The sequence below is a fragment of the Scomber scombrus genome, chromosome 2, assembly GCF_963691925.1.
Source record: "Scomber scombrus chromosome 2, fScoSco1.1, whole genome shotgun sequence".
In the NCBI taxonomy this organism is placed as follows: Eukaryota; Metazoa; Chordata; class Actinopteri; order Scombriformes; family Scombridae; genus Scomber; species Scomber scombrus.
Genome location: NC_084971.1, coordinates 25,230,801 through 25,362,462, shown reverse-complemented (window position 1 = coordinate 25,362,462; position 131,662 = coordinate 25,230,801). Strand labels below are relative to the sequence as shown.

At 38.5% G+C, this 131,662-nt stretch overlaps 9 protein-coding genes and 1 long non-coding RNA gene across 14 annotated transcripts; 4 read left to right on the top strand and 6 right to left on the bottom strand.

The window, feature by feature from the left end:
• Positions 1-16,132: 16,132 nt before the first annotated feature.
• Positions 16,133-33,513, bottom strand: cpe (carboxypeptidase E). Its single transcript, XM_062430087.1, has 9 exons — positions 33,162-33,513; positions 22,496-22,692; positions 22,107-22,274; positions 21,319-21,436; positions 20,789-20,971; positions 19,642-19,781; positions 19,003-19,102; positions 18,611-18,729; positions 16,133-17,360 (listed from the first exon to the last, which is right to left on the bottom strand). The coding sequence occupies exons 1-9, from the start codon at positions 33,400-33,402 to the stop codon at positions 17,262-17,264; spliced, it is 1,365 nt and encodes a 454-aa protein (XP_062286071.1). The 5' UTR covers positions 33,403-33,513; the 3' UTR covers positions 16,133-17,261.
• Positions 33,514-35,410: 1,897 nt separating this feature from the next.
• Positions 35,411-41,104, bottom strand: msmo1 (methylsterol monooxygenase 1). The gene is made up of 6 exons (XM_062433363.1): positions 41,042-41,104; positions 39,254-39,547; positions 38,338-38,486; positions 36,853-36,979; positions 36,546-36,700; positions 35,411-35,849 (listed from the first exon to the last, which is right to left on the bottom strand). Exons 2-6 carry the CDS (start codon positions 39,506-39,508, stop codon positions 35,660-35,662), a joined length of 876 nt encoding a protein of 291 aa, XP_062289347.1. The 5' UTR covers positions 39,509-39,547; positions 41,042-41,104; the 3' UTR covers positions 35,411-35,659.
• LOC133994153 (uncharacterized) lies at positions 39,538-45,682 on the top strand. Its single transcript, XR_009927091.1, has 3 exons — positions 39,538-39,575; positions 45,395-45,485; positions 45,551-45,682. It is a non-coding gene; the product is annotated as an uncharacterized LOC133994153 (long non-coding RNA).
• On the bottom strand, positions 42,680-53,153 carry klhl2 (kelch-like family member 2). Its single transcript, XM_062433350.1, has 13 exons — positions 53,047-53,153; positions 52,810-52,931; positions 50,628-50,790; positions 50,303-50,412; positions 50,100-50,216; positions 48,312-48,461; positions 48,055-48,172; positions 46,938-47,135; positions 46,682-46,783; positions 45,964-46,092; positions 45,597-45,737; positions 45,366-45,509; positions 42,680-44,255 (listed from the first exon to the last, which is right to left on the bottom strand). Exons 1-13 carry the CDS (start codon positions 53,054-53,056, stop codon positions 44,227-44,229), a joined length of 1,533 nt encoding a protein of 510 aa, XP_062289334.1. The 5' UTR covers positions 53,057-53,153; the 3' UTR covers positions 42,680-44,226.
• A 5,218-nt stretch (positions 53,154-58,371) lies between these two features.
• Positions 58,372-60,830, bottom strand: med28 (mediator complex subunit 28). Its single transcript, XM_062436409.1, has 4 exons — positions 60,666-60,830; positions 59,584-59,650; positions 59,379-59,491; positions 58,372-59,036 (listed from the first exon to the last, which is right to left on the bottom strand). The coding sequence occupies exons 1-4, from the start codon at positions 60,822-60,824 to the stop codon at positions 58,833-58,835; spliced, it is 543 nt and encodes a 180-aa protein (XP_062292393.1). The 5' UTR covers positions 60,825-60,830; the 3' UTR covers positions 58,372-58,832.
• Positions 60,831-62,446: 1,616 nt separating this feature from the next.
• Positions 62,447-67,275, bottom strand: lap3 (leucine aminopeptidase 3). The gene is made up of 13 exons (XM_062430018.1): positions 67,067-67,275; positions 66,802-66,917; positions 66,095-66,149; positions 65,911-66,016; positions 65,662-65,821; positions 65,387-65,551; positions 64,528-64,686; positions 64,314-64,438; positions 64,038-64,126; positions 63,826-63,928; positions 63,291-63,370; positions 63,090-63,202; positions 62,447-62,965 (listed from the first exon to the last, which is right to left on the bottom strand). Exons 1-13 carry the CDS (start codon positions 67,163-67,165, stop codon positions 62,779-62,781), a joined length of 1,557 nt encoding a protein of 518 aa, XP_062286002.1. The 5' UTR covers positions 67,166-67,275; the 3' UTR covers positions 62,447-62,778.
• A 3,799-nt stretch (positions 67,276-71,074) lies between these two features.
• Positions 71,075-73,240, bottom strand: clrn2 (clarin 2). The gene is made up of 3 exons (XM_062441372.1): positions 72,988-73,240; positions 71,533-71,712; positions 71,075-71,343 (listed from the first exon to the last, which is right to left on the bottom strand). The coding sequence occupies exons 1-3, from the start codon at positions 73,238-73,240 to the stop codon at positions 71,075-71,077; spliced, it is 702 nt and encodes a 233-aa protein (XP_062297356.1).
• Positions 73,241-75,807: 2,567 nt separating this feature from the next.
• tapt1b (transmembrane anterior posterior transformation 1b) lies at positions 75,808-87,737 on the top strand. The gene is made up of 14 exons (XM_062439571.1): positions 75,808-75,979; positions 77,871-78,001; positions 78,106-78,224; positions 79,407-79,569; positions 79,685-79,820; positions 80,260-80,357; positions 80,443-80,512; positions 80,695-80,775; positions 81,001-81,110; positions 82,322-82,381; positions 84,109-84,177; positions 84,286-84,362; positions 84,504-84,676; positions 84,782-87,737. The coding sequence occupies exons 1-14, from the start codon at positions 75,808-75,810 to the stop codon at positions 85,033-85,035; spliced, it is 1,713 nt and encodes a 570-aa protein (XP_062295555.1). The 3' UTR covers positions 85,036-87,737.
• A 2,944-nt stretch (positions 87,738-90,681) lies between these two features.
• On the top strand, positions 90,682-124,696 carry prom1b (prominin 1 b). Of its 5 annotated transcripts, none has more exons than XM_062433314.1 (27): positions 90,682-91,314; positions 101,416-101,477; positions 102,677-102,703; positions 102,801-103,006; positions 105,339-105,459; positions 105,554-105,617; positions 105,743-105,832; positions 106,686-106,903; positions 107,023-107,097; positions 107,214-107,277; positions 107,545-107,704; positions 108,101-108,253; positions 108,991-109,114; positions 109,302-109,405; positions 109,679-109,763; positions 109,864-110,010; positions 110,378-110,449; positions 115,584-115,676; positions 117,115-117,168; positions 117,267-117,347; positions 118,511-118,579; positions 119,046-119,135; positions 120,425-120,540; positions 121,083-121,148; positions 121,349-121,445; positions 122,772-122,806; positions 122,940-124,696. In XM_062433314.1, the coding sequence occupies exons 1-25, from the start codon at positions 91,044-91,046 to the stop codon at positions 121,416-121,418; spliced, it is 2,682 nt and encodes an 893-aa protein (XP_062289298.1). In that variant the 5' UTR covers positions 90,682-91,043; the 3' UTR covers positions 121,419-121,445; positions 122,772-122,806; positions 122,940-124,696. The 5 variants fall into 5 exon arrangements, with proteins under 5 accessions (XP_062289298.1, XP_062289289.1, XP_062289307.1 ...); XM_062433305.1 differs by having other exon boundaries at positions 122,922-124,696; XM_062433323.1 differs by lacking the exon at positions 121,083-121,148 and having other exon boundaries at positions 122,922-124,696.
• Positions 124,697-128,059: 3,363 nt separating this feature from the next.
• fgfbp2b (fibroblast growth factor binding protein 2b) lies at positions 128,060-128,803 on the top strand. Its single transcript, XM_062440869.1, has one exon. It carries the CDS (start codon positions 128,060-128,062, stop codon positions 128,801-128,803), a length of 744 nt encoding a protein of 247 aa, XP_062296853.1.
• The last annotated feature ends 2,859 nt before the right edge of the window (positions 128,804-131,662 follow it).

Genomic DNA, 131,662 nt, shown 5'->3' with positions numbered 1-131,662 from the left:
TTTACTTTGTAGTGTCAACTAGGCTAATGCAGTACAAAGTCAAGAGAGCTCTTGCAAAGTGGCGTCTGCTGTACAAGGAACTGCTCTCTGGAGACTGAAAACTGTTATTAGTCTTTGAAGCCATTTCTAAACAAACTAACATCATTTTGGGGGAAAAGACACATGTCAGCCAATGCAACAGTGTGGCTTATAGATGTGTTTTTAATAGTATTGGACAACAACAGAAGTCCCTGCACACACAATCAGTTCATTGTTAGTTTTGCTCTACACATGGCAGTTGTTAAAATAAGATCACCATGCAGCCTTATCATTTAAGACATACAAAATACTCTATATAATATATATAAATTATATAATATATAATAAATTATATCTGTTAAGTTTTTCCACAAAAAAGTTTAAAAAAATACAGAATCTAAATATGCAAATACTTTTTGTTTCAAAGGTTTAACTTTTAACCAAGTTTCTTTCACATTGTCAGTATAAGTGCACTGGAGGTTTCAAGTTTACACTTATTACACTGATTACACTTCTGAAAGTTGAATACTGAACCACGACTGGCTTCAGTACTAGTTGTGTTGTCACTAATCATGCTACTGTGATTTAACGTGAAAGGATAGTCTTCTTATGTCTAACTCACATTCAACACAGTGAAGCAAGACACATTTTTCAGTGGAGGGGGAATTTCATATTATAGGATGAAACACCCTTGAAAAAGGGAAAAGAGACCAATTCTCATCAAAAATAAGCAGATACAAATTGTTTCATCGTATAAATGTATGGGAACTCTTAATATTAATATGAAATGCAACAGATAAGAAAATGTTAGTGTTGTGGTTAAAAGGCCACAGTCCAGGTTGCAATTCTTAAAATGAAAAAGTGAGCAAGATGCTTTTAAACATTTTGTATCAGTTTTGTGGTCAGTGCCTTGTTTTATGTTTGGGATTGGCAAAAGGATTCAGGAAGAATTAGATGAGGGTTGATCACCAGGGGGGATGAACAGTAGCCAAAGGTTGGTCGAGGTCGTGTATATTGGGATGATAATGGACGGGAAGCGATGAAGGGGGTCAATTGGTATAGGGATGAATGGGGGCAAACTGGAGTCGCAATGTGGCTGGAGCATTTCGTCAAGACTCAGGGTAGGGGCCATTTTTCGATGAGCTTTCTGCTTCATCATCCCCCAGTGGTTCCTATAATAAAAGAGGGTGAGGGAGAATTGCTGATATGGAAGTATCGACCTAAACACACATGTCTTTGATGGTGGGAGGAAACCGGAGTACCTGGCTGAAACCCACACGCACACAGGGATAACATGCAAACTCACCACAGAAAGGATGTGAGATGTCCGGAGTGCCACCATGCTGCCTTCTGAGAGGAGAGAGTTGTCCAGTTAGTTGTCTACAAAGTGTCGACAATGTGACTGGATACAGATGCTAAGATGCTCCAAAGAAAGGTGTAGGAGGTTTTTTGCGCCCAAAACTGTGAAACCTTTGAAATGACAAGTGATACTTGCTTTCTATGTTTCTGACATAATTTGTAAGGTTGTGTTACATTTGTATTTTTTTCAAACAATTTTTAATCTTTTAAATTTAATCTCAAATATATTGTCTGTTTTATTGGTCCCATTTTCATGCATTTTGTTTATAAATTGATAAACTGTATTAAACACACTGTTCTTAATTTGTGGCTAAACTGCCTCCTGAGCTAAACATCATCTTGGAATATGTGTTTAATTGTGTGTTTATGTTACTAAAGTCACAGGCAAACAAAATAAAGTTTCTGAAACTAAATCAACCAAAACTTGGGGAATTGTGTGGAGAAATCTGAATACAACATAATGTGTATGAGTGTTTATGTGTGTTTGTGGTCTGAACTTCCCTACTGAGCAATTGCTAATTAACACTTGGGAAGGCATTAAGTGCCGTTTAGGCCTCACCGACCACTTACTGTTCCTCTGTGTGGTTTCAAACCAGCCAATCTATTCAGCAAAATGCTTCCTTTTTAAATAGGATCCAGCTATTGAGATTAATGCTGTGTGCAGGTATTCGTGTCCCTATTTCAAGCATTTATTGATCAGTGTGTCTCTGAAACTCTGTGAAAGTACCTCGCCAGCATTCTGACCCAGCACACTGACCGCACACACACACACTCACACACACGCACACACACTCACACACACACACACACACACACACACACACACACACACACACACACACTTACACACACACACAAACACACACACCACAAGGAACCCTCAGTCAGAGCAGCAGCCCCCTGAGACTCCCCCAAGTGCTGTGGGTGGCAGGTATTAGAGCACTATTATTAGCTTTGTTTTCCTCAAACACTTTTTCCCATCAATTCTATATGCGGTATCTTTAAAGTCCACAAGGTTTGCACAGTACTTGTTTAACTTTTCTTTTTTTTTTAAGGTATGCATTGCCCAAAATCTATCTTTTAAGTAATCCAAAGGTGCTTGTAAAAAGTCTCTGGATTTCCTACTGATGGACATTAGTGGCTGTGGATAGCTAGAGTTCATCCAGTTGTAATTTATTCCAATAATGGCCAATATTCATTGCAGAGACAGTATAAAAACACCTATAAAAAAGAAACAGCTTAAAAACATCTATAAAAACATCCTGTGTTTTTCAAGCAATAACCCAAATGTTTCCTAGTTTGCATCAGGATTGGGAAGATCTGCAGCATTTCTCTGTCTTATGTGAGAGTAAAATTGATATCTTTAGGTTTTGGGCTGTCAGTGAAACAAAATCAGTTTATTTTGGTTGTTTAAATAAACGTTAATTGCGTATTCCAAACAATCATCACTCTGTCAGTATATCTCTAAATACAACACTCCTGCCAAAGCATTGGGACATTCACATTTCAAACACTTTTTTCCCGCAAATATGGCTAAATACCAAGACTGTCAACTTGAGACTTGATTCAAATCAGATTTAAAGCTGTACTAAAATCTATATTTTTTACAATGACGCTGAATCAAATGCCTATGTCGTATGTGAAAGAGATCACCTGTAGTGATGAACCCACGGAGAACTTTCAACTTGAGTTCTTCTTATCTAGATGAGTTTTAAGTGTCCTTTGGGTCTTTGTGTTGGTTTTACTGCCCAGAATTGTTCTGCTTTGGTTCAGTTTCATCGGCCTTCCAGCTGCTGCAGGCAACTGTTTTCAGCAAAAAGGTTATGCTACCTGTCAAGAACATCTGAATGACGAAATTAGTGACAAGCTGGTGAACAAATGGAAACATTTAACAGCTAAAGACCCAGATATCTTTTCTCCGGTGATGTTTGAGACCAAAAGGCTCAAAGGAGAGGATGCCATGGTCAGAGAGATTCTACTATATGGATGCTAATGTCCCTCTGTAATGAGTTAAATGAGATTAAGTTAAAAAAAAATATGAGGACTTGAATGTTACAGAACAACTTAACACAAGCTGAAGATCTCGAACCTCAAACCGTGTCTTTCTGTAACTGATCGCTTCACGTCACTTTCACAAACTAATCTGACGTACTACTTATCCTATTGAAAAGTTATACTCACCATTGCAGCAGTTAACAAAAATCAGTGCCAATTGCCTTTTATATACAGTACCAGTCAAAAGTTTGGACACACTTTCTCATTGAGGTGAATGGGAAGCTGTGTCCAAACTTTTGACTGTTACTGTATATTGAACTAATGTACTGTTTCCAAATACAAAACAGTGTCAAAAGCATATTTATTCAATATTTGGCTATATATAATTAACACTATTGGACTGGACTAGGTAGCAGTAGGTACTTGTTATTAAAGGACTCAGAATGGGATCGGGGCCAAAAAAAACTCGATCAGGACATCCCTAATAAGAATACCTGAGGTAAGATAAAAGAAGTAAATATTATATTTCCTTTCAAGCCTGCTGACTGTGATAGTGTCTTAAGTGTATTATGAAATTCCCCCAGAGGAAGCACAACAGTGGACAGAGACATCCATCACCTTTTGGCTAAAATGCCACAGGAAGACAGTCTGCTGACACCACAGCGGAGCACAACAGAGAATGATAATGCTCGGTTCTTGTTTAGTAGCTCCAAAAAATGTCTATGCTGTTTTATTCCTTAAATTTGATTGGCGAATAAACAAAACTATGAGAAGGCATTCACTTTTAAGCAACTTAGGGGGAAGTTTAAGAGGAATATTAAGATTTTAACAAATCACGGATTCAGACTTGCAATAAACACATGGAGATCCAGTGTGGAAGTGGAAGTTTATCTTTTTATATCTTTTAACAAGCACACACACGCACACACACACACACACACACACACACACAGATATCAGGGCACAAACACACTCACAGACACTCATAAGAGCTATGTGAAGTAGTTTCTTCTTATGTAAACAGAAAGAGCGGAGGGAAGACGAGGTACAGAGAGGAAATCCTCTGTTTAAATGCCAAGCTGTGCATGCCATTCTCTCTCTCTCCTGTTCTTATTTCCTCTTTTCTGCACCTCTCAGGGCTCATATTGTCCACCTTCATCTCTCCTCCAGCTGCCCGTTGTGTGTCAGTGCATGGTCGTGTGACTGCGTGGGTGTGCGTGTGCCAGCTCGTGGCTCACATTTATGATCTGGTCGTGCGTTAGGGAAAGATGACACAGACCGCTTTTGTCACCGTGCCACTGGAATTTACCGGCAGGGCAGAGAGGAATGAAAGCAGGATGCATGTTGTAGTGAGAAGATGCTGCAGCTGCCGGGAAGAGGAGATGGAAAAACACAGAAATTAATGCTGGGAAAAAAGACAGTTTCAGTAATATAGTATAGTCCTTTTGTAAAACGCCTGATTGTAAAATGATGTAGGGCTGTGCTTGAGAGGGGCAGATGTCTCAGATGATGGGGCAGTAACGAGCAGATTGTGTCTGATACTTGTAGAGATTGTTGAGAGTGAATAACATTTAAAAAGTTGTTGATTTTTTTTAAAGGCACTGTTATCCTCTCCTTTTTTAAGTAATGAACATTTAGCAAAGCTATCTCCAACGCTAATGTTCTCCTCACCACAATCACTGCTCTCTATCACATTCAATTAAAAAACTAACAAGGCAACAGGAAGGCAAGCGAAAAGTCTCATGTTAAGTAACGACACAAGGCAGACCATCTGACTATCACTCATCATATCACAAAATTAATAAAATAATGTAAGCACACTTCAAATAAAGCATGCTATATCTTATCTAGAGTTGTGGTGGGAGAAATACAACACTGAACTATAGATCAAAACCTACAACATAGGTATCTACGGTAGGACTCCCATTAACTCCGTGGATCAACCTTAAATGTGGCTACTTATGTTCCACATATTCCCTGAAATGTCCCCTTGTCTTCTAAGTAATAGAAGATTATTTCCCAAAGTGTATAAAGGAATAGCTAAACGTTTTGGGAAATATGCTTATTCACCTCCTTTCTCAGAGTGAGGTAAGATCATTTAAAACCATTTGCAAGTTTGTGCGTTAAGAATAAAGTTAAAGTCTGGAGGAGGTTAGTCTAGTTCAGCATTTAGACTAGAATCAAGGGGAAACAGCTCTTCAGGTTCTCTCCAAAGTTAAAAAAAACACACCTACTAATGCAGACACAAACAGAAATGTAAGAATAACAGTTTGTGGTTTTATCCATCCGGCCTTCTCTTCTGTGAAGTGTCTCCAGCTAGGAACACGGGATGCACGATTCAGTGGTCTCTGCATAGGCAAGATGGTACCAAGCCATTAAACCCCCCCTAAAATCACAAATAGCTGTTTTTACATGTGTGTTTACATAAGGATAAGATATGTATTAATAAAGAAGCCTAAGGGTTGTTGGTGTTTAACTTTGGACAGAGCCAGCCTAGCTGTTTCCCACCGCTTCCAGTCTGAACGGCACGCTAAGATATCCACACCCATGCTCCAGCTTTGTACTTAGTGCACCAATGTGAATGATTCAGATCTTCTTCTCACACTCAGAGAAATAAAGGGAATTTTCCAAGTTTATTTTCCAAAATGTTGAACTAATCCTTATTATTACATCATATTATTTATCTGCTTGTTTCAGTCTTTTATTAAAATAAGCTACAGACATTAATTCTCTGTGAAATACTCAAATCAAAGATGGCTTTTGGCTGTACCATTACACCGAATGGAAAATCTTGTGCATCATTAATTATGCACTTTTTTTAGCTGTTTTGGAGAATACTAATTATAGAGATAAACAGAATTAAATTTGTTTAAGAAATAAAAGACATTTTTTAAAAATGAAATAAAATGATGCATCTGAACAGCACTTTAACACAAAACATGAGTTAGTAATGATGTGGTTGAAAAATTTCACATGATGAGCCCAATCCAATGATACTTTATGGCAGTCATGCCTATCACAATAGCTACTTTTGTTGGATGATATTTTGTACCAGGAATAATGACGATAGACTATATTAATGTCATTTTAAGACCATTTTATGCCACAATTGCAGTTAACATGATACGATTGGTTCAAATCTCATACTTTACTATTTGGGAGACGCCAGTTTCTAAAAATGTCTGGAACTATTTTTATATGTTGGTGCGAGTGTGATTTTATGAATTAAATGGTTCATATACACATAAGTCAAGCTGTGTTTGTCTTTACGACCACCACAGCAGCAAGAATCAGGAGAAACTCAGCAGCCAGACATTTCTCCACTCTCAGTTTAGTAGCAGCTGAGGTCACTACAATGAGAATAGATGGTCCACCTGAAGTGAACCTGGCCAGGCTAGGCTAACCCATTGTCACCAACTTCATGACTAACCCCTTCACTTTAATCAGCAGATGGGAGGACACATGAACTTGGCTTGAGTCTTGAGGAGTTGCAGCTTTTATTCACTTAAATACAAATAACCTAAACTGAACACAGATTTCACTGATACGTTCACAGCTGCTGACTTTAGAACTTCCGGTCACTCTGTCTCTCTCTCTTTCTCAACCAAACACTCCCTACCTCCTTTCTGTAAACAATAACACGTGTAAACACAATGAACAACATCAAGGTCAGAAAAAATGATCGAGGCCATGTCCATGTATTGTATGATAAGTCAATCATTGTGACAGGCCTAGGCACAGTGGCTCTGTAAAGTCATTCACACACCTGAAAACATGAGTGTTCACACTGTGCCCACTTGACAGAAGACCCAACAATTAGATGTTACAGTTAAGGAAGTGTGTGAGCATCTCAACATGATGAGAAAAAAGTGCCCTCACACAGACTAGATGCCAAAATGACATTTTACTTTGTGCAATGAAACATTTCAACTTCATACTTGATTAGGATGGAATGATGAAACATTGCCTTGACTCTAGAGTGAATTATCTTATTTCACTGTGTTTTGAGAATACATTTAGCTAGAGACTAGACTAGATTAGTGAATAGGACTGCGTATTACAATCCCTGTATCAGCACTTCATTTAACTGGGGCTGGCCAGATGTTGAACGGAAAGTTTACCACAAGCGGATGTTATTTTGTTGGGACACATCCTCACTTGTATACCTCAGCGTCCTTGGGTGTTTTGGACTTTAACTCACAATACACCCTCGGCTGAGGCAGGCCCACTGCAGGCTGATCAGACCCAGGTGGGTGGCCCATAGCCAATTGCTGGACTGTCTTGGTGGTTAACTTTTGGCTCAGGTGGTGTCCTTCCTTTTCAGCCACAGCCACTCGCTGCTTCGCTCGGCAGCCTCCACGAACAATTTTATTGTCTTCCTGCTGGTCTGGTTCTCTGACTCCCAGTTCCCTCAAAGCTTTGCTGTACAGTTGGCCAGGAGTCCCCTCTATCCCACCTCAACTGGACACCCCTTGGCATTCCAGTCTCAGTTCTGCTCCTGCTGCCTTGTTGGCATATTGCAGATATTCGAATGAGAGAACTAGATCTGGTCTCAGGCTGCTGACAATTTCCAGAGGAAAAGTGAGTTTCTGGACAAGGTCAACAAGCATTTTCTAGTTCTGGACTGTATTCAGTGAACTGACTCTGGACACGAGGAGTTTACTTTTTCTTTTCTCTCCCCTTTGGAGGAGGGTGTTTATTGTTCTTTTATTCTCAAGTTCAGCTGCCAGACACCTCAGTACTTGGTCGTGTTGCCAGGTGTATCTGCCTTGTGTTAAGTTAGTGTTACAACTGACCAATATTTCTTGAGGTTGGAAGGAAGCGAATAGAGGGGACAGGCAGCATTCTCTCCCAGACAGAGGTTTAGGTTTGTGGGTTTGTGGGAGAAGGAAGAGCATCATATGTGGCACACATGAGGAAATTCGTTCTTTGCCTCCAGGTTCCACAGGTCTTTCCAGATGATTCTCCTCTTTTCAATGCCCTCTCATCTCATCCAACTAGAGATACAATCTGGATTCAATTAGATGAATTAGATTAAACAATTTGCGACCTGGACATTTTTTCATTGCTGCAAAATGAGGCTTGACAGTTGGATAAACTGTCGACCAGTGTTGCTGAGTTAGATGTTGGTGAACACTGACAGACAGAGAAGTGTACTGAGTGAGCAGTAACTCCATAACAGACTAAATCCTCCTGTTCACACCACCTCACTGAGAGCTGAAAGCTGAAGATGCTGTGTGTGTGTGTGTGTGTGTGTGTGTGTGTGTGTGTGTGTGTGTGTGTGTGTGTGTGTGTGTGTGTGTGTGTGTGTGTGTGTGTGTGTGTGTGTGTGTGTGTGTGTGTGTGTGTGTGTGTGTGTGTGTGTGTGTGTAAATGTAAACAGTAGCCCCTTGCTGATCCAGCACTTCTTCGGGAACTTGGGATTGTGTGTGTGTGTGTGTGTGTGTGTGTGTGTGTGTGTGTGTGTGTGTGTGTGTGTGTGTGTGTGTGTGTGTGTGTGTGTGTGTGTGTGTGTGTGTGTGTGTGTGTATGTGTCCTGGCCTCTGCTCCCTGCAGATATGCTTCCTTTTCAGAGAAACTGTAGAAATAAGCAGCAGAGACCTTAAACTGTGTGTGTGTGCTTGTGTGTGTGTGTGTGTGTGTGTGTGTGTGTGTGTGTGTGTGTGTGTGTGAGAGAGAGAGAGAGAGAGAGAGAGAGAGAGAGAGAGAGAGAGAGAGAGAGAGAGAGAGAGAGAGAGAGAGAGAGAGAGAGAGAGAGAGAGAGAGAGAGAGAGAGAGAGACAGAGAGACAGACCATTGAATTTCTCAAGACTTTTTAGCACTGACAAGCAACTTTGGTACACTGTAAAAACTGAAGTCTTTCTCCAGCTTCCATAAACACATTTGGTAAAATGATTGAATCAGCTTCATACCTCTTTTATATGATGCGCCTCTTGGAAAGGGAAAGACTCACAAACTCACTAAGCAGATACTTTGCAGATTCTTCAAGCTACATACAGTATAGTAATTTTATTTTCTGACCTACTCTGTTCTTCGAAGCCGTTCTTGAGTCTGTCTTAGTTTTATCTTTGAAGTAAAAGCCATCTTCAAATGGAAATTCAGAGTCATAAGTAATGTAACGCCTGTTCATCGGCCTGATATTTATCTTCAAAAACTTTTGTTTAAAATGATGCAAAACAAGTTTGTATCATTTAGGGCTGCGACTAACGATTATTTTCATCATTAATGAATCTGTTCAATTTTTTCCTCATAAAGTCATAAGTTGTTTGGTTATAAAACAATAACAAATGTCCATTAAGTCTACAGTGATGTCCTCATATGTTTTGTTTTATCCAACAGTTCAGTTTACTACCTTAGAGGATAAAAAAAAAAAACATTTTGACAACAACTCATTAAATCGCACTGATTAACAGAGAAAGTCTTTAAAATCATATAAACACTGAGTACAAGTAAACTGTCACTATTTAGGATCTACCAAGTAAATATAAGTATAAATATAAGTAGTTCACAGCTATTAAAAATGTTATTTCTACTCATATCTTTGGCTTTGATGATGTAGTGCTTTTTACAGTGATGTATTGTCTTACTGTTTGTCTGCAGTTTGCTCCACCGACCCTTCATCTTACTTTACTCTCGACTGAAAACAAAGCACACACTTACTGTAAGGCACATATGCTGCACAGATAAGAGGAGATGTACTGTTTCATGTTCTTAACGGTTCTTAATGTTCTCTCGGCAATGAGTCCATTTTGTGCACCCTTTCTTACATATCAGATGAAACAGATTACATGTCCTTCTTTTTTTTTTGCCCAAATGAGCACAATTTTCCAGTTAGATGAAGTTGTTGAAAAGATGGGCCTGCAGCCACTTTGAACTTCTGAGAGTCGGTGGGCTCTGAAGGGAAAAACACTCTCTAATTAGGAACATTCACAGAGTCCACAAACTCCGCAACTAACAACAGCAACTTCCTATGATGTAAGAGCTTAAATCCACACAAAAATAATGATCCGTGACCAGACTGTGGATCCCTACAGGGGGACTGCAGAGACTGATTTGGTTCTTTGAGTAGACAGTAAAGCAATTCCCCTCAGGGACATCTTCTCTCAGTGATTGTCAGGTCATCAGCACACTACTGTCATCTGCAGGATCAAAGAGGTAATGACAAAGGAAGACTTGCTGCTGTCACAAAGGACACCTGAACCTCTGAACAGTCATTGTGTAAAAATGTTTAAACGGAGCCATGAACAAGAAAACTTACACAAAAAATACTCCTCTTTGATTTTTAGTTTAATTTGATTAGAGCTGCAACAATTCATCAAATAATTGCCAACTATTTTGACAACTATTACTTGTTTTCACTCATTTTCTGGTTTCTTTAGTCATCTGTGTCAGTAAACTGAATATCTTTGGATCGTGGACTGTTCTAGACACATTGAGCTCTGGTAATAGCTCTACTGACATTTTTCATAATTTTTTTTTTCTAACGTTTTAAGGACCAACCAACTAATCTATGAATCAAAAATAAATCTACAGATTAATAAACAAATAAAATAATCATTAGTTGCAGCCCCACATTTTATTTTCTATTATTCTAATAATCATTACTTCTTAAACATGTCAGAAAATAGTGAAAAATACCCGTTACAATTAGCAAGACCAGAAAGTGACTTTTAAAATGTATTTTTTGTCTGTTCCACTGTCCACAATACAAAGATGTCCAGTTACAATATAAAAAAGAAGTTAAAATCAGTAAGTGTTGAAAAATATATTAAATCAAATACTCAACAAGTTGTCGATTAATTTTCTGTCGATCGACTGATCAATTAATCAATTGTTTCAGCGCTACTGTCAACACATTTTCATCATGTTCATTAACTTTAAAACCTTAAGAAACCCTTCTCTCTTCTTCTTTGACACAAACTTGTGCATTTCTAAAATATCACCACCTACAACATCTAAAATCGTCTAATATCTGATGTTGACTTTCTGATGAATATCCTCCCTCTCTTTTTCTCTCTCTCTCTCTCTTTCTCTCTCTCTCTCTCTCTCTCTCTCTCATCAGGTCTCCTCTCCACTCTGTCCTGAGGCCAGAGCAGCTTGATCAATGGTATTGATGAGGAGATGCTAATAGCAGATGCTAATAGGGTCAGTATGACTAATAGGCCGCTAGGGCCATTGATCTGCAGAGTTAGCATCTAATGCTAAAACAGCTGATTCAACCGCATAGTTGGACCAAAAGTGCCACCCTTGCTTGGTGTGTGTGTGTGTGTGTGTGTGTGTGTGTGTGTGTGTGTGTGTGTGTGTGTGTGTGTGTGTGTGTGTGTGTGTGTGTGTGTGTGTGTGTGTGTGTTCGTACATTGGGGGATGGATAGTTAGAGAACAATGCATTCTTGCTTTAGGAAAAGTACTACAGATACACAGAGAAAGTAAACAATCAAACCATTCCTGGATTAAAAAACACAGTCACTCAGATCAATCAAAAAATAAATAAATAGCTATATAATTAAGGATTGTGATAAGCATTTACTAATGGTAGTAGAAAAAAAGCAGACATTTTGACTTCTCATAGCACGAAAAGCATAGGTGTTACTAATAACATAACAAAGACTCAGTTTTATTGAGTCTTCAGTTTTATTGAAGTGATCACAATCATGATAGTGAGACAGTGAGGTAGGAGGCAAAATACCAAGACCCTGAAAATAAAGGAGCTAAATAGAATTGAGTGATCATTTATTTTATTATTTACATCTTTGCTGTTGCAAAAAAAGGCATGTTGGTTGTTCTTATACCATGGATTCATAGTCTGTCAGTCTTACAATCACAGTGGACATACTGTAACATACTGTATACTCTTGATTGAGTCCCAACCTCTCGACTCAGTTTCACAGATATAATAGTCCTACAGTCTGTCTCTAGTATTCTGGCAGCAAATGCAGAAAATTAACCACTATGCCTTGTTTTTTTTTACAGCAGACTGCAGATGCAGTTTCACCGGAGTCAGCTGTATTCAAACGATAAACTTAGTGTCACTGTGTATTTTCAGATACAGCAGAATACAGCATAAAATTAAGCATTTACTTGTTCTTTGAATCTTGACGACATTTGTAGCCTCAAATTCATTCCACATTATACTCATGTTTTCTAAATTTAAATCCAGCATTAAAGATTGTAATTTAAATAACTGTTCAAAAACCTGCAGCTAAAACCATAACATAAATTTTGATAACATGATAATATGAATGATTAAGTATTTACATATTTATCATGTTCAAGTCTGTTTTAAAAACAACAGTCAGGTTTACAAAATAGGTTTTCAAAAGAGGTGTATTCTGTTATTCTAAAGATAAATACAATTATTTTTTTATTATTTTATTCCTGGTTACTCTGAGTTAGAAAGTCAGGCTCAAAGTTAATTCATATAACTAATTATTAATCAAAGTTGAGCCTGTGTGATGCCATTGGTGATATCTTACTTCAAACTCGCGCCAGTTTTGAAAGAACATGAAAGCTAGTTTAAATAAAGTTGGTATTAGAGAAAAAAAAAACCTTCTGTTCCTGTGTTGTAAGTTTTTGGGAAATCATGTTGTCTCTTTGTTAGTTTAGATGATGGGTTTTGTAGCTTTCATATATCCAACAAACTCCACAGGAATCGAACCTTCGATCTCCTGCACCAAAGTGAGTGGTGTTAACCACTGATCTATCATGCTGCCACAGCAAAGAGTCAAAACAGATGAAAGTCATGAATAGTCGGCTGAATGGGAAGCACAAGGTCAAAGCAAGGTTGTTGTTTTTTTTAGGGCTGAATTTTGTTATGGTATCTATATCTGGATATGAACGTGCAAGATATTTATATCGTAAAAAAGCGACAAAATCAAATGTTGAGATATAAGGGATATGGGACAAGATGTTATCTTCGTTCATGTGGATTAAATATTATAGACCGAGTTAAATTGTGACAACTCTCCACCTGTATGTTTGTGTCCACAGTTAACGTTAGCCTCTGCTGCAGTTTGCTGTCATTTCTCATCACACTGCTGTTCAATGCGGGGATACTGCAACTTTATTCCGCCTCACTGTTCTGTATAAAAGGTCCAGACACGGAATAGGCGGACAGAATTGCTCTTTCAGTACACAGCTACAGGGGAAGCTGTGGTCGAGCGAGCTAGAGAGTGAATGAAGAGAGGGAGCGCTGACAGGCAGATTCTGATTGTTTTACAGCAGTTACATTCAACAGCACAAATAAACTTCCCCACACACCTCCACTCAACCCTGCAGCTCAGCCTCAAGCCTCTGAATCTGAAACGCTGGCGTGCACATGCAGCAGCTTTAGCTCAGTGTAAAAAGCAAAGGCTCATGGTGTGTCCTGATGATCGTGTGGTTAGAGCGTATGCCACATAATCACAGCATCCCTGGTGCAAATCCGGCCATGGGGACCTTTGCTGCAGGTCATTCTTCTCTCTCTGTCCTTGTTTCATGTCAGCTACTGACTTAAGAAAGGCAAAAAAGCCCGAAATAAATCTTTAAAAAAGGCTTAATTTTCACTGTTGCTACATTTTGAATTTCAAACAATTGTGAAATCATAGTCATATTGTATATCGTATCGATTTTGAGATATTTGGCTTCAATATCGAGGTACGATAATGTGTCCATATCGTGCAGCCCTAGCTAAAACTAGACTTACATTAACCAGGTGGCTCGAAACATGACTCCAATGTGATGATAATGTGGCTCACCGTCTGCAGGATGTGTACCGTAAGTAGACATGAGTTTGTTGGTCTTATCATGTCAGCTGTAACAACTTCATTAGCTTTGTGAGCTAGGCGGTGGTTTGATTTGTGGAGCTGTGTATTTGGTTTTACGTTTTTCTGCCCACTAGTGGCTAAAATGGGTTAATTCATATTCTATGCATCGGTCCTTAGTTTTTGTTTTTTAATATTTTTATTTAGCTTTTGTATGTATTTGTCTGTCTTTAAGTTTTTATGTTGCATTTCTCACCATAGGAGGGCTTATTGTTAGTTATTGTTTTTTTCTTAATCTTAAAAAAATGTATTACTTTTCTTGTATTATGCATTTTTTCTTTATATACATTAAATTAACATGAACTATAATTAAACACAAACATAATTCAGTTTAAAGGACCAGTGTGTAAGATTTAGTGGCATATAGCAGAATTGACCTGGCAAAATTTAATATAATATTCATAAGAATGTTTTAAATAACCTGATACCTGCAGTGGTGGAAAGTACTGCAGGTAAAGTACAGTACTCAAGTACTGTACTTAAGTGCAATTTTAAGGTACTTCACTTGGGTACTTTCATTTTAAGCTACTTATTACTGCCACTCCACTACATTTCAGAGGGAAATACTGTACTTTTTACTCCACTACATTTATTTGAAAGCTTTGATTACTAGTTGTGTTCATATACAATACATTGTTAAAATTTAAACCTACATTTTGAAAGTTTTTGGCCTTGTCGCCCCTTACAAAAATCTGTGTGTATTTGTGTCTCCTTGTCATATTTCAGATGTCTGAAATGAGTTGTTTGCAGTTCCAGAAAAGAGACATTTCGCCTCACATGGTTTTATATAAATGTTAGAGTCCCAAGAGGTAAGCTCTCCAATATTTCAGTATTTGCTACATGCAAATTTATGTAGCAGCACTGTTTTTTTTCTTTCCTATCCAATCTATCATCTCAAGACCCGTCAGATTTATACCATGACTCTCAAAAATCACTTCTTAGTAGCTCCACCTCAAGCAGTTACAACAATAAAAAAAAAAGCTGCTGATGTTTTGACTCATCAGTATTAATAATGTACTTTGTTAAAATTATTTAACATGTCATATCACAGTCCGATTTTCTGCAAAACAATTACTTTTACTTTAGTAAGATATTTAATGCAGGAGATTTACTTGTAATGTAATATATATAGATTATGATATTGATACTTTTACTTTTGTGAAGGATCTACTGTCGGATGTTGTTTTTAAAATAAATCCATAACATACAATAATGGTAACAATCATTTTTCCCAGACAACAACACTGACTACACTGTCTCCTAATAGAAGAACATATGAGTCCCATGCAAATCAACATCAAGGGTTAGGGTTAGTTTTCTTCTTTTATAATGTTTTTACATGGTCTTCAAACTAAAAATAATACAATGTAATTACTCACGTCATTCTAATGGTTCAATTTTCAAGTTTTAGGTCCTATTGTTCATTTCTTAAGTCATACACTGAATATTAACAGTTTCTCCATAATGAAAATGGCTGATGGACTGGGGCAGCAATGGAAATAAGTCCAGGACTGACAAAGTGCGATATGTTGTATTATAAAAATGTATGTTAATGCTGCTGTAAACCTAAAGACTAAAACTTAATCAGGTCTTGTCTTCACCTGTATCCATTTAGCCTCATTAGAAAGTACAATAACACAACTGTAGACACTTGATGTTATATAATATTCCTAGATACTATAGCTATGTCCAAAATCACTCCCATTTTACAATATAGTGCACTACATTTACCCGCCACCATTTTATTTGATTGTCACTGAATGTCACTTTCTGCTAACAATCCCACAAAGCAATGCTTCACATTTAAAACATTTGAAAACTACCATCCTGCAACAACAAAAATGCAATTGAGTGAACTAATTTAGTGTCTACCATAGGGATTGGTGAACGAGTGAATAAGGGAGTGATTTCGACACAGCCACTGTACGCTACTAACAAAGGCCACGACACTTTAGTTTGACAACATAAAGGGGGAATTTTATTGATCAGATCATTCTTTACATTGCAACTTGTCATTTTTAGAACTATACATTCATTCGATTCTTCCTCTGTTCTCAAAATGGGGTAACTGCATCCATGCAGCCAGTTAAGCTTTCTGTATCCACTAATGATTGAAAAACAACTTCTTCATGTACCACAGTCCCTTCTGTACCATAGTATTCCCTGTGTAGTGCACATACAAAGGAATGGCTTCAGGTAGACTGAGGTGGACAGATTCATATCTTTGATTTTTTTTTTTTTATGTTACAAAAAACACACATTTGTTGCTATAACTAATTCATAAATACAGTATATATTATTACCATCCATCTTGTGCTAAAATCAAAGCTGTGCTGCATTCAGTTTTAAAAAAACATTTTCCCAACATCGATAACATACAGGTAAATGGGTTTGCCTGTAAAGATTGTTTACAATAGATAATATAATGTTTACAGTGGTTTAACAGTGTTTTTAATGTCCCTGATTATCTCAAAACCATAGCGTTGCATTTTATATACTACAAGGAAAAAAATCTGAAATTTCCTGTCTGTCTGCGTGTGTGTGTGCGCCTGCACGGGTGTTTGCGTGTGATTATTGGGACATGAATGGGTCTGTGTTTTTGCATGCACCGGGTGTGTTTGTGTGTCTGTACTAAAGCCTGGAGAAACAGAGACATTTAAAACAGGAAAAAAATGACAAATTCTTATGAACAGAGCCATGTGGCAATTATGTAAACAGCTCTTTTACACACATAGTTACTCAGTCACTCCTTGGTTATATAGGTGGGTGCCATGGTTACCAATCACGTGTACGATAACGAACACAATACCACAGAAATTAACACCTTAACATCTCATTGCCACCAAACGACCTGTAAATTCCTCCTGTGTCTGTCAGTGTGTGTGTGTCTTCAGGATTTTCAAACAATCTACAGGAGTATGAGGCAAACCATTACATTAATAAACAATATAATCAATTAAAATAATGACTGAAAGAGAACAAAACAAATTAGAGACAATATATTCTTTTTTTAGAGTGGACGAGCACATAGAATGTCGAATATATTACATCAATGTGCGGACGGTCCGATCGTCAGCCCGACGAAACGCTTTAGAAGTTCAGTGTCTCTGACATCATCTTCCACCAGTCCATCAGCTCCTCTCTCTCCTCCTCCTTCCTCTCCACCAGAGACTCCAGCTCAAAGTCAACCTGAGACAGAGAAATAGCGACAGGTGAGGTGAGACGTGAGAAAGATGCAGTAGAGGTTTTTATAGATTTTAGTTTCCAAATCATTGTTGTTATTCTATACTTTTCTTATTGTTAACAAATTGCATGCAAATACCAAAACCAACAATGCTTTTAATTAATCAGACACTACTTTCCACCTTCCCTGTCGTGTTTGTGGCTTAACTGCGATCCCATTTGTTCCTACTAAAGTTTTTATTATCAAAAAAGGCTCAGTAATCCTAAACCAGCTGGGCAATCTCATGGATCAGTGTGAGTCAAAATAAACTACATCTGAATAAAAATAGTGCAATTATGCATCTCATATATGTGTTTTAGATCGTTTTTGGACAATACTGAAAATCTACGGTGCAAAGGAATAAGCTTTATAAGGTTTCTTCAATTTAGGAAATGCGTATTAGTAGGATAAAATCATTGTTGGTTTTACTATTATCATGGGATTTGCAAGATGAATATAAAGGCAAGAAAGAAAACTGTTGGTATTAAGTTTGTTTCTCTGATTTTTCTTCTTGTAAAGTAAGAGATTATTTTACAAGTCTGCAGAGGTACAATCTAGTATTTCATAAGTAGATGAGTCAGAGAAACAGATTGTCAAATGAAACTCTGAGACTGCATATACAGTAAGTAGGCTTGGCTTTGTTTTAAAAGGTCACAAAGGCAAAAATGTTGGGAACCACTGGTTTTAAGGATCAAATTTCACCCTATTGATCGCCTTTAAGGTGATAGTATCTCTCCAGATATGGTCTGCTTTTAATATACTGGATTTAAATGAGGCTTCAGATCCTAATTAGACACAAGTATGTAATCCTAATTACATACTTGTTGTATGTTACTTACTTGTTGTCTAAAGGAAGGTGCCTTAATATGCCATTTTTCATTAGACAATACAAGAATCAGTATAATACAGTATATATACAGTATAACACAGGTGCCTGATGTTAGTTTCCTATTTGATCAAAGACTTTTCCAAATACTCATTATCTTTCTTTATCCTTACCAAAATGCTCTAAATTTTAGCTTGGTTGAGAATCAGGATGGTCACACTGTTCTGACAGAATGTACATTTTGTTTCAGGTATAGTGCTCAGATATAAAAAACAAAACAAAAAAACAACCCATATAACACTGCCAGGTCCTAATATAATCACCTTTTGGACAGGAAAACACAGTTAGTTTGAAGAAGATTTTGGTTGGTTTACTGTCTGTGAGTCTTACCCTGGTTGCAGGGCTGTAGGGAACAGCCACCTTCTTGATGACAGTCAGGTAGCCAGGAGCAGAGGCTGCCACTTTGTAGTTTCCTGGAGCCAGTAGGCGCCAGTAGTCTCCATCTTTGGCTACAAAATACAGATTGTCTCATTAATACTTGCAAATCAACATCAAAAAGTGTGAATGTTTTTCACTTTGTATTACTATGATCTGATCTGATATGATGAGCAGCAGGTGCAAGTAACAGAAATCAGCTGCTAAAAAAGTAATGCAGTACCCAATATGTCCACTAGATGGAGACATCTACAATATTTTGCATCACATTTCTCACTTCTTGGCTCCTCACTTAGTGTGATGTAGTGGAGCGTGTTTGGTGACAGGGATTGTGTGAATTTTCATACCTGTAGTCATGTCATGGTCAATACCCTCCACAGAAATGGTGGCGTTGGAAATGGGGTTGCCCTGCAGGTCACGCACAAAGCCCTTGACGCCACGGTGAACCTACAGACACACATAACAAAGCATATTCTCGATTTCATTCAAAGACTGAGGAATGAAGCTCATGAATCTTGTACATAAATGCCATCATGTTTCTTGGAGGGGAAGATACTCAAAATGTAGCATTTACTCCCCAGTGTAAAATCTGATATTAATGGTCAATGGGATTAACATGTAGACAGTGTCTAAACCAGAAAAGCAACAGCATTGGCTATTTGTTAAGATACCTGAAAAAAACAGTGTTATGTTTTTTTTGCAAGTGACAGACCACAACAGGCAATGGCAGAAGTAGGGTGTTGTTGTTAAACCACCAAATAACCTCTTAGGTCAGGGTGGATGGTGGTGACTTTTTGTGTGACTGTTTGCGTCCCATCACCTGCCAACAGTTATCATTTGTTTCTTTCTACCATCAAGGTTATTTTTCACAAACCCCAACCAAGTATTTAAACTGCCTTAACTTGACCATACTCAACTATACTGGTGTAGGAAAATGCCTTGTGAGTCATTTTGGCACTTAAAAACAGTCATGGTGTGCTGCCTACCTGTTCAATGTAGTTGACGAGTGAGTTGCGGTTCTGTTCCCAGTAGTTCTTCAGTGTGTCCTCATTGGGGAATTTGTCACAGCTGAGCTCCAGAGTGATTTCAAAGCAGTTGCTGCTGAGGTAGTTGAAATCCTGCATTCCTGCAATGGATCCGGTTTTTAAAAAAAACGAAACAGGGAAGAAGAGAGAATGACATTACTGAGTTAAAGTGGCAGGAAACTATGATAGTAACGAACATACATAGTTTGATATTTTATGACTGACAGCCAAGTAAGACTGATTTTTAGGTTGAGTTAGGTTTAAAACATTTTGTTTAGAGATTTGGATGAAATATAACCATTGTTTCAAAAATATTTCAATATTATCTGCTGTTTCTAGGATGCACTATTTAGGTATCTGCCAATATGCCGGATAATAAGTAACATTCAATTGCAGACAGAGATGCCAAAAATATATTTGAGATCGCTTGGAAACTGTCAAATTGTCCACCAGAGAGCACAGGTTTATTTCCATGAGCCATGATAGTGGCATTACAGTGTCTGGGAGGTGTAATGAAAAAAAAAAAAATTTATATATTTGGCTAGGTCAAACTTTTAATTTGCCCAAAACTACAAAACTAATGATAATCCAATCTGTTTAGTGCCGATTACCAAATATTAGCATGCTAACCATCTAAACTAAGGGAAATATGGTTAACATTATACCTGCTAAACATCTGCTGTTATGTTGGCACTCTCATTGAGTTTGCTGACATTAGTACTTAGTTGAAAGCATAGCTGTGCCTCAGTATAGAGCCGCTAGCATAGCTGTAAACTTGTTTACTGTAAATGTCCTGCTCAGTATTGTTTATGTGTTGGTTAAATACACATTTAAATACTTAGCAAATATAAAACACATTAAATAAAGTCTTAAAATGAATATCAGCCAATAGAATTTGTTGACTTTAAAATGTCAGTATTGACATAAAAAATAACACGTTTGTCAAGCTCTCAGTTATAAGATCATATGTAGTATGTAATCATGTAATAAATCTGCAACACTCTAAAATCTAGTCATTAAATGATGGAAACAGTGGTTATATGTGACTGAAGACTCCTTATCTGTCAGCCACCAACACCACACTCCCTGTGAGGTGTTTGTTTCTTACCCCCTGGCACGCTGTACCAGGCTCCTCCGTTAGTGATGCCATCCTTAAAGCTGGAGTCATCGTCGTTCTTACGGCAGGGGGGTCGGTGAGGGTCAGACATGACGGGGTTGTACATGGAGTAGGCCCTCGCCATAGACTTGAACATCACATCATCTGGACTGGCACTGTACTCATGGGTAGAGCCTTAGAGAAGGAATGAGAGGAAACAAACAAGCAGCTGTGATAAAGTATTAATGGGGCACCTGCATCTGCAACACATTAAACATGAACCTTCACAACACATTTTGTTTACTTTTGGTAATAATACACAGGAAGCTGTAATACAATAAAACACACAGCTTTCCTTCAGATTTTAATTACTTTTACGACATTCTGAAGAAACACTAATAAAATGTTTGTTGTTTAAGATATAGTTAAAATATTTCTCTAATTAAATCTGCAGAAACATTCTCATATACAGGAAAGGTAAAGTGAATATACAATTACACAACCCCAACATAAAAAACAGGTGTGTTTATGTGTTTATGTACCAGTGCGGGTCTCATCGTATGGGTAGTTGGCCACCACATCTCCTCCATGCAGGTTAGCTGAGAGGACAAAGGGGATATCCATGATCCAGTGGATCACTGACTTGGTCTCTGGAGCCAGCTGGAAAGGCAACACACCATAAATGAATAATAGTAAAAACGTGAAGATTTAATTATAAGGGACGAAAGTTCTGCACAGAATAACAAAACATACAGGATAGTAACATAATGAGCAAAAACATTAGTTAAGAACTGTATATAACTATTTTTTTATTTATTATATGGAAAGAACTATTCAAAAATGTACTTCACCTGGTAATAACATATGTTTTATATTAAATTCTAAACCATTTTGAGCCATCTGGAGATGAGCTACAACCTCACGGCATCTGAGACAAGAGTGTAAAGAAATGTTGTTGTTGTGAAGACACAAATTGCACATAGATACATTTTTCTTCACATTCTTAGTTTTGGGATATGCATTCTTTCACAGAGCTCAGGTGGTCCTTCAGGCCACCTAATTTGCTGAGATCATCCACATAAAAGTGAAAAATATATATAAAAAATGACAAACTAAAAGGCCAAAATTTAGCTTATGAATAGAAAATATAATAGGGCCAAGGACAGGCCGTTGTGGCACTCCATAGTTTAAAAAAGCAGCATCAGATATGTCATCAATGATTTACAGAAAATTGTAATCTCAATTTTATAAATACAAACTAATCCAACTATGAGCAGACACTGGTAAGCTTCATTTTGCGCTGTCTGTACGTTCATGTTGGTTTGCGTACCTTGGTGTTTTCGTCCACAGCCTTCTTCATATTCTGCAGCAGGTGGTTGTTGGCTCCTCCCTCCCGCTCATTGATGTAAATGATGCGGTCCAGATCGGGGAAGTTACGGTTCAGATCCACGCCCTGTGCATTACTGCGGCCCACAAACCAATCCTTGATCTCTCCGGGCTGAGCAGGAAACAGGAGATGATGATTAGACGGACAAAGGATTCGAGTTTCTGAAGCTTGTGTTGATCTTGCATAATTCTCATTGCTGGATGCTGTGTAAGTGTAATTTAAAGCTGACAGTTGTTATTAGTAAGTCGATGTTTGTGGTGTTGTAAACTTAATCTGTCTGGTGTTAAATCCTCAGATTAGGTTTATGCAGTGTGTTATTGTCATGTTATCACCTGTGAAGCTGCCTTCTCGAAGCCATCAGGGTTCATGGAGGGCATCAGGTGGATGCGTGTGTTGTGCAAGAGATCGATGATGGTCTCGTTGCCTTGCTGGTACTGGTTGCACAGGTACTGAGCCAGGTATATGAGAAGCTCTCTGCCCACTGCCTCGTTGCCGTGCATGTTGGCAATGTACTTAAACTCAGGCTCACCTGCAGGGACAGAGAGACATTTGCTGCGTTACTGCACCATTCGCAGTGCTTAAAATCTACATTATGTATTCAACATTCATCTGAATGGTGTGTTTTTGCCTGAGAGTGAGACACTGAGCTGAATTTGAATGAGACAAACATGAACACTTTAACAAAGACAGAGGTTTGGAACAAAACAGAGAATGCACCTTTTGGAAAAAAGAAGTTAAGTCCCTGAAGCAATCACAAATACTTCAATCAAACACAAATAACACAGAAAAATATCACAATAATATCCTAATCTCTGTTGGAGTGATCCATTTTCATTTGTAGATATGGAAACACACATTTCCTTTATCTCTTTTCGACTAACAGAAAATCACAGATAACACGTTCTCATCCGTCATGGAGGTTACCATGGCTACACACTGGACTTACACACACTCCAGCAGTGACAAACACACTGACTCATCAGTGGAAAGGTTGAACTAAATTGAACCTTCTAGCCCAGAAGTCCATTTGGACAATAATGAGCGAAACACAGTGATTGATTATTGAGTTACGCTGTCACAGATTGTTCTGAGAAGTGCTGGAGCGACAGATCAAACTCGACTACTTCACAGAGAAGAGTCTGACTCCAGGAAGACAAAATTAGGGATCCCTAGGGACGGTTGCAACATATAAACCTTGCGATCTTGCGAAAGTGACTCTCTCCTGTCATGGTGTCACTGCCATTATAAAAATACACTTGTGAAATGTATCTTTTTGTTTGTGAAACGATATTTCGGCAGTAAAACAGCAATTAAAACCCATACAGGCACAGTGGCTTCTGGACATTTCACATACAAGTGTCTGTATGTGAATTTGAAATTGTTTCACATTTTATAAAAGCTACATGTGCCTGTGATATGTCAAATTTTAACATATGATGTCTTATAAATGTGTATTTTTACATATTAACATACTTTTTTTTAAATGACTGCTCTAGAACTAGGGCTGAAACAACTATTCATTATTTTCATTATCGATCTATCTGTGAATTATTTTTATGGTCAATCTTTGAATCACTTAATCTATAAAATTTCAGAAAAAGGTCTAAAATGCCCATGAGAATTTTCTTCGAAAGTTTTATTTTGTCCAACCAACAATCCTAAACCCAAAAATACTCAATTATATAAAACAGAGAAAAGCAGCAAACCTTCACATTTGAAGAGCTGGCACAAGAAAATGTTTAGATTCTTTTTACGAAAATGACACAATCATAATTGTTGTTGATTACTCAACCTATTGCACAATATTGCAGATGAACTGATGTTGGTTGTATCAGTGTATGGACTTAAAACAGTCACTAGACTGCTTTTCCTTTTGTTGCTTTCCTTTCCTTTATCAAAGCAGCTATTCATTTCACGATTGAGAGCTATTTATATCAGTATAATTAGTAAAGCTGTGTTTTAATGACAGAGGCTCTCGCCATCTGTTTCATATACTAATTATCTTTTTCTTCTATTATGAAAGCCTCTTCACGAATAAAAATATACACTCAAACACACACACAAACATGAGAGAAAGACAAGTGCCACAGAAGAGTTATATAAAGTCCTTTGACACAATGACTAAGTGCGAGCTGCATTGTATTGTACACACTCTCTTTTGATTTACTACAACCAGGAATTAGTTGCTTTCTGTGGCTGTACAAGAACAAAAGAACTTCTTTGAGCGCAGAGAGAATAAAAAGTATTTTGTTCAGATCATTTGCGAGTTATGAAACGTAGCTCAAGATCAGCAGATGGCGAGGGGAGTATGTGTGTGTGTGTGTGTGTGTGTGTGTGAAGCCACTCCATTAAAATTCCTTTGTCAAGTTAATATATTTTATAATAATGTTTTTGAGATGAATGTGCAGATTTGATATAGTTTTGCTTATTTCTATACGTGTTTGATGTATCTGTAAAGTAATCCCAGTGGCTAAATGAGTGAGTAACACACACACACACACACACACACACACACACACACACACATACACACACCGCACACATCTGGTAGTCAGGTTATTTTTAAATGTTTGAATCTGCTCACTCTCCAAGTTACTACTAATGATTTCAAGACTACAATTAACTCTTTCTGTCCTGACGCTGGTGAATGGGTTTTACAGGCTTCAGAGGCCTGACAGAGCTGTCAAACACACACACACCCTTTGAAGTTACACTCTGAGTTACTATGATTCAAGCTTTTACACAGATGCTCAGTTTCTGGAGACCATTCCTTTCTCCCTTAAGAAACATGTGTTTATGTTGTTGTGTTAGTGTGTGACAGAATACAGGGCTGTACATGTTTCATAGATATAGGTATGTGCCAACACATGTAGGTATTGTTTAGTTTAAGATAATGGGGCAATACACTGCATGTGAACGCTGATGCAACTGGTATCTTTAATTATAATTTTTGCACATTTACACTTTCATAACACCTGTGTTCATCTTTGTTTATACATTTTGGACTAGAAGAGAATTTCTACACAAAGGCCAATGTGATGCGTCACCACGTAGGTGGAACAAATCAAAATGTCCTTTCCTCTTTAAAGCCGATTGTTTTCTTATCCCTTTTTTCTCGGTTCATTCCTCTTCACTGTCAAACTGTCTGTACCTAGCTGGGCTTTTATTCTATTATGTACACACACACAAACACACACACACACACACACACACACACACACACACACACACACACACACACACACACACACACACACACACACACAGTGCCCTGCACTCAGAATAAAATGAAAAAGTACAGATGTGACTTCATCACATTATGAAACACCATTTGATATGTGATAACTTCACATATAGGCACATGTGTTTTTATGACATTCACTTTGAAATGTAAAACCACATGTGTGATAGCATTCATTATTTCACATTTGCATTTGCATCACAAAAGCGTTGAGGTGGTTTTGTACGTTTAAAGCAAATAAGCTAGGTGCACATTAGGTGCAGGACAACAGCAGCACACAAAGGAAAAGAGGGGCAGTCTCCCAAAAAACTACTCATGCAATTTAAACCTTCAAGATTTGGAAAAACATCTGTATGAGCAAAAATAATGGGTATTGTTATTTTAATGTGATCTATTAATTGTAGGAGAAGCATTTCTTTTTTTCTGAATAGATTAGGGCTACAATTAACAATTATTTCCATGATCAAAAAAATCTGTTAATTGTTAATAGATGTATTGTTTAGTCCATAAAATGTCCCTCACCATTTCCTAGAGAATAAAGTGACATCTTCAAATGTCTTGTTTTGTCCAGCCAACAAATATATTCAGTTTAAAATTATATGAAACAGAGAAAAATGGTAAATCTAGAACCAACAAATGTTTGGTGTTTTCTTTTTTTTTTTTTTTTAATGACTAATAGCGGCTAATTCATCGAACAACAATTCAATTAACTAATAATTTGAGTTTTAAAATACAAAGTCTGTTTTTTATTCATATGCATGTTTGCCAGAAGATGATAAATTGCATCAATGACTTTTAGAAGCCTGCAAAATTCAGTATCTGATCTCCATCGCTTTTTCATTGGTTTTCATGTATTTCACATGGAAAGCCTAAATCTAATCTGTTTTTTGTGAGGGATCTTAACTTTTCCCTAATGATGGTCATATTCTGAATGTGTGTGAGACGCTGATGTGGCACATCTCCTCCCTCTCACTCCCCTGAACCAGGTGAATTCTGCTCTTAAAAGCCCCCCCCCCCCCCCCCCCCCCCCCCCCCCCCACACTGCATTATCCTGCACTCTGTCAGGTATTATCAAACGTGTCTGGCAGGTAATCAATACGGTTGCCAAGGTGACAACGTAATAATGACTGCTGCTGCTGCGTCATTAGGGAAGCGCCACATTAGAGTGCTCTCAGTCGTCGTGGCAACACTGACAGGGGCAGGTGCTCAGGGAGACAAATCAGCTCGGAGGTTGAGTAAATACACTCTCAGTGAGCATAGCTGATGTGTATTATGGAGAGCTGAATTGGCAAAACTTCACCTAGCTAGTTAGTTAACAGATACTGCTCCAGACCCTTCGAATCTCCCTTAAAAAATGTTTATTATACAGGAAGAGACACTTCAAAGAGAGTTTTTTTCTTATTTAAACATTATATAGTGTAAATTTTTTATAACAACTCTACCTCAAATTATCCAAATTAGGCTGCCAAATCTTCAAGAATATGTCCCTTCCATCTGTATGCAAACTTTCTGAAAATCTTTTATTTGTACTTATATTTGTAAAATGTCCTTATAAATGAGATTCTGGATCCAATGGGAGTTTAATTCCTGTGATTTATGTTAGCATGTTTTAAATATGATGCCAGAAAGTGTGGACTTTAAGAAAGGATGTGTCATAGAGTATATTTTCATGTTCTTTGGGTTCTGTTTATATACTGTATGAACAGATTTAATCAGCTTTGTTGTCTACTGTAGTGGGAATATAAGTTAAATAACTTGTATGTTAACTATGAGTTACTCTCCAGTGGAGATGGGCAATTCATTCAATCGTGTCATCATTTAGGTGAATGCATCATTAATAAACTTCTTCTTCACTTCTGACAACCAAGGAATTATTTTTAAATAAAGCATTTTTATCACAATTGTTACTCATCACTTAATGATGTGTATGTTGAAACACAAGACAATATTTAATGGTAAATGACAAATGTTTGGTGTATGTTTCTCTGATCTACTGATTTTCTTGGTTGAGTCAACTGATGGATATTAAAATGTTTCGATATTCAAAAGAAGAATTAGTATCAGTGGTATCAATAATTTCGATACTAATCTGCCCACCCCTAGCATTGCCGTATCAGTTATAGTACTAGTAATAAAAGTAAGAGCAAAATATCTCCCTCTGTTAATTAATCCAGATCAAACAGGCTCCATAATTAATAGATTGCCCTCCAGTAATTTAAGGCGATTGATTAACATAATCCATTTTGCTAATAAAAATAAAATACCACTGGCAATTTTTCTGAACATCGAAAAGGCTTTTGAGGTGGTTGAATGGCCTTATATGTCTTGTTTTGGATTTTTTAATAAATTTGATTTCGGCGCTGTGTTTATTGATTTGATAAAATGACTTTATAAACCTCCCAAAGCTAGGATTATAACTAATGGGATTATCTCTAATCCTTTCCATCTTTATAGGGGTGCCAGACAGTGATGCCCAGCTAGCCCCGCCTTTTTTATGTCTGCCTCCAAACCTTTGGCTGAGGCCATAGAGGCAACCCTAATATAGGTGGCTTTGAGGTTGGCCCTAGTACAAACAAGTTATCACCTTTTGCTGATGACATTATCATATATCTAACTAATCATGAAAGCTCATTTTCCCATCTACAGAGTCTATTAAAATCATGCAGTTTTTTTTCTGGATATAAGGTCAACCTAGACAGAAGTGAAATGCTGGCACTGTCTGCATTTGATTATAAAAGTGTCCCTTTTAATGTTGTTTCCTAATCAACTTTAGTTTGGGCTTCATGTTTAGTTTTGTTACTGAGTAGTAAAACTTATACCAAGACAAAACTTTTAATTTGTATTAGCATTCATCAATTTTCAGCAACATATCCCATATTTTTTAGAAAATGATTCTCTGCCGAAGCCTCTTGGCAGCTGTAGTTGTTGAATGCAAAACCAGCAACCACTGTTATATGTTTGGTAAAATTACAAAGTGCCTACATTTTACTACACAGTAGTAGACACATGTTCAGTTTAGAGAATGGACAGAAAACATGTTTCAGCTTTTTCAGAAAGACTAATTTAAGAAACCCTGTAGGAATAAAAACCCACAGAAGCGAGTAGAACAGAGGCTATGAAAGGAGGCGGGACGTTGGCTTTGTAGTGGTTGTCTGACCAACATGAGACATGGCATGAAGTGACGTCATGCAGTATGTTGAGATGCAAAATGTGAAGCATGCATGCAACACAACAATAGATTAGCCAGACAGCAAATAGAGATGAAAATATGTAGAATAAAAGAAAAAGAAATGGGAAATAAAATAAATAAGAAAGAAGGCTTTGTCAGTAGAAGAAGGAAAACAATTAAGAAGCCAGCACAGCAAAGACAGAAATGAGGAGGATGAGGTGGATGCATGTGGGTGTCTGATGTATAATAAATGACCTCTGGCTGATGCCTTGGCCTTTCTCTCATCCTCTTTCCGTTTCTGCCTGTCTCTTATTCCCTCTACGTTCTTTCACCCAACCCTCTTTTTCGTCTCCCTCGCACTTCTGCTACACTTCCAGTTGACTCAATCATCATTCCTTTCTTTTTAATCTCCCTTTTCCATCAACTCCTCCTTCCTTTCAGCCATTTTTGCTATCTCTGCTCGAGGAGATTCCCCACAGCTAAAATGTCAAAACATGTCCTGAGTTTCCCCTCCACTGTGCTGTCTACTATTAGGAACATGTTTAACAGCTACTTTATATTGCATTATGCTATATGTCATTTGATATTATATGTCTGGCTGCTATTACACTTTAACCAGACATCTGTGTGCGTGCTCACTGGGGATTACATACTTCCTCTCTCGACTGATAAAATAGTCCAGCAGGGAGTCTCTGCCACATGAGATGGTCTACAGATTAATGGACGAAACAGTGCCTCATACTGACATGATGTTTTTTTCACCTTTAGACAAAGCCAACCCCATTATGAGATAGGATTGCTCCTCATATTAGAAGCCTTTAAGTAGTTCCAGACATGAGAGTCAAAAGAGTTTAGCCAGAGCTCTTTCCACTGAAGAGAGACCCCTCTTTTGAGCTCTGAAATACGACCCAGCTGTGAGACATAAACACCTCCTTCAAATGATGAAAACATGTCATGCATGTTCACTGTAGAAAGAAGTACTCCTTCAGTGAACTAACAACTCTCAGCATAACTCTCAGTTAAGCAAAGACTCAAAGCATCCAAAATAAATGTACTCATTATGCATCAGCAGAATGCCCTCTGGTAGACGTATATTATTATACACTATTGAATTTAGATAAATGCTGCAGTTTAGTCTGCAGCGAGTGTTAAGTATGTAATGTAATCTGTAAAAAGTCTCCTTTTAGTGACATAGAAGTACTATATATGATAACACTGAAAGTACAAGTACCACAAAATTGTGCTTAAACCAGTAACAATTTTTTGGGGATTTTTTTGGCCACTTGTGTGCAGCGGAAATAAACTGTCAACACATCTGACATATTACATTTAAGTTGGCAAACACGACCTGTCGACCTCGTGAATGCCATATTCCCGTCACATTGTTCAGACTGTGAGGATGAGAGGACGAGTTGGATGAAACTTCTACATCAACTTCCTACTTGCCATTCCGAGTTATATAAGGAATATCTGACTCTGACGATACCTGCCATTTGATGGTAAGAACTGCCAAAGTTTCAATATATTGTTGGCAAAAAAGCTGCAAATCCACTATTGCTGTCAGTTACATCTAAAGAAAACCTAATATTAACACTAATGCAGTGAATTCAGTGTATTTAAAAGCAGGTATACAATGTTTTCTTTCTGGTTTCACTTGTTAGTGAACCACTACAACTATGTAACACAACAAAAGTAGCTAATGTAGGCTGTTTTAAATAATGTGACAGCAAGGGAAGCAGTGGGGAAATCCATCTTGAAATTGTGCCTGAACACAAGTCCAAATAACGAGTGCTCTGAATGTTCCTCCCAGTCTGCCGACATTCTGTGAATGCAGTATAAGTCCAATATTCATTTTCCTTTTAGCTCTGTTTTGGTCTTCACCACTTTCTGAGGGAATTATCTGATTTTAGCTGCCAGATGTTGCAGTTTCTTCATTGGATAGTTGCTGCACTTTTTCTGTAGTTTAGCACTGGGCAGGTGGCTTTAGTAGTGAACTTTTTTTTTAGCTTTTTTGATGTAAATATCATCTGTAAACAGCACTGCTGAGAGCGAACCACAACAATAAGCTAAAAGACGCTATAAAGCTTTGTAGTTCTCTGTTGTTTCATCACTATGCACGACTCCTTCCACACACAAGTAGTCATGTGTATATGTATAATCAGTAACTTTCCAGCATTGCACTGCCCCTGTGCTGCACTGCATACACCGTATTTTAATAGGCAACCAGTGTGTTTACACTATGGGACATAGGCAGTTCCTGTGCCGCAGTGTATGACAGATGGCTGCTCACTGACAGATGCATGAGCGCAGGACGGTCTTCCTCCGGAGCCGGCCAACCAACCACGAGCTGCCAGTCAGCTTAGTGCACTAAGCCGATCTGTTACCTCGGCAACCGCTATTTCGGCTCCACCTTTCAGCAGGATCAGATAAAATATTGGTAAAGGCACCTTAAGGGAAGCTTAAAAATGTTTCCGTTCTTTGCAGATTTCATTCTTCTTGTCTCGCACATACATTTATCTTCCCTCAGTCTCTGGAGTTCTTCTGTCTGTTTCCTTCTCACTGTCTTCTCTGTTCCATCCCCCTCCTTCTCTCTATGGATGTTTTACTCAGCAGAAGTAGAGGGAGAGGAGGGGGTGCTGAGTCTGATGGTGAAGCGGCGGCTTGGAAACTCATCTGGTAGTAATAAGGGCTCCACATCGCTACTGTGACTCATGCCTGCGTACGCCCACCAGACTATTACAGACTTATTTAGTACGTACATACGGTCATTAGACTGGGACCATGCAGGCTCCAAAACACACAAAACCTGTGGTGCACCGTGAGACCACACAAATACACCCAGAGACAAAAATACACCTTTACACAAAAAAAGGTGTGTTACACATGTAGCTGAAACACCACAAACTAGATTATAAACTAAATATACCATAATTACAGGTACAGGCGCCGTCTCAGATAAAATTAGTCACTTCCTGCTGTATGCAGCTGTTAACTGCCTGTTTGGAGAGTTGGACAGGAACCAATGACCTGTTCTCAGATATTCCTTAAAGGTACAACAGACTAATCCTTTAAAGTGTCAACACTGTTAGTCTCACAGTCCAGAGTGCACGGTGTACCTTTCCTAAAAAACACTTGTTCAAGACTGAAGTGCCATGATAAAGGAGTTTTAAAAACTCTGATGTGAGTAGATTTTGTTTGGTTTATTAACAGTATTTTAACAGACATGTGTGACTTTCTCAGAGAAAGAACGAGAAGTTCTCTACAGTTATTTTTATTGTTGTCCCTGGTGTTTCAACTATAACCAAGATGGGAACGGGTATTTGATGTCTGAAATATAGACAATAGGAACTGAAGAACACTGCCTAATTCAACTTAACCCTTCAAGTCTGAAAAGGATCACAATAAGGGGAACTTGAATGAAGAAGTAAAAAGAAAAAAAGTGTCTCTTACTGTCAAACAAATTGAACATTATCTAGGCCTTTTTGCAGTTTCCATAGTCTAAAAAGCTTTTGCTGCTCATATATTTGAGCTGAGGTACAACAATCTTCCTTTAAAACCAGGTTTTAATATAGTCTGGTGACTTACGAGGTGTGTTTTACAGTTTCCTACTCCTGCTGTTCCTTAATTAGCACACAACAAACATAGATTTCCATTTAATTTCAGTCGTCCATTTGAATTTCTGAACAAATCAGAGATGCCGGCAGCAAATTCGGAGTCCTGTAACCAGCACTTTGACAGTAATTTGAAACCATTTGATGACTCTCAGGGTGCTGTTGTGCTCTTAAAAACAGACCTTAAAAAAGAAGGTGCATTGCGTCTAAAAGCTGCAGTAGTGGTTTCCCACATTTGCGGTTATAGTGGCTGGTGTGTAAACTGCTCCTCATATTCTCTCACATCACTTCTACTACTCCATGTTTCCTTACAGGCTGTCCTACAGTCCTGACATATGGAGCAGAGTGGTGGAGATGATGGGAATAGTCAGTCATGACATAACCCAGGCCTTCCAGATAAAATCACAAGAGGGATTTACTGCTTCATCTAATATTCAATATAAAGCTTCCTGATGTGAATGATATGTGAGAGCTCCTTGCTCTAATATGCTGCAGCCAACACCGCTAATGCATCCGCCTTAGATTGGAGATGATGGTGTTAATTGAGAAGGCAGCCCAGAGAGAGGTCTCCTGGCTTTAGGGTGTTTTCTCAGAATCACGACTCAGGATAAGCACGAAGAGATTCTTATCAGCCAGCAAAATGGCGGCTTTGCTTGGCTGATCTCACCATCTATCATCTTGATTCCTCTGAAGTGATGCAGTGGGCCCTGCGCTCACAGCACGACACACCTGCGCTCCTCGCCTCACGGTTTCTGCTTCATTTGAGCAACAACAGCAGAAAAGCTCCCCTCTGTATAACCCACAAAAATGAGCGCATCACCAGGCTGCTCTGCGCAATAGTGCGTGATGTGTTTGTGTTATCCCAGCGTGCGGGGATGGTCCCCAAACCATGAAGGGAAGAGGGGACAAAGGGAGCGGGATGGGGTGCAACATTCACTGCATTATGAAGCAGAGCTCGTGTGTGCGTAAAAACTGACCAGGCTCGTGCGTCCCGGGGTTGTCGGACATCTCCAGCACCAGCAGCTCGCGGCCCTCAAAGCTCTCCCCGATGGTGTAGATGCGGGTGATGGTAGGGCACTGCAGCCACACCGACACCAGCGCCTTCCGGAGCTCTTCATAACGGTGATATTCGAAGGAGATCTCCCCGTCTGTACCAGCCGCACCGGTCAGGGCGACCACCGCTGCCCCGAACAAAACTACCGAAAGGAACTGTTTCATTTTGACGTGTCCTCTTTTCCTTAAGCCCTGTCTGTGTCCGTCTGCCTGCGGCTTGGTCCCAAGCCTTATCTCTGTGCTGCAGCCTCGCTATAGGCTATAAATATCACACTCTGTCTCTGCCTCTCTGCTTCTCTCTCTCTCTCTCTCTCTCTCTCTCTCTCTCTCTCTCTCTCTCTCTCTTCTCTCTCTCTCTCTCTCTCTCTCTCTCTCTCTCTCTCTCTCTCTCTCTCTCTCTCTCTCTCTCTCTCTCTCCTCTCTCTCTCTCTCTCTCTCTCTCTCTCTCTCTCTCCTCTCTCTCTCTCTCTCTCTCTCTCTCTCTCTCTCTCCCTGCCTCTTTATCTGTGATGCGCTGCTGTACCTGAGCGCAGACTCCCTGTCAACCCTCCAGTGTAAAGCCAGGCAGAGGATTCACAGATCCGGCCTCCATTTTCAAAATAAAGACGCGTTTTCCTGTCACATATGACCAGTAGCAAGCTCATTCTAGTGATTCTCAAAGTGGGGTCTGAGGGTGTTCCAAAAAGGAGAATTAATTATTTTCACTATATTGCCATCCATAGGCTAAGTCACACAATGACAGGATATATGACTGTTTTGGTCATGGGTTTCAGACACTTTATGTAATAATAAAAAATCTAAAGGCAAAATGTAAAATAGAGAAAGGTGAAATAGGCTATAGACATGATTTTGTGTAAAATAATAAATGTAAAGTAGCCAAATTATCACAATGTCAACAAAAAATGTATAATTTTCATAAAAGTGAAATTCATGCTGGATTTGACTACATTGAATTGTACAGGTGTATCTAATAAAATGGCCAGTGTGTCTTTATTTGTTTCTGATCCCTTAGATTAATATTGGGACCCTATGGGGGTTCAGCCAAAGGTTTAGGCGGCTGTTTTAGAGGATACTGTCTCCAAGCTAATCACTTATTAAGCAATCAGATGAATAATCAACAGATGAATCGATAATGAAAATAATTGTTAGTTGCTTCACTATAAGCACCAGTTTTATTTTTTTTTAATTTTTAAGCGCTATATTTGATTCTTTGAACACCAAATTACAGAGCATATAAATACATGTGCCTCATGAAAAATAGATCTCTTCTTGGGCAAAAATATGTTCAGCTGATGTGAAATAAATCACTAGAAAAAAAAGAAGTGTGATTAATACAAAGGTAATTTATTTATTAATATATTGTACAAAGTTTTTGACCATTTTTCCCATTCATGCATGAATGCATTTAAGTCCTTCATAAAATGAAATGAGTTCTGCTTCACTTCCTGTGTGAAAGCTGCTGCCGCTGGCTGACTAGACGCAGCTGTGTGTGCCGGATGGAGGTGTAGGGGTGTGTCCACAGTGCAGCAGAGAGGAGATGAAGGGAACATGCAAACTCAAAAATCACCCTCTTCTCCATCAACCCACCCTTACAGAGTTCACAAAGAACCACAGAAACACTCGCTGGGCAGATTCAGATCTGTGATGTTAATCTTGAAACTGCCAGTGATGCCTTTCTTTGTGGAAATGTGACCATTTGTAAATAATAGACAATATCTCATTAATACAGTGGCTCACATATCATGAGGTTTATGTAATAAAAAAATAAAAAACCTGTTCAACAGACAAAACTACTGCTTAAATTTGTTCATATATCTTTATTCTAATATGAAAAAAAACAGAAAAATAAAACATTTCCATGGTTTCTTTTTGTAAAATCAAAACAGCATTTGATTATTGTTACAGTCTAAAAAAAACAGGCTTAAACAGCCTGCCAAGTGCCATATTTGCCAATCCCTTTTCATCAAAAATTTACATGGGTTTGTATCAAACATGCCTGACTTGTCTCAAAAGTCGGCACCAAGTGTAGACAGTTCCAACGTGAACTGCGGCTGTTCAACTCGAGAGGAAGCGCTAAAGTGCTGAGACATTCAGAGGTATACACAAGCATTTCACAAGAAATACATTTACATACTTGTTTCACTCAATGACCAAGCAAAGCAACAAATCAAAATGAGGATGTTGATGGTTTTATTTCAGCCAGCAGCTGTCGACAGAAGCACACAACAATACTTCTTTTTGCAGAAAGGCACAGTCTGATTCAGAATCAAACCACAGTGGTACTGATTCATTTAAAGTACACCTTTAGTGTGTGTTTGTGAGTGTGTTGCTATGTACTGAGGGGAAAAACAGCAGTGTTTATGTGCTCGCTGTGTGTCCGTACGGCTCACTGCCTCCTCCTGACAAACCAGTCGCGAGTGGTTTACTGATCTTTCTTCTCTCCCTGTTTTTGCATGTGCTTGTTGTACTGGTTGTCTGTGTTCAACAGCTTGTCCCACCAGGTGAAGGTGGAGGCGTAGTTCCCGACGAAGTTCATGTGGTGGAAGTCGTGGAAACGGGCGCCGGCGTAGAACGGGATCAGGTGGAGAGGGTTCAGAGGGATGTCGTAACCGCTGAGAGGGAGTAAGAGAAAGAGGGGAATTAAAATCTCAAACCTTTTCATTAAAAGAAATGACAGATTTTCACTCCATTTCAGATACCAGTAATCAATTTTGTCAAAATTATGATGTACGGTCCTTCAAACAAAACAATTGTCATTTTTATAATATGAATAGTGAGGATAACATTTAGTCTTTATTTTGGTTCTCGTATTAGGCATTAAGTGCATAGAGTATGTGTCCACAAACCTTAATACTTGATGATTTAGCCCTCAAATATTCAAATATCAAATATTGTTGCATTATTGGCAAAAATACATATTTTTATGTAAAAACCAAAGAAAAGTATGACTTCGGTGTTTGCTTGCATAATTTCAAACAGGCTAAAGAAGCGTAAATGATTACAAGATCAAATGTCATAAAATATAGCCCGATTTTTTAAAAATGTTGGATATCTTCAAGTTTACACAAAATATATTATATTATTTTTGCAGGATGTGTATGTAAATCTCCACAATACAATTAGCTGTATTTAAATGTATTATAATAAGACGCCTTCAGTATATAAAGATAAAGGAGTTAAGTGTCGCCTAATAAAACTGTAATATTAACATGTAGTGTCCTCTGTGGCCCTCTAGTGGTCAACCTCACAAATTACTGAGTTTTCAGTCATAAATTGTGTGTGCATTTAGTGCTGTTTGTGTGTCCTACCTGTGGACATCAACGGTCTCCAGCAGGCGGAAGGCCACCCAGGCCCACAGGAAGAAGACGTGGTTACAGAAGATCATGATGCCAATGAAGAAACCAGCTCCCAGGATGAGCGTCTCAGCGGGATGAGCGTATTCGGCCTGCATGCCAAATGGAGACTGACGGAGAGCAGAGAGACCGTTATGAAGACACGTGCATGTTTGTGTGTGTGTTCACATTTGTCCAGTTAATAAGTAACTCTACTGTAAAGAGATGTACCAGGAAGTGTTGAGTTTGTGTTTATTCATCTCATCACGTGTGTTTTACTTACCGTGAACTCATGGTGGACTTTGTGGATGTATTTGTAGATCCTGCGGTGGTGAAGCAGGCGGTGGAGGAAGTAGTGCCAGGTGTCTTCAACAACAGCACAGCCAAAACACTGAGCCAAGACATACGGCCTGGATGAGGACATGAGGGGAGAGGTGGGACATTACAAAAACTCACTTTTACTCAAATCTGTCTGTTGTCTCAGTCAGGTAGAATTGGGTTGATTTAAAATACTTTCTTTTATCTCACAAAGTATGATTTAGGCCCAGACAAGACGCACATTCATTTTGATACACTTGCTGTATATGCAAGACAAAAAGTTGTCTAAATTAAAAACAGTGGGTCATACTGTAATGCATTTGTGAGGCTTGGCATAATTCAGTTGTATTGTATATTAGATATCACCACAATGAACATGAAATAACAATATAATAATATTATATCTAAATGTATTGTCATAATTCTGCAGTTGGAATTGTGTGCTTCAAGTTTTGTGAAGCATTTTGTAAGAAAGTCAAATAGAAAAAAAATACAGTTTTTGTGAGTTAGTGGAACTATGATTAAAAACTAAATGTAGTTGTTCAACTTTTTGTTTTACAGATGTGAAGAGAGTTTACAATAGAGCTGCAATGATTAGTCAATTCATCAATTATTCGATAGTCAGAAAATTAACCAGATACTAATTTCATAATCAAATAATCATCTTTATTTATCTTTAAAGTAAAAATGCTGAACATGTGCTGATTTAGTTGCTTAAATGAACGAATTTGATGCCTTTCTTTGTCATTCACGATACTACTAAACTGAATATCTTGGACAGTTGGTCAGACAAAAAGTTATTTGAAGATGTCAGCTTGGACTGTAGGAAATTTTATAGAGTACTTTTACAGTGTTCTGACCTTTTATAGATTGAGTCATTGACTAATGAAGAAAATAATCGTCAGTTGCAGCCCTATCATCACTTTGATCTTTTTATGCCATTTTACCTCCATTACCCACAGCTTAATATTAATTCCAGCCATATTGCTCAGCTCTTTGCATTTATGTAAACAAAATGGTTTAATTGCATCCTATTATTGTCTTAAGACTTAAATAAATACAAACTTTCTTCTATTTGTTTAACATGTAAAGCAAATTTACATGTATTCTGCATGTATTTTCTATTCAGGAGCACATTGCTGAAGGCAACATGGGAAACATATAGGATCACTTATAAAACCTTTTTTAGAATCTGTGCAGGACAGCTTGATGTTTGACTATTCGTTTTAAAACTACACTTTCTCAATCATACAGTAGTTATCATCGGAATATATTTAACAGTTAATTTTCTACCTTAAAAAATGTCAAGCTCACTGAGTCTATGTTTAATTCACACCATGCTGTTGAAAACTTAAAATGAGTGCATGTAGTAGTTGTATAACGTTTCTAATCTGTCTCAGACGCTTTGAATATGAGCTGTTAAGGCATGTTTTACTGTCATCCTACTGACCAGCGTGGCATGGAGTCCCAGTCATAAGGGATGTTGAAGAATTCAGTGAAGTAGTAAGTCCCGCAGATCAAAGGCAGCTGGATGCAGAAATGGTTGAACAGCAGCATTTTGAAACATCTCCACTGTTTCTCCCAGGTCTCTGGTTTGTCCTGAACGCACACATGCACACAAAGAGGAGGTTCATTTTGAGCAATGTCATTTTAGACTTTGAATATAAAATTATGTCCACACACACACACACACACACACACACACACACACACACACAAACGCATACACCTGTTGTACAAGGAGGGTTGAATCAAGAGCAACTGGACTTCTTAGTTATAGATACTTGAAGACCTTATATATAATCTTCAGTTCTAAATAAATAATTAGCTTCCTTTACACCTCAATCAAACCATCTGTCCAAAATATTAATGTGGTTGTCTTTAAAAGAGTGTCCCTTATCTTTCCGGTGTAGGTAAACTGCAGGGTGTTGGCCCTCCTGTGTTGAGTGATACGTTCAATGGCTCAACACAGGAGGGCCAACAGCAACGGCTGCTTAATCAAAGTACAGCAACCACACCCTCAACAGAAGAGGAGGGCTACGAAACAACTTATCACCCATTATAGTACTGTTCTTTTCCCTTAACAACAATGTTCATGTGGATTCATGTGTGTCATTTACACTTGGCATCAGCTGGCTCCAACAACTCTAACAATAGTTGTTTTAACAGCCAGGAGCACTAACAAACCAAGTAACAACCCCACAAGGTTAAATACCTGTGACTCCCCGCCAGTAAGTTACAACTGAAAAAGCCCCTTGGATGAGAGGCAAAACATCTTCAAGTATCTACAACCAAGAAGTCCAGTTCCCCTAAATTCAACCCTGCTTGGATAACTATGACCTGGATGACTGAGGGTCTTCACATACCGCTTGGATCTTGTATTTCTGCATGAAGGGCATGAACTGGAAGAGGAAACCAGGCAGGCAGAAGAGGAAGTAGATGAACTCGTGGACGATGAGGGACCCCCAGGTGGCAATCTGAAACTTGGTGTAGTTGTCCAGCATGTAACCCCAGGCGTGTTTCAGGGAGGGCTGGAGGGGGTTCTGTGGTAGCACTGCATCAACATATTCTGCCGCGAGGTAAGCAGAGCTCAGGATGTTTGCCGTGCCGTTCACTTCCATTATGGATGACGTAAGGTGACTGCAGGTCTGGAGAGAAGACTGGAAAACACAAACACCCCCGTTACAGGTACGATACAAATACTTATTTCAGTCATGCATGTTTCACAGTTATCATATGAAGAGGAAGATGAGCAAAATAATTGATTGAAATGAATATGATTAATTATCAAATCAAGGCTACAGGAGAACAGAGCAGGCAAGAAATTGGGTTAATTTAAAGTAACCAGTAAACTGCTAAAAATACAACAAGAGTTTTTAAACTCACAGAAACTAATTTTTAAACTACTTTTTAAGCTGTTTCACATCATAACTTAAATGTCTACTCATCATGCATTAGTATTAATACTTAAAATGTATTTTCAGTAACTACATTTAGTAAACTAACTACCATTTGAAATAATCAAAACTACTTAAAACATGCTGGATGTTACTACAAATAACTAAGAACACACTCCTCAGATCCTTGAATTGAATACATTAAAGGTGTACAAAATACTAGAGGTACAGAACAAGACCTGCATTCAAAATCTGACTTGAAAAATAAAAAAATCAGCAATATTAAGTTTAAAATGTAAAAATACAAAAACAGAAAACTGAGAATGTTGTATTGTTAGTTTTCTTTTTCCTTATTATCAGTGCATTTACATATAAGCAGCATTTTACTGTTGTAGTTTGTTGAGGTGGAGCTCTTTTGAACTGCTATAAATTCTGTTGGACAGTTTAATCTTTAACACAAAACGATAACGTGTTTTGTGTGAAAAGTCTTCACGGCTGTCAAATAAATGTAGAGGAGTAGAAAGTACAATATTTCACACTGAAATGTAGAAATGTAGTGGAGTATATATAACTTAACATGTACTGTATGCCTACAGTACTGTAAAAGCTCCACTTCTGCTGAACTTATTTACATTAAACCACAAAATACTTTAAATTTAACTACTAAACTCGCATAGAATGTGAAAAAATGACCATAAAAATGTTAAAAAATAAAAATAAAAATAATAAACTTGCTGCAGAAGGGTTAATATGTTCTTTTAAATGTGATATTACATTTCAGCAAAACAATGGAGGTAACATTACACTATGACATAACATTTGTTGCATAATACCTGTGCATGAGGCAGCAACTAATATAATACTATATAAATACACTTAAAACAGACTTTTGCTGCAGCTGCATTTCTATATGCAATTCTATACAAAGAGAAAAACACCTACAGCTACTATATAACACTTTGACAGATAAAACCACCTCTCTGTTTCCCCCTGCATCTTTCACGTCCTTTTTAACAGCTGTGCTTCAGTAATACTGCATAAACACACCGTTTTTATGATAATTTAGTAACAAAAATAGCGTGTTCAAGCTTTGCTATAACAGGCCTAAATAGCTTTCATACCAGATTTCACCGGTCGGTATCCAACACATTGCTTATATTAGCTCTATATTGCATCAACAACAAATCAGGTTTTAGTATCGCAGCGAAATATTCAGCTAAATGTTAAATTTGCAGCTGGCGACGACGCCAAACTCACCTTTCCGCGGTACGTCCCGTCTACCTGAGCAGAGGCGGCCGGTCGGGTGAAGTACACTAATATCGTGCTATCTGATTGGTCAGGAGGAGAGGAGACTGACGTCAGTGGGCCGAGCAACCTCTCTGATTGGTCCGCGGGATGGAGTGATGATAGTGAGACTGAGGGTTTCTACAGCAACAGCCAATCAGAGGCGAGCTGGGCTTTCATAACAGTGTCGGTGTTGAACAGACTGTATGAGGGAAGGGATGGTGTGTTGTCCGGAGATCTTTGAGTCACACATGTGTGTCTTCAGTTTTAGATGTACCTTCTTTTTTGTTTTATAACTTCAAGGTCAACCTCTGAAAATGTTGTGTAGGCGAATCAAATTAAGCTTAAAGTTGACCCAGTTTAAAGATAATGAGGCCCAAATTATAGTAAAGCACAGATGAATTGATGTTTTTGTTGTGTTTTTAAAAAAAAAAAGGAAACATTATTATATAATTGATTTTAACCTAGTTGCTGTTCTTTCTGTAATTAATCTAAATTCAGTCATATTGCATACTTACTACTATTAGATACATTGCATTTCAGTTCATGCACTATTTAACTTTTAATCTAATCTAATAATTTATAATTTGTCAACAGTAGTGCTAATGCAATACCTGAGTTTTAGTACTGATACCAAAACTATACTTTTTGATACCTTACTTTGAGATATAAACATGTGAAAGTAGCAACACTCCCTCTGTAGAAAAAGTAAAAGTCCTGCAAAGTATTAGCAGCAAAATACACTTGAGGTATCAAATCTATTCATCATGCAGCAAAATGATCTTATATATATTATATAAGTGATATTGTTATGTACTGTATTATTATTATTATTACTATTATTGTAGTAACATATAAGGAGCATTTTAAAGTTGTAGATTGTTAAGGTGGAGTCAATAGACTTAAAGGGCTATACGTATGAATATAAGGAGAATGTATAAACAGTGTATGGTATATAAACAGAGGTTTAAGAAGTATTTAACTCATATACTCAAGTAAAAGTAGAAATACCCTCAGTAGAAATACTCCATTATAAGTAAGTCCTATAAGCAGCAAAGTATACTTAACAATAGTACTCATGGAGCAGAATGACCCCTGTATTTGATATATTGGTATATATTATAATACTGTTATTATTAGCACATAAACACATAAGGAACATTTTAAAGTTATATCATGTTAAGGTTAAAAAGTGAACCACTTTTTATATATTTGGACAGTTTTGTCAGTAAGAATACATCATATACTAGAGCCTGATCATATGAACTCACTAGTAACTAATTATTATAGTTACTCAAGTTAAGAGATTAGCACAGTACATGAGTAAATACACTTAGTTACTTTGCAGCACTGCTAATCGCCCTTTTTTTTACTCCATTTGACCAAAGAAGCCAAAGTTCACAAAAGATAAGTCTGAACAGTCAAAAACTGGCAAATGTGTAAATGTTAAATGAGATATTTTAAGATCAAAGATGAAGTTAAGAGGAGTGTTAACCCAAGCAAGCAAAGATGGCAGCATTATGCCAGGTTATATGGTGATATCTCACTGTTCACAAATTACTCACTGTAAATTTATACAAAAACAAATACAAAACACACACACACAACACTTTCCATTTCAATGTTTTACTGATTTGGCAAAGTTTTAAAAACAGATTATATAATTTCACAGCTTTAAATACAAGAAGCATATTTATTAATGATAATATAAAACAAGTAATGAAACATTTTCAAAGTCATTAGCCTACTTGACATTCCTCAATACACTGACAAGAAACAGCGATACCAGTTACTATTATAGCAATTTTCAATATAGAAGGAGAGGGAAGAGAAAGAGACTGAAGAGAATGGAAATCAAGAGTAAGTTTGGTCACTTTCCAGAAAGAGAGAGAACAGATTAGTGATGTAGAGTCATAAAGAGAGATAGAAAGAAAGAGACATTTTAAGTTGGCGTATTCATAGTACGTCAGGGTGTTGCAGTAGTTAATAGGGTTGCTACACCAAGGGAGAAGAGGGGGCCGTTGGAGGGTAAGAGGTTAGAGTCGGGGACCATGCAGTGAGTTCAGGCTGTAGTTGTCATGAGTGGTTACAACCACAGCAAACATGGCTGCCAGGTGACTGTAAAGCACTGATACTTCCAACTGTTTTCATCTGAAACTGAAGCTTCTCCCTCTGTCGGTCAATGTTTTTGGCATCATGAAATTAGGCTTCTCCTTTATCAGAAGGGTTAATATTCCACTGAAAGTTTGCTTTTTTTCCCCCCCCAAAAAGAATCTTACATTATCATCTTTTGCTTCTCATGTGGCTGTTCTGAATTCATGCGGACTAATTCAACCATCAATGATCTAAAGCCACTTTCCGAATGCATTTCTTTATCCCAGAGTCCAGCTGTGCCCAGTCCAGTTACAGCACTAAAGGCATAACAGAGGAGGAGAAGAAGAAGAAGTGGGAAGCGGGGTGTAAATTGACATTCAGGCACACTTGAACAGCCACGCTGCAACACTGTAAAGTCGGAGGTCAGACAGAGTGTGTTCATGCGCCGTCGGACCAGGCGTCACCACACAAGAGACTCAGATGCACACGAATACATGCTCACAAGCAATGGAGCACCTTTTAAATGCAAGCACACACACTCACACACACACAGACACACACACAGATACACACACACTTCACGGGATGATAGAAACAAAGATTTCAGTCCTAAATGGTCCTTCTCTGCCTCCTTCCTCTCCCGTAAATTAATCGGTGGTCTCTCTCCGAGCCACTTCATGTTAACATTACTAATGTTAAAGTAACTCTGCAGTTATAGTAGCTTCATATCAGTAGCGTTTCAGTGGCACTGCAGTGGTACATACAGTGGTGCTTCACACTGGTGTTGTCCAGTCGCCGCTGCAGTCCAGCCATGACGGCTTTAAGACACGGGTTCGACCCCTCCCCCCCTCATTTTGTTACAGCTCCCCTGTTCAGGTAAGTGCAAAAAATCTTCATCGTTGTCACCAACAACAACAACAACAACAATCTTGTCATTTTCTTCATCTTTGTCAGTGCCTGTGCCAATGCTGCCCAACATCAAAGCATTGGCATCATGGACAGATCCAAGATCAGTATTCAGCAGGAGAATTCTGCTCCAAATGAGTGGCAGGTGTCAAGAGCAGTCATAAGGGCTTGTCAATCACAGTCACACCTGTGGTAAAAAAATAGATTACGTGATATATAATTCATATATACTGAAATCAAAGCAAAATATTGACCACAACTGTTTCAATTAATAGTGGCATTAATATGAGCACCAGTAACTACAGGAATAGGAAGTTAATACCAACAGTATTATTTAAAGGGAACATATCATGCACATTTACAATCTATATTTTTAATCTGGGGCTCTACTCGAATATCTCTGCATGATTTACAGTTCAAAACACTCCTTATTTATCGTATATTGGCCCTTTACACAGCACCTCAGTCCAGCCTCTGTCTGAAACAGGCTGTTCTAGCTCCCGTCTCTGTAATTCTCCTCCAGTGAGTTCTGATTGACCAACAAGTGATACTAGTACGATTTCACATTTTCTCCTTCTTTTACTCAAATTGGAAACTTGTCAAATACATCCATACGGGTTCGAGCCAGAATGCTAGCTTAACAAAGTCTGCAGACAGCTGTTTATGGCCATGCACAACAAGCTGACATCAGCTTAGAAAAAAATACTTGCGGGGAGCATTTCTACATACGTTTACCTCGGGTTTGGGAACATTGACTATGTTTAGCATAGGTGTCCAACATCATAAGAGTACGAAAATTTACTTGATGATATATTTTCCTTTTTAATGATCCTGCATAAGTAATAATATATTTTTATATACTCCAGTATTTATTCTCCATATATGTCAAAATTAAATTCTGGTGTTGGGTTTGTGCACTTTCTGCCAAAACAAAGTCTCAAAACCCCTTTCTGGACTATAATGGAGAAGATGGGGTCCGGACGGTTTAGCATGGTCTGAAATAACTGGGTACAGTCACTGTTAATTGGCCGTTGCTTCGACATTATCCCTGATGACTTTTGACGCAGTATTTTGTATTTACCTTCTGCCTCTAGGTGGTGTTTGTGTGGGTGTCTTTATGTTTTGTTTGTTATGTTTCCACATTCACTAGCTTTTTATTTTTTACAATGAATGTATTGGTGTGTCTTTTGGTGCCCTGATGTTTGTGGAGGGAATTTGATATGTTTGGATACAAAATGTTCAGTTAGCAGTGATGCACAAATAAACAACTCTGTGTTCTCATGCGTTGCCTACACACCTGCATAACTGCGTCCTGTGCTCATGCAGGCCGGCAGTAGTGTCCACTTGTCCGAGTTTGGATTGTAGAACTCCACGGAGGCCAAATTACAGCTGCCATCATCTCCTCCCACCACATACAGTACATTGTTTACAGCACACACACCTGAAATACACCGCATATAAAGATTAACTGATGTCTTACAGCCGTGTGGAACATCTGACAGCTGACGACACGCTGTGTTCTTCTTACCTGCATTGCGGCGACACATGTTCATATCAGCTACCTGTCGCCAGCTGTTGGAGGCTGGATCGTAAACTTCACAGCTCTTCCTCACCAATGGGCCGTCATGTCCCCCCATGGCATACAGTAAACCTTTTAACACACCTACACCTGTAGAAGACATCGGACAAAAAAGGTAAATAAAAACAAATCTGACGTTTTTTTAACATCATTCACCTGAGCGAGTACAGCGTAATATGCATCAATCTCTTTTTCATGATCTTGTGTTAAACGTTGTGTGATGTTTTAATGGATAAATCAGTGAGAAAGGTTTGACTTAAACATTTTTTTAAATGTATTCAATCATAAAAACAAAACCTCAGACACACACACACACCTGCTCCACTACGTCTCGTGCCCATCTCAGCAATGTAGCTCCACGTGTTGCTTTTCGGGTTGTAGGCTTCTACTGTACTCAGACATTGCCTGGTGGCTCCATCGTAACCTCCAACTGCGTACAGGATCCCTGAAAAAACACACAAAGAATATGTGTAATCCACAATTTAGAATAAGGGAATAGTGCTTTACAAAACAACACAACAGAAATTATAAGTAAATAAACCTATAATGTTAAGACTATCAGTTTGGTGTTCACTTTTTAAACTATATTGTATTTAAGCAACATACTTTAACTCAAACTGTCTTTCATTCTGTGTTGATGATCAGCCAAAACACTCAGATTCAGATTATTTAGAAATATAAACACTTTCTTTTTAGGCATTTTTCAGTACTTGTGATATTCAATATCACAGACAATATCAAAACTGTGATGTCCAGTATTATATATAGTATAACAAGAACCAGAAAATTCAATACCATATCACAATACTATCTTAGTATAGTATAATAATTGTAATAATATAATCTTGTATCAGGAGCTTCCTGTCTCTATAAACTATGACTTCATCACCTCTGAAAGTCTACAGAAAAAATGAACTTTTTCAAAATTGTAGTTGTACTGTTGTACTACTATTTAAGTGTTTCTGTAATTTTCTCCACTTTGTGAATCTATTTCTAAATGCTGCCTGTAATACTGAACTGGGAATTGTACTCACCATTAACAACGCCCACTCCTACACTGCTACGTCGGGTACTCATGGGTAACACATGGAACCACTCGTCTGTCTTAGCGTTGTACGCCTCGACTGTAGACAAACCTGCAAACACGCACAGAAAACATGTAAAAAAACAAACATGAACAATCATGTATTTGATAATTCTGTGCTTTTACAAAAGTTTAAAGCCTGTAGCAGTTCTTTAGCTCAGCAATGGCCTCACTGACCACAGCAATCTAAACAAACATCACCATACCTGTGCTGCCATCGAAGCCTCCCACAGCGTACAGCAGTCCATTGAGCACAGAAGCACCAAGTGTTGACCGGCGGTCCTGCATGCTGCTCACGCTCGTCCAGCGGTCCATCATCGGGTCGTAACAGTCGACCGTCCGCACGCGCAAAGAACCGTTGAAACCGCCGACTGCATAGACACACCCGCTCACATAAACCACACCTGGAGAGAATCACACAGGAAATACACAAGTAAACACAGATATCTCCCAAAAAACTCAGCAGTAAGTGTATGATGTTGCAGACAGAGATGATGTGCAGATGGCAGCTTTGTGCTTTCCTGTATTGTTTTTCTACAATAAAAAAGGAATATCTCAGTGTGTGGATTTCAAGTTTGGATCTCAATGTGGCCATGATCCCAAATAAAGCGTTACATATTTACTCTTTAATGTGACCAGACTTCACCCTGAAACTTACCATATTCCGTAGCTACGTCCTAATTTCTAGCTGGGTGACTCTGTGTAGCTTACAAACACTTCTAAGAAATGGGCCCTTCTGAATTTGGAAGCCTAAAACCTGACACACCAGATGGTTTGTTACACAGAACCATCTGGGGATGGCGTCCTTGGAAACTGTTTGGAAAAGGGGAGTCGCTCTCAAAAAAATACTAGACAGGTGATTGGATGAAGCATCTGTCTGTCACCGTTTTACCTCGTGAGGCAGCTGGATTCATAAGGTTACACAAGAATCCTCAGAAGACGCTGACTGGTCCGAACCACTGGTGGTTCTGACACAAGCTTGTAACTTAAAGTCTGACAAGATGGATTCCTGTGTGATCTAGTGATCATGCGAAAATCAGCCAATTAATCATTTACAGCTCTGAGTTTGCCACATTGTCCATTGTTGACTATTTAATCATTTTAAAAGAAGTGTTCAGGTAACGTTCATTAAGTTAAGAATCCTCATGTACCGAATTTGTACTTGCAAGTTATTTGCATCTATGAGATCATCAGTTACAGGTAAATATACCACCTGAACTAAAGAAAAGCTGCTGCAGGGTGGGAATAATAGGAGTCCACTGACCTAATCTTTCAGAGGATCCAGACTTGAATTGTGATACAGTTAATATCATTGTCTCCTACCTGCTCTGCACCTCCTGGTAGGAAGTTCAGCCACCTGGTACCATCGCTGCTCCTCAAAGTCGTAACATTCAACGCTCCGGATGGCCTTTGGAGCCTGTCCTCCAACAACGACCATCACCTGAACATAACCAAAACAGCAGTGCTAATAATAAATAAATGAAAAGGTTACGGATCAATAATTGCTTTTCCGCTTCAACTGAGCGTGGGTGCCCCTTCTTTGTCCTGCCTTAGACTCTTAGTGTTGACTGTGTTTGTACCTTAGGACAGCAGGCTGGAGTTCTCATACGTGTGCGTGCAGTCTTCATCAGAGCTCTCTGATCAGCTGGCAGCAAGTGATACTTCATGGCCTCGATCAGGTAGTCTTTACACGCGCTGCTATTCTTGATCAGAGACTCCTCCTCCACCCGCTAACACAACCAAAAAGTGAGAGAGGAACCAATCAGCCAACAAGATTTATACAGTTTTATATTCTGACATATAAATGATCTGAAATCTGACAACCAAAACCTTATTCTACTGACAAATAACTGATATAAATATAACGTTATCTGGACAATGTTAACTCTCCACTCGTGGTGGAATAAACCATGTTTTAGTCAAAACTTCCAATACAGACACAGCAGAGTTTTTATTTTTATTTTTTCAAAATTAAACATGCACCCGTGTCCAAGAGGTGGCAACATTCATCTACTGACACAACATAAAGAACTATGAGTCTCTGAAATATGATTTTCAGAAGTTTGGTGTTATTTTTCCTGCTTCATTAACAGCAAAATAACCTTTCTGATAACATCCTATTGTGTTATTCATTGATTATTTTCTTCCACAGTTGTTTTGTTAGAAAAGAAAGCAAATCAGTCCAACAGCACATGTACAAAACATTCCTGTCATAACCACCTGTTGTCTGAAACGGTGAAGCAAAATTGAAGAAAAATGAAGAAAAGGTTAAACTCAGCTCTGCTTGCTTGTATCTGGGTGTTTGAGCTCCTCTAACATCCAACATGATTAAAATCTTTAATCCAATACTGCCTGGTTATATGATACTAATCAAGTGTCTCAGATTTACAGTACATTACATCTTAAGAGTTACATCTATATTTTTGTCCATATTTACAGTTTGTTCTTCCTGCTCATGCCCCACATTGCTACACTGCTTCATTTTTTAAATACTTACTGACTTACACACCACTAGTTAATGCATTTCACATACTTCAGAAAGATTACATCATATATACTTATATCTTATTAAACCATCAGAGCAACAGTGAAGATAATCTATACCTGTCACATACTTTCTTTTCTTTTCGAGTACGTTATCCTGTGACAGAGAAAACTGCAGCAACAAACAAAACTAAGACAAAACCAACAAAACAGAGATTAATGAACCAGGATATAAACCAACACAGCAGCCTGTTTTCACGTGTCTGAATCTCTGTTCTTGTTCAATGATTCACTTTGTGAATAAATTACATGAAACAAAACTTTCACACAAAGATTTAAAAACTTTTCCATGACTTTTCAAGGACCCTTAATCTAATTTCTATTAGACTATTCACAACTTTTAAAAACATTTAATTAAAGACAACAACATTAAATTCCATGACTTTTCCAAGACTTTTCTAGGCCTGGAAAATAACATTTCAAAATTGCATAACTTTTCTAGTTTTTCCATGACCGTGGAACAGATAGAATTCACTTGACTGAAAATGTTCATATCATAAATGAAACACATTGTCAAATACCTGGTGTGATAAAAGACATGCCAGATGAAAGCTGCACATTAAGTGATGATTTTGCCATCTCATCCCTGCTTCAACAAAAAACGTGTCAGACAACAACTCCTGTAAACGGGCTACATAGCAACATGTTGCCATACTGCATGCTGGCTGACAGACAGAAGTTTAATTTTGCCTGCATGATGAAATACTTCTGCCACAAATCTGAGATCAAAACATCCAGCACTTGTGATCTGGTCAGAGACATGAGGCGAGGGGTGAATGATCTTAAAACCTCTGACAAGAACAAGAACGTGCAGACAAACGTACCTGCACCAGGTACTCTCTGGAGAGGAGCGGCAGGCGGACGTGTTCCATCAGGTGAGCCAAGTGTTCCTGACGGACGTCTTTATCGTGGTTGACCCAAGCTATTACTGCTTCAAACACCTGTACCACGATGTACAAACATACAATTTAAGCACATTTGGTACAATTATATCTGCGTATACTGAGCAGTGTGAATGTGTGTGTACCTTCTCCTCTGTGGGGATGGTGAGTTTGTCGCTGGCGATCAGGCTGGACACTTGCTCCATGCCTAAATTAAGGAACTCTTCACTCCCAACAACTTCAGTGAAATGTTGCTCTGCAAACAAAAGCATCATGTGAAATTACTACTTCATGACTGCAGCTATTTTCCATAACCACGTTTCCCTTCCACACTTTCATTAATTAAACCTGCTCTCATTCTGTCTCCTCCACTGCCCCACATCCTCCAGGACACACACAAACCAATTTTGGTAAAGCAATATGATCTGTCACGCTCTCTCTCACACACACAGAGTTTTTGTGCACACAAACCTGCGTAGCTGTTGGCCTGTGCGAGGAGCTGAGAGCAGGCGTGCAGGTCAGCGAACGCTCGTATTCCCAGACAATTGGATGGATGAAGCTGAGAGCTCAAGAAGTCACAACAAGCTTTTTTCACCTCGTTCAGCTGGAGCAGTCCTGCTGCGGGCAGCAACGCCTGTGAAACACACACACACACACACACACACACACACACACACACACACACACACACACACACACACACACACACACACACACACACACACACACACACACACACACACACACACACACACACACACACACAGCCCTGCATTAGGTGGTGTGTTTGGCTTTATAGGATACAGGTGAATTAAATTAAAGGGTTGGTGTGGTGGGTACAAACATTTTTATGCCAGCTGATCAAAATCCATTACCCCAAATGGCCACTGCTCATTACTGCAACAGTTTCCTTGAATGAAAAAAATAAAAAAGCTACTTGAGGCTGCTGTAGGAAGAGCTCTCTGTTAAATGCATCTGTGTGAGCATGTGATCACTGTTTATCAAGTGAAATATATACTTTAAATCTATTTTGTGCACATTACGGCCCTGATTATTCTCTAATCTCAGCAGCAATCTGATCTCAGCAACATCATGAAAACAGATTCCCATTTTATGATTAACCTAGTAAATCCCAGCAACACTTCTGCTGAAAAAGTCTGATTACTTGACCATGTATGGAAATGCATGTTTTTTTTTAAATGTGCTAGTGCATGAAAATGATCTGAGTGGGAAACATATAATAATGTTGGAGAATACACTGTTGAAAGGATGCACCATCCTTCTCCTTCTGTACTCTCTCTGAACTACAGTCATTTGTGATAAATGAAATGACACAAGAGGGAATAAAGATGTCACACTTTGTTACACACAGTCTATTTTTGTTGACTGAATACTTTTTAAAAAAGTCCCCTGAAATTGTATTATCACTTTATCATCACTATACAGATGACAGTTAGGGATCAATCTTAAGTGAAGAGAAAGGCAGTTTTATTTTATAGGACAGGAAGATAGTGAGATTGTTCAAATATTTGTGTTGACTTCATCGTTTGAACTTTTAGGTTACACCTGCTGGTGCAGCGTGAGATTAATACTGAAGATGTTTTCCAGGACATTCAAGTGACAACTTCATGGGATCTTTAAAGATTTTTGATCAGGATTTTTGTGAGGGGCTGCTGTGATATTCCAATAACTGATCACAAGCTGGTCAGCAGGAGTTTTAGTTTAATCAGAATAATGAAACACAGATTAATGTCATTCATTTTCACCCTTTAACCTAGTGCAAAGTCATATGTTACTGCTGTATGTGTATGTAAACACAGTCTTTAGTAGCACAATCAGTGTCATACAATTGAAACTTGAAATGTGTTAGTGTATGTTCACACTAAGTCAGGTACCCAATGATCCTCGAAACAGGTTTTTCTTGCCATAATTATTCCCCCTGTACATAACGACTATTAGAAGATCCCTTCATAATACACTGACAATGTAAGTCATGGGGGACAAAATCCAGTCCTCCTACTGTGCAAAAATGTATTTAAAAGTTTATCTGAAGCTTCAGCAACCTAAATGAGTCAAATCAAGTAGATATCTTTCAGCATTAGAGTCTTTTTAGTTACAATGTTCCTCTTTTTGTTTGGAAACACAGAGGGAATTTGATGTTAAGATAACAACTTCATATGATTAACTCAGACTGCTGAAGCCTCATTTAAGCTTCAGATAAACTTTTAAATGCATGTTTGTACAAAATCATCCTGTGGACACACTGTAGATTTTGGCCCACATCACTTACACTGAAAGCACATTTAAAGTGAATCTTTTAATCACCAGTATGAAAAGGAGGAATGATTACAGCAAGGAAACCCTCTTTCAGTGTTCATTTGGGCACCTGACTAAATTGTGAACATGTCCTTTAAAGTTAAAACAGATTTGATTATCTTCCTACTGACCGGTGTGACACTAATAATGTTGTGGGAGTCTGCACACTGTGATAACAGTCTGTAGTTATTAAGATAATGCACGTATGCAAGTATAAGTGTGTGTGTGTGTGTGTGTGTGTGTGTGTGTGTGTGTGTGTGTGTGTGTGTGTGTGTGTGTGTGTGTGTGTGTGTGTGTGTGTGTGTGTGTGTGTGTGTGTGTGTGTGTGTTTGTTTACCTGCACGTTATCTTCTGTGACCTGTATCTCTGCTGTGTAGATGTAGTCCACCAGAAGTCCCAGAGTCCAACCATCCATCTCCTTTATCCTCACTCGTTTCGCTCTGCTCTCTGCCATCTCACCTGTTGGCACACACACATCCATCACCACCGAGGAAGTTATTATTGAATGATAATCGGCGTGAAAGAACAAACAAAGAAAAACTGACGCACGGGCACCCAAGAAGATCATCCTTACCTGTAAACATAGCATGGAAGTAAGGGCTCCCGGCAGCAAGAACCACTCTGTGAGCAGCGATCTCTACATCCTCCGCTACTATGGTCACGTCACACAACAAGCTCTGGCTGTACGCGCATGTGTGAGATGGACAAAATGAGACAGAAGATTTAGAAAAATATATGTAAAAAGAAGATTTAAGAATGATGAGACAACGAAGGAATGAAGAGAGAATTTACCTGCGCAGCTCGTTCATGACTTTGAACGCCTTCCTCATGTGCCGAGGGTTGAGAGTGACGGGACCTTGCCTCTCCACTCCGTCTTCTTTGTCCAGAGCGTGTGGACAAAGTCTAGTACACCTGAGACAGACGGCACAGACACACATATGCAAAGCAGGCGCATGAACACACAGATATACACAGAGAATAACTCAGCTGTAATACACGTTCCGTTACTGAGGATAGATGTAGGACTGTTGCTTTCTTTCACATACACGAGGTAGGCAAGCATGCGATGAATGTCAGTTTGCAGCATTTGTCATCTATAAAGAGGTCAAGCTGCAGGTGCACGAGTGAAGAGGTCACAACTTGACAGAGATATGATCAATTAGTATGTGACAGATGCTCATCTGGCATGAAACCCAACGTGAGTCAACCATGTAGCTGCGTTTAAAAACTGTGATTTAGTCACTTCACAGCTAAAAGTGTCAATTCACCCCATTCATTAAATTACAAGAGAAGTTTCTAGCCATGTAGTTTTGGTTTTGAGATGTTCCTCAGTTTGTTTAGTGATGGGGGGATTGATTCAGGAGAGAAATGTTGCTGTTGTATGTTTCTAAATGTCATTTATCAATACTGTGAGTAACCAATTGAAATCCCATTCACCTCAGTATTAAGGTGCAGAGTAGGGTAAAATTTTAGAATATCAGAAATATTAGAAGCACCTCTCACAAAAAATAATTAAAGTACCACAAACTACAGACACCTCTGCAAGACAGTTTCAACAAAAAAAGACCACCATACTCTTATTGAGGGTAGGATTTATTGCATTAGACTGTAAAGGTATGCTCAGGCTCTGGGTGAAAAATACGGTTGAGCTTCTATTGACAACACACTCCAACCCCTCTGCAGTATAGAGCTGAACGACTTTGAGAAAATATCTCATTTAGATTTTTTGTGATATGACTAGCAATATTAGAGGGAATTATTCTCATTTTCATTAAACACATATTAAAATGGTTAAGGGTTGATTTTTGAGGGATCTTTACTAAACAAGGATGTTTTCTTAAGTCTGTAGAATATGATGTGTAGTCCAGGATGTCTCTGCAACACCACAATATTTAATTTGAAGTGGTATTTTGACACATATTACCTCCTTTAACAAATAGTGCAGTGCAACTCCTTGCAATTTGAAAACTGCAGTAGGCCATATCGCCATTTCGATAAAATGTAAATGAATTGTTCAGCCCTAGTGCAGTGTATATGCACCCAGGAGATTATACATGACAGCTTTATTATACGCACAAACACGTGCATTAGTTTGCAGTAATCAGATTAAGCATGTCTTTATTTAGGAATATGCACCATGAGAGCACAACATAAACTGATAATTAACATCTTAAGATGAGATTTTAGGGGAAGACATCAGCTAATATTGCAGGGTTGGCGATAGCTGATTTTGTACTTAAGTGGTGCAACAAATTAGTACAATTAATGTAATTTCCGAAACCAATTAACACACTGTGAACACACTTTTGGGGTCTCTGAGACAGTTGGCCGCTTTGCCCAGCTGATAAACCAGCCTTGACATGATAAAGTGCCTGCTGGGTATAAACCTGAATTTGGAAACGTCGAACATCTTAAGTTAATCAAACAAGTACACAAATATCAGTAACTAATATCTGGCCCCTCTAAAATACCTAAAACCAGGGGCTGAAAGTAACTAAGTACTCTACTTAAGTACACATTTTAGATGCTGGTACTTTTATACACCAAAAAATAACCTTTATTTTTGTCCAAGTCTCCCTCGTAAAAAAGATAATACATGTAAGGAGATTTCCTAGTTACATTTAGGTTAAATAAATACTTCACTACATTTATTTGGCAACTTTAGTTTAGAACTGCATGATTAGGTGATTCATCGATTAGTTGTCAATTGATAGCGATTGATAATCGATTCGTTGTTTGGAGTCATTTTTGAATAATTGAATTTTACCATTTTCTGGTTCCTTTAGTCTTTTATGATAATATGATAGTATCTTTGAGTTGTGGACTGTTGAATGGTACAAAACAAGATATTTGAGGACAACATCTTAGGCTTTGGGAAACAGTGATCGACATGTTTCACCATTTCTGACATTTTATAGGCCAACCAATCAATTCAATGAATAAACTAATCTACAAATGAATCGATAATGAAAATAATCGTTAGTTGCAGCTCCACTTTAGTTACCAGTTGCTCATTAAAAAAATATGATGCAATGTTTTGACAAAAAAATGTAATTTGCACATGAATACACCAGTAATAACAATGTAATCATCTAATATGTGATAAATAAAACTGCACTGAGAACTTCAATCTTACTTTAAGTAGGCCTAATATTTATTAAGTTTTTGGGTGTATAAACAGGAATATTGTGTGATAACTTATGACTTTTTTCTTACAACAATAAAGATAGAAAAAGATAAAACGCAAACAAATTAAACAATCACCAAACCAAATCCGCCATGGTCACACATGTCCATTGTTGAAAAAAGGGTGTATACAAAAGCATTATCTGGAAATTTAGATATCAGTTAAGTCTATAAGCATTTTCCACTGTGTCATAAATCATCCATTTCTCCCATTTATTAAGAAAAATATTATCTCTCACTCTAACTCTTGTTCAATAGTAGTGGGATCAATCGTATACCAATTTCTTGTTATTGCCTTCTTGTTTGTGATCAATAATATCTTGGGTAAATATCTGTCCTTATCAATAATACAATTATATATACCAATGCATACTTTTGAATACCTTTGGTATTTCATATCCCATAATGTCTTTAATGTTAATATACACATTTTCCCACAATTAGAGGATTTTTTTTTTTGCATGGTTTGCTTCTCTATTCCCTTATATTTTAACATTATAATAGAGTACTTTAACTTGTAACACACTATTTTTTGCAGCGTTGTATTGCAACTTCACTACTTTCTCCACCACTGCACAAAACACACGCATTAACAACATCAATCCAAACCAATGCATCCAACACTTACATGTAATTATGCTGCTGCTGCTGCTCCTGGCAAAAAATCACGTGGCTCTTGTTTTCTGTCACAAACACACCCACACACACACACACACATGGTATGGCAGTCAACATGGCAGTCAACACACACATCCTCCCTCGGTGTCACAAACAAAAACACCTCCGTTACCCCCCCCCCCCCCCGGCTGCTGCCTGCGGACAGGGCTCGGTATCTGTCCCCGGCCAGCGTGCAGCCACACCGGCTGGCCGCTGTCTCTGTCAATGCGGCACCATCAGTCAAGCAGCCACTGGGGGACGTCAACACACACACACACACACACACACACACACACACTGTTTTTTTGCACTTACAGCGGATGACTGTCCATGATTCCGGTGTTTTTCAGAGGCTGAAAACTTGGCCCAGCAGCATGCACCATTCCATATCCACAATGTCGTCTTTCAGTGGGTCTAAATTCAAGCGTGAATCACGGCGATCATCTGTCCAGAGGCGGCCAGACGGGCTGACGGTGGACCCATTAAAGCTGCCTGCTTCATATATAAATACACAGCCCCGCACAAACACGTTGCGATTCAACCCGGCTGTTGTACCCAGCGGACTGCCTCTCCTGTCGGCTGAAAAAACCTGCAGGGTAGCCGCTGACCGACGAGTCAAAGTGGGTTTATTTTTATTCAGCTTCTCTATCACTCTGTCTCTCCCTCTCTCTCTGTCTTTCTCCCCCCTCCTCCTCCTCCTCTTCCCTCCTGGGGTGTATATGGGTGCGAGAGGCGGAGGGACAAGGCTACCTGTTATTTTCCAATCGCTGATTAAAACGCACAAACAAGGACATGACAGCAAAGACGGTCCTCCGAGCAGCCAAGGCGTCCTGAAGAAAGCACTGTCTCCCTCTAGCTGTGGAAGACTGAGCCGGCAGCAGACAAGCGGGGGGGGGGGGGGGGGGGGGGGGTGTAGGAAGTGTAGGAAGATCCTTTACTTGAGAAATGGTACCAATGAAATAATGTAAAAAAAAAAATATTCCAGTACAGGTAAAAGCTCTGCATGAAAACCCCACTTAAGTAAAAGTACCTAAGTATCAGCATCTCCTTTAGGATTAAAGTAAAAGGATACACTGACTAGCCACTTAATTAGGAACACGGGAGTAATCTAATTAAACAGCTCTATTATATTGATTATGTTAAAAACTAATCTGTCCCCCTCATGTATGTTAATAGAGTGGACAGAATGACTGTTTTTTAGTTTATATTGACCAACATGTGGGGAAAATGATGAACTAGTGGAATAAGTATGAGTTTAAGTGCCTAGGGGCCCCTCACAATCCAGCCTCACTATCAGCAACAGTACACCAACCCCATCCACTACAACCTCAATAATAACTATAAAGTACAATTATCCCCAAACTGAGCTAGTTTGAACTACTTTATATACAGTTAGCTGGCTTAGTCAGTTAGTATTGTACTTCAGTAAATGTACTTAGTTACTTTCCAACACTCAGTTTGACATGACAGAAATAGTTATGGGATAATAAGTCCACGTTTGACTTTATGATTCAGAATTATGAGATATTAAGTCAATATTTTTGAGTTACTTGGTCAAATATTTACTTTATATTTATTATGAATATAGAGAAAGTAAAAATTATGACTCATCATTTTGACTTAACATCCAATATTTTTTTACACACTATCTCATTCATTTTATTCAGTGCAATTTTGAATAAGAAAATGCAAAAGAAATAATAAATCCATGTTTCCAAGTTGTCTCATGTCAAGACCAAAGACCTTCAGTGTGCAAAAAGCTTTGTCCTCAGAGCCCATCTGTGAAGATTTTCACCCGGCTGTAACGTCAGTGGACAGGGGACAGTCGATAGCTGTGAAGACGCAGAACAAATCTGTTCTGGTGTGAAGACGCTGAATGCATTACAGACAACAGACTGTCAGACAGCTCAGTCTTGGCTTAGAGATAACTCTGAGGACATTGTTACTGTTGTTTTCCCAGAATTCATAAAGCTCATGAGCAGTACTACCAATGACTGGTTAATTGATGAAACTGGTGTTTAAATTCTACAAAGGGAACAAATGAGCTCAGTCCAGATTCAAAAGACAAACAAAAGTTTATTTTATTTTTTACAGTAAAAAAGTTAATCAAAAGAAATATTTACACAAATCAAAATACTGAAAAAAGTTGAAATTAAACAATCTGTGTCATGATTTCTCTCAGAAAACTGTTGTCCAGTTCATGACATAGTGTTTAGGTAAAGTCACATTACACTTCCATCCTGTGAATATTCACTCCGTCACTTCAATTAAAGCCTGTGTGACTGACGAATTCGAGCGTGTGTGATCTCCAGCCGGCTGCAGCAGACTTGCAAGTCAGAGTTGAGCTGCGTTCAACTTTAACCTGGCGTATTTGCTCAGATATAGAAATATAATATCTGGAAATATTAGTTGACTACAAACCACAACACTGCTCCCACATACTGTTTCCAGTTTGTGATCCCTCTGCTTAATATTCATTTAATCACAGAAGATTAATGTGACTGTACCTTTAATGTGTTAATTTGGTTTTAAAGGGGCGGGGGGCAAACTAGCCGAGGCCTGCTCCAGAAAGGCCAGCGGTCCAGGAGGAGGTAGGTCTGTAGGTTTGCGTTGTTGAATGCTCACATCCTCCAGCACTTGTTGCCAGTGGTGCAGTTTAGTTAAGTGCTTCTGAACCAGCATTTCTTTCCTCTGTAGCTCGTTACGTAACTCTGACACATCCTGGAGTGAGAAGAGAAGGGAAAAAAACGTGTGTGAGAAGAGAGAAGGCGCATTAACAAACAGACAGAAACAAATATTGTGTCAACCCTGATGGTAACTCACTAAAGCAGGCCAAAAAAAAAGGGAAATGTTTTGGCTCTTAACAAGGAGTTTAAGATCTTCAAAGGTTTTAAGCACGACGGGAAAACATTAAATGCTTTATTTGTGTTTATATATCTATGATAAGTGCTGAGATGGATCAAAAGAGTGAAAACCTACAATAATGTATACTGCACAATTGGAAATGTGGATGGGATGCTTCAAATGATCAAGAAAAATGAGAATTCAAGTGTAATAATTCACCTCTTTCACCACCTGTTCTGGTTTCTGCACAGATAACTGAAGTCTTTTCTGTAAGAAGAAGCACTCTGTCTGTCGAGCCACGTCCAGGAACTTTTGTATGCACTGGTCCACACCTGCAACCAACAGACAGAAATATATCAATATACAGATTTACAATACAAGATAAACTAACATAGACAACAAAGAAATACCAGACTTCACTCACCAGTTCGAATCTCTTCCTGGTCGGTCCCGTTAACATAGTCTTGGCTTACCAGAGATGCAAAACATGCCTGAAGAATGAATGTAAAGAGAGAGACATTAGTGTTTTTGCCTTTTTCTGAATGAGTGGTTATCAGTCCTTCTCTTTGGGACTTGAGTAAACACCAACAACACCATAAAACCAAGATCACATATAAAATGACTTAATGGATTGCGTTAGATTACACAGTCGTTCCTAATAAAGTGCTTGCTGACTGCATGAGAGGCAAAAACTGAAGATGTGTCACTGTATGCTGCAGCATTAAGATTTCCATTAACTGCAACTATGAAGTATGATCAAAAGTAGACAAAAGTATGTATTGTGAACAAAGGTGTCTGAATACTTTGGGCCATGTTTATAATATGATTAACAATGTGTATAACAAATCTAATGGAAAATAAATGGGGTGTAACATCACAAGTTAAAGAATACAGAGGTACAACCATGTTATTAGTATATCTCTGATATATTATGATCTCAGGAACTTCTGCATATTGCACAGTATTTATTTTTATCCTATTTTGTTTTATAAATTGTTGATTCTATTTGAGTACACCTTCACCCTTATGCTGCTACTATTTTCCCACTGTACAACTGTGTCAATTTGAACTTCTCCCAAGGAGGATCAATACAGATACATCTTACCGGGTTTAGTAATGTCTGTTTACATAAAACAAGTAAGACTTTGTGAGCTGTGAGAGTCTGGATTTCAGTGTCTGGATTAAGAGAGGAGAGGCTGACTACAGAAGATGTAAAAGGAGCATGGATGAGGTATAAGGAGTTATGGGCTACACATTAAACCAAGCTGCTAATAACTTCACGTTAGCTCATTTATTTTAACATCTAGAGACAATGTATTATTAACATTACTCATTGAAACCGTTGTGATATAAGTAAAAGTGTATGAAATCAAACATTAAAAGGCTGCAACATCATCTAATAACACATGAAAAACTTCACCAGATCATAACAATGCTAACAGTTAGCACACACCGCTAACTGTTAGCACACAGGGCTAACATCCTGTAGCTCTTTAGCCTCCTAACCTCAAAGGAAGCCTCCAGTTCATCCACCAGCGTGTTGCTCCCCGGGCTCCTGGCCGCGGTACCGGGGAAACCTGGCTGACCCGGTCCACCGGGACCCCCGACGGGATGTGCAGTTGGCGGCTGCTGACCGGGAAACATCCCACCCATGGAGGAGGCCATCTTCACCTGTGTCGCTGCTACCCGATCTGCGCATGCGCATACAGCGTGATGTTTACTATAGGCAAATAGTGGTCCGTGGACCCAATGTGGACCTCCAGTAAATACACTTGCAGGGTTGGGAAGGTTACTTTGGAAATGTAATAGGTTACAGATGACTAGTTACCGTATTTGAAATGTAATAAGTAATGTAACTATTTCAATTACTTAATCAAAGTAATGTAACTCATGACATTTGATTACTTTTTGATTAATTTTCTAACGAATGTTTTCAGTGTACCCATTAAGCCCACCAAAATCTAAGTTCAGGTGTTTTTCATGGATACCGACATGATTTATAAGGGAGATCATTTCTTATAAAGCAAGCTGTATTTCTCATTTGAAAATGTATTCATTAGTTCATGTAGATTTCGGAATATTAAATAAAGATATGAAAAAACCCGAACGTCTGGCATGGGCTTAATTGGTTCTGTGACACAATTTAAGCCTACATCATGATTTATTTACAAAATATAAAAATATATAGTTGTCAAAGATTAAGAGCAATATATGTATTCAGTAACATGTTAAATATTTAAAAAATGAGAAAATACCCTCCTCTTCAGATGTAACTGCCTTTGTAATCAACATTTTCATAAATAACTGTAATTTAACACATTTTTTCTCAGTAAGTGTAATGGATTACAGTTACATTTATTTTGTTATTAAATTACGTAAAACGGTTACATGAAACAAGTTACTCCCCAACACTGAATACTTGGGCCCCTGATGAAAGCAGGGGGACGTTTAGTTCCAGGTTTACTTACCAGCATTAGTTCCTCTAGCTCCAAACTACCTGGGACTTTTGGTGGAAACAGGATCACCGTTTTAAATCCATAACTTTAGCCTGTTGGACCGCAACAGTTTCTTAAATGGGACTTAATCTATTAGAAAGTTTGTTGATGCCATTTTTTATGTAAGGCACCAACAACAGTACATTCAATCCAACATAAATTAAGCTGACCGCTGTTTATCATGTGTTGATAACCAATAAAGTACTTCTCTAATCTCTTGAAGTGCAACACAAAGCATTCATGTATGAATGTTCATAACTTTACAGCCAAATGAGTAAAATCTACCTTCAGATACAATCCTGAACAGTCAATTTATGCTTAATTTTTTGTTTTTTGTTTTAAGTATGTAGACACTTTGTGTGCCTGAGGTTGGATTTTAAACATAATTTTTCAGACAGCACTGTCATAACAGTTTGGGGGTGGGGCCCTTTCCTGATTCGGATGTGGATGAACTCAAATGGCCTGCATTGTCCAGACCTAAACCCCATCCAACATCTTTTGGATGTGGGTCAGCTCTTATTACCCAACATCCCATTAGTGGCTGACCTCATTAATGCTCTTGTAGCTGGATGAGAGCGAGTCCCTGCAGCCAGGTTACAAAATTTTGTGGTCAGCCTTCCTAGATGAGTCAAGGTTGTTTTGCGAGAATATTAAAGAGAATGTTCAAAAATCACATACGGTTGCAATTGGTGTCCACAAACTTCTGCGTTATATATTTTTTTACTTTTATCCATTAACAAATTGCACATTAAGAACAAAGCCATGAAAACAACAAAAGGTTTACACACATACTTTAAAATGTCTTAGAGATTTTATTCATTTAACATACTGTATAAATTATGCAAACTACAACAGAGCATTAGTACTTTATTTATCTGAAATCACAACAGTCTTACATTAACTTGAATTGATGCATTTGCAGTATGTAAACACTGAAGATCTTAAATTGATTAGTAAAATATTGCAAATGTATCACTGCCATAATTTTCTGTTATTCTGAGGAAACCATTCAATTGTGCGTGGATTTTGAAATGTGGCCATTACTCCTCTGTCTCTCTATCCAGAGAGATCACTGGTGAATCGTGGTAGAGAGGGAGCTCATGATGTAACAGTCTTTTTTCCAGTTAGGCATGGTGGGTCAACCCAGCTGCAAACTCCACTAGCGTACGTGTTGGCCTTCCAGACATGCCTTTCCCCAGGTAGGGAACTTCATCTTTATTACTCATCACTCCAGCAATGTCCAAATGAGCCCAATGAGGAGATGTGACAAACTCTCTCAGGAATGCAGCTGCTGTGCACGCACCGCCAGAACTAGAGGAATAATTCAAACACACCAGTTAGATGCAGGTCAATAAAAGCATGAATATACTCCTCTCCTCCTTTGATGCCTCTAGCAGGAGCTGCAGGCGTGAGTGTAGAGAGCGGAGATACGTACCGGCTGTACTTGCCGATGTTGTTGAGGTCAGCCAGCTGGCTGTCAGTCACCTGTCTGGTGTAGTGCTGGAACAGAGGCATCCGCCACACTCTGTCACCTGTCACAACACTAGCCTACACACACACACACACACACGCACAATACATCAACACAGGAGCTGAGAAACTGAGATGTGTGTGTTTCATTGTGCATACACACTACCTTGTGCAGCTGCGCCCAGAGCCAGTCAGAGTTTGTGAATACTCCAGTGGCTGCTGATCCGAGAGCGACATCCATTGCCCCTTGAGACAGAAGAAGCTACATTTTAATGTTTACTTAGTGGTATATTTTCTATATATTAATCATGCAACAAATCCTCCTGAGGCTAATTTGTTCCATACCAACAAAAAAAAGGATTCATTATTGTCTTTGAGTTCTGGTCCGGTGCACACTGATTCATTTACTGTGGTCATGTGGACTGGCAGGTTATCCATTGATTGGACAATTTTGGTGACTGTAATCAAGCACCATCAGATTTAGGGAAATCCAATTCTAGTCAGTGACAGCCTTATTTATATTCTCTGGTATCACAAAGACTCAAGAAACAATTATGAGCATAATCTTTATACTTTCATACAACATAGGCATAACAGCTGTGGGATCAATACAGTTTTCTCGCCTTTTAATGAAGAACTGCCAAATCAAATGGAGTATGACACAAAAACACTGTGAAAATAAATTATTTTTAAACTCCCACCTGTTAGCGTAGCGACGTTGACAATTGCTTTGGGGTTGAAGATGTGTCCGTAACAGAGCGCGTCAGCGAGGATCAGTCGGCCTTCTGCATCTGTATTATCAACCTGTATTTGGAGGTAAATAATAAGTTATTAAACTGAACATACAGGTACTGTACAAATAACACATCACAAACTATTAGATGTAATATTCACATTTCATGAATCTGCCTACCTGGATTGTTTTTCCATTCTTTGCTGTGACAACATCACCTGGTTTAGTGGCCTTTCCACTGGGCATGTTCTCACACAGAGGAGCCAGACCTGATTGATACAAGGAGAAGAATCAGAAAGGCTGAGAGATCTGTTTTCTCTTTAATATCACAGTATTTTCTTTTATCAGAATAATTACATCCAGTGATTTAAAGTAATTAAAACATCACTTTTGCATTTATAATGTATGATAGAAAACTTATGTTAATGTGACTGTATTTAGTGTCACTAAGCTCACCAATAATGTTGACTGGCAGTCTCAGAGATGCTGCTGTGACGATGGACGCGCACACAGTTGCGGCTCCGCCCATATCAGCTCTCATTGCATCCATAGAGGAAGACGGCTTCAGAGAAATACCGCCACTACAGACACAGAGAATAGTCTAATTGATGTCTTATTGATCACCGAAGTAAGATGACAGTAAGCCAGACTGTGTGTTAGTATCGTTTACCTGTCGAAGGTAATTCCTTTGCCGACTAAGAGCAGCGGGGCCTGCGCACTGTCAGGGGCGCCCTTATAATGGAGCTCCAGGAAGACGGGGGGCTCCTCTGAACCTTTAGACACACTGAGGAACGCTCCCATCTGCTGTTCCTCTATCCAAGCCTGGGATCTGAATTGGCAGATGATTTTTTTTTTTTTAAACAAAAACTACTCCCCTTCATCCGCCCTCCAAACCACAATAAAAGGATTTCTTGAAAGAAACAGTGATGTCATCCTAAAAGAGTACTCAACTTATAAAGCATTGCACTATAACTGTCAGACTGAAAATGGAAAAAGGATCGAAAAATAATGCAGCAGGATTTATTTCACACATACTTCTTCCTTGTCAGTTTTTCTTTAGCATCCAACCTCAAATCTTAATGTAAATTTTTTGTGATGGTGTACCTCAAAGTAGAAACAAAAATCTAGGAAGATCAGATTTGAAAGCTTTCACTCCAACAATTGCTCAAAGCCTGCAGATACTGCACAGTAAATGATCATGATTTGCAGATTCAGTATATGGAAGCCAAAAAGTATAAAACATGTCCAAATTAAAGGCCTATTAAGTTTTTCTTGGCCCATATGGTCAAAATCCAGACACATAGAATAAACCAACTTATTCTCACCTTGTCTTGATAATATATATATATATAAATATACACACATATAAACACACACACACATATATATATTATCAAGACACAGTTTAATTAAGGAGAACAAATGCTTAGATACACCTCATTAATGTCCACGTTATTTCGGCAGATAGATAACCAGAAAATGCTTTCTAAGTGGCTATTTCTTTTCTCCTCAATCAGGAAAGAACAAACCTCTTTTGGATTGTGACTCGTTCAGCATGTGGTGCTAATTTCTCCTCAATGGTGTTGGCAAAAGCAGTAGGAGTGATGTGATTGGCTGGAGCTTCCATTAGTAGACGTGCCAAGTTTTGGCCTTCTGCATACACTACTCCTTTCTTCCATCCGTCCATGTCAGCACTAAGAGCAATTACACACAGACACATATACGGTAGCATGAAGCAGAGTTTATCTGAGAGTTGAGGACCTACATATGAAATTCAGCGTGTCCAATTTTTCCATCAGTTTACCTTCCATGAAGCTGGGGTGTTACTTTGGTCTTCTTCTTGGATTTAAGTTGGTCGTACTGAAACAAACCCAAAATGGCACCTTCTGCTGCTGACTGAGCATCTCCACAGCCATCCACCTCCACGTGGTTCACCTCCAGGTCCTGAAGTAACCGGCAGCCAGCTGAACACACACAGAAAAATTCACAGTCAGGTACCAGCAAATCCTCCATGTAAGCAGCACAAAGACATACAGAGGTCACCGTGTCTCACCTGATATGGCCTGTCTGACGTTCTCCCTGCCGGTGTCCCAGTTCTCTGCTCCGCAAACGCCTGCATTGTTCTTACCCAGCCCGACCACCGCTACACACGGGAAGTCCTGGAGAAGACACAGTGAAGATTATAAAACTCTAATGTTGTCATGTCATACGTTTTCTCAATTTGCGTTCATTGTTACCTTGTGGATTCCATAAAATATTCTGCTTTTGCCTTTCTTGAGAGGTGGTCCAGAGCTGGAAAATATTAAATAAAACCAGACAAAAAGTGGACATCAATGTAAAAAATTGTCAGAAACACCACCGTTGCTTCATATCAATTACAAATGCCACGCAAAAAATAACACAGTTTATAACAATATTAGAGTAATGGCCAGGAATAAGCCAATAACAGTGATTTATTTCATGGTCAATGAAAAATATGTTTAACTAACTGGGATCATTCTTAATTTTAAATAGAGATATGTATACTTCTTTGTCAGCTTGTGTACATTTGAATCATTTATTGTGCTTGAAGATTTAGAGTTTTATTGCAACAAGAAATGTGTGTTTAATAATGACATGCAACAATATTTGTAGGAAAAAACTATTGGTGCTTTCACACAATATTTATACAAGTGCTTTTTGATATATAATCATCAGTAATGTGGATATAATGCCTAAGTGGTTAAAGAGAAATAATAGAGCAGATAGAACTGTTTGGTACCTGGAAACCAGGAAAAGACATTTAGATATTATGGTATCTATCTATCTATCTATCTATCTATCTATCTATCTATCTATCTATCTATCTATCTATCTAAATCTGAGCTAAATATATCTGTGGCTCATCAATAAAAATGATGCATCACTCTTTTCATATCAATTTATTGACATTGCAGACACTCACATGTTCAGCAGTTCAGAGAGTTTCCCAGATAGACTTTGGTCAAAACCTGCAGCAGCTTCTGTCAGAGGAAGGCTGCCCTCCTCTCCCTCCTTCTCAAACACTCCCAGCACCAGACCCTGCACACACACACACACGCACGCACACGCGCACACACAGTGAGGGTTATGATGAAGAGAGAGACTGAAACACAGAGCTGAATGGATCCATATCCCTGAAATCCAATGTGATGTAACACTGTTGTAAGTATCTGTCAGTATTTACTCACTTTTCTGTCCTTCCGGTGACTCTGTGAGGCAGAAAATGACCTGCAGTGGGATGTCCTTGCCGCCGTCAGCACGGCTCTCCTCAGAAGAAGCATCTTCATCTGACGACCATAAATAAACACGGAGCTGATCACTTCTTCACAGACTTAAAGGTCGAGTTCATGTGCAGCCAATCGAGTTGACAGAGGCGCGTCTTTAACACATCACCAACAAGCGACAGCCTTTTCCTCTTCTTCTGTGAGGTTTTACAGCTCTTGGCCTCCGTGATGTCACATTACTGCCACCTTCAGGTTTTATCCCCCCCTTCTTTCCGGTCAAAAAAGTAAATCATTTCCTCCCTTCAGCACTGTCTTCAAACTCTAATATACTTTTAACGTTGTCATCTATTCTGTGGCTCAAGTGTTATTATTAGTACTATATCAACATTTCAACTACTAACGTATATTGTATCCATAGATACACAGAGAGGAACATAACAGCCATAATTATTGAAAGTGAAGGATGCAAAAACATTTGAATGGTAGGTTTCATGATAACCATTAAAACCATCAATCAAAACTCACCCAGAACATCTGCAAAAATGTGTATACCAACTTTACAAAAAAAGTAATTTTGAAATATTTCCATTTTGTTACATTTCCCACATCACAGTGTTTTGGCGCCACCTGTCGGTACAGGTGTGTTAATAATACCAATACCAATACCCACATGTAAATCAGAAATGTAAATCAGTCTACAAAAAATGTAATAAAAAACCCAAAGAGGTAGACATATTCTAGATCGGTGTGTCTTCAACAACAATGTTGGCATGTCATGACATGATTCATGCCTTTTTTCCAAAAAAAAATTTAATTAACATTTATATTATATAGGTCTTTTTTTAATAAAAAATATTTCATGTGCAGGTGGTCGAGTGGTTAGAGCACATGCCATATACGCTGCTAAATAAAGGCGTCCATGCCAACAAAATCTTAAAAAAATAAAATAATAATATTTCATGTTATTGACCAAAATTGTAGTTTGTAAATTGAGTAGTTTAAATACAAAAAATGACCCAAAAAGTAGTTGAAATACTTGACGCAGCACAACATATGAATGTAGTTTAACTACCAGCAAGTTACAGCTAATTGTAGTTAAGCTATGTAGTTCAACTACATGTAGTTTAAGTCTAACCAACACTGCCTCTCCTCTGCTCTTCCTACTCCTACTCTATCAGACTCGGTCATTTTAGTGGGCCATAATGCAGGATCGCTGATATTAAATGTCTGATCAGTCTCTGATCCATCCTGCTCAGACTCTCTGCGGGGGGCAGCGGGCCCCTCCCGCTCCACTGTGACTCTCTTCTCTCTCACCGGTAGCTTGACTCTGCCCCTCCGTTGCGGGTCAGCTCTCCCGCGTCACTCTCTCGGTCACCTGACTGCAGCTGGATCTCTCTCCTCTGTGACGGAGCTACCAAACTCAACTGTTTCTGTCAAAGATAACGTGTTGTGTGTCAGGCTTTTATACAAGCTAATGGACGTTAACTTTAGAGCTGGCCAGTTAGGTTACGTTACAAGGTTGCCGGTAAACGTTGGCTGCGCTGTTTCTTACCTTGCTCTACGTTGACTTTACTAGTTCCAGCTTCACCGTCACCACCTTTTTTTAAATATTTGTTTAGAAAATCTCTAAGGCCTCTATTTTCTTTTTCTTCTCTTATTCTTTTCTTTACTTTTCTGAGCACCGGACTTGGGCTGACCGGACATTTTTAGCGTACTGAACTTCAAATGACAACATCAAATTTTGATCAGTGGCCAAACCATTTTTGTGTTGGGGGTGGGGGGGTTCTTGACCACTATTTCAAGAGCGATTAGAAAGAAAACAATTAAAAGCTTTTATGTAACTCAAATATTACAATTTTTTTCCACAAATAGGCCTATTTTGAAAAAAATATTCCATCATTTAATGTGGGCCCAGTTCTGGGGCCCCCCCTATCCTGGGCCCGGGACAACAGACCCGTTTGTCCCCCCCTATCGGCGGGCGTGGTCTGTATACCACAAAGTTAGTTAGTTTGAGATACACATTTTAATTTTTTGAAGGTGATAGGATACTGTAGAGAGAATATAAAAGAGCAAAGTTTGGGGGCCATGGAAGGTCATGAAATCCACAAGAAACAAAGAAAACATGTACTGTATATATTTATTTGTCGTCTTATATTTACAATAAATATGGGTTAGTGAGAAGTTTGCTAGCATCCAGTGCCAATTTTCTTGAATAGAGGAATCATCTTTAAGACAGAAAAGAGATCTCATCCCTTTGAAGTCCTGCAACCATTTAAACACAGGAGAGTGTACTGTGTCTAATCTACTGCATATAATTAAAAAAAAACCTTTAATAAACCAAACTAAGGACCAAAAATATATAAATATTAATATTGACCTTTGTATCAAGTACTTTATGTCCAATTTTCTAAACTAAAATGCATCATTATTTGGACTTTCCCCAATTAGGCATAATTATACAATCAATGACTGGACAGTAGCAACAAGACATTATTACTGCAACAAACTGACTTCAAATCCCTCAGAAAGGGACTTGAAGTTCACCCTCAAACAAAGAATGTATTTAGATTGTATTGTGAGAACTGTAAAGTGACAAATCTGTCACTACTCCATACATGCAATGAAAACAATAATCATGTATTTACACATTGTAGCTAAACACAGAATATACAGTATATACAGCAGAAGGTCGAGAGGTAAAAGTGGAGTTTATGATGCAGAACACTTGAGTGTGTCGAGTCTGTCTTAAAACAACAGTCAGGTGCCAAAATGAATATTGAAACAAGTGTTTTTCTTGCCATAATCATTCCTCCTGTTTATACTGACCATTAAAAGATCCCTTCATAATGCATTTTTAATGTAAGTGATAAGGGGTAAAATCCACAAGCCTCCATCTGTGCAAATAAGTGAAATAGATATCTTTTCATCATTACAGTCTTTTTAGTGACCTCTGTTACACTGTCCGAGGAAACACAAAGAGGGAATTTGATGGTAAAACTCACTTGATCTGACAAACTCAGACTGCAGTAGCCCAATATAAGCTTCAGATCAACTTTTAAATTCATTTTTGCACAATATAACTGTGTGGACACACTGTGGATTTTGGCCCCCAACACTTGCATTGAAAGCCCATTTAAAAGGGGTCTTTGAATTGACCAGTATGCCAAGGAGGAATCATTACAGCGAGGAAATCCTCTTTCAGTGTTCAAATGGACGCCTGACTGTTCTTTTGAGACAGACTTGGAAAACTGTGAACCTATCCTTTAACTCCTCAGGAGCAGAAAATATCAACTAGCACAGAAATAAAAGGCAAATACTGAGCCTGAAGATGTGTCACGAGTGTCTCTGCCTCCTCTGTGAGTGATCCTTCTGTGATCACAACCAGTAATTGTGTCTGACATTACAAATGAGCAGTGACCTGATATTTGCAGTGGTGTGACACAAATTATGGTCATGATTTGAGGTTGGCTGTAGAGAGTCAGGATGACTCTGTCATGTCTTCTTGTCATCATTTGAGAGGGAAATATAAAGAAAGAAACTATCTTCTTTTGAAAATCTGTGTATTGCCTGCCCAAACAGAAAATCATCACTGTTCATTGACTCAAAAGGATAAAACAAACATTCTGTTTGTGTTTCTATAAATCCAAAATCCATCAAAGTTAATGTAATACTTTTAAATCATTTTGAAAAGATGCTTCAGACACAAAGCAGCTTTCCAGTCAACTACAGACACCTACAGATAACTTTCACTGGCATTCATCATCATAATTTATCCACGCAGAAAAATGTTTTGTCTTGTGTGAGTTTATATAAAAACCGGGGCTGTAATTAACCCTAAAAGTCATGTGGACCACAAAGCAAACAGGCACTGGTACAGTGTTGCTTTCGGTCTGTTATCTGTCAGTCATGTGGTTTGCTCTGATCATCCCTGGCTGACCTTTAGTGAAGAATATGCGCTAACATGTTGTTTCTTCAATAGAGCAGGTCCAGAGAAGAGATAGTGGGTTCTTCAGGTTTCTTGATCTCCGGTTTGGGCAACTTTATCCGGCTCATGGCAACCACTCCGCAGACTGCAAAGTGAGTCACAATGCTGGCCACACCGAGCCAGAAGGACATGTCCAGGCTGTCATCCAGGACAACAAGGACAAAGAGGTTCTCCCGATAGTTAGCCACCCGCTCGGTCAGACTGTGATGCCTCACAGCTGCCAGGAAACACAGCATAGCCAGGGCACCAAAAAAAGCTGGAAACAGAGAACAGAAAATTCAGGGAATAAAGGAGTTGTACTCAAGAGAAGAAATAAGGAAATCAAAATAAGAAGTAGGTGAAGAGAAATAAAGGGATGTTGAATGAAAAGTTCAAGAGGGAAGGAGGAGGAAATTAGAAGCAAATAAGATAACAGATCAACATTTGATGGAAAGCATCAACATACCAGCGATGAAGTTCCACAGGTAGAGTCCCTTGTGCCCTTTGATGCTCTGGTAGGGAACTTTCCGTGCATTGTAAATACAGAAAGACAGACTGACCAGTGCAAAGCCCACAGCCACCAGCAGGAAGAGGATCACTATCATGTGAAGGCCGCTGTTCAACGTCCGTACAAGCTTTGGGAAAACTGGACAGAAGCAGAGAAACACAGACACACACAGGCGGGTCAGCTAGTTTCTGTGAGTCAAGATGATGAGAGAGAGACTGAAAACACTACGAGGCCATCAGATGAACTGTTCCTGGCTGTGTGTGTGTGTGTGTGTGTGTGTGTGTGTGTGTGTGTGTGTGTGTGTGTGTGTGTGTGTGTGTGTGTGTGTGTGTGTGTGTGTGTGTGTGTGTGTGTGTGTGTGTGTGTGTGTGTGTGTAAAAATGTAAAAGAATGTGTCTTCAGTACATTTCACATGCAGGTGCAGATACCAGAGAGTAAGTGTTAAGATTGTGGATATGTGTGGATGTAGTATGTCTCTTTATGTTCATTTTCTTTCATTGACAACTTACAGGCACAGACAACGAACCTCATATACTAATCAACTAAATATGTTTGATCCATGTTTTCCAGTTTGAAATTCCCTTTTTGTGCACTTTAACATCAATGGAGTAACAAAAAAAAGGAATTTGGTCCTAAAAAGACAGCAACTTTGGAAGATATCTACTTTATCTTACTCATTTGGATGGCTTCAAATACAATTTTTAAGTCAGTTTCGCATGGTAAAAGGGCTGTGAGTTTTGTCCACCCATCACTTACATTCAAGTAAGTAGTACGGGATCTTTTAATGGTCAGCATGAACAGGATTGCAGCAAACGAAACCTATTTCAGTGTTAATTTGGCTTGACTGAGAACTTGAAAACCTGTGAACCAATCCCTTAAGTGGCTGTAAGGTTAGAGAAGTGATCTTTTTCCACAACATGTAACAGCATCGTATATCTTCTGTACCAGCTTGTTCCAACTCTTCTCAGTGAAATAATCAAACTATTGCAGCCTGATTCTATCAAAAACATATTCTAGATGTCTTATACATAATTACCCCAACATTTTGCATGACACGTTTGATATCTTTGGAAACTATGTGACTTTTTTTTGCTCATAAAAGATGTGAAAGTGTGAGCTATGCATTAGACTGTGTAAGTTAAACTATCTCTGCATGCATGTTAGATGCTATGTGTGTCACTTTTCACTGTAGATAAAGGCATTCATGTAGATTGAAAGACAAGTAGCTGTTGCTGTTGATGTAGTAGTAATAGTGGCTATGGGGATGTGTATAAACACTAAAGTCTCATATCTGCATTTATGACATTTATTTCAAATTGCTTCTTTTTTCATCTATTATTGAGCTACATATGATGCACCTGATTTGATGAGTATCAGAGAGGAAGAGAGTTTATAGGTTGTGTTTGATCTTACTGTAGATTTTGGAGCGTCTCTTCCCGAGCCCACACTTCTTGGTCTTTCCCCCCTGGAACAAGCCGTAGTAAATATCCCCTATAAACTGGTCCAGCTCCGGATTTGACGCGTTCACTATCTCCGCCCCTGTTTTACACAGGATCCGTCCTGTGACCCACCGCTCCGTGGATAAAGCCACAACCAAGAGGACCACCGAGCCGATACAGAGGACCGAGGCCACCGAGAAGGTTATCCGTTTACACAGCGAAGGCATCTTACGAGCCCATGGTGCCCCGGGAGAGGTAACACGACGCCGGGCAGCGACCGCGGAGCGCACCCGGCAATCACCATGAGTTTATCCTGTGGATTGAGTCAGAAAAATAAATCATAACCGGAAGCAAACATAGCTATTTCTCTTGGTAAAAATGTTGCTTGTGTTGATGTGTGAGCACAGCGGAGGAGAAACTGAATCTATGGTGGTCAAAAGGATCCGTTACCGGGAGAAACTCTATCCCTGCTCTGTGCGCCTGGTTTCTGCTCCCTCTGTGCGTCTCTGTGTCACACTCGTCTCACACACAAACTCTCCTCTTTATTCAGCAGACGCATTAACCTTTTGCAACTTGGCCTTTGGAGCTGGAAATGTGTCAACTATAGCTGGTGACCTTAGGGAGGCTGCAGCTATAAAATCATGTCAGCATGGTTAATTGTGTCAGAATGACAGATGAGATCCATTGTAACACTAAAGGTCAAGTTTGAGCATTAACCATGTAGTTGCATCTTTAGGTTTTATGGTTCCTAACACTCTCATCTTGTTTCTTGCATGCTTCACTTACTCATTTAGGTAGCTACTTTACTTGAATATTTCCATTTTTGCTTCTTATACTGTACTCAACTACATTTATTTGGTTTATCTGATTAAAAATGGTCAAATTAAACATCAAATCAGATTTAAAAAAAAAAAATATGATACACTGCAACAATCTAACCATATAAATTCACATTATTCCCAGATACATGGATAGAGCAAGTGCAATAAGTTTACATCATCACACTTCCACACTGTTGTTATACTATAATGTTTAAGCTATGTAACCCACTGCAACATTTCCAGTGTATTTTGGCAGTTTTATTCAATGCCCATCTTTCTTCTGAAATTGTTATTTTGCTGACGAAAGAGAGAGAGAGAGAGAGAGAGAGAGAGAGAGAGAGAGAGAGAGAGAGAGAGAGAGAGAGAGAGAGAGAGAGAATAAGTCTTCAAAAGACATGTGTTGCATGGCCATTATTTCATTGAGACAGTATAGCTACATGTGATAATTTAAGTCACATGGTTTATTAACGTTTTGTTGTCATTTTGTTTGTGAAAATAAGAATATGCATGACTATTGCTAATAAAGATCCACTGTCTTGCAAAGGTCAACATGTCTGTCAAAATGTATTGATGTGATTGTGAGACTGCACAAATACATGTAGCATATTACTCAATTCATTTGTTTACATCTAAATTATCACAGCAAACCTGGGTTATCATGCTTTGTACATTGCAGAGAGTGGGGTGATGTAACAGCAAGGTAACAGGGCCTCTAAACAGGTTCAGCTGGGCATGCATTAGGGGTCCCCAGGGCAAAAATGTTCAGTAGTTCCCTTTTGAACACAGTTTGTCCCACCCTCTGTGGACTGTAAAGTATGTACACTGGTACATACATACTGGAATCTGCTTCAGTGCAGAAGGCAGACTACAACGTGGCACCTTTTTTTTTTTTTTATCATACTCTGACCATAACCTGAGAACTTGACATGTGCTGGGATACCACTGTGTTCCAGTTGCCCTCTTATCAAATGCCTTACTATAGAGATTACTTACAGCTCTGTCTCCATCTTGAACCTGAAACGATGCCTTTTCTCTTCATATTGCATTTAAGACAAGTGCAGATAAACTGAGCTGCAGTCAGTCATTGAAGCTTAAACTGACAGATTATCAAACATTACAACCAGAGTAAGAATGTAAACAATGAAGACGTGAAACCACAGGAAGTTATGTATGGTGTGACAATTGTAACATTTCGGCTGATATGTTTTGAATATTTAGTTCACTTTACTCACATTTAGCTCATTTTTCTTTGAGACAGAAATTGATGTAAAACAACATGTTATATATAATTGTTAAAAATTAGTATACATTAAAAAATATAAATCAGTCAAACTATATTTATATAGCACCTTTCATAGAGGCTAGTGTAGTTCAATGTGCTTTACATTTGATTGACAAGCTGATAGTAAGACAGAACAACATACAGAAAATAAATAAAAACGATGAGAGAACAAAAATAAAGAACAAATTAAAAGACACAAACTGAGACCAATGCATGCAAGAGAAAATAAAGATGATAAAATATTTAGAAAATTTAAATAAAATAAATTAGAAATAATAAACAAGAAATAATAATAATAAAACAAAAAATAAAATAAAATTACATTTTAAAAAATAAAATAAAATAAAATAATTGAAAATTCAATTCACTTAAATTAAATTAAATTAATAATAGAACAAAAAATAAGAGTGAAAGAGAGAAAAGGTTTATTAAAAGTTAAAGTAAAAACTAGGTTACAACATTTCAAGTTGTCGTACTTTGTTTTTAACCTTGATGTTTAGGCGAAAATCAATTAATGAACCTCACTTAATTAAGAATTCAATCAATCAACCAAAACAAACTGTGTGAAATTTGGTCCCTGAGCTCTGGCGACACCTGCTGGCTAATTTTACGCAATTACATGCGTGATGATGTCAGAGTGTGTGACGCAGATGTCAGTCTCCCAGGCAGCAGCTGAGACCGTTTGGCGAAGATGGCGGACTCGCTATCGACAGGTCCGGGAGAGGAGAAGGAGAAGGAGGACAGGGAGAGGGATAGGAAGGCTGCCAAAACAGAGACGAACATCGACAAGGACGGAGTCACGGAGACACTGAGCTTCAACGACAAAAACGGCAACAATAAGGGACGGAGACGAAACCTGTCAGGTGAGAGCTAGCCACAGCCACACATATCCAGTTTGCCAGCGTCGGCTAGCTGCACAAGTGATTGTTTTTATTTTGGAGCAACGCAGCTCGATTAGGATAGCGTTAGTGAACGACATGTGTGGTTATCTGTGACAGTAGTGATTTTAAAAGCACGCAATTGCTCCTACAGGCAGGTCAGTGGGTGCAGCTCTGGGTTGCCAGGATGAAGTGTTAGCCTCCACCTCAGCTAGAGATTTGAATTAAAGTATCTGTAGGTAGCTGATGTGCCTCGTTCATCCAGATTTTACCAGATGTTTGTCAGCAACATAGCACTGCTGCCAAGGTGCAGTTGCACAGTGGGTACGTGTAGATTACGTTTACACCCCTTGCTCATATACGGCTGATCTGTGTGGGTGTTTGTTGTGGTTTTGGGCAAGGCCTTTCATTTCCAGTTAACGGAAATCCTCACACTAACTCACACAATGATATTTTAGACATTACTCTTTCCAACTGTCTGGCAAAAGCTTCTGTATTGTTCAATAAAACAGCCCCATGTTTACTCAAGTCTCCTTTCTTCCAATCTCCCCCCCCCCCCCTAAACTGGCCACCAAAAAACAGGACACACTGGTTCACACTGTACAAGCTGTATCTGTAATTTACGGCTCACACACTTCTGTGCAAGAGTTTTGGCACTTAGATGTTTACATTCTTATCTATTATGTAATACCATCAAGGAGGCATCAAATCTAATCTGCAGCATTACAACAAACACACACAGCCAGAGTTATTAAAAAAAAAACTTGCTTCAAGCGACAAGAAGAACAATGAGTCCTGTAACAGATGGTAATGACCCCCACAGAGCCCTGATCTTAACATCCTCGAGTCAGTCTGGGATTACATGAAGAGACAGAAGAGACAGCCTAAATCCAAAAAACTGTGGCAACTTCTCAAAGATGATTGTATCAACCTACCCAGAGCTTTTCTCTGCATTAGTATGAGGTTAAAAACTATTCATGGCATTATTTTTCTTTACTTTTAGTGCCTAAAACCTTTGCACAGTACAGTATATGATAAATTTAATCATTTCTAGCTGGGTTTTTTTAACGGAACAACAGCTACTCCAAAACAATAACAACAACACTCCATGCCTGGATTCTTTTACTCAATAATTTCCCCTCTAGCTGTTTTAGTCACATTAGAAATCTTTTAAATACCGTACGTGTGGTCTGGCATTGTTTGTCATGATTTTGGAAAGGCCCTTTAGTGCAAATAAAGTGAAATGATGTAGCCTAATTCAACAGCATGTCAAATAGTGTATATTTTAAACAACAGTGTGCTTCCAACTTTGTGTTAAAAGTTAGGGGAGGTCCATAAAGAATTTGTTTTCTCTACTTGTTGCTCTAACCTCAACACTCTCCGACACATCACCAGACCTCACCGGCCAACATCAGTGACCGACCTCACTAATGCTCTTGTGACTGAATGAGAGCAAATCCCCGCAGCCAGGTTCCAAAATCTTTTGGAAAGCCTTCCCCAAAGAGCATAGCTTTTTATAGCAACACATTAATGCCCATGGTGTTGTTATGACATGTGCATTAATCCTTTTTAGGGGTTCACATATTTTTGGCCGTATAGTGTAGGTAATTCTGATATCAATTGTTTGGTTGAAGGTGAATTTAAGAGCCACTGTTAACGTATGAATTAAATCATCAGTCATTTTTATCACAAAAGTGTGTATGTGTGTGTTTCTCAGAGACGGAGATCACTGGCAGGTGAAGTATCCTATATGAGCCTGGTGATGGTGACTTTGGCATCATGTGGTCACAAGATGATATAGATCCATTTAGGCGGAAGGCTGTAAGGTCTATTTGTAACTTTTCTATGTATTGTCTCCATCCATGTGTGTTTCCAGATCTGTCTCTGGTCAGGTTTATAACTACTGAGCTCACCAGAGGCTATTTCCTGGAACACAATGAGGCCAAATACACCGAACGCAGAGAGAGGGTCTACACCTGCCTCCGCATCCCCAAGGAGTTAGAGAAAGTAAACACATCAACTTAAAATTAAAATTAAAAATTGAGACAAAAAAATGGTTACCAAATAAATAAATGTGTCCTCTGTGTTTTTCTCTCGTCCTCTCTGTTTAGTTGATGACATTCGGCTTCTTCCTCTGTCTGGATGCCTTTCTCTACGTCTTCACACTGCTGCCCCTCAGGGTGCTGCTGGCCCTATTACGGCTCCTTACATTGCCATGCTGTGGTCTCGGGTAAGATGCACATATATAATTAAGTTTCTTAATGAATCATCGACCACATTAATAATCAATATTAGATCAACAATTAGAAGATTTTTCTCTTGAAGAAGCTTAATTTAAACAATTGACAGTTGGTGTTGATTTGACTTTGCTTTATATACAATAAACTTTACCGTACATGTCAATCCAGTTCAACAGCACTATAAACAATACAGTATACACTATACAGACTTAAACAATTAGAATGAATGTGAATGAACACTGTTAATACTTAATTAATACTGTTTGGCACCGTATTAATAAATCTAAATTATTGTAAAAGCTGAATGAATGTATTTCCATCTTTCCCCTTTTACTCTTCCTGTGAAGCAATATATAACTTCTGTTTTGACAATCACTAAATAAATAATGTTAGCTTGCTTGCTAACACATTGAATTATGTTATGTTATGTTATCTTATGGTAAGGTCTTCCTGTTTTTTATGTTGTCCACCCCAGAGGAGCGTATAGTCTGTTCCTGGATGTATTTAAACATCTGCACAAACTTAGTGCTGCAACAAGTAGTTAATGAATCAATTTGTCAATCAATTAAAATATAACCAACAACAACATTAAGCAAGTTTACGTGAGTTATTAAGAAAAAATTCAAATGTTTTCTATCTTAGTTTCTTAAATGTGAGGATTTGCTGTTTTTGTTTTGTTTTATATTACTAGAACTTATTTTAGTCATTTATGTCTTCAAAAAGCAATTTAAAGATGCCACCTTGCACACTGGATCATTTTAATGACCAAACATTTTACAGTTATTCCATTTTTTTATGATTTATTTTTCTTTGTTTTCTCTTCATGGTGAAATATATAAAGATAGTAAGACAGTTTGAAGTATGAATGCTGTCATATGTAAGCAAATATAAATCTACACTGGGCATTCATGCAATAAAATACAAAAAAAAAGTAAGAAGAAAAGAAAAAATAAGATGCTGAAGAATAATATTTGGTGAGCATCTTCATAGGAAAACATCTAGATTAGAAAACTAAAACAATCAGTGCAGTATTATTGTTTACCTGTAGTGGGCAGTAGAGCTCTCTCTGACTGTTCAGACTAAACAGATGATGATAACCTGCTTTGTCAGTTCGTGTGACTTACCCCTGTAAATATTTTTTAATCTGTAATGTGTGTGTGTTTGTGTTTCAGTGGCTCCCGCCTGCTGCAGCCAGCTCAGGTGTGTGATGTGCTGAAAGGCTTCATTATGGTGCTGTGCTACTCTATGATGAGCTACGTGGATTACTCCATGATGTACCACCTCATCAGGGGACAGTCTGTCATCAAACTCTACATCATCTACAACATGTTAGAGGTATACTGACTCAGATAATACTTCCTACTGTAATAGCTCTGATGATGGTGCTGTGCAGCCACATACTCATTTGATTTTTTGCCTCCTCTCTTCAACCCCTTGGTTGTGTTGTCAGGTGGCGGACCGCCTGTTTTCATCTTTTGGCCAGGACATCCTAGACGCTCTGTATTGGACGGCCACAGAACCGAAAGAGAAGAAGAGAGCGCACATAGGCGTGATTCCTCACTTCCTCATGGCTGTGCTCTACGTCTGTATCCTCACTGAGAACGACCTGGGATTGTTTTTGTCAGACTGTGTAAAGAAACCAAAACAAAATACACACACAACAAAATGTTTTGTCTCTGATGTGAAATAAAAAGTTATTATATTTGTAGTTATGTTCACAGCGCGAATAGATAAAAGTAATTATTAAAATACAGGAAGTTAACTAAAAATAGTGAAGGCAGGAAATGTTAAATCTTTATCACATGTGAAAAATGGTCCCTGATCCATTTAGTGTATATGAATTTATTTCCATCTTAACAAAGTAGAAAACGTCTCAAATCTAACAGTGATATGTAGGTGTAATTATTTAAGTATTTTTAAGCAAAAATGTCAGAAATTAACTGGTTCCAGCTTCTCAAATGTGAGCACTACTTACTACTACTGTAGTCCAGAGTGTATTTTTTCCCTCAACAAGTTCATATCCAGTTCTTCATGCCATCCTCATCATGGTTCAGGCCACTACTCTTAATGTAGCCTTCAACTCCCACAACAAGTCCCTCCTCACCATCATGATGTCAAACAACGTGAGTACAAAGCACACAGACAAATGCGATTGAGCGAGTACACGCAGCAGCATGAGTTGATCCAGGATATTTTGTCTTTGTGCAGTTTGTGGAGATCAAAGGAAGCGTGTTCAAGAAGTTTGAAAAGAACAACCTTTTCCAGATGTCGAATAGCGGTAAGTGTTAAATAATACATAAAACAGATGAATATGTGACACAAAATCAGCAGTCTCTGGGCATCCTGTTATCTCACTCTTTGAATTTGGTGGTTAAGTACAAGGTAAATTTACAGAATCGAGCTCGACCGCAATGAATACAAAGTAGGTTAATCCAGGATTGATTTGTTTGTTTCCCACAGACATAAAAGAGAGGTTCACCAACTACATCCTCCTGCTCATCGTCTGTCTGAGAAACATGGAGCAGTTCTCGTGGAACCCAGGTAACGACCCCAGTGCTGCACAAATGACATAACATCACTGAAATCTACACAGCTACTGTACCTACAGTTTAAGACAGATGTGTACATCACAGCACTCATCATCATCATCATCAGATCTTCTCTCTGTGGCTCAGCTGTTAGCCTTCACTGACTCGCTCTCATTAATAATTCATAATTAATATGTACTGAATAATGTCACTGATCAATGTTTCATGTGTTTTTTAGACCACTTGTGGGTGCTGTTTCCTGATGTAGTCATGGTGATATGCTCAGAGGTTGCTGTGGACGTTGTCAAGCACGCTTTCATCACCAAATTTAATGACATCAGTGCCGATGTGAGTCCTTTCTGCACACTTTTACAAGTTTATCTGTCTGGTTGGGTTGCAGTGAGTGTCTTCACAAATGTGGGAACTAAGGGAGCAATGTTGTTTAATAAAAACCACACGAGTAGATTTCAATTTTACACAATAATCTAAATCAAGATCCTACCATTTTCTTGAGCTTTAAAGCAAATCTTACAGTCTTCATCAACAGGTTGAGTTTGCTCACTTAATTAATAATTAATGGGAATAACTAATAATGACAATGATCAGCTCTGGATGTTTTAGCTTGAGACTGTGACTTCACAAGCTGACTGTATGTAAAGATGGGTGTCATGACAGCTCCCAAAAGTGAAGCTAAAACCTCTTGATTGCCCCTGGTGGCTGGCTTCAGTATAGTCATAAATTCCACCCCCTTTATGTTAATGGTTGGGACATGAGCCAAACTAAAATATCAAAGTACACATCAAATAATTTTTTTCCAAAGGTAGTTTCTGTCATTTTAGGTAGTTTTTTTTATCATGCTAATGTTTGTACAAGTGCTCATTTTCTGAAAAGTTTGTTTTTAATTAATTAATTTGATGATATAAAAAGCAGGTGTGATGTCATGATTGACGGCTATGACAGCCACTCTCAGGGACAGTTTAGGGGGCCGTCATCCATTTCTCCATTTTCTCTTGTTTCATCCCGACCTTGTCCTCTTCCCACCTCCTTCCCACCTCCTTCCCTTCCCCTCTCCTCTTTGATTTCCTTTAAGGAGTTGACACAATGGTTATGTAACGGCAAACGAACTCCACAGGACGGGATTAACCCTTTTATCTCCACGCTGCCAAACCTAATCACTCAAATCTCATTCGCATGTAGTTGGCAATTCAACCACAGACTCAGTCCACATTAAACCATGTGTGCTAATTATAGCTATTTGTCTTTTTACACCCCTTTTTAAAAAATTCTCGTTGACTCACCTTCACTACAGCCTCCTCCACCCTCACATTTCCTCACCCACAACTCCAACTAATAAGTAGATTAACAGATTATGAGGCTCCAACAGGCAGCTTTACGGTTGGAAAGTATACAAATGAGTGAAACACTGTTTTTGTGTTAAATGTCACTTATATAACCCACATATATCTGTCCTCAGTCTATCCAAGTCAGTAAATCTACAACTGTTAGATATATTTATGCTCCTTTGGTTGACTAGTGTTATACCCTGTGTCACTTCCCAGGTATACGGTGAATACAGAGCCAGCCTTGCCTTTGACCTCGTCAGCAGTCGACAGAAAAATGTAAGTGCAATAAATTCAAATCTCAACTGTGCCAGTGTCCCAAAAAGAAGTCTGTTGAGTTATTATGTTTCCATTTGACCTAAATAGGCTTTCTGTACTGAAGAATGTTGCTGTATAAAAGGCACATATGTGAGGAAAAAGGTGGTGGGGTTTCTGAAACTTGGGGTCAGTAAGCAGGAAAATGATGTACTGACATGTGGCACTGTATTTAAGTATTGGTTTTGTAATGCATGTTTGAAATACTGTATTTAACCATACTTACTATACATGACCTCACCCTGCTCTGTGCTCCTGACACACAATGCAAAACCATCTCTGTATTGAACTAAACAAATGAGAATACATGGTGGAGTCAAATTAAGTCTGAAGCCATAAGACTTTGATAAACTCTCAACTAGTGGTGTGCACTGTGGATAAAATCTTCTGTCACGGTTTATGAATTTATATACTGCAACGTTGATATATATCTGTGACATTTACTGATGTTTATTTTAATATTTTGACACTACAAAAATACACAATATAAAATGTGACATATTAAAATGAAGGGGCAAAACAGAGAAAAAAGGCAAAACTAAACAAACACACAGCACACAACTATAAGGTAGTCAGAAAGAATAACCCCAGCACCCCAATATTCCTTTATATTCTGTTAACTAGTACCACAAACCCTCTCCTAAACTTGTCAGAAACGTATGCCAGATTTAGCTAATTTACCCTGGTAATCACATTTTCAAAATAAAATGTCTTTGTCTGGTCTGTGTGGTCTCCTCCAGTTACATAAAATAAGCCCCCCTGTTACTGCCAGACCAAACACTGCTTTACTAAGCTCTGCTGGCAGGAGAGATGTATCCCCTAATATTGTGGGAATTCTCGGAAAATCAACTGTAAAACCCATTTATAACAGTGACAGAGAACTCTGTGCACTGCAACTAAAGAAATGGACTCAATGCCTGTGTTTTCTCTGTTTCTTTTTTCTTAAGATGCAGTGTGTGGAGCTCTTTCCATAGTATTTTAGATGAAATAGCCACATGTCTGTTTTTGTCTAATCCAGTAAATTACCCATCCGAAAAACTTAATCACATTGATGCAAAAATATGATAAAGAGATACTAGAAAAAAGGCTAATTCGGTACAAACTGTTATTATAATAATAATAATAATAATAAGTTAAATTTATATAATGCCTTTCACAGACTTCGCAGAGAAAAATCAATTAAAATCAAACAAAACAGTACGCCTATCTTAAAGTCTCTAACTAAAGTTACATTTATAATAATAATAATACGAAGAAGAATTATAAGAATAATAATACATTTTATTTGTAGAGTGCTTTTAACAATACTCAAAGATGCTTTACAGAAGCAGGGTCAATTAAAAACAATATAACTATACAGAATAAGTTATATAGTCTCACAGTGTATATGATCATGCTGCCCATCCCTCCTTTAAACTGGAGTTTTTCCATTACATCATGTATTCTGTGAGTGCTTTCCCACCACTAATCATAATATTTGTTTGAAAGCTAAACATAGTTTGTTAAAGAGAAGATGAAACATGTAGACTGATTTTTCTCTAAATTGAGGAAATATCCACTCATCTGTCCTAACTTGATACGTCATAATGTGATTAAAACAATGTTGTGTATTGACTGTTTTATTACTTTAGAAAGAAGAACAATGCTGCTTGTTGATGGTTTCTTTAATAATCTGTTAAATGTGTCTTCAGGCTTATACAGACTACAGCGACTCAGTATCCAGAAGAATGGGCTTCATCCCTCTTCCTTTAGCTCTGCTGGTCAGTTTCACTTTATGATGCCATTAACTGCTTTTAATATTGTGTATGATCTAGTGTTTGTAGTGTATACACAAAAATGTAATAATGTGTTTCTGTTTTTTTTGTCAGTTGATCAGAGTAGTGACCAGCTCAGTGAAGATCCAGGGTTCACTCTCATTTATGTGTGTGCTGCTGTTTTACTTGGGGTAAATGTCAAATTGTCTTTTCCAAGTTATGAACCCTCATATCTGCTGGTTCTTAATGTTTGTGTTCAGTTTTCATTTTGCTCATTTTCACTTAAAAATCTGTGTCCACATTGTTGTGTACGTGTGTGTGTTTGTGAGCAGGACGATCACTCTGAAGGTGCTCAACAGTATCGTTCTGCTGGGGACATCTTGTGTGTTCGTCAAAGAGGCCAACATGGAAGAAAAGCTCTTCGACCCTCCACCCTCCGCCGCTTCTAGCCGTGTAAACTCCAGAGCTCACCGGACAAAACATGGTAGCACTGCACCACCACAAGGTAGCACAGCACACAGCTTATCGCCTCTTTTCCTAAATATCAAATTTCTACTACGTATATATCACTTTCCTCTGCTGATAAACTCTTCCACTCTCTCTCAAACAGAACCCACAGTCGACAAAGCAGGAATATCTCTGGCATCCGTCATCCCTCAGCCTGCAGACGTGGCAGAGAGCGCCGCCCCCACAATACCAAAGAGCGACTCGGACACCTTCCTAACTACGCCTGACGAGGAGGAGGATGACAAAATCATCAATGCCGACACGGGACTGGAAGGGGACGGACTGAAACATAGAACGCCCAAGAAAGACTTGCTGGAGATAGACCGCTTCACCATTTGTGGCAACCGAATTGACTAAATGCCACAGGAACAAGCAATCAGTGTCCTGGCAACACAGCAAGGTTCAGGGATCAGACACGGGTCGTGGGAGCATGCTCAAAGCAGACTTATTCTCGTTCACCTGACCCCAGGAGTATTTATTAATTTATTACTGACAAAACCAGCCAAGGCATAAAGCTGTTACTAGAAGAGGCCACGTCAGGCATTCCAGCTGGTCCGGTCCTTGTCTTGTGAACCAGGTAGACTCTGAGAAGTAGCTGTGGTTGTCATGGCGAGTCTGCACAGCCTGCAGACATGCACACTGATGACAACGATGGGGGGGAAACTGGCATGCACAGCTGGAGCAGAGGACGAAGAGAGAAACAAATCTTCATCTGTGAAACTGTACAAAATGTACAAAATGTGTCTCTGTGTGATCATAAGATCATTACAGCTGGACTGTGCGAGAGTGTGTGTGTTTGTGTGCTTGTGTGTGTGTGTATGTGTGTGTTCAAAAGCACAATCGTGTATAGTGAGGAGTTGTTTTGAGAAAGAACAAAACTTGTCAATTTTTATTTTTTTTTCAAAAACTATGAAAATATGTAATATTTGAAATGAATTTTTATGAAAAATCTCAGACATTTTTTTCTAAAATTGACAGCATTCAGCTGCAGGTCAAAGACTCACAATCACATTAACACATCGTTGAACTCTCGAAGTCGTTGTGCAGACACACACCTGTTTGAATTGAGTTACAGTGACGAGCCCAGATGTCCATAGCCAAAGTCTGCCAGTTTTAATTATGACAGCAATAACACTAAGTACAGTCTTGCATGAGTGCACTGTCTTCACTCGCGGCTTGGTCAGAGTTGACTTTAACTTTTAGATACAGGTAAAGTTTGGAGGTTTTATTATCATGCCATTTGTGTTGATATTGTTACTTTAAGGCACTGAGATAAAACAGCGCCTGTTTATAAAGGCACTAGAAGTTAATTTGAAGTGAACGCCAAGTTTTGAAACTATTTAATTTTCAAGTGATTTTTTTTTGTTTCAAATCAGTTTCTTATCAATATGTTTCATGTGCACCCTCCTCGTTCCAGCATGTAGCCTACAGATAGTCATGACAACAACACAGGCACACAGCAACTTTCTTATGTTGGGAACTGTGATCTGAAGAAGTGTCTTTGTGTTTCACCGTTGTGTGCTTGCTCACATTTTAGTTTTGTCGCTTTCAGTGTGACACTGGCATCGCAGCATCAACTGATGTTTCCTAATTCTTCAACGTTCTCTCGACAGCGATAAGAAAAAGATGAAATGTGTGCTGTTAAAATCTTTAAGTTTATGTGAAGACTAAGACACAGATGTAAAGGTTGAATAACCTCTAAATAACAGGAGATCAGACATTTTAAAGTCTGTGTAAAGTAAGAATAAATATGTGTTCTGGGTTTGACATACCACAGAAAAGTGTGTTGTTAACCATCCTGCCAAATTTGAATGATTAAAAAAATTGATGAAATATATGAAATTAGGCTTCAAAGTTGTGTACAAATCAGCTTCTTTCTCTGCTCCTAAACGCTGTGGGAGTGCCCGCCAAGTACGCTGAAACCCCGCCCCCTACCATGTGTCACCTGTCAATCAAAGTCACCACCTCTACCAGAAACCTTTCTTAAATACAGTTTATGCCAGAAACATGGACGCAACTTCTGATGGGGCGTTCAGACCAAAAGCGTCTGACGTGAATTGTCTACAAAGAAAATCAATGTAAATGGCGCGATAACACACGGTTTCATATCAGGCGACGCGAATGAAGTTGGAAAAATTGAACTTTTCAGGCGACATCGCACCGCGATATCCAATCAGCAGCGAGTTTCTCCCGACGTCACAAACGCAAATGAAGCAATGATCCAAAAATTGATATTTATGATCAAGTGACTTTTTCCACGTCAGACTTTTGGTGTGAACGCAGCTTGAGAGCTTTCTGCTGCTAACTCGGCGGCTAGCTCGGCGGCTAGCTCGGCTAACTGTAGACTGTTTTAGTAGTAGTGTGCGCTGAATGTATTTATACCTCTACAGCAGCAGAGGTGAGCACTACACAGTATAATTTAACTGGTTCATTTGTTGAACAGCATCTACACCTTTACACCTTTCTCTGCAGTTTAGTTTTACACCTCCCTTCTTAATGAAAGTCACTGTTTCACATGGTAGCAGCGTGCTTAATTTCCTCTTTACTGTTTATTATTTAGAGGTGATTCAACCTTTACAGCTGTGTCTTGAGCCTTCAGGTGACCTTTAAGACTTTACCTGCAAACATGTGATCTGCTCTGTGATTTTTCACTCAGAGAATAGTAAAGAAGAACTAGAAAACAGCAACCAGTAACTCTTTAAACATAACTATGACATGAGAATTTTATTAACATACAGTTGACTTGGGAAGAATCCAAAAATACCTTTAAAAGCTACCTATACTGTTTCTGCTTTGTAGTGCCTGGCCAGAAGCCAGAAACAAGTGCAATCTTACTACAGTCATAGTGTGAACCGTGTCTGAGAGAGAGAGAGATAGGTCATTTGCAGTGCATTAATGGATCTTGCCACTCTTAAGACATACTACATGTATGAAACGTATTTCACTGTTTTTATTTTTCCAAGTACGACCCTTGTGTGTAAAGCGTCTTCTACATGGTAGAAGGAGAATAAAACAAGATTTTGTTTTGTAACCCTTTCTGATGTGATGTGAATGTCTCACTGTGTGTGTGTGTGTGTGTGTGTGTGTGTGTGTGTGTGTGTGTGTGTGTGTGTGTGTGTGTGTGTGTGTGTGTGTGTGTGTCAGTGACGGGTGTTTCGGTGAAAGGAGTCACTGCAGGCTCTGTTCACAGAGCAGACACAGCAGTCCACTGTTCCCCCTGAATGGGCATTTGGATTTGGTGTCTGTCATCACACACATTAACACAGGGGGGAGTTTTTTTTCCCCAGAAAGTCCAACTCTGATAAAATATCTGCTTCTGCATTCATGATGTGTCTTTTCCTGATTATGTAGACAGGTTAGGTGTAACCAGTGCCATGTCATGTTTCATGTAAAGTGACTGAGCTGAGCAGAGACGAAAGGGAGCACTGACTTCACTAACTTCAAAGTCATTTTCAAGACTTGCACAACTCCCAAGTTAGTGTTACTTTTTAACTGATTGTGGTTTCCCCCCCTTTTTATAACACAAGGCTTCTGTTTGCCAGAATCTCACTAGCCTTGACCATGTACTGTCTGTGTTCAGCCACAGAGCTAAAGGCCAGCTGTTCAGTGATCACGGTAGAGGTGAACAGGTGTAGTAGTGGACACACACTGTCATTATGTCTACTCCTAGCTGTAAGAACACGACATTATGGACAGAACAGCATGTGTTCCCTCTGCCCCCAGAGACCCAGAGACAGCAACACTTTCTCTAATTATGCATCTGGAGACCCATTTATCCAAAAAAACCCTCCCACAAATAAGACATACTTACAAAGAGTATGTCACTAGAAGTCAAATATATCTTAAATTGTCAGATATTCACAGTATAAAAAGCGAAAGGATAAACTACAGTACTGTGTAGAGTTCCTGTATTTAAAGTAATTGATTGACAACAGTGTGTTATATGTCAACAGTAGCTTCTATCATTCACTGCAATATTTACTTCTCTTTCTTTAATTCAATGTGCTTTATTGGCATTATCATGTATATAGTGCTAAAGCATATTTTACATGTTGGACAAAATGAATGAGAAGGCGTTAAAGAGCTCCTACTGATGAAAAGTATGAACATACAGTGATATGGTTGAAAGGTCCAGAACAAATAAGTGGTTCTTGAGTTAAGTTTTGTCAGCTGCTGTTACAAAGGTCGGGAAAAAACTGTCCAGCTCATGATCCAAACTTTACAAGATGTATATAGCAAATCTGAGTATAAAAAAGACAATTATTCAGTTAATTGTTAGACTTATGAAATTTAAGAAACAGCCCGAGTCAGTGCAACGCAGAGATAACCTAGTCAGTTTTTTTTCACATCAGACTAAGAAATCTGTATCAGATGATAGTGTATAGCTTCTGATGATAAAACAATAATAGGGAACACAAGAAAGCCTATATTTAAAATTATTTTCTTTAATGTTGGCAGTTCATACTGTAGTTGTTTTCTTATATAACTAGTTTCTGTTCACCACTAACTATTGTTTTCCTTTTGCTACTTTTTCTATTTGGCAACACAAAGCATATTAGTGGTCAGCAAATAGTGGCCCAATCTGGCCCCTGCAGCAAAAATATTAGACTACAAAAGCTCCTGTAAATCCCAATAAATTGTAATATAACCTTGTTACATCTAATGCTGCCCCTACAAAAGGAGAGGTAATAAAACTATGGTTGTACCCTGCTGTGTGAACAGTGAATGATGCTGAAATTAAGTCCAAAAACCTGCCCAAAATTAAATTTTAATCTTTAGTCTGTGTGACCATAACACAAATGGTGTGTTGGTGCCATTTTTCCCTTAGTCCTAACAGTCCTTTAAAGTGTTATGAATCAATTTTATTCTTAAATAAATTAAAATAAATTTTACACATAGGCCTGCCTTCCCACATGCATCACAATATATGTTTGTAGGGGATCCTTAACATAGCTATAATTCTGTATAATATATAATTCTGTTTTTTTATCAGCTTGTCAATCAACTGTAAAGACTCATCCAGCCATGTGCCTCAAAGTGCTTGGGGAGCTCTTTCATACCATCAGCCATCAGACAGACAACACCACAGCTCCCAGTACCTCCCACTCCCACTAAAAAAGACCTTACTATGTTAATCCCAGGGACATTGCACACATGCATATAATCTCAGGAACTTCTGCATATTGCACATGTACATATTGCAGATTTATAGCGATTGTTTACTGTATATAGTATTTTATTTGATTTATTTGATCACCTTCACCCTTAAACAGCTACTTTTTTCCACTATACTGCTGTGCCAATTTGAATTTCTCCCATGGGGGATCAATAAAGACACATCTTATCTTCAGGGTTGGGAAGGTAACTTAGAAAATGTAATTAGGTTACAGATCACTCGTTACCCCATTTAAAATGTAATAAGTAATGCAACTATTTCAATGACTTAATCAAAGTAATGTAACTTATTACATTTGATTACTTTATGATTACTTTTCTAATTGTCTAACGAATGTTTTAAACTGTTTGGAGTAAGTGTACCCATTAAGCACCAAAATCTAGGTTCAGGTGTTTTTCATGATTTATAAGGGAGGTCATTTCTTATAAAGCAAGATTTATCTCTCATTTGAAAATGTATTCATTAGTTCACGTGAATTTAGGCATATACTAGTTAGCTTTTAAATAACTGAATAGAAAAAGAGATAAATGCACTGAAGCTTAGTTGTCCCACATTAGTCAATGTCCCACATTACCCTAATCCACCCTACATTAATCTGTATGAAAGGTGCTATATAAATAAAGATTGATTGCTTGATTGATACGAATAGTACAAACTGAAATTGAAAGAGAGAGAGAGAGAGAGAGAGAGAGAGAGAGAGAGAGGGAGAGAGAGAGAGAGAGAGAGAGAGAGAGAGAGAGAGAGAAAGCACCTGGCAAGCTTTCAATGAGTACGCGCGTTCATGTGTTTTTCTCGTGCACGCGGATTACGCACAGAGAGAGGAGAGCCGCCGGTGCACCGAGCTGTCCAAGATCTCCGGGAGTCCGGGGGGGAAGATGTCTAGGAGTCCGCTACCACAAACCAGGAGCTAACAGCTGCTTGAATCTCCTCCAGTGGATGTTGAGTATTAAACTTTTCCTCCGGACGGTTGTCGGTGCGCTGCAGGGATTTAAAAAAAACAACAACCATAAAACCACCTGGAGGGACGGCAGGTGTCCTCTCACTTCAGCTCTTCTCCCCTTCTCTCCATCTGCCCCGCTGGACTGTAGCGCAACTGGGGCTTTCTTTCTTTTCTTTTCTTTCTTTCTTTTTTTATTTATTTTTTAGCTGTTTTATTGCTTTACGAAGCTGGACTTGTCTTTTCTGAGCCATGTTGTGGACAAGGTGGCTCGTCCTGCTGCTCTGCTGGGGGGGCACAAGCGGCGAGCAGCAGGCCGATGAGAGGGACGGGTTCCCGGCTGAGGTGCGGGCGGACTCCCGCAGACAGCGGTCCCCTCCGCCGGTGGAGCCGCTGGACTTTGGTTTTGTACCGTCGTCTGTTTATGATACCCACGCTTACTACGAGCCAGGAGCCGTGGGCATCCTCTTCCACATGGTCCACGCTTTTCTCTATGTCATTCAACCCAACTCCTTTCCCAAAGGTGAGATTAACTCCTCCATAGTCCCAAAACCTATCCCCCGTCCTTCTGTCTCCATCTCCAGCGCTTATTTTGCTCCTTTTTCACAGGATTTCTCTCTCATGATGAGGAACACAAATTATTATAACTATTATAAGTCGTTCTGGATAAACACATCTCTCAATTTCATGTTAAAACCCCTTTCAGGCTTATGTAAAATGTGAGTGTGGTCATAACAGGTGTTACAACAGCTTCTCAAATACTCTTTAGGTTCAGTCACCTGATTAGAAACCTGTTAGAAACCTCAGGTGTACTGCCACTGAAAATGTATTTAGGGACACATTATGCATTTTATGTAAGAATTCTGACCCCAAAGCATTAACGTAGGGATCACAAATTTCACTCCAGAGGACATGGTTGTGCCAAAGATGACCAGTATAGGCTACCTGGAAATATAAATCTAGTCTATACATAGCAAAAGGTGTTACCTACTATATTAAGAGTGTGGCTTAGGGTTGGGCTGCATGTGTACTTTTAAATCACACTATATATACACTGTATGTTATGATGTAGAAACTCAATTGGGTAAAAGTTTACAGATGAGTAACTAAATTGGTTGTCTGTTAAAGAAGTTCTTTTAATATGTTGGCCATAAAGGTGCCAATGATATTAAAGGAGGGGCTACCATGGTGTGGCAAAATCTCTGACTGACACATGTCAATTGGGGTGAAGAGAAAGCAAAGTATCTGTTTTACTGTAATGGACATCCATCACAATGCCACTATGAGATGTGGCAGCAGGAATTGGAGTTAAAGACAGTGGATTGGGTCTAAGTATATGATGATAATACATTATAATAACAATTATCAGTGCCCAGAATCAGTTTTGATAGCTGTGATAGTAGTGTATAATGTCTGTAGAGAGCTAACAGTAGCAGTCAGTATTTGGTCAAACCGTCAGATTTGTATGAAGTCTAGCTTAGGTGCTCCCAACCTGGGGTCAGAAACCCCCTCCAAGGGTTCCAATATATATGTCAAGGGTTATAAGCTCATTAAAGGGATAAAAAAGGCAAATGTATAATGTTTTGGTTACATAAAATAGTTAATTTTTTCACATTTCCACCTTTTTTCTGTAAAATACTGGATATTCTTACATCTTCTGGTCTCTAAAAAAACTCCTTTAAATGAAACATCTGAGAAGTAAAGCTAACTCTTTGGTTTAAGTGCTTACAACTCATGTGAGCAGAGGCTGTAACCGGTGTCAATGGTTCACAAGTACAGATTTCTTTGTTTTAAAGGGTCCCACGCCAGAAAGGTTGGGAACCATGAGCCTATCTCTACATCAAAAACTAAACAACAAAGTCCAAAAAACCTCAAAGACACCGCTGTGGCAGGAAATATTTGCACATTGGAGCTGTTGTGAATCTGTTACAAATCTTCCCCCAAAAAAGTCACTCCTCCCCAAGTGGCTGCCCTCAGGTAACACGCTATGGGGTCAAAAGGTCATGTGCTCAAAAGGTCTGCATTGCATTGATGGTCCGTTGATCTCATATTGTTATGAGCAGATTAATGGAGCAAGTACTGGATCAATAGATATCATAAGTGATCCTCTCTGGGCTCATGGTGATAAAAAGGTGATCAGGTCTGCCAAGTAATCAATACACACACACACACACACACACACACACACACACACACACACACACACACACACACACACATAAACAAGGACACATTTACACACAAAGACTCTGCTCTCTTGCTCCCATAACCCATTGATGGATGTTTGGAGTTGCACCTAAAAGTGGTTTGTTTGTGTACTGCATGTATAACTATGAGTGGTCACGTTGGAGGATGACACCAAGCAATAGGATTGAAGGTTTTAAGTTGCTGCCATTTTAGTGTTCAGGGTTAGGGCCGCTGGCTAGGTAATCAATTAGCAGATCAGCGATTAGAGGAGGCTTTCTCAGTCACCTGCATCACTGCGTAATACCTTAATCCACTGGACCATATGCTGCTTCTGCCAGGGACTCTCCAGTATGATTCACTGTCTCACACACGCACAGGTAGACCACCTGATGTCACACCGCCCCCACATCACATATCATAGGTATTCAAAATCACACACACACACACACACACACACACACACACACACACACACACACACACGTAGACTGAGGTTAGCTGTTTATACCTGCATTGCATAAAGGTATAAAGGTTTGGCAGGTTAATCAAAAAACGTGACACTACTGAAACTGAGCCCATTCCCAGCTGGCAGCAGCAGAGTAAAGAAAACCTATTAAAAGCTATCTGTTTGAATACTTAATTAATTATAAAACCATTAAAACCACAATCCAATCTAAACACAGAAAGGTTACATCAATATTTGTTGAGACAGATACAACAGTTTGAAACTTTAAAATGTGCAAAAAAATGTTCAATATGTCTTTGGTACAAATTAGAGACTGAATTGAAAAACTAACATATTCTACTAATTTTAATATTTTTAATTTTGCTTAGCATAATAGCTTTGTTGTACAAACATTTTTTTTACTAAAAATGTACCCAAAGTTACGCTTTTTGTTCCCTCTTTTCACTCTCTAATCTACGTTTTTTTTTTTTTTGTGAGGAATAAACGAAAATTATTTTAATATCTTTACTTGTTTTATGAATTAACAGCCGCTATTCAGTGACGTATCTTCAACCTGCTTGTAGTTACACTGTCAGTAATTGTTGGGTTTTTTAAATCTATTTTCAGGGCGAGGACTTTGAAATTATGAAAACATGCAGCAAAAATATAAATTCATGCAGGTCAGGAAAAAAACCCCAGTAATAATACAAATAGCATTTAACTACAAAGGAAGCAGGTTTTGGAATGCTGTAGGTGAGAGTAACACAGCTATTACTGTTCAAACATCTTCTATCTTTTACAGAGCGATCTCTACACATTGAAACACAATTTTTATACATGTTGCTATATTAAAAAATGTTTTTTTGTTTCTGCCTTGTTGGGTAAAAAGAAACTGAACTGAAACAACTTGAAAGTAACACCCACATTCATAGTATATAAAGTAGTTTTTTCAAGAAAACTACCTTGATAAGACATTATGGTTGCTTCTTTAAAAAATAATATAGAGAGATTATTTCTATCACAGGTTTCTAATAATCAAGATTTCATCCTGTAATCAAGAAAAACAGATACAACTAATGATTATTTTTTTAATGTACAGTGAGGTTTTTTGTATTAGTAGTATATTTGTATGAATATAAATTAAACAGTAAGTCATTGAATATTTTGTTGTATTCTCATAATGTACTCTTCCTCTTAATCATAACGTGATTTCCATCCTCATTCAAAACACTTAAAAACAAACTAAAAGTTAACGACTGTCTGTGATTGGCTGTCACTGAGAAAAATCTTGTGACATCATCGATTAGCATCTCTGGCTAACGAACGTTCTGTGTATGTTAAACAGGAAGATTTACAAATGGAAAACATGAGCATTGATACAATTTACTAATCAATTATACTGTTTTGTTGTTTTTTTTATAAAATATCGAGATTTTTGTAAGAGAAGTAGACGTTTTTGTACTTTACGAGCTGATATATAAACTTTTGTACTTTTAGACAATATTTATGGTTGTATTTTACTTTAAAACCAGTCTTGTATTTAATTATGTTGTCCTGTAAAACGGTGTTTCCCATCACACTACAGTGAGGCTTGAGTCAGGTCATAGTAAGCTGTTGTAGAGTTGATGGGTCGGGGCCAGGGGTTAAGATTGGGTGAAGGTTAACATGCCGAAAAACAATTTCAGTCAGAAAAATGTCTGCACTGCATAATCTCCACATCACATTTACATCAATCAGTTGGATCGATCAGTTTGGATTGTCTAAAGTGGATCAATCTTAATCATTAATCACTCAATAATCTGTTCAGTCTGATGCAACCTCTCAGTCCTCCAGCAGAGCCGCTCACAGCTACGCCTTTAATAGACAACGAAATGAGTGAGAGTCATCGTTGGTCCTCCGCCGGCACCGGCTTTTCCTCCTGACTCACTCATCCCTCGTTACAAATCTGTGGATATGCAGTGAAGAAGCATTTTGGGCTCTTTCACTATGCAAGTCTTATCCCTCCTGATACACACACAGAGAGGGTAGATTAGAGGATTAGCATCCACAGGGCTAATGCTAGCACTGCGCAGTTACCACTACTACAGATGGCATTCACACACACACACACACACACACACACACACACACACACACACACACACACACACACACACACACACACACACACACACACACACACACACACACACACACACACACACACACACATACTGAAAGTGGGTCATAGTCCTGGTATTTGTCTGTTTGTTTTAATTACTGTGATTGGTGGTAGACAGGTTGTTTATCAGGAAGCAAGTGTCTTAAATCAGATTGCTAGTTGTCTAACAGGGGTACGTGAGACAAGCCGAGGGTGGAAAGACTTCCCAAAAAGTCTAATTTATCATGTATGAATGTTTTAACCTTTACATACAGTTCATATTCTGACTCATGATTAGTCTCTGCACCAATTCACATTCACAAATTCCCCATCATTTATTAATAAAGGTTTGATTAATCCTTAATGAAGCGGTCAGACAGATAATAGTGTATTATATTTATCTATGTGTAAAAAGACATTCACAATTACTATTTTATGGTCCAGGAGAACATTTTGTAGAATATGAAGAACAGTGATTTTTGAATTTTTGAATAAACGCAGGACAGATTTGGACTTTTGCATATACAATGTATGTATGTAAAGGTTAAATAAATGTGCTTAAAGGGAGTTGCCATGAAGTGCTCATAAATCAAGCCCTTCTTTTCTCTAAATCCACCCTATCCAGTTTCTTTATCATGTAATATATAACGTCTGCCTCTGTGGGAAGTGACTAATGAAGTGTCTTGTGCAAAAAAAGGGGGAAAAAGACACTCATCTCACATAATCCTCTTAGTTATATTGCTCTAGCTCACATTGGGCTGTGTGTAACTTTCTTTCTTTAGCTCCCAGTGTCATGAAAAACAGAGCGCTTATAGACTTGTGTAATACAAGCCTCAAGACTCAAACATAGATTCCAGGTGTTAGGATTTACTAAATATGTGTTGGCAAAGCTGACATGACTTGTGTTGTAATGCGAAAACCGCTCGGTCCACACACCCTACAGAAGGAGTGTCAAACATACGGCCCACGGTTCCAGAACTGGCCCGTCAAGTTGTCCAATCTGGCCCACTGGATAACTTTGCAAAGTATGAAAATTGCAGAAAAGTTTCTAATCAATTCTCTGAAAAAACATTGATTGCATATTGTGGTCATATTTTAAACATTCATATATTGAACATTAATCAGCAGCCTCTGTGCAAAATAATCTGAAAAAGAAACTAATATCAAATTTAGGCTGTTTGTGGCCCTTAAACTAAAATGAGTTTGACACCTCCGCCCTACAGCATCACGTCTTCTTCACGTTGTGGTTTGTAATGTGTCGTTTTGTCAAAGAAACTAAAGGAGTGACTGAGCCACAATCAATATTTGTCACACCATAATTTTTAACTGGTTTAAAAAACATTCAAGCCTGCTCGCTGTCTTGTGGTAACGTTAAAGCAGCAGTTCCCGACCTGTGGTCGTGATCAAGCAGTCACAATATGACTAACTATATAGAAAACTAGAAAAATCACACTTTACTGAAACCATTTGATGTTTCACTTCTTGTGAAAGTGAGAGGGCTGCTCCTCGATTGTTAAACATCTTTCACGCCTCTAAAAATCACTCAAATGAAACAGTCAATGACTGGGCGTAACAAGCAAACACAGTTTTGTTTTAACGAATGAAGACAAAAAGGTTGAGAATATAACCTGATTCTTATTGAGGCTGACACCCAAATAAATGCAAAAACCCAAACAGGTAATATTATACACAAACATGAATAGAAAGTATAAATGAGGTGCAACATTACATTTGTATATATATATATATATATATATATATATATATACACATATATATAATTTTATTTTTACGACTATTTTATTGCTTGTATACTTATTATTTATTGTTCTTTACTCTTTGCCCTTTCTGCAATAATGTAAATTTCCCCATCGTGGGACTAATAAGGGAATATCTTATCCTTTTTGGTTGAAAAATATAAAAAATGTCTCCTGATGGGCAAACTATGTAACTGTGATGCTGTTTCTAAAGTATCTTAAACATAACTTAAATGAGTCTTAATTTCAATAAATACTATGTATCAAATAGAGCTGTGCGATATGACGATATATATATTGTATGATGACAGAAAAACGTCCATTATTTAATTTTTTTCTCTATCTTTTATATCTTTGTGACTCAAATCACTCGTTTACAGCAGTATTTTTGACATTACATTGTTAAACTACTCTTCTTCGTAACGAGTGTAGTTGTCATCAAATCTCTGACCAACTATTGATTAAATGAATTAAAATGTGCTATATCGGGATAAGTATCGTTATTGGAATATGAGATTTTAGTATCAAACATATGGTTCAATACTGATATAAGCTGTCGGTGGATCTATCTGTCAGGCTTTAGTTGAGAGACACTGCTCGAAACTGAAATGTATTAATGATTTTGCTCAGCACTTTTCTCCACCAATAACTCCACTATCTCCTCTAAATGTCTTTTTTTAATTGTTTTTTAATAGTTTAAGAATGATCTTTTAACTTATTCATCCATAGAGAATACAAAGTGTTAAAGTCGGGAGTTCTATTCAGGGAGCTAACACTGTCCAACATGGTGCTTAAACCCTGGAAAACCCTCCTGCTGGATAGAAAAGAAATTCAGAGTTCAGTGTAGTTAAAAATAGAAATACATCCTGTTAAACGTATTTAACATTTTTACCATGAAGTTATTTCTGTCTGTTTAGATTTTGCTGCAATCTAAAGGAAACTCTTATAGACAAGAAGTCGACTAATGCACTCCTGAATTTCATTAATAAACATGTTAGACATTTCTTTCAGCCTCTTTAATTTGAGTATGTGGGGTTAAAAGTGTTCCTGTAGCTTTTTCTTGAAAAAAAAACACAGCAACAGACACGTTTGTTGGGTTGCGTAAGGTTCCGTCACCTTCTCAGAGCAGGTGAGTAATCTCTCCGAGCAGGTCAGCGCGGGGGATTGGGCTAGCTTACATTTACACTTTACAGTAAGAGGGTTGTAGGTTCTGACTTATTTATCATAGCAGCTGAGCAGCAGTAGGGTTTGATGGTTTGCTGTTGATGCCTTTAGTCTTAAAGTGTCTAATAGGGTATGTTGTGCTTGTTTGTTGTGTTGTGAATCCATTTTTTTGGGGTCCAGTTTGGCCAACTGTGGATTCTTTAAATAACCTTCATTATGAAACATGCACAAAATGTTAAATAACCATAATTGACACCTAAAAAGTTGCTTTATTGAAACTAGATCCTCAAAAAAAAGCACAAAAAATAAGAAAATATCACATTAAAATCTCAATAGAGAGGCTGTATGTTTGATGTCTGCCTCCTACATTATCGCAGCGGACACTTGAGTTAATGTTGGGCGGTGGTCTTTGCTTATCCTTTCAGGTCTAATTCTGATGGTTGTTTATCCTCCTCACTCCTTTCATTTGCAGTGGCTGCCTCTTATACTGGGTCACTGAACTAAGCTGTCTAAGCTTAAACTGCCCTCGGTGGCTAATGCTAACTAAGTAGCTGAGCAACAACAGGTGGCATCAACACGACTCAGATGTGCTCATCATATGCTGCATCTGCAGGGTTAACACACAGAGAGGTGTATCCTCACGCTAGGTGATGGTCTGAGATTTTTTTTCAGTCAAACTTGTTTTATGGACAGCTAAGAAAAGATCGGAGAAAAGTGAAGCGGGCGTCTCACAGCATGAGGAGGAGGATGGTGTTGAGAGGATTATCCATATGGTTGCAAAAGATGCCCCAAATCACAATCCCTTTTACTCACCAGAAAGGCTTATTCAGAGACATTTTTTGAAAACTTTCACATGCATGATTTAGAAGCTGTTTACTTTGCAGGCAATTTTTCAACAAATGCATTAAAAACTGTGCAAAACAAACAAAATACACTCACTGTCCTCTTCATTAGTTACACCTGTGCAATCTAATTCAATCCAGTACAAAAGCTCTGCTTTAAATTCTACATTTAAGAAGCTTTTATATTTTCAGTTTTTGTTGACATTGGCAGGAAGGCGATAATTCTACTTTATGTTTATTATTGAGGTCATAGTGGGTGATGGTGGTGTATTAGGCTGCATTAAATTGAATGGTGTTCCTAATATTTTGTCCACTCCACACCATTAACATACATGAGATTATTAAAACATTAGGAACACCAGTCAATATAATTCACCCCAGTGCGCCGCCACCACTTAGTATGACCTCAGTAATAAACATAAAGTAGAATTATCACCTTCCTGACAATGTCAACAAAAACTGAAAATGTACAAACTTCATAAATGTAGAATTTAAAGCAGAGCTGTTGTATTGGATTTAATTAGATTGCACAGGTGTACCTAATGAAGTGGCTGGTGAGTGTGTATTTTAATGTAGTTCTGGCAGCAGTTTTGCTTTTGGGAAATTCATGATAAATGGTTCACATTAGGACTGCGACTAACGATTATTTTCATTATCGGTTAATTGTTTTGTTTATAAATTTATTAAAATTAAAATTCTAATTTAAGAAGCGTTTTTCTTCACTGAAACGACTTAAACAATCATTCGATGATCAAAATAGTTGCTTGTTAACTTCCTGTCAGCTCTAGTGTGCATCTTAGACCCCAAGGCCAGCAGGAAGCGCCCCTAAGCAAATATTATTTAGATTAAGATTTGTTTTGTATACACAGAATAAACAGTATTAGTAGTTTGATTCATCAAACCTTTTTTTTAAAGGTGAGGACACACGCATACGAACAAATCTTCACGGAGCATTTTAGACTCAAAATGCTGAAATATACCTGTAAATGCTTGAATTTGAGCAGGTGTGCAAGCATAAGGCCAGACACAGACAGTGTGTGTGTGTGTGTGTGTGTGTGTGTGTGTGTGTGTGTGTGTGTGTGTGTGTGTGTGTGTGTGTGTGTGTGTGTGTGACAGCTGTGTCAGCATGTACATGCTAAACTGGCCTCCATCTGCTTAGCGTGTGCTGTGGCACCTCTCGTATCTCTCACAGAAGACTTGCTATGAGACATTTCTACATTAATGAAAAAAAGAATACAAAAGTGGAGACGTCTCACCTCTCCTCGTTAGGATTGTTTTCCGAATGAATTGATTATTTTGTTTAGATGTGGAAAATTTAACAGACTAATGGCAAACTGTGGGAAATGCTGTCTTTGTTGTCTGCATAACTTCAAGCATCATATAGTATTGAATGTTCATATACAGTATATTTGTATATGAATGTATAAATAATTTTGTGTGCATGCTTGTGTTTAGTCGGGGTGTAAAGATACATTGATTTAATGATGAGCAAATTAAGTAAAGTGAGGTGGTTTGTCTCATTTTTGTATTAAATCAGCATGTGTGTGTGTGTGTGTGTGTGTGTGTGTGTGTGGGTGTGTGTGTGTGTGTGTGTGTGTGTGTGTGTGTGTGTGTGTGTGTGTGTGTGTGTGTGTGTGTGTGTGTGTGTGTGTGTGTGTGTGTGTGTGTGTGTGTGTGTGTGTGTGAAAAAGACTCGTTGTTTACCTGCTGACTAACAGTCTGGGCGAGTCACCGTCCAGGTAGGCTTAAGGTTGGTTGACCTACATAAACACAGAGACAGCTGGACGGTCGTTTGGCACTAACTACGCCACACAAACACACAGCTGTCAGAATATCAGGAAATACAGCGGAAATACTGATCTCGGAAATTAGAAAAAAAAGAAAAGAATCCGTATAATCTGTGTTGTGTTTTTTATTTATTTCGTACTCACCAGTTTAGCTTTTCAAATGTTATACTGAAGGTTATTTGATTGTCTGTAAATCTGGCTGATTAGACACCTCGACCCAACTGTACTTCCTGTAAAACACTCTTGCATAAAGGATTATATTTCTACAGATTGAAACACTATTTTTCTTTATTTTTTTTCAGATCTGATTGTTAAAGTCATTCAGCAAAACATGGGAGGAATCAAAATAGACGAATGGAGAAAGGTATGTTTGATTTAAATTCAATAATCTTGACAGTGCAGCGCTACAATAATCTACCCAGTACTTAGAAATTGATTATTTTATACATTTTATAGCTTTGTTGTAAGTGGTGTTTTTGTTTTTTTTCAATTAAAGACAATGAAATATGTAAAACCCATCGACATCGTCACTGTGATGTCACATGTTGGTTTGTGGACAGCTGTTTTGAAGGCTCGAGTTTAAGAGTTTCCGTGTGTGGACGATAGGGTGAATCTGACGTAGATATAGAAATGATTCCATTATCTATGGCCTAAAACCATTAAAACATTTACTTAACCGAAAATCTGAACAGTCGACTCCTTCAAGGGTCTTTTAGTACCACCACACGCTGAACAAGACTTCTTTTATATGATCAAAATGTTACAGTTATCTCTCATGAACTGAAAACATGCTGTGAAATAGCTGCAGCTCGGGTTACGCCATTGTTACGTTACATTATCAAAGTTGTCACATTGTCACTCTGGTAGCTACTGGCCCATCATAAGTTAGCCACGCCTTAAAGCATACCCTGCTTTTTCATTTATTTCACACTAAATGGGAGCATAATTTACAGAAGGAATATCAATCAAGTGTGAATTGATCTCATTTTCTCATAGACTTTACAATCAGACTTCTTTTTGCAACCAATGGAGTCGTCCCTTGCTGGCCATTAGAAAGAGCACAGTGCACTCACTTCACTTTTTAGATCAGGAGCTACCATAGATGTATATGGAGAGGGGGTCTTTTTATACATATGTTATACTTTTTTAATATTAAAGCACTTACAGTAAGTACCTAGGTAACAGTAAAAATCACAATCAGATAACATTGTTGTCGCTCTACTTAGATGTCATCGAGACTTTTTGGGGGATTTTCTTGCTTTCAGTTTTAAGTTTTTTAATTTTCTGTCTTTTTTTTCTTCTTTGCTCTTGAAGTTGCCTGCACGTCCCTCTTTATAAGTGGGAATTCTACTACCTCCTTATCTTGTGGCTGTCAAACTGACATTTTTTTTGTGTTTCTCTTTGCTTTCTTCTTGCTACGACTTTGTGTGCAAATGTGTGCTTGTTTATGTGTGTGTGTGTGTGTGTGTGTGTGTGTGTGTGTGTGTGTGTGTGTGTGTGTGTGTGTGTGTGCGCGTGTGCTCTTTCTCCACACATCTACGTGAATGTGATACGGCGCCACAGCCAGAAAACGTCGTCCTATTGCTACAGGTAAACTCCTCTCTAACACTATACACTACCATGTTGGTATAAGGAGACAATCTGAGGGCTGTTGACTGATGAATGGATCGATGCTCTCCTCCCGCAGTGGATCCACTACCAGGCTGGTTTCCTATTATGTGGGTTAATCGGTATCGTCTTCGTGATCATCGTCCCCGTCATAGGCCTGCTGTTCTGTGTGTGTCGATGCTGTGAGAATTGCGGAGGGGAGATGCACCAGAGACAGAGGAAGAACGCTGACTGCCAGCGAGGGTTTTACACCGCCTCACTCGTCGCCACTACCATCTTCATCATGTGAGTCCTCCTCTTCTCTGTCTTTATCAACATAGTGATGATAAAGATGAATATTTCGTCTTTTCTGATTATGATTCTGTGATTCTGTACACACCATGTGCATGTAGAGTTGCATATACTTTGGCATACATTTATTTTCAGATATACAGCTGAAAGGGAAGATAGTAATCATTTATCTTTTTAAACTTAAAGTCATGAACCTCTGAGGCACAATTCTGTACACTGTGCTTATGTTTAATGTTTTTTCCTTTCTCTAAAAGAGAGATAAATGCAGTACATAAAGATTGTTCCCTCTCTTTCAAGGAACCTCCTTCCCACACATAACAGATTCATACAAAACACATAAATTATGTATATTCACCATATCTAACCTACCATTTTAAACCATGTTTAAAGCTTTACAATATAAGTGTCATCTCTTAATAACTTCATAGTCAATCCCGGAGCTACCATCATAACAGAAGCAAAGTACCTTTAACCATGCAAGCAAGTTTGTTACCTAATGGTCACAAAAGTAGAAAAAGACAGGAATGGTGTTTAGCTGTTTAAGTTAAGAAGGTATAAGTACATTTAAACAGGAAAGTAGGGGTCAGAGGTTGTTTAAGCAAGTAATTATCTTGCAAAAAAACTTTGTTTAGATGTCACATAACAACAAACACATATTTCATTTTCAGATGATTTTATAGTGCTACAAATTGATTTTAATTTCAGTGGGAGTACAAATATATAATATAGTATCCTCATATATACAGGGCTCTTCACATTATATACTTACACATGCACATACAGGCTTGGACGTGCATGTAGTGTACCTGCTCTGTGAGGCAGGTGCAGGGTCAGAGAAATGTGATCCGAACCGTGCAGGACAGTTAGGCGTTAGTGATATCACTTGGCTGACTGTGAGAGCGCTCTCTGTATGAATGAGTGCTTTCACATAACACACGCATACACACACACACACACACACACATTCAAATATGTGTACACAAAGCTTGTAGTGGCTATTTGGAGATGTGGAGATATTATCTGATCAGGGTTTTATCCTCTCACACAGCAGATTCTCTCTCTTTTTCTATCTGTCTCAGCTTGTGTTGTTGAAAAATGAAAGTCTAGGCATTTTTTCAAGTGCTAAAAGGGCACTTTTTAAATAATAACAAACACTAACATTGTTCCTTATACTCAACCAAAATGCCACATTACACAACATTTTTTACAGCATTATTCACCTTGCTTCAGCTGTACGGAGACTTTTCCTAATTTTTTTTCTTACTATACTTATTTTGTCACAATATATTGCAACATAGAATTTGGGTGAAAGCCTTTATCCATCATTCATTTTCCTTGTTAAATCTGTGGCAGTCACAAAGAACACAGATCATAAAAAGAGGCAGATGACTCACTGAAGAAAGCTTGCGGGGAAGTTCAAGATTATGAATCTTACTAAAAGTGCTTTACGGAATGATACAAGAAAAAAGAAAATGAGTTAAAGCATAAATAAAGACAGCATCCAGCGCAAACCTCATTTCAGCAGTTGGGTGTTCCAAATTACTTTCTAAAAAGAGGCTCAATATTTGGAAAGTGGCTGTTATATTGTGTACATTTATCAATATTTCAGAAAACTTTTCACCTCACAGTAAATAATGAGTAACAACTGGACAAGGTTCTTCCACAGCAGAAAGTCATACTAATGTGTGTGTTAGATCACAAACTGTCGACTGTAAAGAAACCAAAGCAGCCTACTTACCCTTCATCACTCAGGATTACAGTTTTATCTGATGAAGGTCTGAGGCCATAAACATTCTACACAAGTAGAAGTGATTGACAGTGTGCGGAATTCTTTGGTTTCTTCACCTTAAGCGACTTCAGCATCTGGATCAAACCTGAACGTTATATATGAAGACTACACCACCAGATACTTGGCTTATTCCCCGTCATTCATCTGATCAGTCAGATCTGACAAGACAGACACACAGAGGGCGAAAGAGAAAAAGGCTTCTTTTAAAATACATATTTAAAGATAGAGGCCAGGCATTCATCTGTGACACTCAGGTGTATCCTTACCTCAGTAAACCTTTATCCATCATTCATTTCCATTGTTAAATCTGTGGCCGTCACAAAGACAGAGGATCTTAAAAAAGAGATAAATGACTCGCAGAGGAAAGCTTGCATGGAAGTTCAAGTGTCTGTATCCTTACCTCAGTTACTTTTGAAATTCAGCAGATATCCAACTCAGTGTAGCCATGCTGCCCTCTGCTGGTTTAAAGTGATCATTACAACATTTAGCTTTACTGAATTTAACCTGTGTGTGTGTGTGTCTCTCTCTATATTTCAGTGTGGGAGTGCTCATTTCCTATGCTGCGAACCACAACATCAGCGCCCAGATCAAGAGCACTCGTCGGCTCATCAATACCAACATGAGAGACCTGAAGACATTTGCTAACAACACGCCTGCGGTACGAAGTCACCCTCACACTAACACACAACCAGCAGTCACGTTTGACTGTGTTTCCTCACTCTAATGTTACCGTGTGTCTCCTGCTCTTGCAGCAAATCGATTACTTGACAGCGCAGTACACAACAGCAAAGAACAAAGTCCTGTCAGATCTTGACAGTAAGTTGAACCCAAACTTCTGTCTCTCACTTTGTTTGCCCGAGGGGGCCTCTTGTGTTTACTGAAGCAATGTGTAACTGTAGTGCTGCCATCAAACCATCTGATCTTTCTGTGTTTTCTGGCAGACATTGGACCTTTACTGGGTGGGAGGATTCACAGTCAGCTGGAGAAAGAGGTGGTTCCCTCGCTGGACACTGCCCTGCGTATGGCAGGAGGTAACGACACACACTCTGTATCAGTTTTGAATATGAACATAGTGTCACAGTGTGGTGCTCATGCTACTGAGTCGCTGTTTCTATCACCACATCTGATTGGATTTGGTCCAAAGTCAAGGATAAATCCTCTGAGCCATGAAACATTTTTGTTACTCTGTAAGATGTTTTGTTATGTAACGTGCTCTGAAACTGCTAAACAGTTCTGGCAAAACTACATTTTTATTTCAAAGACAAAATAATATACTTTTGTGAGGTCAGATGTGAGAATAATCTTCAAAAATAAAATAAAATGTTGACTTGTTTAAACTAGTCTAACAATAAATTAAAGTACATGAACTGATGCCATACTTATCTGGTGACACTTTAGCAGCTAAAGATGTGCAGTTTTCTCTTTTATTCATATTACTACAGATTCCTGGTGGGGTTTTTTCGTCTTCATTTTTTAAAACTCTCCTTCCCTCTTTTATTTTCTTCCATTTGCTTTTCATCTTAAGCTAAAGTTGAGAATGCCATCAAAGGTAAACAGAGCTGATCTGGATTCAGTGTCATAGTGCTCGTGACTCGTTGTCAGTGGATTCTTTCGTGTTAGAAACAGTTTTTGATGCTAAAACAGTTTTTTCCTGTAAATTAGTTTTTTGTTGTGGTTTTCCTTTGTGGATTGTGGACCTGTGATCAGTGTAATCAGTGTCGTCGTAATATTTTTGGTGTTGGTTGCATTATGTGTGTATAGGTGTAAGTATACAATGTATGAGGCTCAACAATTTGACGACACAAAACCTCACACTATTGTAGATATTCTTGGTAAAATGATCTATTGTCACATGCACAATCATCCCAACCTTCTTGTTTGCAGCTATGCGGGAGACTAAGGAGGCCCTGGAGAATGTCAGCTCCTCTTTGGAGGTACTCCAGGAGGGGACAGGAAAACTTCAGAGCAGTCTGTCTGGAGAGCGCGCCTCTCTGTCCAACACCCTCTCCGACCCCGCCTGCACCAACGGAGCCGTGTCTCACACCTGCAACACCATCCGCTCCACGCTAGCCCAACTGGGAATCAACGCCGACTATTCCGGGGTAACGAGACGTTTCACCTTTTCTGACACAAAAAAATGGGAATCAAAACCTGAAACTAATTTTAATTTTAATTTATCTTCATATTTATTAATCAAGTTCATTCACTTCCTGTCTATCAGCTTCCAAGTGTCAGTCATGCTCTGGCTAATGTCGACACCATCCTGAAAACAGACCTCAGTAATGTTGTACAAAAGGTTTGTCTTTGTCTCTAGCTCTACATCATCTTCCTGTTCAGCTCATGACTGTTTCACCCACCAAAGTTGATATATTTTTATTTATCACCTGTTTTCTCTTTTCTCTCCACCTTCAGGGTTACTCATCGTTTAATGATACACCAAGACTGGTTAAAGAGCAAACCAAAAATATTGTCGCAGGTACATAACTATGTGTGTGTGTGTGTGTGTGTGTGTGTGTGTATGTATGTGTAGTATTCTTAAATCAAGTGTCAACAATCTTTTACATTTTTTCTTCTCTCATCTTTACCTGCATTGTATTGGACACCACAGCTCTACCTCGTAAGTCCTGTTTGTCCCTTTTTGCTTTATAATAAAGCTCCATCCTCCTTCCTCCTGATTCTGAGACCTCTGAGTTGATCCGTTTGTGTGTGTGTGTGCTTATTTTCTGTTTACCTCTGTGTTTAGGAGTGAAAGGCATGCTGGATAAGATCAGTGCAGAGATCACCGGTTTCTCCAAGATGTTCCCAGTGGAAGCATCTCTGGCCAATTTCACCATTTTCCTTAACCAAGGACAGAAGAACATTGAGGCGTATTACCCACAGATCGACCAAATGGATTTCTACAGGTATGTGTGTGTGTGTGTGTGTGTGTGTGTGTGTGTGTGTGTGTGTGTGTGTGTGTGTGTGTGTGTGTGTGTGTGTGTGTGTGTGTGTGTGTGTGTGTGTGTGCTTGTGAGCATATGTGCATGCAAGCGTGCGTATATTTGCATTGATTACATGGTGGGGACAGAAATATGTCCACACAGTCACATTATGGGCACACACCACCAATCTCGGCAGAAAAATTCAGTGCATACAAGGTTATCTGAGTGTTTAAAATCCAGACTTGTTTTTTGTTTAACTCTAATTATGACTAAGTTAAGTTTAAGGTGGCAGGTTGTGGTTAGACATTATCTGTAATTAAAATCAGAGTAATCATGCATACATGTGTCAACCGCCTTGTGTGTGCACCCTTTCTGCAGGTGGATCGGCTGTGTGGCGGTGCTCTGCGCGGTTGTCCTCATCCTGGCCTTCAACTTCCTGGGTCTGCTGTGTGGCACCTGTGGCTACGACAAGCAGGCTACACCCACAACCCGAGGGTGCCTGTCAAACACCGGAGGAAACCTGCTCATGGCGTACGTTACCACGACAGCAGTCCGACCCTCAAACTGAAGCTATAATTAACAAGCGGACAGAAAATAGAAAAATGAGGGAAATATAAGACAGCAGTGTACACAGATTGATGAGGAGATAGTCAGATCAGGAAGATAACAGTAACAGTTTAAGTCCCTTTAATAAGCATTTATAAGCAGTAAACAAACATTTAATACATGGTTTATAACACCATTTAATGTAATTGTACACACTTGTATTATATTATTACAACTACATTCTATTATATTATCATTATATACACCTACATCACAGTATGTTATAAACCATTTATGAAATGTTTGTATACTGCTTATTACTGCTAAATAGGATGACTTCAATGAGGGTCACTTCTCAAACTGGCCGCCAACATTTGAATTGTTTCATTACAGTGGCCTTGGGTTCAGTTATTTACACCTTTAGGTCACACACTTTACTAGCTTTTATACTTTGTTTCTGCTGCAAATGATACATTTGATACATTTTCTTGGCAGTTTGTTTTAACTTACAAGCCCTAAGGAAAGGATCTTACAACTCCAAATTGTTTCAGTCATAAGATCCTGTATATTGAGTGTATTCATTGAGACTGATAGAAAACCACCACAACATATGGTAGAAATTAAGCAAAATGTTGTGATAAAAGATTAAAAGCAGTAATTTTATAATAACTCATGTTTCTGTGTGATTATGTCTCCACACTCTGTATCTTTGGCTCTCTCAGCGGGGTGGGCTTCTCCTTCATCTTCGTTTGGATGCTGATGGCCATCGTGACCACATTTTTTGTTGTTGGTGGCAACGTGGAGAAGATGGTGTGCGAACCGCTGGCTAACCGACAGCTATTCAAGGTCCTGAACACAAACTCTCTTCCTTCCTGAAATGTCTTATTTTCACTCTGCTTTCTGCCTCTCCCAGTGTTTGTCTTGGAGAGAGAGCCTGAGCTGAATATCTGAGCTGGATAGTATTACATAACAGACAACACTGCTGCTCTGTGCTGATGAATATGCATGTGTGTGTGGTTGTGTGTGTGTGTAGATCATAGACACACCATACTTGGTGCATCCTGCCAAGAAGAACTTCCTTCCTGGGATGCTGTTTCAGAATCCGAACATTGACTTGACTTTGGGAAGCATGTACAGGTAATATGGAGGCCGCTAATGCACATTAACTGAATATTTCTAAAAGGAGCAAATCAGTTTATTTGATTTTCGCATGAAATGTTATGTACGTGTGCATTCAAGATATTTTCTGCTCCAAATGTGCATTACTGAAGTCAGATGTTCACCTGGATCTTATACAGATGATCATGTTGTTAAATATTTAAATGCTAATACACTTTTCATGAAAATATTGAACTCTTGCTCAGAGCACAAGGAAATTCATTGTGCTACCATACTGTGTTTGTCTCGTAGGGATTGCTATGAGAACAATGGTCTGTATCATGCTCTGCAGCTGGAAACTATGTTCAACATCAACTCCTTCCTCAACAGAACTGCGGTGAGTGTTCACTGTGGAGGTATCACGGGTTCAAATCTGTGTTACTGATAAAAACTTGATGAATGACAGCCTGGTAACTTGTGATTTTATCTCACATTAGTACAACAAAGATCTGGCCAAAGTGTTTGAGAGTGTGCAGGTCGACCTGCAGGACATCACACTGCTGGAGCAGGCGGGCAGAGACAACCTCATCAACTTTGCAAACTCTGGAGTCGGACAGATCGACTATGACGCGTTCATGGCAGAGGTACTCTGAGCTAAAACCTGTTAATAAAGTCACATCGCAGGGACTCAAAACCATGGCCCCTACTCATTTTAGGTGTTAAGATTTGCTTTTTTGTTAAGATTAAGTAAAACATCCTTTAAATAAATGTTTTTTATGTAAAAAGTTGTCCTCATAAATGTGTGTTTGTGTGTGAAGCCTCAACAAAAGCTGCTTTTATATCTGAACTCCTTTGTGTTATGGTTATAATAAACTTTAATTTAATATCCCAATACCACAAATACTAAAAATAAGAGCCAGAAACATATCACTGATACAAGGTGTAGCTACAAAATAAAGACAAATATTAAACTATACTAATATAGCTTCATATGTGACTGTCTTGTTTTAGGTAAATAAAGGAGTCACAATTGTGGATCTTCTGACCTTCTCTACTGACCTGGAGGCTCAGGCTGACCAGCTGGTGAGTTTCATTCTAATTATAAATGTAATTGACTGTTGTCTGAAATGAATTACAGTGTACAGTGTTTAATGTTTAATGTTAGATCAGCTCTTGATAGTTTTTTTTAAATGACACTGCCAACTACAGAAATCTGACTGATTTAGTTTATTTTAACTTTTAAAATAAAAGTTAAAACCTCTGAACACAATCTGCACTTCATTGTTTGTAAAGTATTTCTGTGACAAATTAGAGTCTCATTTGTTTGTTTTCTAGTTCTGTGGATGCATTTTCTTTCAATAAACATGGTACACTGTAGGAATGACATTAAAAAAATACTCTAAAGAAAAGTCCAAATACAGTCAGACAGCCTCTCTGGAAAATTATTTTGCTTTCATGCTCAAGAGCCGACAGGTTGGTCTGAACAAGCTGCCCATTCACTCTGAATATACACAAAGACAGACACACACACACACACACACACACACACACACACACACACACACACACACACACACAAACACATGCACACGCACATATTCATGGCACATGCATGGAATAGCAGCTGTGCCATTTAAAGGTACATGGGATAAGCAACAGAAGGATTAGTGTGTGTATTTGTAGGGAAGCTAATAATAAATAATTAAGTCAAATAACAAGACGTAATGATCCCAAAGACTTTAACAATCTAACTCATTGTAACAACAATATAAGGATCCATGTTATCTATGCACCTGAATATACTTTATACTACACTGCTAGCACCACTGATGATAAAACAGGAACCTTTAATGAGGAAAAGGTAGATGATTGGGTGTGTAAAAATAGTCTAGTACCTAATCTAATCAAATCTGAGCTTTTCGGAACCAGAGCCAGACTAATCTGCAATCCACAATTAAAGCTGTAATTGCCAGGTGTCCGCTAGGAGCGAGTTAAATAAAGCAGCCTGTTGGAAATCACTTTGAACCATCAACTCTTGGTCTCAGTAAAGTAGTGATTGTATTTGAAAAAAGAAGAAGAGGCTAAAACATCAGCAGGATTATATTATCAGTGGTTTAAACACACCTTGAATATTACTCTTATATTTGGGCCACAGACAAAAAAGAAGGAAACACAAATGTCGCATTGGTCAAAAATATGAACGTTTTACTAGGAATATTAAATAGAGCCAGTTATATATTTCAAGACATAAACTATACAGAGCTTCCTCAGATTGGGAGCTTTCACCAACCTACACCAAATACATCTCTAATCAAAAAAGTGTCGATATAGTGTAACGTAAACATCTAAGTTCTGCATCAGTAAGGGTTATATACCAGTTTCAGTCTTGCTTTAAACTGACTGTATAATAAGTTATTTTACTTTTGTTATATTTTGTAATGTCAATCAATCAATCAATCAATCTTTATTTGTATAGCGCCAAATCACAACAAAGTTATCTCAAGGCACTTTACACATAGAGCAGGTTCTAAACCGTACTCTTCAAGTTTTAATTTATAAAGAGACCCAACATTCCCACATGAGCAAGCATTTAGCGACAATGGCAAGAAAAAACTCCCTTTTAACAGGAAGAAACCTCAGGCAGAACCAGGCTCAAAGTGGGCGGCCATCTGCCTCGACCGGTTGGGGTAGAGGGGAGAGAGAGGAAGAATAGGAGAGAGAGAGAGTAGCACATTGAAAATAAACATTGAAGCTAGAAGGTCCGGGACTGGAATCTGTCATCCGGACGTCTACAGGCCCAGATTGCCTGTGAGATGAGAAAGCACAGACAACTCCGGGGAAGAAGTGTAGGTTACTGAATGCATTAATAGTACATGAATGTTATTGGATATAGATGGATGGATAGAGAGAGAGAGAGAGAGAGGAGGAGAGAGGAGCTCAGTGCATCATGGAGGTAGGAGTCCCCCGGCAGTCTAAGCCTATAGCAGCATAAACTAGGAGCTTGCTAGCTATAAGCTCTATCAAAAAGGAAAGTTTTAAGCCTACTCTTAAAAGTAGAGAGGGTGTCTGCCCTCCTGACCGAATCTGGGAGATGGTTCCACAGGAGAGGAGCCTGATAACTGAAGGCTCTGCCTCCCATTCTACTTTTAGAGATACTAGGTACCACAAGTAGGCCTGCGTTCTGGGAGCGCAGTGTTCTGGTAGGTACATAAGGTACTATGAGCTCTTTAAGGTATGATGGAGCCTGACCAGTAAGAGCTTTAAAAGTGAGGAGAAGGATTTTAAATTCTATTCTTGATTTTATGGGAAGCCAATGCAGTGAAGCTAAAATAGGAGTAATGTGATCTCTCTTTCTAGTTTTTGTCAGAACGCGTGCAGCTGCATTCTGGACCAGTTGGAGAGTCTTTAGAGACTTGTTAGGGCAGCCTGATAATAATGAATTACAATAATCCAGCCTAGAAGTAACAAATGCATGGATTAGTTTTTCAGCATCATTTTGAGACAGAATATGTCTGATTTTTGAAATGTTACGCAGATGAAAATAGGCAGACCTTGAAATTTGTTTTATGTGGGAATTAAAGGACAGATCCTGGTCAAATATAACTCCTAGGTTCCTTACAGTAGTACTGGAGGCCAAAGTAATGCCATCCAGAGTAGTTATATCATTGGATAATGTGTTTCTAAGGTGTTTAGGGCCAAGCACAATAACTTCAGTTTTTTCTGAGTTTAACAGCAGGAAGTTACAGGTCATCCAGGCCTTTATGTCCTTGATGCATGTTTGTAGTTTAGTTAACTGGTTGATTTCATTAGGCTTTATTGATAGATATAATTGAGTATCATCTGCATAACAATGAAAATTTATTGAGTGTTTCCGAATAATATTTCCTAAAGGAAGCATATATAAGGAGAATAGTATTGGTCCAAGCACTGAACCCTGAGGAACACCGTGTTTTACTTTTGTTTGCATGGAGGATTTATCATTGACATTTACAAACTGAAATCTATCTGACAGATAGGATTTAAACCAATTTAATGCTGTTCCTTTAATACCAATTAAATGTTCAAGTCTCTTTAACAGGATTTGATGATCAATAGTATCGAAGGCAGCACTAAGATCTAACAGGACGAGGACAGAGAGAAGTCCATTGTCTGATGAAGTTAGGAGGTCATTTGTAACTTTTACCAGTGCAGTTTCTGTACTATGATGAGCTCTGAATCCAGACTGAAAATCCTCAAATAAGCTGTTATTATTTAGAAAGTTACACAGCTGATTAGCAACTGCTTTCTCGAGGATCTTAGAGAGAAAGGGGAGGTTCGATATGGGCCTATAGTTAGCTAAAACCTCTGAATCAAGAGTAGGCTTCTTAAGAAGTGGTTTAATGACAGCTACTTTAAAAGACTGTGGTACATATCCTGTCACTAAAGACAGATTGATCATATTTAATAAGGAAGTACTAACAGAGGGAAGGACTTCCTTAAGCAGCCTAGTTGGAATCGGGTCTAAAAGACAGGTTGATGGTTTAGAGGAAGTGATCATTGAGGTTAATTCTATAAGGTCGACTGGAGAGAAACAGTCTAAATAAATATCAGGTTTAAAAGCAGTTTCTGAGTTTCCTATGTTAGAGGATGAATCAGTGCTTATTGAGGGCAAGAGGTGATTAATTGTGTCCCTAATAGTTAAGATTTTGTCATTAAAGAAACTCATGAAGTCATCACTACTGAGAGTTAAAGGAATACATGGATCAGTAGTGTTATGACTCTTTGTCAGTTTAGCCAAAGTACTGAAAAGAAACCTTGGACTATTTTTATTCTCCTCTATTAGTGATGAGTAGTAGGCAGCTCTGGTGTTACGGAGGGCCTTCTTATATGTTTTAAGACTGTCTTGCCAGGTTAGGTGAGATTCTTCTGATTTAGTGGAGCGCCATATTCTTTCTAGTTTTCGTAAAATTTGTTTTAATTGTCGAGTTTGGGAATTATACCAAGGAGCTGTTTTCCGTTGTTTAATTATCTTCTTTTTTAAAGGAGCGATGGAGTCCAGAGTTGTTCTCAGTAAGTCTGCAGCGCTATCAACAATACAGTCAATCTGGGGGGGACTGAAATCAGAATAAGTCATCTCTGTTGTATTGATACATGGCATTGAGCTCAACATTGATGGAATTTTTTCTTTAAATTTAGTGACAGCACCATCAGACAGACATCTAGTAAGAACATGTCTGTCCAGTGGTGTATAGTCCAGTACTAAAAATTCAAATGTTATTAAGTAGTGGTCTGATAAAGAAGGATTATGAGGGAAAACTATTAAATGTTCAACCTCAATACCATATGTCAGAACAAGGTCGAGGGTGTGGTTATAACAGTGAGTTGGCTCATTCACATTTTGAGAGAAGCCAATTGAATCTAATAATGCAATAAATGCAGTGTTAAGGCTATCATTCTCAACATCCACATGAATGTTAAAGTCACCTACTATAATTATCTTATCAGTGCTAAGGACTAAATTTGATAAAAGCTCTGAGAAGTCAGATAAAAATTGGGCGTACGGGCCAGGAGGACGGTAGATTACAACAAATAAGACAGGCTGTAAAGTTTTCCAGGCTGGGTGAGAAAGGCTGAGAACAAGACTTTCAAATGATTTATAATTAAGTTTAGGTCTAGGGTTGATTTTTAGGTCTGAGTTAAAAATGGCTGCAACTCCACCTCCTCGGCCGGTGTCTCGAGGGATGTGGGTATTGATATGACTGGGAGGAGTGGATTCATTTAGACTGACATATTCATCCTGACGCAGCCAGGTTTCAGTAAGACAGAATAAGTCAATATGATTATCTGATATTATATCATTGATTAATACACCTTTAGAGGAGAGAGATCTAGTGTTTAAGAGTCCACATTTAACTCTCTTATTTTGATGGTCCATTACTGGAGTGGTAATGTGTGTTCTTTAATACCTGTTGACAAATAGGTACAGTTGTGTACTATCTGTATTTGTATGTACTAACAGATAGGAAGAGCACACAAGATAAAACAGTGTCAGCAGAAGCTATTGTCATGATCCTCTTAACAATAAACCACATTCAACTCCTGTATCCTCTGCTGTGTGTTGTGTGTGTGTGTGTGTGTGTGTGTGTGTGTGTGTGTGTGTGTGTGTGTGTGTGTGTGTGTGTGTGTGTGTGTGTGTGTGTGTGTGTGCATGCGTGTGCCCGTGTGTGTGTATTTACAGCCTCGTGGTGCTCTGGAGAACGCACTGAAAGGTCACGCCAGCAGTATCAGACAGATTCACAGAGAACAGGTGGTTCCCATGGAGCAAGCAATGGTAATCACCTCTCTCACTACACAAACACACACAATTACACACCTTTATTTAATACACATCCAGTGTTATACTTCATATGCACTCACAAATATACACAGGTCCTCTCCCACATCCAAAAAACACCTTTCTCCTACTGATGAAGTAAATAAACCTACTGTATATTTTTTACAGACCTGTAGGGAGCCTGGAAGGGACCATGGGAAAAAAATAACTAATTCATGCTCTTAATTTAGTAATTCACACTCTTGATTTAACAGATTTTACCGTCATGCCATTCTCTCTTCCGATGTATATCCTCATTATGGATCATTTCAATTTAATATGGTTTCATTCCTTGGACTAAGATATGTGGATATACTTTAACCACGACACTGTGTGTACATTGTACCTCATAATATCCCATAGAATACAGGATAATGGACTTTTTCACTATGTGGATGTCATCCAAATACTCAGCTTCAGGGTTGTGAACATGGATGTATTATCCATCTATCCATCCATCCATTTTCTATATGTTATCACTTATTATATCTTGGGCGAGAGACTGGGTAGTCCCTTTACAGTTCGCCACTCAATCATAAAGATCATTCACATTCACACACCTAAGGACAATTTGGAGTTGCCAGTTAACCTAACCTGCATTTTTTTGGTCTGTGGGAGGAAGCTGGAGGAGCCAGAGAGAGCCCACGCAGGATCAGTCAGCTCAGTAATTAACTTCAAACTTCCGGCTGACCAGTGAAATATCTAAATCGAGAGCACAAATTATTAAATCAAGAGCACAAATTTAAAAAATTCTCCATGGCCTGCGTACACTTACTAGCTAATAGCAGGAACAATTTTATGCAGCAAATATAGAAAATCCCAACGCACACAAAGAGTATCCAGATCGATTAATGTCATTTAGTCAAACAACACATTTTTGTACTGTCACTTTCTCAGGTTTGCTCATTACATGATCAGCTCTAGGTTATCTCGACAATTACAAATCATATGTGACAAATCAGTGCGCATTATTTCTCATTTCTTTTTATGTTTCAAACTACACACAAATATCCACAGAATACATATTATTAAAAATGTACAGCAATTTAAATAATAAGATAGCAAGTGTAAGAGCAAACATAAAGCTTCAAATTTAAGCCCAATGACAAACCATAAAGTTTGTAGTCACATGTTTTTGTTAGCTTGTCCCTTCAACTATGCCCTCTTTTCTTTCTTCTTCCTTTTCTTTCATTAAATGATGACAGAAAAATGTCCGAGCGCGGGTAAGCCGCTGTTGATGCACAGCATTATTTGCTTTTTCTGTGTCTCTGTTTGCGGTAGCAGTGTCGTTCATGTGGTGACAGCAGTGATGTGACGTGATGGAATTTTTGTTAATGGATATTTAGACATTTATTTGTGTTGTTTGGTAATAATCTGCGTTTGTCTTCTCATGCAGAGCACCCTGAGCCAGAGTATCAGACTGCTGCAGAGAACTTCCAGCGACCTGCCGGTGAGGAAGCAGTACAGAAAAATAACAGAACAACAGCAAGAAAACATAATTACTTCTCATAAATACAAAGTACACATGAATCTGTGTTTCTCTCTCAGATCAAGGTCACAAATATCCTGAGTGCCATTGATGCAGCAGAGTACCTCATCACTCATAATGCCTCCCATGTGGTGAAGCAGGTACAAAAACGTATAACAAATACAGTCATACATAGGGCTGGGCGATATGGGCCGAATGAAATATCACAATATTTTGAACCAAATACCTCGATATCGATATTTTGACAATATTGTAGACATGACTATCTGTGTTTTCATAAAATATTCATGCATTTAGATTTTTGATTAATAATCATCAGTAATGTGGATATAATGACTAAGTGGATAAAGGCAGATAATAGAACAGTCTGTTAAGCTCAGAAAATTTAATTTTTACTGTAATGCAGCCTTTAAAAGCAGGAAAAGACACTTATTCCATATCAGGATATTACAATATTTAAAAAATCTAAGACGATATATCTATAAAATATCACAATATCGATATAATATCAATTTATTGCCCAGCCCTAGTCATACAGTTTATCTACTTCAGAGCATTGTGCATATATAACCTGATACGTTTTTTTAAATGGTGTTAGTAACCTTTCCCCAAATGAGATTCAGAGTCACAACAGCTTTGTACAGTGAAAAAATACAGTGGTTAATAAGTTGATGGTTAATTAATGAGTTACATAACTGTATTTAAGTTATGTCCTTTCTAAGTATCCTCAAATAGATACAGTTTTATCCTCAAGTGCAGTAAGTAAGGAATTCCCTTAAGTCCATTTTCAACTACACAAATATCCTTAGCAATGTAAATTATGGAACAAAATGAAAGGTACCTACTATGGTGGCTCATCTCGACTGATTGTAGTGGAAGATGTGCTTCAGAGACAGGAAAGGAAAGACAAAACCCATTAATGTTTAATTTTCTTCTGTCTGTGTTATCTGTTGCTTTAGACTGAACAAAAGTGTCTTTTCTTTTGGCCTTTTCTTCTAAATTCACAGTAAATGGGCATTAATTAGCACATAATAAATAGCAAATGTTTGTATCGCAGTCCAAACTTAATTAACTGGCTGTGAATTTCGTCTCAATGGTCACTTTATTCATTCGTGCTCGACTATTAAAAATCTTGCAGTATTTTACTTTACCTCATGATTCAATCCTTGGAAACTATTTACATAAAAGTTACTTAAAATAAATCACTGATGAGAAAAGTTCTGAAGGTTTAATCGATCAGTTAAACCTGAAACATATGTCACGCATTTCTAACATTACTTCTCTTTTCTCTGTTGGCGTCCAGGAAACAAAAAACTACGTACAGACCTTGGTGGGATACTTCAAACAATACACAGCATGGATTAAAAACTCTGTGAGTATTCCCCCAATTTTCTTAAATGTGTTTTTCTGTGATATGTTTTGAAAATCGTTGGTTAATGTGCAGTATAGAGAAAATGTCCGCAATGACACTGAAATGCAAAGCAAAAATATTCATCCAGTGGTGGATTTTAAAGTTGATCCCAGTGAATAAACAATAAAAGTGTGCTCTCTCCCGTGTGGGAATTGTCCGTGCATTTAATGGAGTCAACATGTTGTTTGGTTTTCTTGGTTTTTTCAGTAAATTACAGGCGCTTTAGGAGTTTCCTGATTCTAAGCAGAAGACTTTAACACTGCATGAAGCTTTGATTTAAACTTGAAGCCAGTAATGCCACTGTGCAACATACTCAGCAAATTTTGGTTTCACATTTGACGTCATTTATATGCACACTTTGTAATATATATATTCTGGGTTTTGTATGTATACATGTTTTTGTGCATGTGTGTATTTTTCTCTACAGTTGACTGCAGAAGTGGCCCAGTGTAAACCAATCAGTAACATTGTGGACAGCATGGAGATAGTAGCCTGCAGCTTCATAGTCGATTCAGTGGTAAGATGCCAGAGAAGTGTGTATATATGTGTGTGTGGGTGTGTGGTTGTGCGTGTGGGTGTGTGGCTGGCAGGCTGCGGAGGTGTACTGATCCCTTTCACAGCTGTATGTACAGTATATGTTCCCTGCATGTATCTGACTTTAACCAGAAATATAAAAAGCTCTTTGACGGTTTGGGGGGACTGAGGAGTCGGCCACACGAACTAGAACAGTATGTTCTCAAGTCTCCGAGACACACATACATACACACACTGAGATGGGACAGAGTATGTTTTGAGGCAGGGTGGGGAGTTTCATACACATAGATTCTTCACTGTTCTTCGCCGCAGCCCAGCAGAGTTGTAAAGTTTTCTATTTACATATCAGCTATATTTCATACATGCAAGTTTGTGGGAGTTTAGTGAGAGCTCAAACAAGCCACAGACTGTGGTCAATATAAACAGAGAATTATATATCCGTGCATCAGCAGCATTGCATACTGCCATAGAACATGTGCCACATGTGAGACTCAGCACACGTGTTTGTATTTTTGTATTCAGTCCTGTATGTGCACGTTTTATACTTTCTGCCTGTACATTACCTGTGTGTCTCTGTGTAAAATGTAGCAGGAAAAATATGCAAGGCTGCAGCTATAAATGATTTTCACTATCAATATTTTTCCAATTATTCGTGAAAAATAAAGGGGAAAAAATCTGTCAATCAAATAAAACTGTTTTCATATTAAATCATATTTTAATATGGTCTCAGATAAGCGTTGCTAGCTTATTATTTGCATTATATTATAACAAACTGAATATCTTTAGGTTTTGATCTGCTGGTCCAACAAAGCGAGCAATTTTAATATTGCGTCTCACTTTCAGCTATAGTGGTATGGATTTGTCACTTTTCTGACACTTTTCTAGACTTGATGGTTGATCAATTTATCAAGAATCAGCAGATAAATTGATAATGCCAGTAACTGTCAGTTGCAGTCTTTGTTTAGTCTTTAAAATCTTAAAAATATATATTTTTTAAACTCACAATTTCCCATAGATGACAGTGACATTTTCAAACAGCTTTTTTGATCAAACAAAAGTAAAAAACTCAAATATATTATATTTACAGTGAAATAAAAAAATAAAAAGTAATTGTCACAATTGAGAGGCTGAGACCAGAATATTTTTTTAGCATTTATACTCAATTAATGGCTTAATGATGATTCAACACGCCATTTTAGCTCTATACAAACGTATAAGATGAACTGAGAGATGAGAAAGATTAGAACATTTAATGGTTACTGTGTTTTTCAGAACGTATTCTGGTTTGGACTGGGAGGCTGCTGTGTCCTCCTGATCCCCAGTATGATCCTCTCCACCAAACTGGCCAAATATTACAGACGGATGGACACAGAGGACGTCTTTGAAGAGTGAGTCCACACACACACACATAGATTAGATCTCATGTAGCCATCTTTAGGTTTTCTGAATCATTTCTATTGTAGATCAAAACAAAATTAATTAATTATTCTTCTATCTTCTTTTTCTTCTTCTTCTTTTCTCTTTCATCATTTTCCTTTTCATGGTCTCTGAATCTCCTCGTATTTTCCTCTCGTGTTATTTCCACTCTCTCCAGCTCCTCTTATCCTTGGCTTGTTGCACTTTGATATCTGTCTGTTAATGCACACTTCATTTCACCCTCTTCCACACACCCACTCTTATTTCGGTATGGGATACTTTGACTTTGGATCGCTTCACTCCTTTCTCACATTTTTGCTCATCAGAAATCACAAGCAGAGCACGATCTCTCCTCTTTCTCTCTCTGCACGCACGGATCTTCTCTTCATCATCTTCTTTCACGTTCACTTCTCTCGGTCATCTTTCTTTCCGTCGTGAGCGAGAGATCTCTCCATCCTTGTTGTTTTCAGCATTCTCTCCCTCTTACCTGTCCATCCTCGCTCTTGTGTTGCAGTATGGGTAATACAGGTAACCATGGTGAACAAGTGTGCGATATCCATGGAAACCTTGTGGTGGTCAGGTACGAACAGTGCCCACGGACCCGAAATGCTGCGGTGTTAATTGGTGGAGGGATATTTTTAATTGAGAGTGATAGTTAGTTAGATTTATCCACAGTTGTTAAATATGTATAAAAACATATAAAGAGTTCCCCTTGTGTATGTGTGTGTATGTGTGTGTGTGTGTGTGCGTGCGTGTGTATGTGCGTGTGTGTGTGTGTAGCTCCCCCTATTCCGACACTCTGACCCGGTTCCCTCGAGCGTCTGCTCCCCCGAGTTACTCCGACTGGTGACCAAAGGAGTGTTCTCCCTGCCAAGAGGTACCTATCATCAGTGATAACCATCAACTAATCCACATCAGATCATCATCAATTAACAACAAAAAACATCTGAAAAACCACCAGCCATTGACTCTTCATCACACGTCATACACGTTTATTTATTTTTTTCTTCATTTCTTCTTCTTGATCCTTCATTTATCACCTTTGTCTCTTTTAACTGCACATCCATTCAAAGAGCGGGACTTCAACAAAGAGAAGTATCTTATTATGGAGACGATTTACACTGAAGGACACAAAGTATGTGTCATCGTGGATCCTGATCTTGTGCGTACTGCGGATTTGACTCATTTGCATGTTCGGATTTGGATTTATTCAGCATGGAGAAGTTGCTGTCCTGCAGGGAGAAAAACTGCATTTTGTGACAAACTATTAAAGACAGGGTCACAATTTTTCAAGTCTGTCTTAAAGCTGCGGTCAAACCAAACTAACATTAGAGGATCCCTTCATGATGCACTTACAATGTAAGCAATGGGGGACAAAACCCACAGTCTTCCTTCTGTGCAAAAGTGTGTAAAAGTTTATTTAAAGATAATATGAAGCTTCAGCTGTCCAAATGAGTCAATTAAAGTAGATATCTTTCAACGTAACAGTCTTTTTAGTGCCAAAGTCCCTCTTTTTGTTACTATACTTCCACGAAAGCTCAACGGGGAAACACAAAGAGGGAATTTGATGCTAAAAAGACTGTAAATGTGGCAGATATCCACTTTAGATATGACTTACTCAGACTGCTGAAGCCTCATATAAGCTTCAGATAAACTTTTAAATGCATTTTTGCTCAAAACAAAGAGTGGGTTTCATCTCCCATCACTTAAACTGAAAGCACATGTGGAGGAGATTTTTTAATGGTCAGTATAAACAGGAGGAAATGTTAATGTTAATATGGGCAGATAACTGTTGTTTTATGACAAATTTGAATAATTGTGAGCCCCTTCCTTTAATTTCCGTACTTTACAAAGAATATGAAGTTGAGTATTATATCAAGGTATCTGCATGTTTTGAAAATTCAGTGAATTTAGTTCCCTCATAAAACACCTTAGTGCCTTTAATGTGGAAGATTGTGGCCTTGAAACTAACTGGGCAGTAATGGTTTGAATCGTGTGGTATTTTTCACGTGTATCATAGATTTATCTTATCACCTACGATTTATATTAGTATAAAGTTAGTCTAAAAGGGAGTCTTGTTTTCCTTTGACTCAAACTAACACTTGTTTTTATTAAAATATGCACGACTGTACGTCTTGAGCAGGAGGAAAATAAATAAAGTAGCTGATAAACACAGAGTTGATTTTATTTTCTGTTTCCACAGCGGACAAGAGAACTGGAACTGACCTTCCTTTCGCGGTAAGTGCTCGTTTGCCTGCTTCTCTTCATCCTCACTCAAGACTAAGAAAAAAAAAGAAAAGGCACTATGTGAAAAATTGCAGGCAATTTCTGACAAAGTCCCTCTTCTTCTCAGGATCACCAGGCTCTCCAGCTTTCCCATTCAGATCATGTTACACTTCCAAAGAGAAAAAAAGGGAAGAAAAACAACAATCAGCAACTGTGTGGGGAGGGCGTCCCCACTCCCCAGTGCCCCTCGAGCCATTCGACAAGGACCTCTGCTGCCAGCCAACTGTAATTTATCAAGTTTCCTCTCATCCAATCACAGCAGTCCGTCTAGTGCGTCACACTGTACATTATCACCTGTCCGAGCATCGTACCTGCTTAGCTAGTTTTTATCTTGTATGTAGACGATGAATTTGTACTTTATCAGTTTTAACACGGTGACACAAGTGTACATTTTTTACACTTTCAAAACTTTTGAAAGTTTTATATATTTTTGTTAATGTTTTGTTTTATAACATGTAAGTAGCTTTTTGTAGCGGTAGTGATTTTATTTGTTAATATTTGGGATGTAGCGTGCATCATTTTGGCTTAACAGGTTGCATTGACCAGGACGAAGTTAGAGGGATCGCTTGACATTTTGAGAAATATGCTTAAATTAGCTTTTTTTTTTAAAAACAGATTTAGATAAAAAAGATTGATACCTCTCTCATATCTGTACACTAAATATGAAGCTAATGCCAGCAGCTGTAAGCATAAAGACTAGAAACGAGGAAACAACTAGCTTAAATCTGTCTAATGATAACAAAATTCACCTATCAGCACTTCAAAAGCTCACAAATTAATGTGTTATATCTTCTTTATTTAATCAGTAAAAAAAAAGTGCAAAACGACTTCTTGTACAAATCAAACAAAGATGTAACATGCTAAGTAGAGAGCTTTAGAGGGGTTAGCATTGGCCAGAACCAGGCTAGCTTTTTCCAGTCTTTAGGTTAAGCTAAGCTAACCGTCTTTAGCTTCACATTTAACAGACAGATATGATTGTGACGATCTTCTCCTCTAACTCGCATGCAGGTATTTCCCTAAATGTCAAACTATTTCTTTTAAAACTAAATGAGGAAACATAGTTTAATTTAACTTTTTTTTACTTTACTACTTGTTTAAAATATTCAAATCCTTAAGAAAAAAAGAGATCCAGATTTTTATCCTGGTCCATGCTACTACAAAAGGCAAAGTTACTAGAAATAAACTACAAAGAAACGCAAATACACATTTCTGTAACACAGTTTTTAAAGGACCAGTGTGTAAGATTTAATGGCATCTTGATGTGAGGTTGCAGATTACAACTGAGTGAATACCCCTCACCCTCACCCTCTCTTTAAAGTATGTAGGCGAACCAACAGGAAGCCCCTCTCTAGAGCCAGAGTTTGGTTTGTCCATTCTAGGCTACTGTAGAAACATGGAGGGCTCCGTGGAAGAGGATCCAAGCCCCTATGTAGATATAAAGGTCTCATTCTAAGGCGCCAAAAACACATCAGTTCTTATTCTCAGGTGATTAAAAACTAAACTAAAACTTACTTAGGAATATTATAGTTAATTTCTGCGAAGTCAATTCTGCTTAGCCACTAAATTCTTTGCACTGCACCTTTAAGACAGCTAACAAACTAAATATTGTGTCTTTAGGCATCTTTGCCTGTCCATTAGTGAGAGCCTAGTTGCTTGTGTGTGTTGCCAGCCAGAGGTTTCTTTTTTTTTTTTTCCTGCCATTCTGTGGTTTGAGAAATAAAACTCCCAGAAGCCTCTTTGGGTTGTCAGAAGCCAAAAAACTGAGGAACACAAACAAACAAACAAACGAAACACGTCCAGTGTGAGTTTGTGGTGACATCTGTGAATAAAAACTTGAGTCCAGTAAGTGTCCGCTTTGTTTCTCTTCTATACTCTGTGACACACACAGTGACAAATAGGTCAATGAACTGAATGGCTTTTTTTGTCCTTGTGGTTAAGTCAAATTTAAAGGGGTTAAAATGTGAAAATAAATGTATGAATAACTTGCACACATTCTTTTTTATGGACCCAGCATAACATTTCTGCTTTTAATCCATTTTGAGAGAATATATTAACGGATTATGGCAAAAATGTTGTGCAAAAAGTGGTGTAAGCAAAAACATTTTCTACCAAATAATTAAACTTGCTTTAAAACGCTGAATTCTCAATAAAACACCATATAACCTAGTTTGGCATGATTTAGATTATAACTTTTTTTTATATTAAATAAAGGTTATAGAATATAATTGTTCTAAATATTAAATTTAATCTGGGGAATCATGCAAATCAGGAACCATTTCAAAAAATGTTGCACATGTAAATACACTGTAGGTTTAATATTTATCATTCTTTTGTGGTTACACCATTTGACATTTTCAGGAGCATTCAGTCTTACTTTTAGTTTAAAAAATGGTGCAAATGTCATTTGAAATGACATAAAACCAACACAAAATTGTATTTATACAAAATGTATATTTTAACAAACCTGATGCTGCTTTTAAGACAATTTTGAAGATATTTTTGAATTGCTCATCTTGCAAACCCTTATTTGTCACTGACCCATAAACAGCAGCAATACAAATCAACTGAGGAGATTTTGGTATCTTTTCATAAATCACCCCAAATAATCATTTTAATGTCTCTTTTTTTATGTTCTTTGAAACTTTGCATAAACTCTGAGCCCCAGGTAGGAACACATTTGAAGGTTGTGAAGCAAATGTTCAAATAAGTCAGACATCCGTGTTACAAAAAGTACACCGCAGTACACCAGGGAACGCAAAGAACATTCATGTAACATATGCAGAGCCGAACACGTGAACACACATCGGCTGAAAAGGTTCAGGTCTGTTTTTGGGGTGGGGGGGTTGACAGGTCTGCAGGAGACGGTGAGGAAGAGGGGGGGTCGGTGGTGGTTAAGGTGGCGTGACGCTGTTACATCCTATCAGAGGACGACTACTTAGACTTAATTTGGGAGAACATCTGTTCCAGGCGACATACGTACACGCACACACACATTACTTTGCATTCCCGGTGTCTCTCACAGGGCCTTTTTTTCTCTTCCAGACCAGACTGATGATTATAAAAACAAAACTTCCTGAATGTACTGAGGGCATGCGTGCATATAACACACGTGTACAACTTTGTACACAGAAGCAGGATAAATTTGCACTCTCAAAGTTCGTATGGATTAAGTTTCTTCTAAAGACAGCGTCTGTTTTTCTGCTCAGCATCAAAAGTACAAACTCTGTGGATATCAATCAGGCCTGGTTTTGGTTTTCATCTTTATTTCAGTCTCTGTTCTGAGATTTAATTTCATAATTCTATAATTTAATTGAAATTGGTCTCTTATCACCTTACTTCAGTGTTATAATTTCATTATTTTGTGGTAGCTGTGACTTGGCTGCTGTAACAATGCAATGTCCCACTAGGGTTAAAGTTATCGCTCACTGGTTTCCCCTTAAACCTGCAGTTCAGTCAGGACTTTCACGTCAAGATTTTTACCATTTATTGAAACGATATCTGGAACAAGTAAAACAGCTTGACACAGACTATCCTTGAGCCAAAATATCTTCTTTCTATGAGCTACCATCTTACTTATGTGACCTCATTTGGAGCCAGAGTCTGCCAAAAGTCTGCTGTCGGATGGAGGTTTGAGAGTGGCTGTCACAGCTGTCAATCATTACATTACACCTTTTCAACAGTCTCATCTTGGCTTGCTCCAACTCTTTGAACCTATAGAGTATGATTGATTGATTGAATGAATGAATGAATGACATTTTTATTATTGGGTGATGTATACAACTATGTTCAGTCATTATGGACTTGGAGGACCATGCACATTAATAAAAGCCAGATCCAGAATTCAGCATATGCATACAAATAAGGGTTAAAAGAAAAAGAAAAGCAATTTAAATCCCTAACCCTATAAGTCTCAGATCAGATCATTTTGTCTTCTTGTCCGTGCTTTTGAGACAAAGCAAACCTGGTCACACTGTTATTATGAATCAATAAATATGATTACAGCTACAGTATGTTATAGTAATAATATAATGTTATATCTTGGCTATCAAACTGTTAATACACCAGTTGTGGTTGCATCATAGGATATAAATGTTAACAAAACTACATTATAGTGTGTTATACACCGTTTATTAGATGTCCTATGAATACTAAATACGTAGGTTAAAATGCTTAGAGCTGCAACAATTAGTCAATTAATCAATTAGTTATCAATTATTAAATTAATCACCAACTATTTTGATAATCGATTAATCGCATGGAGTCTTTTGTTAGAAGAAACAAATGTCAAAATTTTCTGATTACAGCTTCTAAAATGTAAATATTTTCTGATTTCTTTAGTCTTCTATGTCTGTAAGCTGAACATCTTTCGGTTGAGGACGTCTTCTCAAGCTGTGGAAAACAGTGATTGACATTTTTCTGACATTATATAGACAACAACTAATCGATTAATTGAGAAAATAATCAACAGATGAATTGATAATGAAACAAAGCTGAAGCCCTTAAAATAATACTTAATAATTGAACATTGAACAACCACTGCAGTTTTTGGACAATGAACACTGAAGTTCGCTGATCAGCATTAATTAGTAACTTTGCATCTTAAAATACACGTGATGAGTTTTTTATTTTTTATTTTTACAGATAAACTTTAACTCTTCAGCAAATAACTTCAGTTATTTGACTGTTTGACTCAGGACCCTCAGTCCTCTCCTCCTCGTCTCCCCCTCATCAATAGTCAAAGAACCTCCTATGTGAGATTATATAATGTTTCACGAAGCCTTTTCACAACATTTGGCTTCATGTGTGTAACGTCCTTCAGCCTTAACCCCTCTCCCCCTCCCCCCTCGACTCCCACAGACTCATTGACCGCTTCCCCGCTTCCTCCTCCCTGGGTTTAGGCCCCCACCACCACCACCCCTCCCCCTCCCATCCGTCTCACCCATCACTTTTTTAGTTTTGTGAATATCACACATGTGGTTGCTGTGTGTGTGTGTGTGTGTGTGGTTTGAAGGTGGAGTTAAAGCTAGAGGAGGAGTTTGACTCCTTCGGCTCACCTGCATAATACCTTCTTTGTGAGCTTAGGCCTTATAAATTCACACTCAGATGCTCTCCCCCCTTGTACACCTTAACCCTCCGTGCATACACACATATATACTGACATCATCCTGTACCCGCATCCATCCATCGCCTACACCTAACGACACCATGAGAGCCAGCGTAAGAGTATTGCTGCTCCTGGCAGCGACACTTTGTGTGTCGAACGCTCAAAACAACAACAGCAGCAACGACAACAAGCAGCAGCAGCAGCAACAGCAGCAGCAGCAGCGCAGCATCTGGGATGAGCCAATCCGCTTCAGCACCAAGACCAAGGACTCCTGCACCATGGTGGTATCTGGAGCTGGGGACTATACTCGTCTGCGTGTCTCCTGCAAAGGTCCAAGCCAAGGCCAGAACCCAGGACGCTCCTACTACTGCGACTTCCAGGGCAAACCCAACCTGTGCCGTGCCTATAACCTCAACCCTCGCCACTTCTTCACCCAGATGATGTGGGACATGAGAAAGCTGAGCCACGCCTGCCAGGGGCCCAAAATCTACCGCCCACAGATGTGTAAGAAATACCCCGACGAGGCCCAGATGACCTTCCTGGCTTCTTGGCCCAAGACCACCACCCCCAAACCCTCCAAGCCCGTCCAGGAGCCACGCAAACCTTCAGTGCCTTCCCAGTCCAAGCCTGTCACTTCTCCTAAACCTGTCAAGCCTCAGCCACAGCCCGTCAAGCCCCAGCAGCCAAACAAGGGCACACAGAACAAGAAAACTACCCCTAAGCCCGTGAAGACCACTACTCGCCCCACAGAGCAGCCTGACAAAGCTTCCCGCATGGCCTCAGAGTACTGCTGGAAGAGCTTCCACGGCGTCTGCAGCTACTTCATCAGCTGGTTCCAGAACTGAGACAACACTGCAGACACAGGTGAGTGACGTAAAAATGAGGATTGGGGGGGAGAGGGAGAGTGAAAAAGTTGGAATTAAAAGGGGGCAAAGACAGAAAATGGTAGTTTTTCTGTGAATGAGTTATGAGGAAAACTACTACTAAATCAGAAAAGAGTGATGACTAGCAAAAAATGGCAGATTTAACATCATTCTAACCCTCAATGAATGATCACGTCTGAGTTTACGGAGTAATAAACCATTATTTTTTATTTTTAGTATTAATCTTGGAATTTAAAAGTTATGTACGATGTGATTCTGAGTGCTTTTGTTGTTGTTTCAGGTTGGAAACACCAGCGACTCTTCTTGTCTATCTTTGAACTCTCCAGGATCTGTGTGGGAGCCACTGGGGGTCACTTTGGTCACCTTGTGATGTCCAACTCTCCCCTCGACACACACACACACTGCAGCATCAAACAGGCCGAGCATCTCCAGAAGACACTTGTGTGTTCGTTTAGCGGATGACTGCATGTTCTGTCATGTGGTGTAAAAATGTCATTTATCAACTCACAGCAAGGCAAAGGAAACTATGGGCAGGCATGTGATTCTGTTTGTATATGATGTGATATTTTCCTCCTTGTGTCACGTATAGAAATGCAGGGAAACTGTGAAAAGTGAGAAATTGTGAAAGTAAAAAAAGGAATAAAGTCAGAGTGGTGACCTCTCCTCTGTGTCGCTTCTTGTTTCTTTCTGCTGAGCTCAAACAAGCAGCAGTCTTCACACTCATTTATTCAAAAGAGTCCTTGTTTCTTTTCACCGCCGGCTGTAACAACACATCTGCTGCTGGCCGAGGAAGTTGTTAAGAGTCCGAGTGAACCCAGACTGCCGTAAAGATAATACAGCTCAGTCACAGGAGGTGCCTGAGCAAAGCTAAGCACTTCTTTGTACGACCTGATGAATTGAGTCTTAAGAACCACCGTGTGCAGGAACAGAGGCAGTCTGTGTGCAGGCCAAAGACGAAAGTGATCGCAGCACTGGTGTTGTTTTCTGCCACACACACACACACACACACACACACACACACACACACACACACACACACACACACACACACACACTGGATGAATGGAAGCTGCATACCACTTTTATAAAGCTGCAGTCATTAATCAATTAGTTGCCAATTGTTACATTAATCACCAACTATTTTAATATGAGTAGAATTTTCCAAATTCTCTAATTCCAACTTCTCACATGAATATTTTCTGGTTTCTTTTGTTTTTCTAGACAGTAAAGTATCTTTGGGTTATGGACGGTCACTTGAGACAAAAAAAGACATTTAAGGTTTTATCTTGGGGTTTGGGAAATAGTGATCGACATTTTTCACCATTTTCTGACATTTTATAAATGATTTTAGGTTGATGAAAACCATTTTAGTTGCAGGACTGCACTTTTAATTTAATCAATGTCTTTGATTGTTGTAGCCACATGCTGTGCAACCAAACATTGTTCAAACATGCAGAAATGCCAGAGGAAAAATATGCACTAGACATCTAAAATATTTTCATTTTAAGAGCCATTAAAAACAAACAGACTTGAGTTGGACTATTTCATATTTCACTCGTCATAGACTCACTGAATAGTTTGAACAAGCTTATACAGAATACACAGTGTATGGTGTGAGTGAGTGTGGAATAAGATTTAAATATCTTGAAAGTATTTAATGAGAAACTCAAGGAACCATAATATACAGCCCTACACAAATATTGCATCTGGTTCTGCAACTAATGATTATGTTCTTGATTAAACATCAGAAAAAAGTGAAAAATGCCTGTCATTATTTCTTAGAAATGATAGTCACATCTTCAAATGTCTTGTTTTGTCTGATCAAAAGTCTGAGATTCAATGTAATATCATGTGATACAGAAAAGCACTAAACTCAAATATCTGAGAAGCTGCAACCAGCAGATATTTGCCGTTTCTGCTTAAAGAAGTGACTAAAGGGATTATTTGATTATTAAATAATCTTGTTGATTAAATAATCAATTAATCGATTAATCATTGCACCTTTAGTTACATCAGGGTGTAGAATGTATGTACAGCACTCTAGCTAATCATACCAAGGGCACAAGATATGTTTTATATCGTATTATAAATTTAATATAATGTATCTAGACTTATATAATTTAACTACATGTTTATTAGACCACTCATAATCGCCATTTCTAATTCATGGAGAAGTTGCTGTTGAACTTATAGTCTCCACAAGATGGTGCTGCCGAGCAGAGAGGAAGCAGTGAAGACATTTTTCTGTCTCTCACACACTGTGTGTGTCATGTTTCGATAGCTTCAGAGGACATTACATTGAATTACATTAATTTCCGGGGGACTTACTGTAAACTTAACTCAACCTTAAACCAGTCTGAGTCCCCACAATGTGACTGTGTAAACTGATTTATGTCCCCACAACATGAGACATAGAAGTACATACACACACATAGCAACCACCAACTTAACAAACTGCACACTCTCATTAGTAAAAGTGTTAAACTTACAAATACTATATTAAAATTAATTATGTCAGCAACAAATTACATATTTAACTGTATATATTCCTTTGTCTGATGTACTTCCCTTGACTACAGTTATTTAAGAAAATTGTCTATTATGTTTAATGTAAAATGAAAACATATAAAACACATTCTCAAAATGAGGACTGGCCTAACTAACTGACCCACTTTCCAAAAAGCTCATCACTCCAAAGGTCTAAACTTTAATTAGTTTCTTGTCATAATGCATTCCCAAGCCCAAATCACCCAAATTTAACCATATGACCTAATGCCTAACGTCAACTCTTCACCTGAACCTACTTCTTACCTTTACCTT

What these genes read in the sequence shown, in the direction of transcription:
- cpe (XM_062430087.1), bottom strand. Translation starts at nt 33,402, where the DNA reads ATGAAACAGTTCCTTTCGGTAGTTTTGTTCGGGGCAGCGGTGGTCGCC. An exon ending in CCCCGGGACGCACGAGCCTG is followed by an intron (nt 22,693 to 33,161) that starts GTCAGTTTTTAC and finishes CTGTCCCTGCAG; the next exon opens with GTGAGCCTGAGTTTAAGTAC. An exon ending in TCGAGAAGGCAGCTTCACAG is followed by an intron (nt 22,275 to 22,495) that starts GTGATAACATGA and finishes TTTCCTGCTCAG; the next exon opens with CCCGGAGAGATCAAGGATTG.
- msmo1 (XM_062433363.1), bottom strand. Translation starts at nt 39,508, where the DNA reads ATGGAAGTGAACGGCACGGCAAACATCCTGAGCTCTGCTTACCTCGCG. An exon ending in TGGGACTCCATGCCACGCTG is followed by an intron (nt 36,980 to 38,337) that starts GTCAGTAGGATG and finishes GTCCTCATCCAG; the next exon opens with GCCGTATGTCTTGGCTCAGT. An exon ending in AAGTCCACCATGAGTTCACG is followed by an intron (nt 36,701 to 36,852) that starts GTAAGTAAAACA and finishes GCTCTCCGTCAG; the next exon opens with TCTCCATTTGGCATGCAGGC.
- klhl2 (XM_062433350.1), bottom strand. An exon ending in AGGAGTGGGCGTTGTTAATG is followed by an intron (nt 46,093 to 46,681) that starts GTGAGTACAATT and finishes GTGTTTTTTCAG; the next exon opens with GGATCCTGTACGCAGTTGGA. An exon ending in CACGAGACGTAGTGGAGCAG is followed by an intron (nt 45,738 to 45,963) that starts GTGTGTGTGTGT and finishes TGTCTTCTACAG; the next exon opens with GTGTAGGTGTGTTAAAAGGT.
- med28 (XM_062436409.1), bottom strand. Translation starts at nt 60,824, where the DNA reads ATGGCCTCCTCCATGGGTGGGATGTTTCCCGGTCAGCAGCCGCCAACT. An exon ending in AACTGGAGGCTTCCTTTGAG is followed by an intron (nt 59,651 to 60,665) that starts GTTAGGAGGCTA and finishes TTCATTCTTCAG; the next exon opens with GCATGTTTTGCATCTCTGGT. An exon ending in CCAGGAAGAGATTCGAACTG is followed by an intron (nt 59,492 to 59,583) that starts GTGAGTGAAGTC and finishes TGTTGGTTGCAG; the next exon opens with GTGTGGACCAGTGCATACAA.
- lap3 (XM_062430018.1), bottom strand. Translation starts at nt 67,165, where the DNA reads ATGAAGATGCTTCTTCTGAGGAGAGCCGTGCTGACGGCGGCAAGGACA. An exon ending in CTCTCTGAACTGCTGAACAT is followed by an intron (nt 66,150 to 66,801) that starts GTGAGTGTCTGC and finishes AATATTTTCCAG; the next exon opens with CTCTGGACCACCTCTCAAGA. An exon ending in AAAGGAATTACCTTCGACAG is followed by an intron (nt 64,439 to 64,527) that starts GTAAACGATACT and finishes CTGTGTCTGTAG; the next exon opens with TGGCGGTATTTCTCTGAAGC.
- clrn2 (XM_062441372.1), bottom strand. Translation starts at nt 73,240, where the DNA reads ATGCCTTCGCTGTGTAAACGGATAACCTTCTCGGTGGCCTCGGTCCTC. An exon ending in GAGACGCTCCAAAATCTACA is followed by an intron (nt 71,713 to 72,987) that starts GTAAGATCAAAC and finishes GCTTCTGTCCAG; the next exon opens with TTTTCCCAAAGCTTGTACGG. An exon ending in CCTGTGGAACTTCATCGCTG is followed by an intron (nt 71,344 to 71,532) that starts GTATGTTGATGC and finishes CTCTGTTTCCAG; the next exon opens with CTTTTTTTGGTGCCCTGGCT.
- tapt1b (XM_062439571.1), top strand. Translation starts at nt 75,808, where the DNA reads ATGGCGGACTCGCTATCGACAGGTCCGGGAGAGGAGAAGGAGAAGGAG. An exon ending in TTTCCAGATGTCGAATAGCG is followed by an intron (nt 80,513 to 80,694) that starts GTAAGTGTTAAA and finishes TGTTTCCCACAG; the next exon opens with ACATAAAAGAGAGGTTCACC. An exon ending in TCAGCAGTCGACAGAAAAAT is followed by an intron (nt 82,382 to 84,108) that starts GTAAGTGCAATA and finishes ATGTGTCTTCAG; the next exon opens with GCTTATACAGACTACAGCGA.
- prom1b (XM_062433314.1), top strand. Translation starts at nt 91,044, where the DNA reads ATGTTGTGGACAAGGTGGCTCGTCCTGCTGCTCTGCTGGGGGGGCACA. An exon ending in CCTTCCTCAACAGAACTGCG is followed by an intron (nt 109,764 to 109,863) that starts GTGAGTGTTCAC and finishes ATCTCACATTAG; the next exon opens with TACAACAAAGATCTGGCCAA. An exon ending in GGAAACCTTGTGGTGGTCAG is followed by an intron (nt 121,149 to 121,348) that starts GTACGAACAGTG and finishes GTGTGTGTGTAG; the next exon opens with CTCCCCCTATTCCGACACTC.
- fgfbp2b (XM_062440869.1), top strand. Translation starts at nt 128,060, where the DNA reads ATGAGAGCCAGCGTAAGAGTATTGCTGCTCCTGGCAGCGACACTTTGT.